The sequence below is a fragment of the Acipenser ruthenus genome, chromosome 30 (genome assembly GCF_902713425.1).
Source record: "Acipenser ruthenus chromosome 30, fAciRut3.2 maternal haplotype, whole genome shotgun sequence".
Taxonomy (NCBI): domain Eukaryota; kingdom Metazoa; phylum Chordata; class Actinopteri; order Acipenseriformes; family Acipenseridae; genus Acipenser; species Acipenser ruthenus.
In genome coordinates, this window is record NC_081218.1 from 7679664 (window position 1) to 7782029 (window position 102366).

At 43.9% G+C, this 102366-nt stretch overlaps 2 protein-coding genes, 28 non-coding genes and 51 pseudogenes across 33 annotated transcripts in view; 1 reads left to right on the forward strand and 80 right to left on the reverse strand.

Annotated features, from left to right (window-relative positions):
- Nucleotides 1-9089: 9089 nt before the first annotated feature.
- On the reverse strand, nucleotides 9090-9208 carry LOC117967421 (5S ribosomal RNA). Its single transcript, XR_004662042.1, has one exon. It is a non-coding gene; the product is annotated as a 5S ribosomal RNA (ribosomal RNA).
- A 114-nt stretch (nucleotides 9209-9322) lies between these two features.
- Nucleotides 9323-9441, reverse strand: LOC117967442 (5S ribosomal RNA). The gene has a single exon (XR_004662065.1). It is a non-coding gene; the product is annotated as a 5S ribosomal RNA (ribosomal RNA).
- Nucleotides 9442-9569: 128 nt separating this feature from the next.
- Nucleotides 9570-9688, reverse strand: LOC117967324 (5S ribosomal RNA). The gene has a single exon (XR_004661939.2). It is a non-coding gene; the product is annotated as a 5S ribosomal RNA (ribosomal RNA).
- Nucleotides 9689-20988: 11300 nt separating this feature from the next.
- LOC131702858 (5S ribosomal RNA) lies at nucleotides 20989-21107 on the reverse strand. Its single transcript, XR_009309571.1, has one exon. It is a non-coding gene; the product is annotated as a 5S ribosomal RNA (ribosomal RNA).
- A 100-nt stretch (nucleotides 21108-21207) lies between these two features.
- On the reverse strand, nucleotides 21208-21326 carry LOC131702875 (5S ribosomal RNA; annotated as a pseudogene).
- Nucleotides 21327-21426: 100 nt separating this feature from the next.
- On the reverse strand, nucleotides 21427-21545 carry LOC131702873 (5S ribosomal RNA; annotated as a pseudogene).
- A 114-nt stretch (nucleotides 21546-21659) lies between these two features.
- LOC131702861 (5S ribosomal RNA) lies at nucleotides 21660-21778 on the reverse strand. The gene has a single exon (XR_009309574.1). It is a non-coding gene; the product is annotated as a 5S ribosomal RNA (ribosomal RNA).
- Nucleotides 21779-21878: 100 nt separating this feature from the next.
- LOC131702842 (5S ribosomal RNA) lies at nucleotides 21879-21997 on the reverse strand. The gene has a single exon (XR_009309553.1). It is a non-coding gene; the product is annotated as a 5S ribosomal RNA (ribosomal RNA).
- Nucleotides 21998-22111: 114 nt separating this feature from the next.
- Nucleotides 22112-22230, reverse strand: LOC131702862 (5S ribosomal RNA). Its single transcript, XR_009309575.1, has one exon. It is a non-coding gene; the product is annotated as a 5S ribosomal RNA (ribosomal RNA).
- A 114-nt stretch (nucleotides 22231-22344) lies between these two features.
- Nucleotides 22345-22453, reverse strand: LOC131702820 (5S ribosomal RNA; annotated as a pseudogene).
- A 114-nt stretch (nucleotides 22454-22567) lies between these two features.
- LOC131702866 (5S ribosomal RNA) lies at nucleotides 22568-22686 on the reverse strand (annotated as a pseudogene).
- Nucleotides 22687-22800: 114 nt separating this feature from the next.
- On the reverse strand, nucleotides 22801-22909 carry LOC131702837 (5S ribosomal RNA; annotated as a pseudogene).
- A 100-nt stretch (nucleotides 22910-23009) lies between these two features.
- LOC131702860 (5S ribosomal RNA) lies at nucleotides 23010-23128 on the reverse strand. Its single transcript, XR_009309573.1, has one exon. It is a non-coding gene; the product is annotated as a 5S ribosomal RNA (ribosomal RNA).
- A 100-nt stretch (nucleotides 23129-23228) lies between these two features.
- On the reverse strand, nucleotides 23229-23347 carry LOC131702874 (5S ribosomal RNA; annotated as a pseudogene).
- A 114-nt stretch (nucleotides 23348-23461) lies between these two features.
- On the reverse strand, nucleotides 23462-23600 carry LOC131702838 (5S ribosomal RNA; annotated as a pseudogene).
- Nucleotides 23601-23700: 100 nt separating this feature from the next.
- Nucleotides 23701-23819, reverse strand: LOC131702864 (5S ribosomal RNA). Its single transcript, XR_009309577.1, has one exon. It is a non-coding gene; the product is annotated as a 5S ribosomal RNA (ribosomal RNA).
- A 114-nt stretch (nucleotides 23820-23933) lies between these two features.
- LOC131702821 (5S ribosomal RNA) lies at nucleotides 23934-24052 on the reverse strand (annotated as a pseudogene).
- Nucleotides 24053-24152: 100 nt separating this feature from the next.
- On the reverse strand, nucleotides 24153-24271 carry LOC131702855 (5S ribosomal RNA). Its single transcript, XR_009309568.1, has one exon. It is a non-coding gene; the product is annotated as a 5S ribosomal RNA (ribosomal RNA).
- A 114-nt stretch (nucleotides 24272-24385) lies between these two features.
- On the reverse strand, nucleotides 24386-24504 carry LOC131702850 (5S ribosomal RNA). Its single transcript, XR_009309562.1, has one exon. It is a non-coding gene; the product is annotated as a 5S ribosomal RNA (ribosomal RNA).
- A 114-nt stretch (nucleotides 24505-24618) lies between these two features.
- Nucleotides 24619-24747, reverse strand: LOC131702836 (5S ribosomal RNA; annotated as a pseudogene).
- Nucleotides 24748-24847: 100 nt separating this feature from the next.
- On the reverse strand, nucleotides 24848-24966 carry LOC131702872 (5S ribosomal RNA). Its single transcript, XR_009309578.1, has one exon. It is a non-coding gene; the product is annotated as a 5S ribosomal RNA (ribosomal RNA).
- Nucleotides 24967-30515: 5549 nt separating this feature from the next.
- Nucleotides 30516-30634, reverse strand: LOC131702871 (5S ribosomal RNA; annotated as a pseudogene).
- Nucleotides 30635-30734: 100 nt separating this feature from the next.
- LOC131702848 (5S ribosomal RNA) lies at nucleotides 30735-30853 on the reverse strand. The gene has a single exon (XR_009309560.1). It is a non-coding gene; the product is annotated as a 5S ribosomal RNA (ribosomal RNA).
- A 100-nt stretch (nucleotides 30854-30953) lies between these two features.
- Nucleotides 30954-31072, reverse strand: LOC131702807 (5S ribosomal RNA; annotated as a pseudogene).
- Nucleotides 31073-31186: 114 nt separating this feature from the next.
- On the reverse strand, nucleotides 31187-31305 carry LOC131702870 (5S ribosomal RNA; annotated as a pseudogene).
- A 2068-nt stretch (nucleotides 31306-33373) lies between these two features.
- LOC131702868 (5S ribosomal RNA) lies at nucleotides 33374-33492 on the reverse strand (annotated as a pseudogene).
- Nucleotides 33493-33606: 114 nt separating this feature from the next.
- On the reverse strand, nucleotides 33607-33735 carry LOC131702869 (5S ribosomal RNA; annotated as a pseudogene).
- Nucleotides 33736-35803: 2068 nt separating this feature from the next.
- LOC131702859 (5S ribosomal RNA) lies at nucleotides 35804-35922 on the reverse strand. Its single transcript, XR_009309572.1, has one exon. It is a non-coding gene; the product is annotated as a 5S ribosomal RNA (ribosomal RNA).
- A 100-nt stretch (nucleotides 35923-36022) lies between these two features.
- LOC131702808 (5S ribosomal RNA) lies at nucleotides 36023-36141 on the reverse strand (annotated as a pseudogene).
- Nucleotides 36142-36255: 114 nt separating this feature from the next.
- Nucleotides 36256-36384, reverse strand: LOC131702813 (5S ribosomal RNA; annotated as a pseudogene).
- Nucleotides 36385-36498: 114 nt separating this feature from the next.
- LOC131702811 (5S ribosomal RNA) lies at nucleotides 36499-36617 on the reverse strand (annotated as a pseudogene).
- A 114-nt stretch (nucleotides 36618-36731) lies between these two features.
- LOC131702806 (5S ribosomal RNA) lies at nucleotides 36732-36860 on the reverse strand (annotated as a pseudogene).
- A 1353-nt stretch (nucleotides 36861-38213) lies between these two features.
- On the reverse strand, nucleotides 38214-38322 carry LOC131702822 (5S ribosomal RNA; annotated as a pseudogene).
- A 100-nt stretch (nucleotides 38323-38422) lies between these two features.
- On the reverse strand, nucleotides 38423-38531 carry LOC131702828 (5S ribosomal RNA; annotated as a pseudogene).
- Nucleotides 38532-38631: 100 nt separating this feature from the next.
- LOC131702846 (5S ribosomal RNA) lies at nucleotides 38632-38750 on the reverse strand. Its single transcript, XR_009309558.1, has one exon. It is a non-coding gene; the product is annotated as a 5S ribosomal RNA (ribosomal RNA).
- A 100-nt stretch (nucleotides 38751-38850) lies between these two features.
- On the reverse strand, nucleotides 38851-38959 carry LOC131702814 (5S ribosomal RNA; annotated as a pseudogene).
- A 100-nt stretch (nucleotides 38960-39059) lies between these two features.
- LOC131702809 (5S ribosomal RNA) lies at nucleotides 39060-39178 on the reverse strand. Its single transcript, XR_009309548.1, has one exon. It is a non-coding gene; the product is annotated as a 5S ribosomal RNA (ribosomal RNA).
- Nucleotides 39179-39278: 100 nt separating this feature from the next.
- LOC131702876 (5S ribosomal RNA) lies at nucleotides 39279-39397 on the reverse strand (annotated as a pseudogene).
- A 111-nt stretch (nucleotides 39398-39508) lies between these two features.
- LOC131702834 (5S ribosomal RNA) lies at nucleotides 39509-39617 on the reverse strand (annotated as a pseudogene).
- Nucleotides 39618-39717: 100 nt separating this feature from the next.
- Nucleotides 39718-39836, reverse strand: LOC131702849 (5S ribosomal RNA). Its single transcript, XR_009309561.1, has one exon. It is a non-coding gene; the product is annotated as a 5S ribosomal RNA (ribosomal RNA).
- Nucleotides 39837-40159: 323 nt separating this feature from the next.
- On the reverse strand, nucleotides 40160-40278 carry LOC131702856 (5S ribosomal RNA). Its single transcript, XR_009309569.1, has one exon. It is a non-coding gene; the product is annotated as a 5S ribosomal RNA (ribosomal RNA).
- A 114-nt stretch (nucleotides 40279-40392) lies between these two features.
- Nucleotides 40393-40511, reverse strand: LOC131702852 (5S ribosomal RNA). The gene has a single exon (XR_009309565.1). It is a non-coding gene; the product is annotated as a 5S ribosomal RNA (ribosomal RNA).
- Nucleotides 40512-40611: 100 nt separating this feature from the next.
- Nucleotides 40612-40721, reverse strand: LOC131702839 (5S ribosomal RNA; annotated as a pseudogene).
- Nucleotides 40722-40969: 248 nt separating this feature from the next.
- On the reverse strand, nucleotides 40970-41078 carry LOC131702815 (5S ribosomal RNA; annotated as a pseudogene).
- A 100-nt stretch (nucleotides 41079-41178) lies between these two features.
- On the reverse strand, nucleotides 41179-41287 carry LOC131702817 (5S ribosomal RNA; annotated as a pseudogene).
- Nucleotides 41288-41399: 112 nt separating this feature from the next.
- LOC131702824 (5S ribosomal RNA) lies at nucleotides 41400-41508 on the reverse strand (annotated as a pseudogene).
- Nucleotides 41509-41742: 234 nt separating this feature from the next.
- LOC131702830 (5S ribosomal RNA) lies at nucleotides 41743-41851 on the reverse strand (annotated as a pseudogene).
- Nucleotides 41852-41963: 112 nt separating this feature from the next.
- On the reverse strand, nucleotides 41964-42072 carry LOC131702825 (5S ribosomal RNA; annotated as a pseudogene).
- Nucleotides 42073-42172: 100 nt separating this feature from the next.
- LOC131702833 (5S ribosomal RNA) lies at nucleotides 42173-42281 on the reverse strand (annotated as a pseudogene).
- A 100-nt stretch (nucleotides 42282-42381) lies between these two features.
- LOC131702810 (5S ribosomal RNA) lies at nucleotides 42382-42510 on the reverse strand (annotated as a pseudogene).
- A 101-nt stretch (nucleotides 42511-42611) lies between these two features.
- LOC131702867 (5S ribosomal RNA) lies at nucleotides 42612-42740 on the reverse strand (annotated as a pseudogene).
- A 115-nt stretch (nucleotides 42741-42855) lies between these two features.
- On the reverse strand, nucleotides 42856-42974 carry LOC131702863 (5S ribosomal RNA). Its single transcript, XR_009309576.1, has one exon. It is a non-coding gene; the product is annotated as a 5S ribosomal RNA (ribosomal RNA).
- A 128-nt stretch (nucleotides 42975-43102) lies between these two features.
- On the reverse strand, nucleotides 43103-43221 carry LOC131702804 (5S ribosomal RNA). Its single transcript, XR_009309547.1, has one exon. It is a non-coding gene; the product is annotated as a 5S ribosomal RNA (ribosomal RNA).
- A 114-nt stretch (nucleotides 43222-43335) lies between these two features.
- On the reverse strand, nucleotides 43336-43454 carry LOC131702812 (5S ribosomal RNA; annotated as a pseudogene).
- Nucleotides 43455-43565: 111 nt separating this feature from the next.
- LOC131702831 (5S ribosomal RNA) lies at nucleotides 43566-43674 on the reverse strand (annotated as a pseudogene).
- A 114-nt stretch (nucleotides 43675-43788) lies between these two features.
- Nucleotides 43789-43897, reverse strand: LOC131702823 (5S ribosomal RNA; annotated as a pseudogene).
- A 100-nt stretch (nucleotides 43898-43997) lies between these two features.
- Nucleotides 43998-44106, reverse strand: LOC131702829 (5S ribosomal RNA; annotated as a pseudogene).
- A 100-nt stretch (nucleotides 44107-44206) lies between these two features.
- Nucleotides 44207-44325, reverse strand: LOC131702847 (5S ribosomal RNA). The gene has a single exon (XR_009309559.1). It is a non-coding gene; the product is annotated as a 5S ribosomal RNA (ribosomal RNA).
- A 100-nt stretch (nucleotides 44326-44425) lies between these two features.
- LOC131702853 (5S ribosomal RNA) lies at nucleotides 44426-44544 on the reverse strand. The gene has a single exon (XR_009309566.1). It is a non-coding gene; the product is annotated as a 5S ribosomal RNA (ribosomal RNA).
- Nucleotides 44545-44644: 100 nt separating this feature from the next.
- Nucleotides 44645-44763, reverse strand: LOC131702816 (5S ribosomal RNA). Its single transcript, XR_009309549.1, has one exon. It is a non-coding gene; the product is annotated as a 5S ribosomal RNA (ribosomal RNA).
- A 100-nt stretch (nucleotides 44764-44863) lies between these two features.
- Nucleotides 44864-44982, reverse strand: LOC131702805 (5S ribosomal RNA; annotated as a pseudogene).
- A 111-nt stretch (nucleotides 44983-45093) lies between these two features.
- On the reverse strand, nucleotides 45094-45202 carry LOC131702835 (5S ribosomal RNA; annotated as a pseudogene).
- Nucleotides 45203-45302: 100 nt separating this feature from the next.
- On the reverse strand, nucleotides 45303-45421 carry LOC131702851 (5S ribosomal RNA). The gene has a single exon (XR_009309563.1). It is a non-coding gene; the product is annotated as a 5S ribosomal RNA (ribosomal RNA).
- A 337-nt stretch (nucleotides 45422-45758) lies between these two features.
- LOC131702832 (5S ribosomal RNA) lies at nucleotides 45759-45867 on the reverse strand (annotated as a pseudogene).
- Nucleotides 45868-45967: 100 nt separating this feature from the next.
- LOC131702857 (5S ribosomal RNA) lies at nucleotides 45968-46086 on the reverse strand. The gene has a single exon (XR_009309570.1). It is a non-coding gene; the product is annotated as a 5S ribosomal RNA (ribosomal RNA).
- A 114-nt stretch (nucleotides 46087-46200) lies between these two features.
- LOC131702865 (5S ribosomal RNA) lies at nucleotides 46201-46319 on the reverse strand (annotated as a pseudogene).
- A 114-nt stretch (nucleotides 46320-46433) lies between these two features.
- On the reverse strand, nucleotides 46434-46552 carry LOC131702854 (5S ribosomal RNA). The gene has a single exon (XR_009309567.1). It is a non-coding gene; the product is annotated as a 5S ribosomal RNA (ribosomal RNA).
- Nucleotides 46553-46652: 100 nt separating this feature from the next.
- On the reverse strand, nucleotides 46653-46762 carry LOC131702840 (5S ribosomal RNA; annotated as a pseudogene).
- Nucleotides 46763-47009: 247 nt separating this feature from the next.
- On the reverse strand, nucleotides 47010-47118 carry LOC131702818 (5S ribosomal RNA; annotated as a pseudogene).
- Nucleotides 47119-47218: 100 nt separating this feature from the next.
- On the reverse strand, nucleotides 47219-47327 carry LOC131702819 (5S ribosomal RNA; annotated as a pseudogene).
- A 112-nt stretch (nucleotides 47328-47439) lies between these two features.
- Nucleotides 47440-47548, reverse strand: LOC131702826 (5S ribosomal RNA; annotated as a pseudogene).
- Nucleotides 47549-47782: 234 nt separating this feature from the next.
- LOC117416328 (5S ribosomal RNA) lies at nucleotides 47783-47891 on the reverse strand (annotated as a pseudogene).
- Nucleotides 47892-48003: 112 nt separating this feature from the next.
- LOC131702827 (5S ribosomal RNA) lies at nucleotides 48004-48112 on the reverse strand (annotated as a pseudogene).
- A 100-nt stretch (nucleotides 48113-48212) lies between these two features.
- Nucleotides 48213-48321, reverse strand: LOC117966058 (5S ribosomal RNA; annotated as a pseudogene).
- Nucleotides 48322-48421: 100 nt separating this feature from the next.
- Nucleotides 48422-48550, reverse strand: LOC117966054 (5S ribosomal RNA; annotated as a pseudogene).
- A 101-nt stretch (nucleotides 48551-48651) lies between these two features.
- LOC117416337 (5S ribosomal RNA) lies at nucleotides 48652-48780 on the reverse strand (annotated as a pseudogene).
- A 101-nt stretch (nucleotides 48781-48881) lies between these two features.
- Nucleotides 48882-49000, reverse strand: LOC117416325 (5S ribosomal RNA). The gene has a single exon (XR_004661617.1). It is a non-coding gene; the product is annotated as a 5S ribosomal RNA (ribosomal RNA).
- A 100-nt stretch (nucleotides 49001-49100) lies between these two features.
- Nucleotides 49101-49219, reverse strand: LOC117416392 (5S ribosomal RNA; annotated as a pseudogene).
- Nucleotides 49220-49319: 100 nt separating this feature from the next.
- LOC117966053 (5S ribosomal RNA) lies at nucleotides 49320-49438 on the reverse strand (annotated as a pseudogene).
- Nucleotides 49439-50257: 819 nt separating this feature from the next.
- LOC117416306 (putative bifunctional UDP-N-acetylglucosamine transferase and deubiquitinase ALG13) lies at nucleotides 50258-72542 on the forward strand. Of its 4 annotated transcripts, none has more exons than XM_059004917.1 (17): nucleotides 50259-50364; nucleotides 52959-53066; nucleotides 53471-53554; nucleotides 54073-54123; nucleotides 54205-54251; nucleotides 55176-55248; nucleotides 59899-59980; nucleotides 61142-61334; nucleotides 61786-61868; nucleotides 62335-62370; nucleotides 64274-64329; nucleotides 64587-64700; nucleotides 64898-65057; nucleotides 69662-69796; nucleotides 70249-70289; nucleotides 71064-71238; nucleotides 71517-72542. In XM_059004917.1, exons 2-17 carry the CDS (start codon nucleotides 52980-52982, stop codon nucleotides 71582-71584), a joined length of 1485 nt encoding a protein of 494 aa, XP_058860900.1. In that variant the 5' UTR covers nucleotides 50259-50364; nucleotides 52959-52979; the 3' UTR covers nucleotides 71585-72542. The 4 variants fall into 4 exon arrangements, with proteins under 4 accessions (XP_058860902.1, XP_058860900.1, XP_058860901.1 ...); XM_059004918.1 differs by having other exon boundaries at nucleotides 61142-61322; XM_059004920.1 differs by having other exon boundaries at nucleotides 50261-50364; nucleotides 64587-64649.
- A 27334-nt stretch (nucleotides 72543-99876) lies between these two features.
- The window catches only part of LOC117395374 (tyrosine-protein phosphatase non-receptor type 22-like), a 41007-nt gene continuing 38517 nt past the window's right edge, over nucleotides 99877-102366 (reverse strand). The window contains exons 27-28 of the mRNA XM_059004992.1: nucleotides 100603-100677; nucleotides 99877-100298 (exon numbers count right to left, since the gene is read on the reverse strand). Of these exons, the coding sequence (XP_058860975.1) occupies nucleotides 100244-100298; nucleotides 100603-100677 (130 nt within the window). The 3' untranslated portion in view covers nucleotides 99877-100243. The remainder of the gene's footprint in view (nucleotides 100299-100602; nucleotides 100678-102366) is intronic.

A 102366-nucleotide genomic window follows, 5' to 3' on the forward strand; every position in this document is an offset into this window, starting at 1 on the left:
GGGTGTGTGGTGTATGTACTATTATTTTCCCAAACTGACAAATGTATTCAGTGTGCGTCACAATCCAATGTACTGCCAGAATTTGTTTTGTACATTGATCATACGATCTTTCTACCGGTGTAAGCATACGTGAGAAGTACCCCACAGGTATACACTTACCATGCACTTCCTGCATGAGTACTGCTGACAAACTAGAGTCTGATGCAGCTGCCTCAATGATGAAGGGAAGTGTGGTATCTGGACTACGCAGAGCTGGAGCCTGTGTTAGTGCCGTCTTGAGTGTCATAAAAGCGTTCTGTGATGCACTGTTCCAGGTAAGTGTGTCTTCCTTACCTGGGTTTCCCTTCAGATGTTCATACAGAGGTGCAGCTTTCTCACTGTAGCCCTCTATAAAGTCCCTACAGAAGCCTATTATACCTAAAAGTGATCGTAAGGCTGTAACTGTGTGTGGGCGGGGCAGATTTTGAATCAACTTAATCTTTTCTGGGTCAGGTATACGTCCTCCAGCTTCCACCTGTACTCCTAAGAAGCAAACAGATGATTTCATTAATGCAGCCTTTTTCGGGTTCAGCTTCATGCCGGCCTCCTCCAACAAAGTGAGAACCTCATCAAGGAGCCCGTAATGCTCCTCCCTGGTATCAGTTTGTAGAAGTATGTCGTCCACATACTGGATGATGTTATCTGTTTGAGAACAACTTTGCAAAATGTTAGCCATGCATTGATGAAACAGCGTGGGACTATTATTATACCCTTGCGGTAACACAGCCCAGGTAAATTGCTTGTCCTTGAAGGTAAAAGCAAACTTGTATTGACTATCCGGGTGTATACTAATTCCCCAAAATCCATTCGAGACATCCAGTGTAGAATACACTGTTGCTGTTCCTTTCAATCGTGACATCATGTCTGGTGTGGTGGATACCAATGCTGTTGCACTGGGGGTGTTTTTGTTAAGCTGCCTGTAATCAATAGTTAGACGCCATGAACCGTCCTGTTTTTTTACAGGCCATACAGGTGAGTTTACAGTAGAGACACATTCACGTATTACTTTCTGTCTTAACAATGAATCAATTGTCCGACTAACTGCAGCCTCTGCTTCCTTTGGATAGGGATATTGTTTCTGTGGAGGGGGATCAATGCTATTCACAGCTACTATCATACCTTTAACCTTACCACAATCATGCTTGTGCTGTGCCCACACTTTAATGTGACGCAACAGAATCTCAGCCAGCCGGCTGTCACTAGTATGTAGTAACCTCACAACATCATAATCTTCTGTACCCTTCACAGTAAACACTGAATGCCTATCTGAAATCATGATTGGCATCTTAATGCCCTGGGGATCTCTTGCCCCTTGCCAAATCAAACGGTTAGAAAGATCAATAATCAATCGAGCGCGGGCGATCCCGTCAGAACCCAAAATACAACCTTCATGTGTACTGACCATACATAATGGTAAATCAAATTTAATAGTACCCAATTGTAATGTAATTGGAGTGGATATTCTGGCTTTGGTTACCCCTCCCCCTACTCCTACAAGTTGAATAGACCTCCCACTGGATGGTAGGTCCGTGTGGTAAGTGAGAGAGCAAGCAGCCCCTGTGTCTATCAGAAATGTGTCTTGACGGCCTCCAGCCAAAACTTTAACACATGGGCGGCCCTCCTTGTCAGCAGTAATATAACTCACCGCTGCAATAGAGGCCTGACCCCTTCATAGGGCAGATGAAGGTGGGGGTTCCTGTGGGCTGTGGGAAGGGTTCTGTTGGTCATTGTTTCCTACCTGCTTGGAGAAGGTCTGTAACAATTGTCTCAGTTCCTCATAAGAGAGTGTAGGTGCAGTAGGTAACCTTGAGCTATTTATAGCTCGTTGCTTTTGTTGTGGACCCTGCCCCTCAGCACCTCCCCCTCTAGACCAGCATTGATTCTTTGTATGTCCAGCGCGTTTGCAGTTTGCGCACATTTTATACATCTTACATTCCTTTGACACATGACCCTGCTTACCACAATTAAAACAGCCTGACTTAACACCACCCTCGTTGGTAACAATCATAGCGACTTTCTTTTTCTCTATTGGTGCTTTATCTGTTTCCGACTCATTCCAGTCTCTTAAACAATCATGTATGCCTTGCCCTGTACCTTGCGGCACCGGGTCTATTGACAGTGCTCTGCCGTACTGTATCAATAGATGCTTGCATGTAGGAGAGACTAAGTCTTTATATTTATTGATTACCAACTGCCAGAACATGGCGTTATCATCTGTAATAGCAACTCTTGCTGCAGCTCTCTCTCTGTGGGTATTATACGTTTGCACAAAGCTTCGAATGAAGTCAGTAGGACTTTTTGGGAACAGCGTTAAGAACCTTACTGAGATCTGGTGCATGATGATAATTAGCAGCCACACACATCAATCTAACTCTCTCATCATGTCCTGGATATTGTGGGTTAGCACCTGGTGGTGTGAATTCAGTTGGTGCAATCACTTCAACTGGTAGTACCAAACTCAGGATTCTGCAACAATCCCTGTCAGTGAGATTAAATGTACGTTGTATACCACGCAGCTTTTCACACAGAGGTGTAGGATCTGTATTACCATCCCATTTGGGCAACTGTTCTTTCATCAAAGCCAATTCTGACAATGTCAAATCCCTATTGACCTGTTCATCAGCATAATCATATGTAGTTATTCCAGTTTGCTGGTCCAAAGTACCAGTTGTGCGCATCCTACGAGTCATTACAGGAGCTGTTTTGACATATTTGCCTGCAACATATACTTCCCCTTTCGGTTCTGTTCTTTCAGGATTGCGCCTCCTTGATTTGACATTTTCTGCAATACTGGACATATAGTCCCATCTAGCGTCTTCCTCTTGATACTGAACCTCCTCAGGTGCTATAGCAAAGTCCTCTAACTCATCTAAGTCGTCCACCTCTTCATCCTCTTCACTCTCCTGTTTAGGATCCCAGTCCTCAGGACCATCACTCTCCTCACTATCTGTTTCTTGCTCATTATCAGCCAATCCCAATGCTGCAATTCTGCGCTGCAAAACCTTATTATCCTTCCGTTGTTCACGTGCTTTTTTACGTACCTCCCCTCCTGTACAATGTGTCTGTCTTTGTTTTCTCCAGACACATTCCATAATTCCTGATATGCAATCCGTGCATTTTTCAGACTTGATTCCAAATTACTTATCTTTCTCTGACAATCTATCAATTTTTGTTTTTGGGTTGCGTTTTCCTTACGCATCTCTAATTGTTGTGCAGCAGCCAATTGCCTTTCAACCATCGAAGCACTTGTACCTGATTCTAATCGCTTAATTTCCTCATGCAAACCCTCATTCTTAACAGATAATTTCTTACAATTTGCCCTTGTAAAATCATATCTTGTTTTCAATTCTTCAATAGTTTGCCTCATCGCCCTTACGCAATTAGCCTGTTTCACTTTCTTATTCTTTTCTTTTCCATTCCGAGACACACATTCCTGCCCTATAGTATTGACTGGTTCATTACTGTCTTTTGTATAGGGTCCCTCCTTGCCATGTTTAAAAACATAGTCTATACTCCAGATTCTCTAGTCATCCATTCGATGACCGTCACTATTATCTTCTAACATATTTGGAGTTGATCAGACTCCCAACAAAACACAAAACTAACAAAAACAAAAAAAAGAAACAACAACACTTTTTAGTTTTGTCTTGTTTTTACCAATATTCCGTGTTTAAAGCTATGCTTAACGAAGCATAGACTTTTATTTTGGTTTATTGCACATTTAATTTACACTTTTGTATGTGCTATTTGGGCTTAACTGGAACTTATTGTCTGATTGTTCCTTATCTGTACCACCTAATGTGGACAGTTAAATAAGAGGCTTATCCTATTGCCCCCTTATCGTGACTTATAAACCAAACAGTAAAAACAAAGACAAAACAGGTGTACCAAACCCTCTCAAAACTAACATAAAACATAAATCCGAGTATGCCCGTACCTGTTGACCTATACAAGTCCGTGTAACTAGTCCAATAGACTCTACTGGCACGTCATAACACTACACGATTTACTCTGACTTTTTTAGGAATCCAGAGGTCCTCTTTCATACCTAAAGTCCTAATAGTCAATACACTTTTAGTTCAGCGGTCAATCTCTCTTGACTTAACTAATTGTGTCCTCAATGTACATGAATTATCAAAAAGTCCTCTTTCATATTCTACCCTTGATTCTCACTACATTCTAAACACTGCATATAAAACAATAAACCAGTAACTACTCACCAATGTACGTGGTTATATGTTCGAGCTGAAGTCCTGATTCAAAGATTCTCCACACCGTCTGGTCAGAAGTTAGAAGCAGTCTCTGTCCATTCGCTTTGTCCTGGTCCTGTGCGCACGGGATTCAGGCTGGGCAAATGGGTTTCTCTGCAGTCAGGTATCAAACCCCCCGGTTTTTTGAAAAAAAAAAAGTAACAGGAAACAGTCCGCAGGTGGCTCACCAAATGATGTAACTTAAAAAAAGAGGATGATGAGTAAGTAGATTCAAGAAAAATGCACAGAGTCCTTTTCTTCACTCAGTTGTTAGGTTTATTGAAATATGCAGGGAGTCTGGTCCCAGGTACAGGACAAACAGAATACTCGTTCTTACAATTGCTGCATGACATTAAATACCCTTCTGCATAGGTGTATCTCTCCTCCTCTTTCTCTGACACTTAACCAATAGAAAAGGTACAACTCATTATCCTATTACCATATATTTCATTCAGTGTGAGTGTGTGTATGTGTGTGTGTGTGTGTGTGTGTGAGTCTAGTGTGACGACCTCTGAACTCAGTGCATTCCTCAAACCCCTGGTGCCCCAAAAAGGTCCATACATCTGGTTTTTGTCATCTTCTCTCCGTTTTGCCTTAGACCCTTTGAGTCCAGTGGTATTATCTCTTACTCTCCCTGTGAACCTTTGGGTCCAACGGCAGTCCCTGGGAGCCTTTTAGCCCCTTTATGCTTTGTATTCCTAAAAGTCTTAGAGCCTGGCCCCTCCTGGTCCATAGCACTGTTATCTTGTTAGCTTGCAGTCAATGTTGGAGAAGAAGCTTGTAGAAACAAGGTCTCTTATCAATTGTTAGCAGTACATGCAATTTGAACCAAACAGTCTGCTATCTGCAATATTAGTTTCTTTTCAGAAAAGAACACCAGTATAGCTCTGCCAGTCCACATGCGTAGCAAACTGCTAATCAATTCTCGATCCATGTTTTCCAACAGCACCCCTGTCATAGATTTGAGGAGGACTTGCATGGACACAGTTAGTGATGAACCTAATGATCCTTGTGAACCCAGTCAGACAAACCAGCATAAGAGAAAAAAGAACCTCAACGGGCACAAGCCTGGAGTTAAATGGCCAAGAGCTTGTGAGAAAACTGCATGGGACACAGTAAACACAGATCTCTGCGTTGCATTGGAAAGATTAAGTGGAACAGTTGAAAAGAAGCTGGATAAATTTGGGGACATCATCTACGCATATGGAAGTGAGAGGTTTGGAGTTGAAAAAAGGAAGGAAAAAGTACAAACTATTCCTGGAAAGTCTAGACGGCAGCAGGAGATTGAACGCTTAGTTAGAGAAAGGAGACAGCTGAGGAACCAATGGAGAAGAGCAGAACAAAGTCAGAAGGAGGGACTCAGTCTCTTACAAAGGGTCATAAAAGATAAGCTTGCAACATTGCGCAGAGGTGAGCGCCTACGGAAACGCTACAAAAAGAAGGAGCGTGCGAGAGCTAACTTTTATAAAGACCCATTCAAATTTGTAAAGAAGTTATTCACCAGTGAGAAGAATGGCACACTAAAAGCATCTAAGGTTGAGCTGGAGAGATATTTGGAGGAAACACATACAGATTCAAAAAGGCAGGAGCCTATGTCAATTCCGTCAGACATCCCACCTATCAATCCACCAGAATACCAAATGGAGGACTGTGCACCTAAGTGGAAAGAAATAGAGCAAGCTGTGAAAAAAGCAAGGGCTTCATCATCTCCAGGGCCTAATGGAGTTCTGTACAGAGTGTACAAGAGTGCTTCAGGAGTTCTACGAATTCTGTGGAAATTGATGAAAGTGGCATGGGAAAAACAGGTCGTACCAAGAGCATGGCGCCGAGCAGGTGGAGTCTTTATACCTAAAGAAAGAGATTCTACAAGCATCAGTCAGTTTCGTCCCATTTCCCTATTAAACGTAGAAGGCAAGATTTTCTTCAGCATTATTGCTCAGAGATTGTCAGCTTACCTATTAAAGAACTGCTTCATTGACACTTCAATACAAAAAGCGGGCATTCCAGGTTTCCCAGGTTGCTTAGAACACATCAATGTGATCTGGCAACAAATTCAATCAGCTAAAAAGGAGAGGAAGGAGCTCCATGTGACATTCCTGGATTTGGCTAATGCATATGGTTCAGTGCCACATGAACTACTTTGGGCAGCATTTGATTTTTTCAGTGTACCGATGACAATAACAAATTTAGTGAAAGCCTATTTTGGAGATTTGCAATTCAGTTTTTCAACTTCAGAATTCAGCACTACATGGCAATGCCTAGAGGTTGGAATAATGGCAGGATGCACCATTTCTCCACTGGCTTTTACCATGGCAATGGAAGTAATCATTAGGGCATCAAAATGGGTAGTAGGAGGAGAGCGCTTGGCTTCTGGAATGCGACTACCACCAGTTCGAGCATACATGGATGACATGACAACCATGACTACAACAGTAGCCTGCACTAATCGATTATTGGGCAAATTAACCAATGACATTGAATGGGCACGAATGCAATTCAAGCCCACTAAATCAAGGAGCATCTCTATAATTAAAGGCAAAGTAGTAGATAAAACATTCTTCATTAATGGTGAGGCAATACCAACAGTGTCTGAGAAGCCAGTGAAGAGTCTTGGGAGATGGTACGACGTGGATCTAAAGGACACAGTTCGTGTGGGAGAAGTTAGACAACAAGCAGTGGAAGGGTTGAAGAGCATAGACAGCTGCGCTCTACCAGGTAAACTAAAACTCTGGTGCTTTCAGTTTGGTCTACTGCCGAGGTTGCTGTGGCCACTGACTGTGTACGAGGTTTCTTTGACAACAGTAGAGAAGCTGGAAGCTTTAATCAGTTCATACATCAGGAAATGGTTGGGAGTTCCATGCTGCCTCAGCAGAGTGGGACTTTATGGTAAAGGAATACTGCAGCTACCAGTCTCTGCTCTAACCGAGGAGTTTAAGTGCGCCAAGGTCAGACTGGAAATGACATTAGTAGAGTCACGCGATAAATGCGTAAGGGAGGCAGCACCTGTGTTGAAAACTGGGAGAAAGTGGGCGGCAAAGAAAGCTGTGGAAGATGCAAAGGCTGCCCTTCGAATTGGTGATATCATGGGGCAAGTTCAGCATGGAAGAGGGGGTCTTGGTTTCAGTTCAGCTCCTCCTACATGGCACAAGGCAGCCCCAGCTCAAAGGAGGAAGCTGGTAGTCAACGAGGTGCAAAAGCAGGAGGAGAGGATGAGGTGTATAAAGGCCATTTCCCAGGCCAAGCAGGGAGAATGGATGAGATGGGAGAGTGTGGAACAACGCAAGATTGGCTGGCAAGACCTATGGTCAATGGAACAGAGCAGGATCAGTTTCCTCATCAGGTCAACATATGATGTTCTCCCATCACCACAGAACCTAAACCTCTGGGTAGGAGAGGATCCCTCATGTCCTTTGTGTTCATCACCTGCAACATTAAGGCACATTTTGACAGGATGTAAGGTGGCTCTTAGCCAAGGACGGTTTACTTGGCGCCATGACCAGGTGCTGCGATGTTTGGCCTTAGCATTGGAAGACAAGCGTAACATGACCAATAAGTTGTTACCTGTTCCATCAAAACATTACACACAAAAGACAACATTCCTCCGCCCAGGAGAGCAACCACCAAGAAAAGGTGTTAAAACCAATCCTCGCCCAGAACAACTGGAAGCTGCTGGAGACTGGAAAATGCTGGCAGATGTTGGTCAATGGCTTATTTTTCCACCTGAGATTGCCACCACTAACCTTCAACCAGATATTGTCTTGTGGTCTGGATCAGCATGCCTTGTTCACCTGGTAGAGTTAACAGTGCCATGGGAGGATGCTGTAGATGAGGCGTATGAGAGGAAGAGACTGCGGTATGCTCAGCTAGCCACTGAAGCGGAACAGCGAGGATGGAGAGTTCGGGTTTACCCAGTGGAAGTGGGTTGTCGAGGATTTGTGGCACACTCTACAACCCGGTTTCTCAGAGACGTCGGATTCAGTGGCCAAGAGTTGCGTCGCACAGTGAAGAACTTATCTGAAGCAGCAGAGAGGAGCAGCAACTGGCTGTGGTTGAGACGGAAAGATTCTGGCTGGGGATCTGAAGCACAATAGAAAGATAGAAACACTGATGTACAGGTAAGTAAGCTGGGCTGAGTTGAGTGGGGGACGGAGGGGGGTGATGCTGGGACGCCAGAATCACCGTCGAGCCCTCTTGAGGTGTCGTGGGCTAGTCAACGAAACATTGAGGATGGGAGGTGCCCACTTGAATACGCCAGAGATGTACCCTACTTAGCTCAATCCAGACGGTTGTCATGCTGATGCGCTGGGGAGGCCGCACTTTGGTTGATCCCCGGAGCCAGCAATGCAGCCGTTGTGTGTGCTGATGCGCCAGGGATGCAAAATAAGCTGATCCCTGGAGCCAGCATTACACTTCAGCCATTAACACCAGACAGAAGGATATCTACATCATCATATGGAAGGAAACGTAAATGGATGGAGACACATATGGATCACATTAGTTTACTGTAAAGCTACGTCTTAGTTGGTGCTTATCTTTGCGAGAGCCGAGTTCAAATCAGCATGAAGTTTTAACATCTACTCTCGTGTAATGGAAATCATAACCATCCAAGTACTAACCAAGCCCAACATTGCTTAGCTTCTGAGATCAGAAGAGATCAGGCTTATTCAAGGTGGTGTGGCCGCAGGCGATTGCATTTCTGCTTTCATGACTTTTATGTTTAGTGAGCTGGGGGTGATTCCTCCAAACTTTCCTTTTGTCCTCCACACATTTCAATTGTAAAATGTAATTACAAAAATGTAATGCCTGCAGCACTTGATATTCCCAGGTGGTCTCCCACCCAAGTACTAACCAAGCCCAACATTGCTTAGCTTCTGAGATCAAACGAGATCAGGCTTATTCAAGGAGGTGCGGCCGCAGGCAATTGCATTTCTGCTTTCATGACTTTTATGTTTAGTGAGCTGGGGGTGTTTCCTCCAAAATTTCCTTTTGTCCTCCACACATTTCAATTGTAAAATGTAATTACAAAAATGTAATGCCTGCAGCACTTGATATTCCCAGGTGGTCTCCCATCCAAGTACTAACCAAGCCCAACATTGCTTAGCTTCTGAGATCAGACGAGATGAGGCTTATTCAAGGTGGTGTGGCCGCAGGCGATTGCATTTCTGCTTTCATGACTTTTATGTTTAGTGAGCTGGGGGTGTTTCCTCCAAAATTTCCTTTTGTCCTCCACACATTTCAATTGTAAAATGTAATTACAAAAATGTAATTACAAAAATGTAATGCCTGCAGCACTTGATATTCCCAGGTGGTCTCCCATCCAAGTATTAACCAAGCCCAACATTGCTTAGCTTCTGAGATCAGACGAGATCAGGCTTATTCAAGGTGGTGTGGCCGCAGGCGATTGCATTTCTGCTTTCATGACTTTTATGTTTAGTGAGCTGGGGGTGATTCCTCCTGATGTAACTTAAAAAAGAGGATGATGAGTAGGTAGATTCAAGAAAATGCACAGAGTCCTTTTCTTCACTCAGTTGTTAGGTTTATTGAAATATGCAGGGAGTATGGTCCCAGGTACAGGACAAACAGAATACTCCTCTTACAATTGTTGCATGACATTAAATACCCTTCTGCATAGGTGTCTCTCTCCTCCTCTTTCTCTGACACTTAACCAATAGAAAAGGTACAACTCATTATCCTATTACCATATATTACCATATATATTTCATTCAGTGTGAGTGTGTGTGTGTGTGTGTGTGTGTGTGTGTGTGTGTGTGTGTGTGTGTGTGTGATCTAGTGTGAAGATCTCTGAACTCAGTGCAGTCTTCAGACCCTGGTGCCACAAAGGTCCATACATCTGGTTTTTGTCATCTTCCTTGTTCCTATCTCTCCGATTTGCCTAAGACCCTTTGATCCCAGTGGCACTATCTCTTTGGATCTCTCTGAAGTCTTAGAGCCTGGCTCCTTCGGTCCCCTTGAAAACTAGCTTTATGACCCCGTCATAAACCAGCTGGATTTTCTAAGCAAAAACCTGTTTAACACAAAATAATCTTAACTTCTCTACCATATTGCAGCCTTCATCTATCACAGCAGTGCTTGCATTTTTGGAACTAACAGTTTTTTCTATCCAATGTTAAATCACTTTTCAGAAAAATAACATGAATACAGCCGTCATTCCTCATGCATAGTAAACTGCTATTCAATACTTGTTCCATGTTTTCCAACATACCCCACTTTTAAAATATAAGATGGAGGGGGGTGACCCGCTACAACCAAGTTACATGATCCCGAGCCCTCAGATGTCATCTTCGCTGGTTCTGAGTAGTCACATCAAGTACCGTGTTTGTATAATATATTATAGTGAAATATGTTCCTCTCATTCTAAGTCTCTCCATTATGTGTAGGTACAGTATCTACCTTGCCTTTGCTGTTTCTCCATGTAAGTATGTCATGAGCAAAAAACAAACAAAAAAACAAAACAAACAAACATACGTAAAACTAATGCAAAAAATGAAAAATAAACATACAGTAAACATACAGAAAAATACAGTAAATACAGTTTATCACTGTACACAGGTGTTATTTCTTATTCATGGTGGCTCCCAGTAAGTTTACAGTTTCCCATCTGCCAATGGTCCTTTCTAACTGTCGGTGTTGTTTTTTCCACCAAAAACACTGAATGCTATTCCACAAAATCAATACTATTACTATTAACAGTATTATTAAAACAACATAATCCCCAAAAGTGTGCCCTAAGACCTGTCCTGACCATCCATATCGTTTCAATACGGTGGCTTTTAATTGTGCCAAATCAACTTCGACCTTAGCTTTGAGCAGCTTCTGTTCCGCTCTTTGTAGGGCTATTTTAACCAATTTGTGCACTTGAGAAAAAATGACCGAATATGAATCTAGATATGTGTCATCCCACCAAGCGGTAATTTGGAACTCCTCTGCTTCAGGTTCAGGTATATATATATATCTCCAATCTGAACTGCATGTGTTGGAGAAAAACAAAATCCTGGAGAAGTCTGACAAGTAAAATCACCATACTTAAAATTGGTATGGTTACTCAACACACACCATTGATATTTCCCAACCTGCACTGCTTTTTTCCACCCCTCTAGTGGATGTACCTCTAATTCAGTGCTTGTATTTCTATTAATTCCGGTGATTGCAGGACACCGGCAAACTACATGACTATTTGTTTCATAACAACATGCTTCATGCACCACACCACTGCAGTTGCCTCGTTGAACTTTCCATGTAGCCTTTTCCCAAACTATCACTGACTCATTGTGTAGTACTCCTATCGGTCTAATCTTCAAACTGTCTTTATACTGGTTATTAGGATCCAGGTATGGTATTGAGAGATAGAACCCTATGTGATCAGGTGGTTCCTTGCCATTCTCCTTTGGCCACACTAAACTAGCTCCCAGGAGGTCAGTCTGATCAGGGTGGATCATTGCCAACCTCAACCTGAGTTCCTCCTGTGCATGTCTAGGTACCACTCTTAGCCTAATGTCCATTATTTCTTCCTCCATTGTTTTTAAAAGGTCACCCGCAAATATCCTACAATCTATTGCTTTGGTCAAATTGCGCAGGGCTCCCTCTGTTCCATCCATTAGCTCATATATAGCTGTATCCTGGAGCCTAATCCCTTGATTTACATACATCTGTCCATTCCCCAATCTTTCTATTTCTTCTCCCACAGCACTTGCTATCCAAGTTTGCCCTTTTGACATTTGATAAATATCCCAGCTGTTTGCAACAGAATTTCCTGCACCAAACCATCCTGCTATTTCATCAAAAAGTCCCCTCTTCCTACGTTTCTCATTACCTTCATACATTCTCATTACCTTCATACATTCGTTCGCCTATTCGCTCTTTGTAATCTCTTATTGTACTACCTATTTCCCTTTGAAGCCAATTCTGGATATTGGTGTATTGCTTGCAATGCGGTTCAAATATAACAGTTAGATTTGTGAAATTATACATTACGTACGATAATACTATATTCACATCATCCAAAACAGTTTTTCTTTCTGGTCCGAGAATGATACCTTCCCGAGGTAGGAGGTGCAAAAGGGACATACTTTCGTAGTGATTTTAACTCGATAGTACGGTTTACTGCCCTGTTTCAAGAAATTAGATCACCCCGCATGGAACAAGTGTAAATTACTGACGTACTCAATTCCTTACAGCAATCTATGCCTCCCAATTTCACCCACCCGTCCTGCTCTTTAGCTACGCGGTGCAGTGTTGGTTTAACTCGGTAAGCTCATAATCACATCTTCTATTTGAAACTACAGTACTCTCAGAATAAACTCTATGTTCCAGCTGTGGATCCCCATCCTCTTGATCAGAACCACACTCATGTTGCTCTAACACATTTAGGTGCATCATTATTTTTAACCCGTATGTTAAATTAAATCTTTCTAGAATCCAATATTCTAGACCATCTCAATCTTATGATACACTTAAAACTGATTAAAACCTAAAACTATAACTTCAAAAATGATCACTATGCATTGAACAAGTACTAAAATAGTGCCTCATTTTAGACATATTCAACACTACAGCATATCATTCAAAGTTCACATGATTTCCACAATTAATGTCTAATATAGGTAACCATATTTTTCAGTAGAACAGTTGTTTTCAATTGGTATTTCCATTCAACATAGGATGTACCATTACCTTACAAGTACATATTAATATAGTATTATGTTCCTAACAACACTCCAAATAATCCATTGCAAGACACCAACCATTTTACCTCCCTATCATGGATGGCAGATACAATGTCTTAACAATACCACTCTTAAGTGTCATGAACAACACAAACTCCATACTCCCAGTGCCTCTAGAGGTCAATGGTACAACCTTTGCAGTTTTTGTTATTTTACTGAATGTGATTAGTAATAAATTACATGAGACCTTCCCATCTCTGCACTCCAGGATCGCTGACATATTACCTTTAGTATCTTTAAACTAAGACAAATCTTTTCACCAATCATACATCTATACCCCAAGTTTATAATACGTAGTTTCATTATCAGGTATATTAACTGAAATTAACAGTCCCCATTACATCCCCAAAAATGTCACTTTAACGTCATCATAATTTCTTCTTTTGATATGCAGACTGGAATGGTTCCCCATATGTAAGAATGTCTCTGTGGTTTCAGATACCTCCTCATGACCGTCTCTCAGCAACTTACACTCTTGTTCCAGATATATGGTAGAGCTTAATTACTACTGTGACAGAGCGGTTGCAGTACTGACGTCCCGGACCAGGAAGAAGCAATACAAAAACAAAGGCAAAGGTAGGTAGGGAAAACGAGACGCGTTTGCGATCGGGTTTTAATAATAAATCAAACAATAAACAAAACACTATAACAAACAAAAGGGCTCGATGGCCAAAAATACATAAAGAAACAAATACCGAGTGGTACAGCGGTAGCAGTTGCTTCGGATGTATGATCTCGCTCTAAACCGTCCTCCCGTCTCTAACTCAAAGGAAAATCTCCCCCCATTACCCTGGAGCTCGTTCTTTTAAGCTGTGGCTGGAGCCTTAATTAATTATCAATAAAACAATTACCTTATTGAGGCTCCAGCCACATTCACACAGGTTTTTTAAATTAATAAACAAAACGAACAATAAAAAAAACACGGCTCTCCTACCGTCAAATACAAATATAATAATAATAATAATACGAAACATACAAATAATAATACAGGGACGAGGTGTACCCTATCACACACGCCCCCCCTTGTGCGTAGCACACATGGCCTCAATGGCCACCTCCCCCCTCAGTCTCAACGTCCCGGAAGAGGGGGAAGCACAGTGTCCATGGGGGTGGCCATGGTGGGAGGTCCGGCACCCCCCAACTCTTCGTGGCCGGCAGCTCCCTCTTCCAGGGCTCCCGCCACACACTATCCTGCCGCAAACGTGCGGCTGGGGAAGCTGGTCTCCTGACCTCCCCCCCCTTCTTCATGGCCGGCATTTCCCCTCCGTGGGGCTCCGACCACACGATCTCTGGCAGCGAAACTGCTGCGAGGGGAACTGGTCTCCTGACCTCCCCCCCCTTCTTCATGGCCGGCAGCTCCCCTCCGTGGGGCTCCGGCCACAGTATAGCAACCCCAGGCGAAGCAGGACCCTCAACGACCCCAGGCGAAGCAGGATCCCTGGCGACCCCAGGCGAAGCAGGATCCCTGGCAACCCCAGGCGACGGCAGCAGCAGCGGACCCTCGGGAGGCAGAGGCAGCTCCTGCTCCTCTCCCTCGGGTGGTGGTGGTGGAGGCAGAGGCAGCTTCTGCTCCTCTCCCTCGGGTGGTGGAGGCAGAGGCAGCTCCTGCTCCTCTCCCTCGGGTGGTGGCGGTGGAGGCAGAGGCAGCTCCTGCTCCTCTCCCTCGGGTGGTGGCGGTGGAGGCAGAGGTAGCTCCTGCTCCTCTCCCTCGGGTGGTGGCGGTGGAGGCAGAGGCAGCTCCTGCTCCTCTCCCTCGGGTGGTGGCGGTGGAGGCAGAGGCAGCTCCTGCTCCTCTCCCTCGGGTGGTGGCGGTGGAGGCAGAGGCAGCTCCTGCTCCTCTCCCTCGGGTGGTGGCGGTGGAGGCAGAGGCAGCTCCTGCTCCTCTCCCTCGGGTGGTGGTGGTGGTGGAGGCAGAGGCAGCTCCTGCTCCTCTCCCTCGGGTGGTGGCGGCGGGAACAGCAGCTCATCTCCCTCCGGTGGCACTGCTGGCTCCTTCGCCAGCGGGGTTAGAGCTGTTGGCGCTGCCGGCTCCTCCGACAGCGGGGTTAGGGCTGGTGGCGGGCGTCTCCGCTGGGCTCCCTTCAGCAGCAAAAACAGCGGCTGCTGTGGAGCCTGAGCTTCACGCCCTCGTCCCTCCCAAAAAAAAATAGGGGTTTGGGCCTTCAGCTCCTCCCCTCCGGACACAGGACGCACCGGCTCCTCCCTCTCGGGCCGTGGACGCACCGACTCCTCCCTCTCGGGCCGTGGACGCACCGACTCCTCCCTCTCGGGCCGTGGATGCACCGACTCCTCCCTCTCGGGCCGTGGACGCACCGACTCCTCCCTCTCGGGCGCAGGACGTTCGGGCTCCTCCCACTCAGGCGCAGGACGTTCGGGCTCCTCCCACTCAGGCGCAGGACGTTCGGGCTCCTCCCACTCAGGCGCAGGACGTTCGGGCTCCTCCCACTCAGGCGCAGGACGTTCGGGCTCCTCCCACTCAGGCGCAGGACGTTCGGGCTCCTCCTCCCCTGGCTCCTGCTCTGGGCAGTCCTCGTCCTCATGCCCATAAGCAATGCACATGGTGCACCACCTTGGCTCCCTCTGCTTCCTCCTCACTTTTCCCCCTCTCTGCCTCCTTCTCCTCACCTTCCTCCTTTGGGCTGGTTCCTCCTCCTGGAAGGGGCAGACAGCCACCGTGTGCCCATACACCCCGCAGGCAAGGCACCAACCTTGGTCCTCCAACCTGCCGAGGAGATCCTCCAGCTCACTGCAGCCGTCTCTCCAGTTCCAGCCTTCCATTTTTTTTTTTTTTTTTTTTTTTTTTTTTTTTTATTTACTTTTCCACAAAAAACAATTTTCGAAAAAAAAAAAAAAAAAAAACGCCCTTTGTATTCCTGGTCCGGCTCCTGGAGGCGTTTATCCCATGCAGGACACCATATGTGACAGAGCGGTTGCAGTACTGACGTCCCGGACCAGGAAGAAGCAATACAAAAACAAAGGCAAAGGTAGGTAGGGAAAACGAGACGCGTTTGCGATCGGGTTTTAATAATAAATCAAAAAATAAACAAAACACTCTATAACAAACAAAAGGGCTCGATGGCCAAAAATACATAAAGAAACAAATACCGAGTGGTACAGCGGTAGCAGTTGCTTCGGATGTATGATCTCGCTCTAAACCGTCCTCCCGTCTCTAACTCAAAGGAAAATCTCCCCCCATTACCCTGGAGCTCGTTCTTTTAAGCTGTGGCTGGAGCCTTAATTAATTATCAATAAAACAATTACCTTATTGAGGCTCCAGCCACATTCACACAGGTTTTTTAAATTAATAAACAAAACGAACAATAAAAAAAACACGGCTCTCCTACCGTCAAATACAAATATAATAATAATAATAATACGAAACATACAAATAATAATACAGGGACGAGGTGTACCCTATCACAACTACATATCATGGACAAGCATTGTAAAGTTCTGCAGGTTAATATGTACAGTTCCTGTTTGCATATCCAAATTGTCCCACAAGTGTATTGGAACTTTCTGCACAAACTCTTCTGAAATGGTCCTCTCAGTTCCGATGAACAGCATTGTGCTTCCATTCCACATGAACACCATCAGCATTATCTCGGAACCTGTGTGAGGTTGGAATCAGTGCCTGTTTTAATGCCTCAATTCAGGTGTTCATAGAGGGTGACAGCTAGTTCACTGTATCCTTCCATGAAGTCCTGACAGAATCCAAATATGCCCAAAAAGATCTAAGGGGCAGATTTTTAATCAGCTTTTTATTTCCTGGGTCAGGTGTGTGTCCTCCAGTTTCCACCTGTACTCCTAAGAAACAAACAGATGATTTCATTAATGCAGCTTTCTTTAGATTTAATTTGAGAGCAGCGTGCTCCTCCAGCAACAGATAGTGCTTCTCCGCAGTTCTCGTTGCAACAGTATGTCGTCCACATACTGTATGATATTACCTAGTTGAGAACAGTCCTGTAAGATGTTAGTCATACATTGATCTCTCCCTTCTTGGCAAGACGTCCAGAGCACATATCACAATAACAGTTGAAAAGAAAGTTTACAAAGAAATGTATTCAAACGTTAATGTTTCTCAATAACGCATACAGAAATAAAAGTACTGCCTATTCTTGCTGCAATTAATAACAGCATCCTTTTTAGCAGATCAGAATAAATCAGGATCTATTATAGAAATAGTCCAGTGAGAAAAAGAAAATGTGTGTGCACAGAAACCTGACCTTCATGAGCACCTGTTTATGATGCTTCCTTTTTAGAATGTGATCCACAAGCTCTACCAACCCAGAGCTCTTTGGGTGGCAGAGGACATGGAATCACTGTACTTCGCCAACCAGGGCGCAGGTTGCTTCATGCTTAAGCCAGCGAATATATTCTTTATTTGATTAATTTACACGGGCGTTTCCCCATGGTCAATCCTACCAAGTGCATTTGTATTACTGTGAGTGCATAATTACTTTTGCTACTGCGACTGTCTGTTCTGTATTAGACAGTGAGAAGTTGACTTTATTTTGCATCACAATATTTCCATTAGCTCAGCGTCCTGTGCTGAACTTCCACAAGAGAGTATTCATACCCTATGTTCACAGACAAACACACAAACATTAACCAACAGACTGTCTATCATACCAGTATCACAATCCATCAACCCTGCAGTCCTATACTGCACCATCAATAATCTCATGTCACTCGCGATTTATTCATGTTTCAGTTATCACATTAATCTAATTATCATCACCTCTCCTGCAAGAAGCTCCGTAAAATACTAATTGTAACCACCATAAACAAAACACATCGTACACATGTGTTCAAACATCCCATTTCACATCACTCGTGTAGCTCTGAGTGACACTGCTTTTGTCTCCTGCATCACTGCATTCTGATGCCTTAGCAGAAGTTGAAATCCTTGTAGATCACTCTGATATTGATTGTGACCTCTTTTTCCCCATTTGAATTGTATTTTATGCTCTCTAACAATTCAACTTTTTTTTTTCCTTCTACTCGTGTATAGTAGTGTGCTTTAGCAACATCAGAATAAACCCAGTTAATACTGATAACATCAGTGCTTTATTAAACTACGTGTTTTCCATTCAAAGAGAATGCAATCTCCCTGTTTAATTCAACATGAACTAAACAATCATTAATAAACAGACCCCTTAAATAAAACATCGTTTTAACTCTGCACTTTTTTAGCTACACCAATAATACAAACTCTACCACTCATGTGATCTTGGTTTCAAACATGTATTCATAGGTGATTTCATAAAATTCACCCGTGTCTTAAACATAAAATTCACTCTCAAACAAACACTTAACATTCATTCATGAAAATATTTTTAAAATATTTCCAGGTCGATAATTTAATTTGTTTCAGATTTATTGATCTCCAAAAACATTTGTTCTCTTCCTAAAAGTCTTTTTATTTTTTTAGTCTGTCTAACAGTGATCTATTCTCAGTCTTTTCTCTCTCTGCCCAAATATGGTCACGCAAGTTTTTTTCCTATTCCTCCCTGAATCTGTGACCAGGGAGACACAGACCCTGCGTACCAAAACAATACCACCACTTTCTTTTCAAGTAAACCCTCTATCAGAAAGACAAAATGTTCCTCTTGTTTACCAATATAATCCTGAACAAACTCTTAATTGTTGCTTTGTATATTTGCGTTATTGTTTTAGTTCAAAGGTTGGCCATTCCTTTGTATTCAAACACTAACACAATACAAATAACTCATCAGTTAACATGGGTCTCTTTCCCTTATCAAACCCTCTTATGATCGAGGCAAGACAATAAGTATTCATGCTGGTTCTTAGTACATAGTTTTTCTAAGATGTTACTTTATCTCCACGCTTAAGCAAAATCAAAATTACTCAAACAATCATCAATAAGCAACTTCTTAATTACATTTTAATGTGACCTTTTAATTTTATTTTTACAACATGTATTCCTCAAAGTTGATATAGAATCTTTACCATTACAGTTTTTTTGTTTTTTGTTTTTTTGTGGGCTACCAGTTTTGAATCGCCTTTGTCTTTTTCTTCTTACGAGACACACACTCCTGACCTGTCACATGAACATGTACATTACTGTTCTGTACATAGCTTCCCTTTTTGCCATGTTTTAAAACATAGTCTATGTTCCATATTCTCCAGTCATCCATTTGATGACATTGAGGGTCAGCTTCTAACATATTTGGAGTTGATCAGACTCCCAACAAAACACAAATCTAACAAAAAAACTTGTTTTTAGTTTTGTCTTGTTTTTACTAATATTCTGTGTTTAAAGCTATGCTTAACGAAGCATAGACTTTTATTTTGGTTTATTGCACATTTAATTTACACTTTTGTATGTGCTATTTGGGCTTAACTGGAACTTATTGTCTGATTGTTCCTTATCTGTACCACCTAATGTGGACAGTTAAATAAGAGGCTTATCCTATTGCCCCCTTATCGTGACTTATAAACCAAACAGTAAAAACAAAGACAAAACAGGTGTAACAAATCCTCTCAAAAACAAACATAAAACATAAATCCGAGTATGCCCGTACCTGTTGAGCTATACAAGTCTGTGTAACTAGTCCAATAGACTCTACTGGCACGTCATAACACTACACGATTTACTCTGACTTTTTTAGGAATCCAGAGGTCCTCTTTCATACCTAAAGTCCTAATAGTCAATACACTTTTAGTTCAGCGGTCAATCTCTCTTGACTTAACTAATTGTGTCCTCAATGTACATGAATTATCAAAAAAGTCCTCTTTCATATTCTACCCTTGATTCTCACTACATTCTAAACACTGCATATAAAACAATAAACCAGTAACTACTCACCAATGTATGTGGTTATATGTTCGAGCTGAAGTCCTGATTCAAAGATTCTCCACACGGTCTGGTCAGAAGTTAGAAGCAGTCTCTGTCCATTCACTTTGTCCTGGTCCTGTGCGCACGGGATTCAGGCTGGGCAAATGGGTTTCTCTGCAGTCAGGTAACAAACCCCCCGGTTTTTTGAAAAAAAAGTAACAGGAAACAGTCCACAGGTGGCTCGCCAAATGATGTAACTTAAAAAAGAGGATGATGAGTAGGTAGATTCAAGAAAATGCACAGAGTCCTTTTCTTCACTCAGTTGTTAGGTTTATTGAAATATGCAGGGAGTCTGGTCCCAGGTACAGGACAAACAGAATACTCCTCTTACAATTGCTGCATGACATTAAATACCCTTCTGCATAGGTGTCTCTCTCCTCCTCTTTCTCTGACACTTAACCAATAGAAAAGGTACAACTCATTATCCTATTACCATATATTTCATTCAGTGTGTGTGTGTGTGTGTGTGTGTGTGTGTGTGTGATCTAGTGTGAAGATCTCTGAACTCAGTGCTTTCTTCAGACCCTGGTGCCACAAAGGTCCATACATCTGGTTTTTGTCATCTTCCTTGTTCCTATCTCTCCGATTTGCCTAAGACCCTTTGATCCCAGTGGCACTATCTCTTTGGATCTCTCTGAAGTCTTAGAGCCTGGCTCCTTCGGTCCCCTTGAAAACTAGCTTTATGACCCTGTCATAAACCAGCTGTATTTTCTAAACAAAAACCTGTTTAACTAGTTTTATACCCCAGTGGACTCCCGAAGGGCAAACTTCTTTCATGTCAGGGCTGGAGATCAAAGGACTTGTTTGTACAGCCGTGTGCTGCTGGCCAGCCATTTGCTTTGACACAAAATAATCTTAACTTCTCTACCATATTGCAGCCTTCATCTATCACAGCAGTGCTTGCATTTTTGGAACTAACAGTTTTTTCTATCCAATGTTAAATCACTTTTCAGAAAAATAACATGAATACAGCCGTCATTCCTCATGCATAGCAAACTGCTATTCAATACTTGTTCCATGTTTTCCAACACCTCCAAAATTTCCTTTTGTCCTCCACACATTTCAAATGTAAAATGTAATTACAAAAATGTAATGCCTGCAGCACTTGATATTCCCAGGTGGTCTCCCATCCAAGTACTAACCAAGCCCAACATTGCTTAGCTTCTGAGATCAGACGAGATCAGGCTTATTCAAGGTGGTGTGGCCGCAGGCGATTGCATTTCTGCTTTCATGACTTTTATGTTTAGTGAGCTGGGGGTGATTCCTCCAAAATTTCCTTTTGTCCTCCACACATTTCAATTGTAAAATGTAATGCCTGCAGCACTTGATATTCCCAGGTGGTCTACCATCCAAGTACTAACCAAGCCCAAGATTGCTTAGCTTCTGAGATCAGACAAGATCAGGCTTATTCAAGGTGGTGTGGCCGCAGGCGGTTGCATTTCTGCTTTCATGACTTTTATGTTTAGTGAGCTGGGGGTGATTCCTCCAAAATTTCCTTTTGTCCTCCACACATTTCAATTGTAAAACGTAATGCCTGCAGCACTTGATATTCCCAGGTGGTCTACCATCCAAGTACTAACCAAGCCCAACATTGCTTAGCTTCTGAGATCAGACGAGATTGGGCTTATTCAAGGTGGTATGGCCACAGGCGATTACATTTCTGCTTTCATGACTTTTATGTTTAGTGACCTGGGGGTGATTCCTCCAAAATTTCCTTTTATCCTCCACACATTTCAATTGTAAAATGTAATTACAAAAATGTAATGCCTGCAGCACTTGATATTCCCAGGTGGTCTCCCATCCAAGTACTAACCAAGCCCAACATTGCTTAGCTTCTGAGATCAGACAAGATCAGGCTTATTCAAGGTGGTGTGGCCGCAGGTGATTGCAGTTCTGCTTTCATGACTTTTAAGTTTCATGAGCTGGGGGTGATTCCTCCAAAATTTCCTTTTGTCCTCCACACATTTCAATTGTAAAATGTAATGCCTGCAGCACTTGATATTCCCAGGTGGTCTCCCATCCAAGTACTAACCAAGCCCAACATTGCTTAGCTTCTGAGATCAGACGAGATCAGGCTTATTCAAGGTGGTGTGGCCGCAGGAGATTGCATTTCTGCTTTCATGACTTTTATGTTTAGTGAGCTGGGGGTGATTCCTCCAAAATTTCCTTTTGCCCTCCACACATTTCAATTGTAAAATGTAATTACAGAAATGTAATGCCTGCAGCACTTGATATTCCCAGGTGGTCTCCCATCCAAGTACTAACCAAGACCAACATTGCTTAGCTTCTGAGATCAGACGAGATCAGGCTTAGTCAAGGAGGTTTGGCCGCAGGCGATTGCATTTCTGCTTTCATGACTTTTATGTTTAGTGAGCTGGGGGTGATTCCTCCAAAATTTCCTTTTGTCCTCCACACATTTCAATTGTAAAATGTAATTACAAAAATGTAATGCCTGCAGCACTTGATATTCCCAGGTGGTCTCCCATCCAAGTACTAACCAAGCCCAACATTGCTTAGCTTCTGAGATCAGGCTTATTCAAGGTGGTGTGTCCGCAGGCGATTGCATTTCTGCTTTCATGACTTTTATGTTTAGTGAGCTGGGGGTGATTCCTCCAAAATTTCCTTTTGCCCTCCACACATTTCAATTGTAAAATGTAATTACAGAAATGTAATACCTGCAGCACTTGATATTCCCAGGTGGTCTCCCATCCAAGTACTAACCAAGACCAACATTGCTTAGCTTCTGAGATCAGACGAGATCAGGCTTAGTCAAGGAGGTTTGGCCGCAGGCAATTGCATTTCTGCTTTCATGACTTTTATGTTTAGTGAGCTGGGGGTGATTCCTCCAAAATTTCCTTTTGTCCTCCACACATTTCAATTGTAAAATGTAATTACAAAAATGTAATGCCTGCAGCACTTGATATTCCCAGGTGGTCTCCCATCCAAGTACTAACCAAGCCCAACATTGCTTAGCTTCTGAGATCAGGCTTATTCAAGGTGGTGTGTCCGCAGGGGATTGCATTTCTGCTTTCATGACTTTTATGTTTAGTGAGCTGGGGGTGATTCCTCCAAAATTTCCTTTTGTCCTCCACACATTTCAATTGTAAAATGTAATGCCTGCAGCACTTGATATTCCCAGGTGGTCTCCCATTCAAGTACTAACCAAGACCAACATTGCTTAGCTTCTGAGATCAGACGAGATCAGGCTTATTCAAGGTGGTGTGGCCGCAGGCGATTGCATTTCTGCTTTCATGACTTTTATGTTTAGTGAGCTGGGGGTGATTCCTCCAAAATTTCCTTTTGTCCTCCACACATTTCAATTGTAAAATGTAATGCCTGCAGCACTTGATATTCCCAGGTGGTCTCCCATTCAAGTACTAACCAAGACCAACATTGCTTAGCTTCTGAGATCAGACGAGATCAGGCTTATTCAAGGTGTTGTGGCCGCAGGCGATTGCAGTTCTGCTTTCATGACTTTTATGTTTAGTGAGCTGGGGGTGATTCCTCCAAAATTTCCTTTTGTCCTCCACACATTTCAATTGTAAAATGTAATTACAAAAATGTAATGCATGCAGCACTTAATATTCCCAGGTGGTCTCCCATCCAAGTACTTACCAAGCCCAACATTCCTTAGCTTCTGAGATCAGACGAGGTCAGGCGAGATCAGGCGAGATCAGGCTTATTCAAGGTGGTGTGGCCGCAGGCGATTGCATTTCTGATTTCATGACTTTTTTGTTTAGTGAGCTGGGGGTGATTCCTCCAAAATTTCCTTTGGTCCTCCACACATTTCAATTGTAAAATGTAATGCCTGCAGCACTTGATATTCCCAGGTGGTCTCCCATCCAAGTACTAACCAAGCCCAACATTGCTTAGCTTCTGAGATCAGACGAGATCAGGCTTATTCAAGGTGGTGTGGCCGCAGGCGATTGCAGTTCTGCTTTCATGACTTTTATGTTTAGTGAGCTGGGGGTGATTCCTCCAAAATTTCCTTTTGTCCTCCACACATTTCAATTGTAAAATGTAATTACAAAAATGTAATGCATGCAGCACTTAATATTCCCAGGTGGTCTCCCATCCAAGTACTAACCAAACGCAACATTCCTTAGCTTCTGAGATCAGACGAGATCAGGCTTATTCAAGGTGGTGTGGCCGCAGGCGATTGCATTTCTGATTTCATGACTTTTTTGTTTAGTGAGCTGGGGGTGATTCCTCCAAAATTTCCTTTTGTCCTCCACACATTTCAATTGTAAAACGTAATACCTGCAGCACTTGTTATTCCCAGGTGGTCTCCCATCCAAGTACTAACCAAGCCCAACATTGCTTAGCTTCTGAGATCCGACGAGATCAGGCTTATTCAAGGTGGTGTGGCCGCAGGCGATTGCATTTCTGCTTTCATGACTTTTATGTTTAGTGAGCTGGGGGTGATTCCTCCAAAATTTCCTTTTGTCCTCCACACATTTCAATTGTAAAATGTAATTACAAAAATGTAATGCCTGCAGCACTTGATATTCCCAGGTGGTCTCCCATCCAAGTACTGACCAAGCCCAACATTGCTTAGATTCTGAGATCAGACGAGATCAGGCTTATTCAATGTGGTGTGGCCGCAGGTGATTGCATTTCTGCTTTCATGACTTTTATGTTTAGTGAGCTGGGGGTGTTTCCTCCAAAATTTCCTTTTGTCCCCCACACATTTCAATTGTAAAATGTAATTACAAAAATGTAATGCATGCAGCACTTAATATTCCCAGGTGGTCTCCCATCCACGTACTAACCAAGCCCAACATTGCTTAGCTTCTGAGATCAGGCGAGATCAGACGAGATCAGGCTTATTCACGGTGGTGTGGCCGCAGGCGTTTGCCTTTCTGCTTTCATGACTTTTCTGTTTAGTGAGCTGGGGGTGATTCCTCCAAAATTTCCTTTTGTCCTCCACACATTTCAATTGTAAAATGTAATGCCTGCAGCACTTGATATTCCCAGGTGGTCTCCCATCCAAGTACTAACCAAGCCCAACATTGCTTAGCTTCTGAGATCAGACGAGATCAGGCTTATTCAAGGTGGTGTGGCCGCAGGCGATTGCAGTTCTGCTTTCATGACTTTTATGTTTAGTGAGCTGGGGGTGATTCCTCCAAAATGTCCTTTTGTCCTCCACACATTTCAATTGTAAAATGTAATTACAAAAATGTAATGCCTGCAGCACTTGCTATTCCCAGGTGGTCTCCCTAAGACAACATTCCTCCGCCCAGGAGAGCAACCACCAAGAAAAGGTGTTAAAACCAATCCTCGACCATGACAACTGGAAGCTGCTAGAGACTGGAAAATGCTGGCAGATGTTGGTCAATGGCTTATTTTTCCACCTGAGATTGCCACCACTAACCTTCGAGCAGATATTGTCTTGTGGTCAGGATCAGCATACCTTGTTCACCTGGTAGAGTTAACAGTGCCATGGGAGGATGCTGTAGATGAGGCGTATGAGAGGAAGAGACTGCGGTATGCTCAACTAGCCACTGAAGCGGAACAACGAGGATGGAGAGTTCGGGTTTACCCAGTGGAAGTGGGTTGTCGAGGATTTGTGGCACACTCTACAACCCGGTTTCTCAGAGACGTCGGATTCAGTGGCCAAGAGTTGCGTCGCACAGTGAAGAACTCATCTGAAGCAGCAGAGAGGAGCAGCAACTGGCTGTGGTTGAGACGGAAAGAATCTGGCTGGGGATCTCAAGCACAATAGAAAGAAAGAAACGCTGATGTACAGGTAAGTAAGCTGGGCTGAGTTGAGTGGGGGACGGAGGGGGGTGATGCTGTTACGCCAGAATCACCGTCGAGCCCTCTTGAGGTGTCGTGGGCTAGTCGACGAAACACTAAGGATGGAAGGTGCCCACTTGAAAACCCCAGAGATGTACCCTACTTAGCTCAATCCAGACGGTTGTCATGCTGATGCGCTGGGGAGGCTGCACTTTGGTTGATCCCAGGAGCCAGCATCGCAGCCGTTGTGTGTGCTGATGCGCCAGTGAGGCAAAATAAGCTGATCCCTGGAGCCAGCATTACACTTCAGCCATTAACACCAGACAGAAGGATATCTACATCATCATATGGAAGGAAACGTAAATGGATGGAGACACATATGGATCACATTAGTTTACTGTAAAGCTACGTCTTAGTTGGTGCTTATCTTGGCGAGAGCCGAGTTCAAATCAGCATGAAGTTTTAACATCTACTCTCGTGTAATGGAAATCATGAAGATCTGGATACGTCCAGTGACTGCTGTGAATAGCGCAGCTGGTAACAAGGGAAAGACCTTGTGACAGCCTGGAGAGACAGCTGACAGGAGGAAAGAGACCCCATTGGGGCTGGTAAGGGTTAGCTACCCTTGTCGGCAGTATCCAGCTCTGTGTTTACAGGATGCTGGAGACACCCGCCCAAGGCTTCTAGGAAATTAAAGAGAAAAATACCCCTAGAGTCTGCGAGAGCGGGGGCGGAAGATGACTCAACGTTGGACAACACGGTTAACGACTTAGGAACGGAAACGGATATGAGTATGGAGAGTACTTCACAAAAGAGTAGTTCAAGATCTGCAGTTAACAAAGACATGGAACTCCAGGTTTGTGTCTGCGGCTGGAGCAAGGCGACAACGGTCAGGGGTTTGAAGATTCATCAAGGGAGAATGAAATGCTTGAGGGAGAAGGGACAAGGGCCTCACACTGATCAGTAATTCTTACGAAGTCAGTCAAGTCAGTCGAATGAAATCCAGCGACAGGAAGCAAACCACAGTTCGCAGGATATCAGCACCCCTGTCATAGATTTGAGGAGGACTTGCATGGACACAGTTAGTGATGAACCTAATGATCCTTGTGAACCCGGTCAGACAAACCAGCATAAGAGAAAAAAGAGCCTCAACGGGCACAAGCCTGGAGTTAAATGGCCAAGAGCTTGTGAGAAAACTGCATGGGACACAGTAAACACAGATCTCTGCGTTGCATTGGAAAGATTAAGTGGAACAGTTGAAAAGAAGCTGGATAAATTTGGGGACATCATCTACGCATATGGAAGTGAGAGGTTTGGAGTTGAAAAAAGGAAGGAAAAAGTACAAACTATTCCTGGAAAGTCTAGACGGCAGCAGGAGATTGAACGCTTAGTTAGAGAAAGGAGACAGCTGAGGAACCAATGGAGAAGAGCAGAACAAAGTCAGAAGGAGGGACTCAGTCTCTTACAAAGGGTCATAAAAGATAAGCTTGCAACATTGCGCAGAGGTGAGCGCCTACGGAAACGCTACAAAAAGAAGGAGCGTGCGAGAGCTAACTTTTATAAAGACCCATTCAAATTTGTAAAGAAGTTATTCACCAGTGAGAAGAATGGCACACTAAAAGCATCTAAGGTTGAGCTGGAGAGATATTTGGAGGAAACACATACAGATTCAAAAAGGCAGGAGCCTATGTCAATTCCGTCAGACATCCCACCTATCAATCCACCAGAATACCAAATGGAGGACTGTGCACCTAAGTGGAAAGAAATAGAGCAAGCTGTGAAAAAAGCAAGGGCTTCATCATCTCCAGGGCCTAATGGAGTTCTGTACAGAGTGTACAAGAGTGCTTCAGGAGTTCTACGAATTCTGTGGAAATTGATGAAAGTGGCATGGGAAAAACAGGTCGTACCAAGAGCATGGCGCCGAGCAGGTGGAGTCTTTATACCTAAAGAAAGAGATTCTACAAGCATCAGTCAGTTTCGTCCCATTTCCCTATTAAACGTAGAAGGCAAGATTTTCTTCAGCATTATTGCTCAGAGATTGTCAGCTTACCTATTAAAGAACTGCTTCATTGACACTTCAATACAAAAAGCAGGCATTCCAGGTTTCCCAGGTTGCTTAGAACACATCAATGTGATCTGGCAGCAAATTCAATCAGCTAAAAAGGAGAGGAAGGAGCTCCATGTGACATTCCTGGATTTGGCTAATGCATATGGTTCAGTGCCACATGAACTACTTTGGGCAGCATTTGATTTTTTCAGTGTACCGATGACAATAACAAATTTAGTGAAAGCCTATTTTGGAGATTTGCAATTCAGTTTTTCAACTTCAGAATTCAGCACTACATGGCAATGCCTAGAGGTTGGAATAATGGCAGGATGCACCATTTCTCCACTGGCTTTTACCATGGCAATGGAAGTAATCATTAGGGCATCAAAATGGGTAGTAGGAGGAGAGCGCTTGGCTTCTGGAATGCGACTACCACCAATTCGAGCATACATGGATGACATGACAACCATGACTACAACAGTAGCCTGCACTAATCGATTATTGGGCAAATTAACCAATAACATTGAATGGGCATGAATGCAATTCAAGCCCACTAAATCAAGGAGCATATCCATAATTAAAGGCAAAGTAGTAGATAAAACATTCTTCATTAATGGTGAGGCAATACCAACAGTGTCTGAGAAGCCAGTGAAGAGTCTTGGGAGATGGTACGACGGGGATCTAAAGGACACAGTTCGTGTGGGAGAAGTTAGACAACAAGCAGTGGAAGGGTTGAAGAGCATAGACAGCTGCGCTCTTCCAGGTAAACTAAAACTCTGGTGCTTTCAGTTTGGTCTACTGCCGAGGTTGCTGTGGCCACTGACTGTGTACGAGGTTTCTTTGACAACAGTAGAGAAGCTGGAAGCTTTAATCAGTTCATACATCAGGAAATGGTTGGGAGTTCCATGCTGCCTCAGCAGAGTGGGACTTTATGGTAAAGGAATACTGCAGCTACCAGTCTCTGCTCTAACCGAGGAGTTTAAGTGCGCCAAGGTCAGACTGGAAATGACATTAGTAGAGTCACGCGATAAATGCGTAAGGGAGGCAGCACCTGTGTTGAAAACTGGGAGAAAGTGGGTGGCAAAGAAAGCTGTGGAAGATGCAAAGGCTGCCCTTCGAATTGGTGATATCATGGGGCAAGTTCAGCATGGAAGAGGGGGTCTTGGTTTCAGTTCAGCTCCTCCTACATGGCACAAGGCAGCCCCAGCTCAAAGGAGGAAGCTGGTAGTCAACGAGGTGCAAAAGCAGGAGGAGAGGATGAGGTGTATAAAGGCCATTTCCCAGGCCAAGCAGGGAGAATGGATGAGATGGGAGAGTGTGGAACAACGCAAGATTGGCTGGCAAGACCTATGGTCAATGGAACAGAGCAGGATCAGTTTCCTCATCAGGTCAACATATGATGTTCTCCCATCACCACAGAACCTAAACCTCTGGGTAGGAGAGGATCCCTCATGTCCTTTGTGTTCATCACCTGCAACATTAAGGCACATTTTGACAGGATGTAAGGTGGCTCTTAGCCAAGGACGGTTTACTTGGCGCCATGACCAGGTGCTGCGATGTTTGGCCTTAGCATTGGAAGACAAGCGTAACATGACCAATAAGTTGTCACCTGTTCCATCAAAACATTACACACAAAAGACAACATTCCTCCGCCCAGGAGAGCAACCACCAAGAAAAGGTGTTAAAACCAATCCTCGCCCAGGACAACTGGAAGCTGCTGGAGACTGGAAAATGCTGGCAGATGTTGGTCAACGGCTTATTTTTCCACCTGAGATTGCCACCACTAACCTTCAACCAGATATTGTCTTGTGGTCTGGATCAGCATGCCTTGTTCACCTGGTAGAGTTAACAGTGCCATGGGAGGATGCTGTAGATGAGGCGTATGAGAGGAAGAGACTGCGGTATGCTCAGCTAGCCACTGAAGCGGAACAGCGAGGATGGAGAGTTCGGGTTTACCCAGTGGAAGTGGGTTGTCGAGGATTTGTGGCACACTCTACAACCCGGTTTCTCAGAGACGTCGGATTCAGTGGCCAAGAGTTGCGTCGCACAGTGAAGAACTTATCTGAAGCAGCAGAGAGGAGCAGCAACTGGCTGTGGTTGAGACGGAAAGATTCTGGCTGGGGAACTCAAGCACAATAGAAAGAAAGAAACGCTGATGTACAGGTAAGTAAGCTGGGCTGAGTTGAGTGGGGGACGGAGGGGGGTGATGCTGGGACGCTAGAATCACCGTCGAGCCCTCTTGAGGTGTCGTGGGCTAGTCAACGAAACATTGAGGATGGGAGGTGCCCACTTGAAAACGCCAGAGATGTACCCTACTTAGCTCAATCCAGACGGTTGTCATGCTGATGCGCTGGGGAGGCCGCACTTTGGTTGATCCCCGGAGCCAGCATCGCAGCCGTTGTGTGTGCTGATGCGCCAGGGATGCAAAATAAGCTGATCCCTGGAGCCAGCATTACACTTCAGCCATTAACACCAAACAGAAGGATATCTACATCATCATATGGAAGGAAACGTAAATGGATGGAGACACATATGGATCACATTAGTTTACTGTAAAGCTACGTCTTAATTGGTGCTTATCTTGGCGAGAGCCGAGTTCAAATCACCATGAAGTTTTAACATCTACTCTCGTGTAATGGAAATCATAACCATCCAAGTACTAACCAAGCCCAACATTGCTTAGCTTCTGAGATCAGACGAGATCAGGCTTATTCAAGGTGGTGTGGCCGCAGGCGATTGCCTTTCTGCTTTCATGACTTTTATGTTGAGTGAGCTGGGGGTGATTCCTCCAAAATTTCCTTTTGTCCTCCACACATTTCAATTGTAAAATGTAATGCCTGCAGCACTTGATAATCCCAGGTGGTCTCCCATCCAAGTACTAACCAAGCCCAACATTGCTTAGCTTCTGAGAACCGACGAGATCAGGCTTATTCAAGGTGGTGTGGCCGCAGGCGATTGCATTTCTGCTTTCATGACTTTTATGTTTAGTGAGCTGGGGGTGATTCCTCCAAAATTTCCTTTTGTCCTCCACACATTTCAATTGTAAAATGTAATGCCTGCAGCACTTGATATTCCCAGGTGGTCTACCATCCAAGTACTAACCAAGCCCAACATTGCTTAGCTTCTGAGATCAGACGAGATCAGGCTTATTCAAGGTGGTGTGGCCGCAGGCGATTGCATTTCTGCTTTCATGACTTTTATGTTTAGTGAGCTGGGGGTGATTCCTCCAAAATTTCCTTTTGTCCTCCACACATTTCAATTGTAAAATGTAATGCCTGCAGCACTTGATATTCCCAGGTGGTCTCCCGTCCAAGTACTACCCAAGCCCAACTTTGCTTAGCTTCTGAGATCAGACGAGATCAGGCTTATTCAAGGTGTTGTGGCCTCAGGCGAGTGCATATCTGCTCTCATGACTTTTATGTTTAGTGAGCTGGGGGTGATTCCTCCAAAATTTCCTTTTGTCCTCCACACATTTCAATTGTAAAATGTAATTACAAAAATGTAATGCCTGCAGCACTTGATATTCCCAGGTGGTCTCCCATCCAAGTACTAACCAAGCCCAACTTTGCTTAGCTTCTGAGATCAGACGAGATCAGGCTTATTCAAGGTGTTGTGGCCTCAGGCGAGTGCATATCTGCTCTCATGACTTTTATGTTTAGTGAGCTGGGGGTGATTCCTCCAAAATTTCCTTTTGTCCTCCACACATTTCAATTGTAAAATGTAATTACAAAAATGTAATGCCTGCAGCACTTGCTATTCCCAGGTGGTCTCCCTAAGACAACATTCCTCCGCCCAGGAGAGCAACCACCAAGAAAAGGTGTTAAAACCAATCCTCGCCCATGACAACTGGAAGCTGCTAGAGACTGGAAAATGCTGGCAGATGTTGGTCAACGGCTTATTTTTCCACCTGAGATTGCAACCACTAACCTTCGAGCAGATATTGTCTTGTGGTCAGGATCAGCATGCCTTGTTCACCTGGTAGAGTTAACAGTGCCATGGGAGGATGCTGTAGATGAGGCGTATGAGAGGAAGAGACTGCGGTATGCTCAACTAGCCACTGAAGCGGAACAACGAGGATGGAGAGTTCGGGTTTACCCAGTGGAAGTGGGTTGTCGAGGATTTGTGGCACACTCTACAACCCGGTTTCTCAGAGATGTCGGATTCAGTGGCCAAGAGTTGCGTCGCACAGTGAAGAACTTATCTGAAGCAGCAGAGAGGAGCAGCAACTGGCTGTGGTTGAGACGGAAAGAATCTGGCTGGGGATCTCAAGCACAATAGAAAGAAAGAAACGCTGATGTACAGGTAAGTAAGCTGGGCTGAGTTGAGTGGGGGACGGAGGGGGGTGATGCTGTTACGCCAGAATCACCGTCGAGCCCTCTTGAGGTGTCGTGGGCTAGTCGACGAAACACTAAGGATGGAAGGTGCCCACTTGAAAACCCCAGAGATGTACCCTACTTAGCTCAATCCAGACGGTTGTCATGCTGATGCGCTGGGGAGGCTGCACTTTGGTTGATCCCAGGAGCCAGCATCGCAGCCGTTGTGTGTGCTGATGCGCCAGGGAGGCAAAATAAGCTGATCCCTGGAGCCAGCATTACACTTCAGCCATTAACACCAGACAGAAGGATATCTACATCATCATATGGAAGGAAACGTAAATGGATGGAGACACATATGGATCACATTAGTTTACTGTAAAGCTACGTCTTAGTTGGTGCTTATCTTGGCGAGAGCCGAGTTCAAATCAGCATGAAGTTTTAACATCTACTCTCGTGTAATGGAAATCATGAAGATCTGGATACGTCCAGTGACTGCTGTGAATAGCGCAGCTGGTAACAAGGGAAAGACCTTGTGACAGCCTGGAGAGACAGCTGACAGGAGGAAAGAGACCCCATTGGGGCTGGTAAGGGTTAGCTACCCTTGTCGGCAGTATCCAGCTCTGTGTTTACAGGATGCTGGAGACACCCGCCCAAGGCTTCTAGGAAATTAAAGAGAAAAATACCCCTAGAGTCTGCGAGAGCGGGGGCGGAAGATGACTCAACGTTGGACAACACGGTTAACGACTTAGGAACGGAAACGGATATGAGTATGGAGAGTACTTCACAAAAGAGTAGTTCAAGATCTGCAGTTAACAAAGACATGGAACTCCAGGTTTGTGTCTGCGGCTGGAGCAAGGCGACAACGGTCAGGGGTTTGAAGATTCATCAAGGGAGAATGAAATGCTTGAGGGAGAAGGGACAAGGGACAAGGGCCTCACATTGATCAGTACTTCTTACGAAGTCAGTCAAGTCAGTCGAATGAAATCCAGCGACAGGAAGCAAACCACAGTTCGCAGGATATCAGCACCCCTGTCATAGATTTGAGGAGGACTTGCATGGACACAGTTAGTGATGAACCTAATGATCCTTGTGAACCCGGTCAGACAAACCAGCATAAGAGAAAAAAGAACCTCAACGGGCACAAGCCTGGAGTTAAATGGCCAAGAGCTTGTGAGAAAACTGCATGGGACACAGTAAACACAGATCTCTGCGTTGCATTGGAAAGCTTCTGAGATCAGACGAGATCAGGCTTATTCAAGGTGGTGTGGCCGCAGGCGATTGCATTTCTGCTTTCATGACTTTTTTGTTTAGTGAGCTGGGGGTGATTCCTCCAAAATTTCCTTTTGTCCTCCACACATTTCAATTGTAAAATGTAATGCCTGCAGCACTTGATATTCCCAGGTGGTCTCCCATCCAAGTACTAACCAAGCCCAACATTGCTTAGCTTCTGAGATCAGACAAGATCAGGCTTATTCAAGGTGGTGTGGCCGGAGGCGATTGCAGTTCTGCTTTCATGACTTTTATGTTTAGTGAGCTGGGGGTGATTCCTCCAAAATTTCCTTTTGTCCTCCACACATTTCAATTGTAAAATGTAATTACAAAATTGTAATGCCTGCAGCACTTGATATTCCCAGGTGGTCTCCCATCCAAGTACTAACCAAGCCCAACATTGCTTAGCTTCTGAGATCAGACGAGATCAGGCGAGATCAGACTTATTCAAGGTGGCGTGGCCGCAGGCGATTGCATTTCTGCTTTCATGACTTTTATGTTTAGTGAGCTGGGGGTGATTCCTCCAAAATTTCCTTTTGTCCTCCACACATTTCAATTGTAAAATGTAATTACAAAAATGTAATGCCTGCAGCACTTGCTATTCCCAGGTGGTCTCCCTAAGACAACATTCCTCCGCCCAGGAGAGCAACCACCAAGAAAAGGTGTTAAAACCAATCCTCGCCCATGACAACTGGAAGCTGCTAGAGACTGGAAAATGCTGGCAGATGTTGGTCAACGGCTTATTTTTCCACCTGAGATTGCCACCACTAACCTTCGAGCAGATATTGTCTTGTGGTCAGGATCAGCATGCCTTGTTCACCTGGTAGAGTTAACAGTGCCATGGGAGGATGCTGTAGATGAGGCGTATGAGAGGAAGAGACTGCGGTATGCTCAACTAGCCACTGAAGCGGAACAACGAGGATGGAGAGTTCGGGTTTACCCAGTGGAAGTGGGTTGTCGAAGATTTGTGGCACACTCTACAACCCGGTTTCTCAGAGACGTCGGATTCAGTGGCCAAGAGTTGCGTCGCACAGTGAAGAACTTATCTGAAGCAGCAGAGAGGAGCAGCAACTGGCTGTGGTTGAGACGAAAAGAATCTGGCTGGGGATCTCAAGCACAATAGAAAGAAAGAAACGCTGATGTACAGGTAAGTAAGCTGGGCTGAGTTGAGTGGGGGACGGAGGGGGGTGATGCTGTTATGCCAGAATCACCGTCGAGCCCTCTTGAGGTGTCGTGGGCTAGTCGACGAAACACTAAGGATGGAAGGTGCCCACTTGAAAACCCCAGAGATGTACCCTACTTAGCTCAATCCAGACGGTTGTCATGCTGATGCGCTGGGGAGGCTGCACTTTGGTTGATCCCAGGAGCCAGCATCGCAGCCGTTGTGTGTGCTGATGCGCCAGGGAGGCAAAATAAGCTGATCCCTGGAGCCAGCATTACACTTCAGCCATTAACACCAGACAGAAGGATATCTACATCATCATATGGAAGGAAACGTAAATGGATGGAGACACTTATGGATCACATTAGTTTACTGTAAAGCTACGTCTTAGTTGGTGCTTATCTTGGCGAGAGCCGAGTTCAAATCAGCATGAAGTTTTAACATCTACTCTCGTGTAATGGAAATCATGAAGATCTGGATACGTCCAGTGACTGCTGTGAATAGCGCAGCTGGTAACAAGGGAAAGACCTTGTGACAGCCTGGAGAGACAGCTGACAGGAGGAAAGAGACCCCATTGGGGCTGGTAAGGGTTAGCTACCCTTGTCGGCAGTATCCAGCTCTGTGTTTACAGGATGCTGGAGACACCCGCCCAAGGCTTCTAGGAAATTAAAGAGAAAAATACCCCTAGAGTCTGCGAGAGCGGGGGCGGAAGATGACTCAACGTTGGACAACACGGTTAACGACTTAGGAACGGAAACGGATATGAGTATGGAGAGTACTTCACAAAAGAGTAGTTCAAGATCTGCAGTTAACAAAGACATGGAACTCCAGGTTTGTGTCTGCGGCTGGAGCAAGGCGACAACGGTCAGGGGTTTGAAGATTCATCAAGGGAGAATGAAATGCTTGAGGGAGAAGGGACAAGGGACAAGGGCCTCACATTGATCAGTACTTCTTACGAAGTCAGTCAAGTCAGTCGAATGAAATCCAGCGACAGGAAGCAAACCACAGTTCGCAGGATATCAGCACCCCTGTCATAGATTTGAGGAGGACTTGCATGGACACAGTTAGTGATGAACCTAATGATCCTTGTGAACCCGGTCAGACAAACCAGCATAAGAGAAAAAAGAACCTCAACGGGCACAAGCCTGGAGTTAAATGGCCAAGAGCATGTGAGAAAACTGCATGGGACACAGTAAACACAGATCTCTGCGTTGCATTGGAAAGCTTCTGAGATCAGACGAGATCAGGCTTATTCAAGGTGGTGTGGCCGCAGGCGATTGCATTTCTGCTTTCATGACTTTTTTGTTTAGTGAGCTGGGGGTGATTCCTCCAAAATTTCCTTTTGTCCTCCACACATTTCAATTGTAAAATGTAATGCCTGCAGCACTTGATATTCCCAGGTGGTCTCCCATCCAAGTACTAACCAAGCCCAACATTGCTTAGCTTCTGAGATCAGACGAGATCAGGCTTATTCAAGGTGGTGTGGCCGGAGGCGATTGCAGTTCTGCTTTCATGACTTTTATGTTTAGTGAGCTGGGGGTGATTCCTCCAAAATTTCCTTTTGTCCTCCACACATTTCAATTGTAAAATGTAATGCCTGCAGCACTTGATATTCCCAGGTGGTCTCCCGTCCAAGTACTACCCAAGCCCAACTTTGCTTAGCTTCTGAGATAAGATGAGATCAGGCTTATTCAAGGTGGTGTGGCCTCAGGCGAGTGCATATCTGCTTTCATGACTTTTATGTTTAGTGAGCTGGGGGTGATTCCTCCAAAATTTCCTTTTGTCCTCCACACATTTCAATTGTAAAATGTAATTACAAAAATGTAATGCCTGCAGCACTTGATATTCCCAGGTGGTCTCCCATCCAAGTACTAACCAAGCCTAACATTGCTTAGCTTCTGAGATCAGCCGAGATCAGGCGAGATCAGACCTATTCAAGGTGGTGTGGCCGCAGGCGATTGTATTTCTGCTTTCATGACTTTTATGTTTAGTGAGCTGGGGGTGATTCCTCCAAAATTTCCTTTTGTCCTCCACACATTTCAATTGTAAAATGTAATTACAAAAATGTAATGCCTGCAGCACTTGCTATTCCCAGGTGGTCTCCCGTCCAAGTACTACCCAAGCCCAACTTTGCTTAGCTTCTGAGATAAGACGAGATCAGGCATATTCAAGGTGGTGTGGCCTCAGACGTGTGCATATCTGCTTTCATGATTTTTATGTTTAGTGAGCTGGGGGTGATTCCTCCAAAATTTCCTTTTGTCCTCCACACATTTCAATTGTAAAATGTAATTACAAAAATGTAATGCCTGCAGCACTTGATATTCCCAGGTGGTCTCCCATCCAAGTACTAACCAAGCCCAACATTGCTTAGCTTCTGAGATCAGCCGAGATCAGGCGAGATCAGACTTATTCAAGGTGGTGTGGCCGCAGGCGATTGTATTTCTGCTTCCATGACTTTTATGTTTAGTGAGCTGGGGGTGATTCCTCCAAAATTTCCTTTTGTCCTCCACACATTTCAATTGTAAAATGTAATTACAAAAATGTAATGCCTGCAGCACTTGCTATTCCCAGGTTGTCTCCCTAAGACAACATTCCTCCGCCCAGGAGAGCAACCACCAAGAAAAGGTGTTAAAACCAATCCTCGCCCAGGACAACTGGAAGCTGCTGGAGACTGGAAAATGCTGGCAGATGTTGGTCAACGGCTTATTTTTCCACCTGAGATTGCCACCACTAACCTTCAACCAGATATTGTCTTGTGGTCTGGATCAGCATGCCTTGTTCACCTGGTAGAGTTAACAGTGCCATGGGAGGATGCTGTAGATGAGGCGTATGAGAGGAAGAGACTGCGGTATGCTCAGCTAGCCACTGAAGCGGAACAGCGAGGATGGAGAGTTCGCGTTTACCCAGTGGAAGTGGGTTGTCGAGGATTTGTGGCACACTCTACAACCCGGTATCTCAGAGACGTCGGATTCAGTGGCCAAGAGTTGCGTCGCACAGTGAAGAACTTATCTGAAGCAGCAGAGAGGAGCAGCAACTGGCTGTGGTTGAGACGGAAAGATTCTGGCTGGGGATCTCAAGCACAATAGAAAGAAAGAAACGCTGATGTACAGGTAAGTAAGCTGGGCTGAGTTGAGTGGGGGACGGAGGGGGGTGATGCTGGGACGCTAGAATCACCGTCGAGCCCTCTTGAGGTGTCGTGGGCTAGTCAACGAAACATTGAGGATGGGAGGTGCCCACTTGAAAACGCCAGAGATGTACCCTACTTAGCTCAATCCAGACGGTTGTCATGCTGATGCGCTGGGGAGGCCGCACTTTGGTTGATCCCCGGAGCCAGCATCGCAGCCGTTGTGTGTGCTGATGCGCCAGGGATGCAAAATAAGCTGATCCCTGGAGCCAGCATTACACTTCAGCCATTAACACCAGACAGAAGGATATCTACATCATCATATGGAAGGAAACGTAAATGGATGGAGACACTTATGGATCACATTAGTTTACTGTAAAGCTACGTCTTAGTTGGTGCTTATCTTGGCGAGAGCCGAGTTCAAATCACCATGAAGTTTTAACATCTACTCTCGTGTAATGGAAATCATAACCATCCAAGTACTAACCAAGCCCAACATTGCTTAGCTTCTGAGATCAGACTTATTCAAGGTGGTGCGGCCGCAGGCGATTGCATTTCTGCTTTCATGACTTTTATGTTTAGTGAGCTGGGGGTGATTCCTCCAAAATTTCCATTTGTCCTCCACACATTTCAATTGTAAAATGTAATTACAAAAATGTAATGCCTGCAGCACTTGATATTCTCACGTGGTCTCCCATCCAAGTACTAACCAAGCCCAACATTGCTTAGCTTCTGAGATCAGACTTATTCAAGGTGGTGTGGCCGCAGGCGATTGCATTCCTGCTTTCATGACTTTTATGTTTAGTGAGCTGGGGGTCATTCCTCCAAAATTTCCTTTTGTCCTCCACACATTTCAATTGTAAAATGTAATGCCTGCAGCACTTGATATTCCCAGGTGGTCTCCCATCCAAGTACTAACCAAGCCCAACATTGCTTAGCTTCTGAGATCAGACTTATTCAAGGTGGTGTGGCCGCAGGTGATTGCGTTTCTGCTTTCATGACTTTTATGTTTAGTGAGCTGGGGGTCATTCCTCCAAAATTTCCTTTTGTCCTCCACACATTTCAATTGTAAACTGTAATGCCTGCAGCACTTGATATTCCCAGGTGGTCTCCCATCCAAGTACTAACCAAGCCCAACATTGCTTAGCTTCTGAGATCAGACGAGATCAGGCTTATTCAAGGTGGTGTGGCCGCAGGAGATTGCATTTCTGCTTTCATGACTTTTATGTTTAGTGAGCTGGGGGTGATTCCTCCAAAATTTCCTTTTGTCCTCCACACATTTCAATTGTAAAATGTAATGCCTGCAGCACTTGATATTCCCAGGTGGTCTCCCATCCAAGTACTAACCAAGCCCAACATTGCTTAGCTTCTGAGATCAGACTTATTCAAGGTGGTGTGGCCGCAGGCGATTGCATTTCTGCTTTCATGACTTTTATGTTTAGTGAGCTGGGGGTGATTCCTCCAAAATTTCCATTTGTCCTCCACACATTTCAATTGTAAAATGTAATGCCTGCAGCACTTGATATTCCCAGGTGGTCTCCCATCCAAGTACTAACCAAGCCCAACATTGCTTAGCTTCTGAGATCAGACGAGATCAGGCTTATTCAAGGTGGTGTGGCCGCAGGCGATTACATTTCTGCTTTCATGACTTTTATGTTTAGTGAGCTGGGGGTGATTCCTCCAAAATTTCCTTTTGTCCTCCACACATTTCAATTGTAAAATGTAATGCCTGCAGCACTTGATATTCCCAGGTGGTCTCCCATCCAAGTACTAACCAAGCACAACATTGCTTAGCTTCTGAGATCAGACGAGATCAGACTTATTCAAGGTGGTGCGGCCGCAGGCGATTGCATTTCTGCCCTCATGACTTTTATGTTTAGTGAGCTGGGGGTGATTCCTCCAAAATTTCCTTTTGTCCACACATTTCAATTGCAAAATGTAATTACAAAAATGTAATGCCTGCAGCACTTGATATTCCCAGGTGGTCTCCCATCCAAGTACTAACCAAGCCCAACATTGCTTAGCTTCTGAGGTCAGACTTATTCAAGGTGGTGTGGCCGCAGGAGATTGCATTTCTGCTTTCATGACTTTTATGTTTAGTGAGCTGGGGGTGATTCCTCCAAAATTTCCTTTTGTCCTCCACACATTTCAATTGTAAAATGTAATGCCTGCAGCACTTGATATTCCCAGGTGGTCTCCCATCCAAGTACTAACCAAGCCCAACATTGTTTAGCTTCTGAGATCAGACGAGATCAGGCTTATTCAAGGTGGTGTGGCCACAGGCGATTGCATGCCTGCTTTCATGACTTTTATGTTTAGTGAGCTGGGGGTGATTCCTCCAAAATTTCCTTTTGTCCTCCACACATTTGAATTGTAAAATGTAATTACAAAAATGTAATGCCTGCTTCACTTGATATTCCCAGGTGGTCTCCCATCCAAGTACTAACCAAGCCCAACATTGCTTAGCTTCTGAGATCAGACTTATTCAAGGTGGTGCGGCCGCAGGCGATTGCATTTCTGCTCTCATGACTTTTACGTTTAGTGAGCTGGGGGTGATTCCTCCAAAATTTCCATTTGTCCTCCACACATTTCAATTCTAAAATGTAATGCCTGCAGCACTTGATATTCCCAGGTGGTCTCCCATCCAAGTACTAACCAAGCCCAACATTGCTTAGTTTCTAAGATCAGACGAGATCAGGCTTATTCAAGGAGGTGTGGCCGCAGGCGATTGCATTTCTGCTCTCATGACTTTTATGTTTAGTGAGCTGGGGGTGATTCCTCCAAAATTTCCATTTGTCGTCCACACATTTCAATTGCAAAATGTAATTACAAAAATGTAATGCCTGCAGCACTTGATATTCCCAGGTGGTCTCCCATCCAAGTACTAACCAAGACCAACATTGCTTAGCTTCTGAGATCAGACGAGATCAGGCTTATTCAAGGTGGTGTGGCCGCAGGCGATTGCATTTCTGCTTTCATGACTTTTATGTTTAGTGAGCTGGGGGTGATTCCTCCAAAATTTCCTTTTGTCCTCCACACATTTCAATTGTAAAATGTAATGCCTGCAGCACTTGATATTCCCAGGTGGTCTCCCATCCAAGTACTAACCAAGCCCAACAATTGCTTAGCTTCTGAGATCAGACTTATTCAAGGTGGTGCGGCCGCAGGCGATTGCGTTTCTGCTCTCATGACTTTTATGTTTAGTGAGCTGGGGGTGATTCCTCCAAAATTTCCATTTGTCCTCCACACATTTCAATTGCAAAATGTAATTACAAAAATGTAATGCCTTCAGCACTTGATATTCCCAGGTGGTCTCCCATCCAAGTACTAACCAAGCCCAACATTGCTTAGCTTCTGAGATCAGACGAGATCAGGCTTATTTATTTTTTTTATTTTATTTTTTTTACAAAAATGTAATGCCTGCAGCACTTGATATTCCCAGGTGGTCTCCCATCCAAGTACTAACCAAGCCCAACATTGCTTAGCTTCTGAGATCAGACTTATTCAAGGTGGTGTGGCCGCAGGCGATTGCATTTCTGCTTTCATGACTTTTATGTTTAGTGAGCTGGGGGTGATTTCTCCAAAATTTCCTTTTGTCCTCCACACATTTCAATTGTAAAATGTAATGCCTGCAGCACTTGATATTCCCAGGTGGTCTCCCATCCAAGTACTAACCAAGCCCAACATTGCTTAGCTTCTGAGATCAGACTTATTCAAGGTGGTGTGGCCGCAGGCGATTGCATTTCTGCTTTCATGACTTTTATGTTTAGTGAGCTGGGTTGTGATTCCTCCAAAATTTCCATTTGTCCACACATTTCAATTGTAAAATGTAATTACAAAAATGTAATGCCTGCAGCACTTGATATTCCCAGGTGGTTTCCCATCCAAGTACTAACCAAGCCCAACATTGCTTAGCTTCTGAGATCAGACTTATTCAAGGTGGTGTGGCTGCAGGCGATTGCATTTCTGCTTTCATGACTTTTATGTTTAGTGAGCTGGGGGTGATTCCTCCAAAATTTCCTTTTGTCCTCCACACATTTCAATTGTAAAATGTAATGCCTGCAGCACTTGATATTCACAGGTGGTCTCCCATCCAAGTACTAACCAAGCCCAACATTGCTTAGCTTCTGAGATCAGACGAGATCAGGCTTATTTATTTTTTTTATTTTTATTTTTTTACAAAAATGTAATGCCTGCAGCACTTGATATTCCCAGGTGGTCTCCCATCCAAGTACTAACCAAGCCCAACATTGCTTAGCTTCTGAGATCAGACTTATTCAAGGTGGTGCGGCCGCAGGCGATTGCATTTCTGCTCTCATGACTTTTATGTTTAGTGAGCTGGGTTGTGATTCCTCCAAAATTTCCATTTGTCCACACATTTCAATTGTAAAATGTAATTACAAAAATGTAATGCCTGCAGCACTTGATATTCCCAGGTGGTTTCCCATCCAAGTACTAACCAAGCCCAACATTGCTTAGCTTCTGAGATCAGACTTATTCAAGGTGGTGTGGCTGCAGGCGATTGCATTTCTGCTTTCATGACTTTTATGTTTAGTGAGCTGGGGGTGATGCCTCCAAAATTTCCTTTTGTCCTCCACACATTTCAATTGTAAAATGTAATGCCTGCAGCACTTGATATTCCCAGGTGGTCTCCCATCCAAGTACTAACCAAGCCCAACATTGCTTAGCTTCTGAGATCAGACTTATTCAAGGTGGTGCGGCTGCAGGCGATTGCATTTCTGCTTTCATGACTTTTATGTTTAGTGAGCTGGGGGTGATTCCTCCCAAATTTCCTTTTGTCGTCCACACATTTCAATTGTAAAATGTAATGCCTGCAGCAATTGATATTCCCAGGTGGTCTCCCATCCAAGTACTAACCAAGCCCAACATTGCTTTGCTTCTGAGATCAGATGAGATCAGGCGAGATCAGGCTTATTCAAGGTGGTGTGGCCGCAGGCGATTGCATTTCTGCTTTTATGACTTTTATGTTTAGTGAGCTGGGTTGTGATTCCTCCAAAATTTCCTTTTGTCCTCCACACATTTCAATTGTAAAATGTAATGCCTGCAGCACTTGATATTCCCAGGTGGTCTCCCATCCAAGTACTAACCAAGCCCAACATTGCTTTGCTTCTGAGATCAGATGAGATCAGGCGAGATCAGGCTTATTCAAGGTGGTGTGGCCGCAGGCGATTGCATTTCTGCTTTTATGACTTTTATGTTTAGTGAGCTGGGTTGTGATTCCTCCAAAATTTCCTTTTGTCCTCCACACATTTCAATTCTAAAATGTAATTACAAAAATGTAATGCCAGCAGCACTTGATATTCCCAGGTGGTCTCCCATCCAAGTACTAACCAAGCCCAACATTGCTTAGCTTCTGAGATCAGACAAGATCAGGCTTATTCAAGGTGGTGTGGCCGCAGGCGATTGCGTTTCTGCTTTCATGACTTTTATGTTTAGTGAGCTGGGGGTGATTCCTCCAAAATTTCCTTTTGTCCTCCACACATTTGAATTGTAAAATGTAATTACAAAAATGTAATTACAAAAATGTAATGCCTGCAGCACTAGATATTCCCAGGTGGTCTCCCATCCAAGTACTAACCAAGCCCAACATTGCTTAGCTTCTGAGATCAGATGAGATCAGGCATATTCAAGGTGGTGTGGCCGCAGGCGATTGCATTTTTGCTTTCATGACTTTTATGTTTAGTGAGCTCGTGGTGATTCCTCCAAAATTTCCTTTTGTCCTCCACACATTTCAATTCTAAAATGTAATTACAAAAATGTATTGCCTGCAGCAATTGATATTCCCAGGTGGGGTCTCATCCAAGTACTAACCAAGCCCAACATTGCTTAGCTTCTGAGATCAGACGAGATCAGGCTTATTCAAGGTGGTGTGGCCGCAGGCGACTGCTTTTCTGTTTTCATGACTTTTATGTTTAGTGAGCTGGGGGTGATTCCTCCAAAATTTCCTTTTGTCCACACATTTCAATTGTAAAATGTAATTACAAAAATGTAATGCCTGCAGCACTTGATATTCCCAGGTGGTCTCCCATCCAAGTACTAACCAAGCCCAACATTGCTTAGCTTCTGAGATCAGACTTATTCAAGGTGGTGCGGCCGCAGGCGATTGCATTTCTGCTTTCATGACTTTTATGTTTAGTGAGCTGGGGGTGATTCCTCCAAAATTTCCATTTGTCCTCCACACATTTCAATTGTAAAATGTAATTACAAAAATGTAATGCCTGCAGCACTTGATATTCTCACGTGGTCTCCCATCCAAGTACTAACCAAGCCCAACATTGCTTAGCTTCTGAGATCAGACTTATTCAAGGTGGTGTGGCCGCAGGCGATTGCATTCCTGCTTTCATGACTTTTATGTTTAGTGAGCTGGGGGTCATTCCTCCAAAATTTCCTTTTGTCCTCCACACATTTCAATTGTAAAATGTAATGCCTGCAGCACTTGATATTCCCAGGTGGTCTCCCATCCAAGTACTAACCAAGCCCAACATTGCTTAGCTTCTGAGATCAGACTTATTCAAGGTGGTGTGGCCGCAGGTGATTGCGTTTCTGCTTTCATGACTTTTATGTTTAGTGAGCTGGGGGTCATTCCTCCAAAATTTCCTTTTGTCCTCCACACATTTCAATTGTAAACTGTAATGCCTGCAGCACTTGATATTCCCAGGTGGTCTCCCATCCAAGTACTAACCAAGCCCAACATTGCTTAGCTTCTGAGATCAGACGAGATCAGGCTTATTCAAGGTGGTGTGGCCGCAGGAGATTGCATTTCTGCTTTCATGACTTTTATGTTTAGTGAGCTGGGGGTGATTCCTCCAAAATTTCCTTTTGTCCTCCACACATTTCAATTGTAAAATGTAATGCCTGCAGCACTTGATATTCCCAGGTGGTCTCCCATCCAAGTACTAACCAAGACCAACATTGCTTAGCTTCTGAGATCAGACGAGATCAGGCTTATTCAAGGTGGTGTGGCCGCAGGCGATTGCATTTCTGCTTTCATGACTTTTATGTTTAGTGAGCTGGGGGTGATTCCTCCAAAATTTCCATTTGTCCTCCACACATTTCAATTGTAAAATGTAATGCCTGCAGCACTTGATATTCCCAGGTGGTCTCCCATCCAAGTACTAACCAAGCCCAACATTGCTTAGCTTCTGAGATCAGACGAGATCAGGCTTATTCAAGGTGGTGTGGCCGCAGGCGATTACATTTCTGCTTTCATGACTTTTATGTTTAGTGAGCTGGGGGTGATTCCTCCAAAATTTCCTTTTGTCCTCCACACATTTCAATTGTAAAATGTAATGCCTGCAGCACTTGATATTCCCAGGTGGTCTCCCATCCAAGTACTAACCAAGCACAACATTGCTTAGCTTCTGAGATCAGACGAGATCAGACTTATTCAAGGTGGTGCGGCCGCAGGCGATTGCATTTCTGCCCTCATGACTTTTATGTTTAGTGAGCTGGGGGTGATTCCTCCAAAATTTCCTTTTGTCCACACATTTCAATTGCAAAATGTAATTACAAAAATGTAATGCCTGCAGCACTTGATATTCCCAGGTGGTCTCCCATCCAAGTACTAACCAAGCCCAACATTGCTTAGCTTCTGAGGTCAGACTTATTCAAGGTGGTGTGGCCGCAGGAGATTGCATTTCTGCTTTCATGACTTTTATGTTTAGTGAGCTGGGGGTGATTCCTCCAAAATTTCCTTTTGTCCTCCACACATTTCAATTGTAAAATGTAATGCCTGCAGCACTTGATATTCCCAGGTGGTCTCCCATCCAAGTACTAACCAAGCCCAACATTGTTTAGCTTCTGAGATCAGACGAGATCAGGCTTATTCAAGGTGGTGTGGCCACAGGCGATTGCATGCCTGCTTTCATGACTTTTATGTTTAGTGAGCTGGGGGTGATTCCTCCAAAATTTCCTTTTGTCCTCCACACATTTGAATTGTAAAATGTAATTACAAAAATGTAATGCCTGCTTCACTTGATATTCCCAGGTGGTCTCCCATCCAAGTACTAACCAAGCCCAACATTGCTTAGCTTCTGAGATCAGACTTATTCAAGGTGGTGCGGCCGCAGGCGATTGCATTTCTGCTTTCTTGACTTTTATGTTTAGTGAGCTGGGGGTGATTCCTCCAAAATTTCCATTTGTCCTCCACACATTTCAATTGTAAAATGTAATTACAAAAAAGTAATGCCTGCAGCACTTGATATTCCCAGGTGGTCTCCCATCCAAGTACTAACCAAGCCCAACATTGCTTAGCTTCTGAGATCAGACTTATTCAAGGTGGTGCGGCCGCAGGCGATTGCATTTCTGCTCTCATGACTTTTACGTTTAGTGAGCTGTGGGTGATTCCTCCAAAATTTCCATTTGTCCTCCACACATTTCAATTGTAAAATGTAATGCCTGCAGCACTTGATATTCCCAGGTGGTCTCCCATCCAAGTACTAACCAAGCCCAACATTGCTTAGTTTCTAAGATCAGACGAGATCAGGCTTATTCAAGGAGGTGTGGCCGCAGGCGATTGCATTTCTGCTTTCATGACTTTTATGTTTAGTGAGCTCGTGGTGATTCCTCCAAAATTTCCTTTTGTCCTCCACACATTTCAATTCTAAAATGTAATTACAAAAATGTAATGCCTGCTTCACTTGATATTCCCAGGTGGTCTCCCATCCAAGTACTAACCAAGCCCAACATTGCTTAGCTTCTGAGATCAGACGAGATCAGGCTTATTCAAGGTGGTGTGGCCGCAGGCAATTGCATTTCTGCTCTCATGACTTTTATGTTTAGTGAGCTGGGGGTGATTCCTCCAAAATTTCCATTTGTCGTCCACACATTTCAATTGCAAAATGTAATTACAAAAATGTAATGCCTGCAGCACTTGATATTCCCAGGTGGTCTCCCATCCAAGTACTAACCAAGACCAACATTGCTTAGCTTCTGAGATCAGACGAGATCAGGCTTATTCAAGGTGGTGTGGCCGCAGGCGATTGCATTTCTGCTTTCATGACTTTTATGTTTAGTGAGCTGGGGGTGATTCCTCCAAAATTTCCTTTTGTCCTCCACACATTTCAATTGTAAAATGTAATGCCTGCAGCACTTGATATTCCCAGGTGGTCTCCCATCCAAGTACTAACCAAGCCCAACAATTGCTTAGCTTCTGAGATCAGACTTATTCAAGGTGGTGCGGCCGCAGGCGATTGCGTTTCTGCTCTCATGACTTTTATGTTTAGTGAGCTGGGGGTGATTCCTCCAAAATTTCCATTTGTCCTCCACACATTTCAATTGCAAAATGTAATTACAAAAATGTAATGCCTTCAGCACTTGATATTCCCAGGTGGTCTCCCATCCAAGTACTAACCAAGCCCAACATTGCTTAGCTTCTGAGATCAGACGAGATCAGGCTTATTTATTTTTTTATTTTATTTTTTTTACAAAAATGTAATGCCTGCAGCACTTGATATTCCCAGGTGGTCTCCCATCCAAGTACTAACCAAGCCCAACATTGCTTAGCTTCTGAGATCAGACTTATTCAAGGTGGTGTGGCCGCAGGCGATTGCATTTCTGCTTTCATGACTTTTATGTTTAGTGAGCTGGGGGTGATTTCTCCAAAATTTCCTTTTGTCCTCCACACATTTCAATTGTAAAATGTAATGCCTGCAGCACTTGATATTCCCAGGTGGTCTCCCATCCAAGTACTAACCAAGCCCAACATTGCTTAGCTTCTGAGATCAGACTTATTCAAGGTGGTGTGGCCGCAGGCGATTGCATTTCTGCTTTCATGACTTTTATGTTTAGTGAGCTGGGTTGTGATTCCTCCAAAATTTCCATTTGTCCACACATTTCAATTGTAAAATGTAATTACAAAAATGTAATGCCTGCAGCACTTGATATTCCCAGGTGGTTTCCCATCCAAGTACTAACCAAGCCCAACATTGCTTAGCTTCTGAGATCAGACTTATTCAAGGTGGTGTGGCTGCAGGCGATTGCATTTCTGCTTTCATGACTTTTATGTTTAGTGAGCTGGGGGTGATTCCTCCAAAATTTCCTTTTGTCCTCCACACATTTCAATTGTAAAATGTAATGCCTGCAGCACTTGATATTCACAGGTGGTCTCCCATCCAAGTACTAACCAAGCCCAACATTGCTTAGCTTCTGAGATCAGACGAGATCAGGCTTATTTATTTTTTTTATTTTTATTTTTTTACAAAAATGTAATGCCTGCAGCACTTGATATTCCCAGGTGGTCTCCCATCCAAGTACTAACCAAGCCCAACATTGCTTAGCTTCTGAGATCAGACTTATTCAAGGTGGTGCGGCCGCAGGCGATTGCATTTCTGCTCTCATGACTTTTATGTTTAGTGAGCTGGGTTGTGATTCCTCCAAAATTTCCATTTGTCCACACATTTCAATTGTAAAATGTAATTACAAAAATGTAATGCCTGCAGCACTTGATATTCCCAGGTGGTTTCCCATCCAAGTACTAACCAAGCCCAACATTGCTTAGCTTCTGAGATCAGACTTATTCAAGGTGGTGTGGCTGCAGGCGATTGCATTTCTGCTTTCATGACTTTTATGTTTAGTGAGCTGGGGGTGATGCCTCCAAAATTTCCTTTTGTCCTCCACACATTTCAATTGTAAAATGTAATGCCTGCAGCACTTGATATTCCCAGGTGGTCTCCCATCCAAGTACTAACCAAGCCCAACATTGCTTAGCTTCTGAGATCAGACTTATTCAAGGTGGTGTGGCTGCAGGCGATTGCATTTCTGCTTTCATGACTTTTATGTTTAGTGAGCTGGGGGTGATTCCTCCCAAATTTCCTTTTGTCGTCCACACATTTCAATTGTAAAATGTAATGCCTGCAGCAATTGATATTCCCAGGTGGTCTCCCATCCAAGTACTAACCAAGCCCAACATTGCTTTGCTTCTGAGATCAGATGAGATCAGGCGAGATCAGGCTTATTCAAGGTGGTGTGGCCGCAGGCGATTGCATTTCTGCTTTTATGACTTTTATGTTTAGTGAGCTGGGTTGTGATTCCTCCAAAATTTCCTTTTGTCCTCCACACATTTCAATTGTAAAATGTAATGCCTGCAGCACTTGATATTCCCAGGTGGTCTCCCATCCAAGTACTAACCAAGCCCAACATTGCTTTGCTTCTGAGATCAGATGAGATCAGGCGAGATCAGGCTTATTCAAGGTGGTGTGGCCGCAGGCGATTGCATTTCTGCTTTTATGACTTTTATGTTTAGTGAGCTGGGTTGTGATTCCTCCAAAATTTCCTTTTGTCCTCCACACATTTCAATTGTAAAATGTAATGCCTGCAGCACTTGATATTCCCAGGTGGTCTCCCATCCAAGTACTAACCAAGCCCAACATTGCTTAGCTTCTGAGATCAGACAAGATCAGGCTTATTCAAGGTGGTGTGGCTGCAGGTGATTGCGGTTTTGCTTTCATGACTTTTATGTTCGCTGAGCTGGGGGTGATTCCTCCTAAATTTCCTTTTGTCCTCCACACATTTCAATTGTAAAATGTAATGCCTGCAGCACTTGATATTCGCAGCTGGTCTCCCATCCAAATACTAACCAAGCCCAACATTGCTTAGCTTCTGAGATCAGACGAGATCAGGCTTATTCAAGGTGGTGTGGCCGCAGGCGAGTGCAGTTCTGCTTTCATGACTTTTATGTTTAGTGAGCTGGGGGTGATTCCTCCTAAATTTTCTTTTTTCCTCCACACATTTCAATTGTAAAATGTAATGCCTGCAGCACTTGATATTCGCAGCTGGTCTCCCATCCAAATACTTACCAAGCCCAACATTGCTTAGCTTCTGAGATCAGATGAGATCAGGCTTATTCAAGGTTGTGTGGCCGCAGGCGATTGCAGTTGCTACAAAGGACACTGCAAAACAACTGCGCGAGTTGTGTGGGCTAATCTTGAACCTCTAATAGGGGTGTCAAACATACGCCCCGCTGGCCGAATAGCTTTTTTTTATTCACTAGAATACACCTTATTCACGCCAGACTCAAAACGAGGCATGGAGTGCAGCTGCTATCTTCCGGTCGCTGATGTCTCCAACTGCAGTGGAGAGAAGTGATGGCGTTGCACTGGTGCGTTCCGTTTTTAAGAAGTAACCCAGTGCACATTGCCCTTTTTAGAGGTTAAAACTCCAAATTCTGTACATGTATTATTTAATTATACATATTTTTTTTTTTCTGAAGAGAAATCTCAACTTTCATTTCTGTGTGAATGTACAGATTCTTCATTATAGTCACAAATTTGATTACATTTCAGTTATACTGTCCGGAAGCCAATGGGGCATTTCCAATCAGTCCTAATCAATAGATAAGTAAGATGCAGAAACTTGAGATCTGCATGGATACTAAAGGGAATGTGTCTTGTGGGATGCAATGCCCAGTTTGTACACTGTAAAAAATGACGGGGGGTTTGTAAATGTAACCCCAAAAAGTCTATGATTTTGACAAAGAAAATTTAAGTTTTTATATTTACATGAACATTTCTAGTTCCTTAGTTAATTTTCATTTGTTCCACAAACATCATATTCAGGAATAAATATTCAACGTATCAGGCTGCATAATCTCAACATATTTTTTTTGAGTATATCCATCAACTAATAAATATTATGTCGCATTCACTTGTGGACCGTGGTTAACGCAGCGTTCACGTGTCAGTGAGCGTGCACGGGATTGGACCAGAATTGTCTTCAAACTCTTTACCCCGCCTAACGGAGGCAAGCCCGGGCAAATACCTCTGGACTGGCAAACAACCTAAGTCTTTCAACAGGTAAGACCGAGCTATCAGAGTAAGTCTAAGCTAACCTTGCTAATTTGATACTTCTAGTCGGATAGATACATTTCATTCATCGTGTTGTGAAACAATTTTGTCTGAATCTGTCACAAATTAGATGGGTGTGCAGCCGTATTATCAACTTTTCTAGCTGTAGTCAATGTGGTTGTGCACACGAGTTAGCAAACCTTAGCTAGCATATTACAGGACGGTAGCCTAACGTACGTTAGCTAACGCTAGTAGCAAATCGCTAGTTTGCTAGCCAACCTGATCTCAGTCACAGCAAAACGTTATCATGGTAAAAATACTGTGTATTGTAGCACTAGTACAACAAGCCCATGTTCGGAATTAAAATGAAAGGACATATAATAGTGTTTCTTTTTCTTTTTATAAACAAACAATTTAATTGGTTGAAAAGCAAACAGATTGGTCGTTCTAAATCAAATAAACAATCGGTATACATGCAACAGTTTGAATATACGTTTTGAAAACATCACGGTATAAATGCAACAATTGAAAAAAACGTTTTGAAAACATCACAATTTCACCTGCAAAGCATTGTGGTTAATGCAGCAAAAACGCTGAAATACGTTATGTAGGGGTCCCTGTACATTCCGGCCAATCGTTTTTGCATTCTAAATCGGAAATCAGAAAACCAGAAAACGACTTGTTTGTTCTATTTCGGTTTTTCATAAAAACAAAAATCGACCCGTTTTTCATTTTCCAATTTCTGAGTTTAAAGTACAAAAACTGATTTTGGCTTGTTTTCCCATTTTTCATATTGCTTTTGTAACACAGTCTTCAAAATGGAATAATGTAATACACAGATAAATAATAGACCATTAAAAAAAAAAAAAAGTACTGATGCGTGCTCGAATGTGCCTCGTTGTTATGAAAGCAGTGTGGCGCTGAAAGCAGTCAGGGCTTTGGACTCTTGACCCGGGTTCAATCCCAGGTGGGGGACACTGCTGCTGTACCCTTAAGCAAGGTACTTTACCTAGATTGCTCCAGTAAAAACCCATCTGTATAAATGGGTAAAAATAATGTGATATCTTGTAACAATTGTAAGTCGCCCTGGATAATCGCATACACTACATGGTGAAATCGCATACACTACATACTGAAAATTCAAACAAGGTCAGTGACGTCACATCATAAAATACTCCCGCGTCAGGCAACGGAGTTCATTTCAGTTTCACAGGTTGTCAGAATGGAGGGATTGAGTATGAGGCGCCGTTTTCACCATGTAGTGTATGAGATTTCAGTGTGTACCGCATGCAATTTCAGTGTGTAGTGTATGAGGTGTCAGTTTGAATTATGTCCCTAACGGCGCTCATAGAATTCACCCCCACCCTGCACCATATTCTGTTACAAAAGAACCCCCCACTGCAGCATGAAATAATTTCGGGCCTGTGCTTATTGTCGTGGAAGTGTTCTGTCTGTTTAGCAACATTATTTATTAATTAATTTAGCGGTTGTTACAAAGTACTGTATTACAATACAGCCGTAGGGCTACATTAAGTTAATATAATAATCATCCTTGTATCACTCAGGTACAGTGCATTATAATAATGCTAAAAATAATAAGCCTTCACATAAAGGGGGGTAAAAAATCGAGGTACGGTTCTTAATATTTATATCCGGCTTTATAAATTAACTTTATAAACTTAACTGGATTATATTATCACAGCACATTTGTCCAGGACGCTCACGTATGTTTAGAGCCCCCCTTTCACGGGTACCCAATTTGTTTCACTTGGGGGGTGCATAGATTTCACCATGTAGTGTATGAGATATGTAGTGTATGAGCACGCATCAGTACTTTTTTTTATTTTTTAATGGTCTATTATTTATCTGTGTATTAGATTATTCCATTTTGAAGACTGTGTTACAAAAGCAATATGAAAGATGGGAAATTGTCCGGAATGTACACGGACCTGGTGGTAGCACCACGAGGAGGCCCTTACTATATAAAAGAAGTTGATCGGTACGCACTGAGGGCACAAACACATTATCAAAGCATGGCGTGTTTTTTGTCAACACTCCACCACGAAAATATTGTACCGTAGTGGAATGAAAATATATACTTCAGTCGATATAATTCCGCATTTCTCTTTTAGATCGTGACAAAAAAGGAATTAAACAGGTAATGCATTTCATCAAAGGCAATTTTGATCAGTGGATAGTAGCCTAATATTTAATAGTAATAATACTAAAGACTTGACAGGTCGGATTTAACTGCTGCGTTGTGTGCATTTGAAAGGGCCACAAACAGTTTACTTTGTATTAATGCATCAGCTATTTAAAGATAAATTCGATGTAGCCACAAATAATAAAACTTCAAATTAACAGTCCATCGCCTGTTCATTTATCACCTCAAGTCTGTTTTACAATTACAGGCTAGTATTACTTGGGCAGATACCAGCTGTCTGGAGCTCTGGCCTCTTCGAAAGGAAACTTTCAAACAAACCAAAAAAATAAATAGATAAAACGCCGACGAGAAAATAGGTTTTCTTTGCTTCCTCTTCGTGTACTCCACAACATGGAAATGCGAAGTCTTGATTATTTGTAGTTTATTTTGTTAAATACAGAAGCCGCTGAGCGAGGTCAACATGGATGGTTACCTGGCCAGTTTGGGTTTATATAGAAAAATTCCAGCAAGAGACGCCTCTTGTCTGTTTAGAGCTGTTTCTGAACAGGTAAGATACAAAAACATGTATTTGAGTTCTGAGATAAAATGGAAATAAATAAGTTAGCTGTCAAACTGAGTAAGTTGCTGCTTACTGTACATTGGCATTTGTAATTGCATGTACTTTACTGCGCTGTAATGAGTTTAGTTTAAATATTTCTGAGAAAATATTTGCTTTATTTATATTATCATGGAAACTATCTGGTATACTGGGATGTTTAGTGTAATTGCGTGAAGTGGAATATACAACTGTACCACGCAAGTAGTGGGTTGGCAGCTGCATATTTTGACATTTACATAGAGTAGTTTGATTTGCCGTTGGTTTGTTCAAATGGAAAGTGGAATCTCTCTTCTTTTTCTTCAATCTGAACTGTATTTCCTGGGTGATTACGTTGTATAAATGGTTCCCCCCAGCTTTATTACTCTCAGAATTACCACCAGCACATCAGGAAGGCATGTGTCTCCTTTATGAGGGCCAACCGATGCAACTTTGAGTCTGTAAGTAATTTATTGATTAAATATTAAAGAAAACTAAAAACAAAAACATTTAAGAATTTAGTAAATATACAGATGTTGTTTTTCTGGCATTTGTTTGTTGTGATTTTTAAATGTTTTTTTATTGTTATTTTTAAATGTATTTAATTATTAACTGTTTATAAAACACATGTCCATAGGTTGATTTTCAATACATAGAGAACAATACAGGACATGTGTCCAGAGTAGCTCTTGCACCAATGTGAAACGAAATGGTAATTACAGTGATGGAAATCGCTCATATTGCATAGCAGTTTCACCCATTCCAGGTTTTACTGCAGGTCTGATTAGGCAGTGTGTAGCTAACAAGCTCAGGTGTGTCTTATTAAACTCCTAGGAAACCAGGAATGGATCCAAGTGCCATGTAATAGGAGTCTTATGTGCACCCCTGTAATTGTACAGATAGGGTAACATTATTGTATTGCAGACTGTACTGCAGTATACCGTAACTGAATTATAACATGTTGTCTTGCTCATTCCAGTTTGTTGCAGGGTCCTTTGAAAAGTATTTGGAGCGGTTGGAAGACCCAAAGGTATGAGCCCTCTGTTAAATCCTTGTGTTGCTTGAGGGTTTTTTTCCTGAAGCTAATTTATGTGTTTTATTTTTCTTGTAGGAAACCGCTGGCCAGGTGGAGATTAAAGCTCTTTCTTTAATGTATAAGTAAGTGAAGTTTGAGGTGCTGCTCTTAATTGTGATGAATTATACTGGTTGTTGGCTGCTTCTTTGGTGCTTGTGAAATGATGAGGGGCACTGGCTAGAGTCAGGCACCATGAGAGCTTCCCCTCACAGCTCTGCACAGAGTGACACTGTGTACCGCAGCCCTGACCTCAAACTGGATGCAACTGGATGACCATTGATGTGTATCCACAGATATATTGTACAGTAATTATTCTTTTTGTGATTTTGAACTGCATTGTGATTTACTGAAAGGCTTTTCCTGTTTAATAAGCACTTGTAAGTAATTCTGTTACATTATAATTGTGTTAAGTTATATATTAACATTTGTACAAAGTTATTTCAGACGTGTATGTCCAGCACACATATATGAGTTACAATCAAGAAGGAAGATTGCTTCTGTTGTAGCGTATTGATAAGGCTCTGATATTACACATAGAAAAACATCACAGATATTTTGATTCCAGTTCATCCGAGTAAGTCCAACACCAAGGTATTTTATGAGCACTTCTCCCTTGTCAAGAAAGGCAGACAAATTATTTCGATCTTAATTAGTGCTAAATGGTTGACATGCTATGCTCAAGTAAAAAGCCATTTGTGATTACCCTCCTCTGTAAAGTATCTGAAATGTACATCTGAAATTGTGGAACTGTCCTAATCTGACCCATAATCCAAACCAGGCAAGAACAATAATGACATGCATGCGAATAGCAGCTGTATAGACCAAACTTCAAAAATCTGTGATAAGGGTGTAAATCATTTACAGTAGAATCTATAGTTTTTTTTTTGCTTTTAAATCACTAATCTGAGCAGGGTCTGGTCCGAACGGGTTCTGATTAGCGAGACTCTACTGTAATTTGTTGTACAGGGGGAGTAATTGTGTAATCTGGTTTTCTTTGTCTCCTGTAGACGTCGCTTCATTATATATCGTCATCCAGGGAAGCCACCTACCAAAGTTGCTGATGAGGATTACAAAGAAAAGGTAGTACTGAGTTTGTTTCAGCAGGGGCCTCTCTCGGTTTGGACCAGTGGTACCCTGATAGTCCAGTTTAGGTGTCAGCTGTGAAAGCAATGCATGTACTGGTTTGCATGACTTCTACAGTGCTGTATTACTTAACACATGCTATTGTCTTTCTAGTCTGCGCTGTTTTCCAGTTCACTTAGGACTGTATTCACATACAGCCTATGAAACCGTAGCAGCCATAATTGCCTGGTGTCCAGTGTTTTAAATGTGTTGCTAATTGCATATATTTGATTTAACACTGCACTGTGTTGAGTGGATGTGGCAAAGTGCCCCGCCCCTGTGTGCATTTGTGTGTTCTGTGTATGTATGTATGCGTGCGTATGTTAATGTTGGTGTATAGATTGGTACACGGGATATAAACGGGTCTGTGTTTCACGTGTGTTTAAAGTGTATAATTATATTTAGGCACGAGGATGGCACATCACTTCACGTGCAGATAAAATGTGTATAATGTGTGGCACGGGGTTGCACGTAATGAATTCACGTGCTGGGATTCAAGTGAGTAATTAATTAGTAATTGAATCCCAGCACAACAGTATATATAGATGCACGTTTCTTTCACTCAGGGTTAGGTGTTCGGGAGTGGAGAACGGGTGAGAAAGAGAGAGAGGAGTAATTTAAAGTAAAGATCGTAAATAAAGTGTTTGTACTCACCGTGTTTGTTTGTCTGTCCGTGCACCGTTTGTTAAGTGTTTAGTCCGTTTTGTATGTCTATTTATTTTGGCGTGTAGTGCCGTGTCCCGTGTTTTGTTGTTTCAAACCTTTTATTTTCTGTCTGTTTATTAAATGCTGAACGCGATCACGCGTTCAGCCTCACCAAAACCCCATCTCTCTGTCGTTTGTGTTCCTGTTTCTGGTCTGACGCCACCCACTCCGGCCGTCTTTGTGACACGTGGTGTCCTGCGTGGGATCGACAGCGCCTCCAGGACTCAGGCCAGAGCAGGAACCGCAGTTTGGATTTAAAAAAAAGAAGAAAAAAAAAAAAAAAAAAAAATGGCAGAAGACGCCATCAAAGTGCGGGACTGGATGCTGGAGAATGCTGGGCTGGAGGCCCAGTCTCTGCCCATAGTCGTCCAGGCCCTGTGGATGATGGACTGTGAGAGATGGGAGGCCTATCAGGAGGAACACACCCCAAACACCTTGGAGGAAGGTGTGGAGTTTGTCCTCAGCTACCTGGAGGCAACCATAAATGGAACAGCAGCCCAGGTAGCAGGACCACCAGCAGAGGAGTACCTGCTGTCCCCATCTCCACCAGCAGAGGGTGAGTACCTGCTGTCCCCATCTCCACCAGCAGAGGGTGAGTACCTGCTGTCCCCATCTCCACCAGCAGAGGGTGAATGCCTGCTGGTTTTGCCTCCACAGCCCAAATGGGAGGAGCCTGAGCATCCACAGCCCAAATGGGAGGAGCCCAAGCGGAAGGAGCCCGAATGTCCTACGCCTGAGTGGGAGGAGCCCGAACGTCCTACGCCTGAGTGGGAGGAGCCCGAACGTCCTACGCCTGAGTGGGAGGAGCCCGAACGTCCTACGCCTGAGTGGGAGGAGCCCGAACGTCCTACGCCTGAGTGGGAGGAGCCCGAACGTCCTACGCCTGAGTGGGGGGAGCCCGAACGTCCACAGCCCAACAGGGAGGAGTCGGGGCGTCCACAGCCCAACAGGGAGGAGTCGGGGCGTCCACAGCCCAACAGGGAGGAGTCGGGGCGTCCACAGCCCAACAGGGAGGAGTCGGGGCGTCCACAGCCCAAGAGGGAGGAGTCGGGGCGTCCACAGCCCAAAGGGAGGCAAGTCGGGGCTTCCACAGCCCTGGGACCCAAGCCACCAGCAGAGGGAAAATGCCTGCTGGTTCAGCCCCAGGAGCCAGAAGGGGAGGAGTTACAGGCTCAACCCCCTGAAAATTTTTGGGGGGGAGAAGGGCAGGATGCTGGTGTCCCCCAGCAGCCTCTCGCTATGCTGCTGAAGGCAGCACGGCGTGCACATGCTCCGCCACCACCACCGCAAGGAGCAGAGGAGCAGGAGCTGCCTCTGCCTCCACCACCGCCTGGAGCAGAGGAGCTGGAGCTGCCTCTGCCTCCGCCACCACCACCGCAAGGAGCAGAGGAGCAGGAGCTGCCTCTGCCTCCGCCACCACCACCGCAAGGAGCAGAGGAGCAGGAGCTGCCTCTGCCTCCGCCACCACCACCGCAAGGAGCAGAGGAGCAGGAGCTGCCTCTGCCTCCGCCACCACCACCGCAAGGAGCAGAGGAGCAGGAGCTGCCTCTGCCTCCGCCACCACCACCGCAAGGAGCAGAGGAGCTGGAGCTGCCTCTGCCTCCACCACCGCCAGGAGCAGAGGAGCTGGAGCTGCCTCTGCCTCCGCCACCGCCTGGAGCAGAGGAGCTGGAGCTGCCTCTGCTGCCCGTACCTCCGCAGGGAGTACGGTGGCCGGAGCCCCAGAAAGGGGAGCTGCCGGCCACGAAGAAGGGGGATGAGGTCTGGAGACCACTTTCCCCAGCAGCAGTTTCGCTGCAGGAGTTCTTGTGGCCGGAGCCCCACAGGAGGGAGCTGCCGGCTATGAAGAAGGGGGAGGTCGGGGGACCACCTGCCCCCGCAGCTTTTTCGCTGCAGGACGGGACCAGCATGCTGTCAGCCGTGCCACTACCGGCAGGGGAGCTGACAGCATGTCCAGCCATGGGCCCACTAAAGCCTCCCTTCCCAGCCCGAGACTTTGGCCGGGACTGCTGGGTATTTAAGGGGGGAGGTGGCCGTTGAGGCCATGTGTGCTGTGCACAAGGGGGGGTATATGTGGCAAAGTGCCCCGCCCCTGTGTGCATTTGTGTGTTCTGTGTATGTATGTATGCGTGCGTATGTTAATGTTGGTGTATAGATTGGTACACGGGATATAAACGGGTCTGTGTTTCACGTGTGTTTAAAGTGTATAATTATATTTAGGCACGAGGATGGCACATCACTTCACGTGCAGATAAAATGTGTATAATGTGTGGCACGGGGTTGCACGTAATGAATTCACGTGCTGGGATTCAAGTGAGTAATTAATTAGTAATTGAATCCCAGCACAACAGTATATATAGATGCACGTTTCTTTCACTCAGGGTTAGGTGTTCGGGAGTGGAGAACGGGTGAGAAAGAGAGAGAGGAGTAATTTAAAGTAAAGATCGTAAATAAAGTGTTTGTACTCACCGTGTTTGTTTGTCTGTCCGTGCACCGTTTGTTAAGTGTTTGGTCCGTTTTGTATGTCTATTTATTTTGGCGTGTAGTGCCGTGTCCCGTGTTTTGTTGTTTCAAACCTTTTATTTTCTGTCTGTTTATTAAATGCTGAACGCGATCACGCGTTCAGCCTCACCAAAACCCCATCTCTGTCGTTTGTGTTCCTGTTTCTGGTCTGACGCCACCCACTCCGGCCGTCTTTGTGACAGTGGAGTGAACACTTTTTTCCCCATATTAAACACTATTTTATAAGCTCTAGTAGGATTGTCTTGTTACAAGTGTGTCGCTTGTATTTCTGCTTTAGTTTTACCAAAATCTATGCACTGCAACTTAAAGTAAGTTTGACATATTGTACGTACAGAGAGCACCCCTTTCTGTAGCAGGTTTTATTACAGGTGGACAGGCGTCTCACACTTTCTCAGGCCAATGGGACGGAGGAACCAACAACCTCTATTTACCTCCATATTCTGTGTTGCAGGATATAACTGGCAAATCATAAGAGCTCCGCGCTGCTTTTTTGATTACCGTATAAACATAGTTAAGTTATTGATTAGGTCTCTTTAAAATGTTGTCTTCTCCACACATTGCTCCCTTCTATTCACAACTAATTGATTTATGCCTTTTTTTAATATTGCTTTGTGCATCTTTCTACCTAATCCATCCAGCTGTCGTCTACATAGATCATTTTCATCTTATCTGTGTCATTGCTGATAGGCTTTTTTACAAGCCCAGCTGGTGCAGGATACACACTGTAGAAAATAACAGTTCAGCAGGGGGAGCCACCTTTCTAGGAAAAACTCAATGGAGAGGTCATGCAGCAGATAAGGCACATCTTTCAATAGAGTCTAACAAAGAGAACACAAGCACAAGACTGGGTTCATTTACTCTCCAGCAAAACATCCATATTTGGTATGTCTGTGTTGTAATGTAGTTAATTATAAGCAAGTTTGATTGCGATCTAATAAGACACCAGTCCTATGAAGGACTTTCCCTCATGACTTTTAACGAAGCCTTTAAAAATGTGCTCCATTAGTAAATATAGGAGTACATTATTATTTGTTTATTTAGCAGACACCTTTATCCAAGGCGACTTACAGAAACTAGGAAACTATGCATTAGCTGCAGAGTCACTTAGAATTACGTCTCACCCAAAAGACAGAGCACAAGGGGGTTAAGTGACTTGCTCAGGGTCACACAATGAGTCAGTGGCTGAGGTGGGATTTGAACCGGGGACCTCCTGGTTACAAGCCCATTTCTTTAACCACTGGACCACACAGCCTCATTACAATGTGAACGAACATAAGACTACATCCAATGCATTGGTCATTTTACAGGCAAGATGATATGTGTTTTAAAGAGCAAGATCTCCAGTCTGACCTGTAGTGGGCTGTTATTTGTGTGTTTCAGGTTGTGCTGTGCTGTTCTAACAATGGCCACTATGATAATGTGTATCCAAAACACTACCCTGCTGCTGCAGCAGTGTGCCAAGGTTGGTAGTTGTTACACCAAATATGGTTTATTTTCCTCCATTTTGTAATTTAAGTTTGGTTCAATCCTAAACTATCCCAAAGTCATTATTCCGTTGTTGTTAATGAATGTGTCCCTAAACCATTTTAGATCTGAGAATGCTGAAATGCTACTTCTCTTTGCCTGGATTAACGATGGATTAGCTATAGCTTCAGAAACTGAGTCCAGCAGTTCTACAAGTATTAGTCTTTTCCCAAGACTCTGTTCTATTCCAGAATTCAGGCTGTTGCTTTGAAATCTGTGTCAGAACAGGGAGTTAATGTACAGGGTTAGAATGTCTGAACGTGCTTAGTATTCTGTCCTTTGAAAAAAATTCAGCCATCAATAACTGCATTTCCTGAAGAAAATGACTTGTTTGGAGGGAGTCAGAAACTAGTCTACAGCTACCAATTCAATCTGTAACCTTGGGGAGCTTTTCCTCCTGCAAGTCATCTACTATGCATAGTTTTTGTAACGGCTTCTCTTTACAACAAATGCTTGTCTCCTTATCTGGCCGATTTGCTTAAGGACACTTTTAACAAGGAATGTGTTACTGAAGGACCCGCAGATTGGGTATCGGCACAAGGCTTAACTTTAATGTATTGCAAGTGCAAGTCATCCCTTGTAACAATTACACACGTTGGAAGAAATGTTCATTTTAATAAAAAGGGCAGTTTGGAATTCAGTTTTGGTAATGTTTAAAACTTCGACACAGGTAAAGCCCTTCAATGAAGTTATTTTAAACATTAGAGCTTTTAATTCCTTTCAGAAAGTTGTAGTAAACTTTACCCCTGATGCATACAGTAAGCTTTGCAAATCTGCCACTTAAAGCATCTAGCCTTGTTTTATATTTATTTATTATCTTTGGACCAGCTGTAAACTTTGGGATAAACAGGAGTTTATAGCACTACTTTCAGTGTTATTGCTGTTATTTTTTTTCCCCCACATTTTGAATGTCTAGTTTTTAATTATTTATTTTTTGCTCAGAGAGCTCACTAAGGCAAATTGTGAAAGGATAATTGAACGATGCAAATATTAGCATTATATTCAGTTTAAAAATAAATGATGAAGATTGAATAAATGGGCCTGTCTGTGACCAGAATAGAGCGAGACCTCAGTGTGTGTGTGTTTCCTTCCCCTCCAGCTATCCTGTATGAGGTCCTGTACAAGGATGTGTTTGGGATCGAGGAGGAGGAGATTCACTCTGCCCTGGATGTGTTCCACGGCAGTGGGGGGAGGCGGTACCGCAACAGCTCCTTGATGTGCAGTGAGGACGCCAACTTTGAAACCAGCGACAACCACAAGAGCCCCACAGCAAACAAGAAGTCAGCCTTTGAGTTAATATCTAACATTTAATGTCAGATTAGGATTGAGTTCTTTTCATGGTATTGGCTGCTTCCTCAGCATTGGTCTACCACTGTGTACGCGGTACCATTTAATATAACATGAAAGTGTAGATGTAACATTGTGAGCGTCTGAACTGGTGGAAGAGTTGACAGAGTTCACACGATTTCTCAAGTCCAGGAAACAAAAAAAAAATCATAAAATTAGAAAAACCACGGAAGCCTTTAAACAACGAGCAATAGAGGAAAAAATATATATTATATATATATATATATATATATATATATATATATAAAAATTTCTCAAGATTTGAGTAACCAAAGTCGGAAACAATCATAAAGTTTCAACGGCATTTGTGTCTGCAGATGGGGCAATAAAAAGTGTTTTGAGTTCGTGTTGCATGTTTTCTGGTAATTGGTATTCTTCCTTTTGTTAAATGTGCAGTAAGGAGGACCGGGAGGTGACTGAGGGTGGCAATCCTTCTGAAGAGAAATCTGAGGAGCATATGGATGAATGGAGCAACAGTGGTGAGCAGGAGACCTTTGCAGAGTTATTCTGTTAAGGTGCTGTATAGTCCTGCAAAGAGACGCCGGGGCTCTTTTACTTGGATTCGCTGTTTTGTGTGAAGGATGCAATTCATTTGGTTTCATGTTTTAAGCCTGTGTCAGAGTCTCCGATGTTTGCATTGCTTTACAACAGCATGGAAAGTTGTAGAAGTCAAATTGATACAATTCCATATTAACACCTTTTATAGTAGGTGGGTTTCTAATCGATTCATCTTTTAATAGTCCTCGATACAAGCCCTTTCGCTTATCTTGATTGGAAGAGCACACCCATACAAAAGTGCTTTCACCTGTGTTCCACATCTGAGTGATTTCTGACGACAAATACCAAACAAAAAATGGCGGTGGCTTTACATTAGGGTCAGATCTGAATACCTGTGTTGCTTTTATGTAGCTCTTTTATTTATTTATTTTTTTTCTGTACTTTTAGGTGAATATCCTGAGGATTACATTTACACTGATCCAGGTTCGTACACACTGTCTTGTTTGAACACAGTGGTAGAACGACAGCAGCGTTGAAATGACTCAACAGGCATACAGAATCCAATGGCATTTTTCCAGTGTTGCCAGATCATTATTTTAAATAGGGGGATGTATGCTGTTTTGTTTGAAATGCACTCCTTTTAAGTCAACATGTGTAGAATATATTTGCCCTGGTTTAAAACCTGCTATCCTTTCTGCCACCTTTTGATTTTTACTGCAGCCTGTGTGGTGTTGGTGTTTTACTTTGCTTTTGCTTGGATATTAATATAATTTTAGAAACTGACGATCTCCTGGATCACCGCTTACTTGAATAATCACATAATGTGTGCATTCCTGTGAGTGATTATGCATCAACAAGTGTGTCATCAACATAGATTAGTTCCAGATGTAGCATTTTGCATTCAAGTTGAAATAAACAGCCACCGCAAAATGATCGATGAAGAAGGTTTGTTTTATACTTGAGGCAGCAGCAGGGATAAAAACAAACTTTAAATGGGGAAGTTCTATGCAGACGTGTTGAACTGCACTTGAAACCTGCGTGTCCCATTCTGATCACAGGCATTTTTAAACCACAAAAGCAAGGCATCCTCAACATCAGGTATTGAGCAAATCGGAAACCCTGACGACTTGCATCCACATAAGCCTGTATTATTGTATCCTGTTTTTTTTAGCATGGATGACAAAGTGTTTTCTTGTCCCCAAACAGCATTAAAATATAGTACAGAGATGCTAATGTGGATTCAAGTTAATACATTTCCCAATATCCTTTACACTCAGGTGATCGCACTGGGTCATGTCATTTCATTCACATTTCTTTTCTGGGAGGGCTCCAAAATAGTTCGTACTAACGGGAAATTTGTGTCAAGTGAATTTGTGTTGTAAGAAGTAACTTATAATAAACGACTGCTAAATTGCTGGGACCTTGTAGAAAATTCCCCCCATTTTTTGTGGTGGTAATGTGGTGTGAAGAATAAACTGGCCTCTGCATTAATCCTGGCAGTTTGTATATTTCAGTATAATCCTTCAGAATATTAAGATATTATTGAGTTTCTTTTTTAAACTTTTGTTTTATTTATGTTTCCATCCTTGCACTTTGTCATGTTTGTTAAAGTATGCATGCTGTGTAGGGCCCCCAATTTGTCCAGTTGTCATACTGTAGCTGTTTGCGATTAGAAACAGTATTTCCACCCTGTTTTTAATAGAAGTTCAATCTGCCTGCGCCTCGGTTGACATTTTTGCATATTATGTTACTGGTAAAAAATGAACAAATAAAATCACATTTTTGGGGTGGGGGTTTTATAAAGCGGTGAGACAGGTGCTGAATAAATAGCTATTTGTTTTTGCACTGTATTAAACAGACCTGTGTTTCTGTTTCCTTGTCTTTAGGGCACTAAGGTCCTTGCACCTGTGTGTTAATGAAGGGATAATTGCATTGCTGTGGCATGTTACAAATAATATAATCCGACCCATCCGATAATATAATGCCCAAAACAGAGACATATCGTGTGATAATAATATATTCTGACCAATATGTTATTTTGTATATTCTGTTTCTTAAAGCCTACTAAATGTAATAAACTGAGGGACGGGCTGCTGGGCACACTTGCTGTGTTTGGACCACAAGACTATACTATGTTCGAGATTGCTGACAAAACCATAGAGTGACATGATCGTTACTTGAGGGAGTCCCATCATTACAGAGGAACACACCACAGCAATGCCATTATCCCCATTATACTAGAACTGTTTCAAGTTATTTATCTATTTCTGAAATCATTGTAGTCCATTGTAGTCCACTGAAAGTGTCTCAAGCGTTCATGACACAAATGCATTATCCAAGGAACCTGGCTCAAGGTTATTAAGGACAGCATTGTGCTTTATCGCAGAGGCTGGATTCCAGAGTCCATCTGTGTATGCTGCTGCGGACTCCACCACTAACCTGGTAAGAATGTTATCACAGCCTCGCAGGCTGGGATTCACCACTTTCACTTTGTACCAAGTTGTATTGAAAATATCCCTTTATTTTAAGTTTTATATATCCCTGTTTTTTTAAATAAAAATGTAAGAGTGAAAATTAAAACATGAAACTGGTGTAATTATAGAAATTGTGATTGTATTGCTGCCCATAATCCCTGCAATGTAGTTGTTCTTGTATTTGATGATGTAAATGTTGGACCTGGAATATTGTTGTCCATTCAGGAAGGGGGGACTCGTGCTGGATCACCGCAAGATGCCGTTGCCACTTCCAGTTACTCCCAGCAGGTAACTCTCCACTTATCTGAGGCATGGACAATAAGAAGTGTACATACACAGGTGTGCAATTTAAAAAAATATAAATAATAATAATAAAATAAAGAAATAAAAAAATAAATAAATAATAATAAATTAAGAAAAAAAAAATTAAAAAATGATCTAGCAGTTTGTATCTTGTAAAAAGACTTTGTATCTGTGTGTGTGTGTATATATATATATATATATTTATATATATATATATATATCTGTTGTCTAAGGTTTTGGTGAACTCCTCGGTGAACTCCTTGTCCTCTGTCAACGCTGCTTCAGCCACCGTGTCCACCTCCGGCTCCACAGCCAGCTCCCAGTCCCCTGCAGCCCCTCCCCAGTCTACCGTGCAGCCAGTCATTGTGTCCCCCCACCCCGTCACACGACCAGGTAATGCCAAGTGTGCCAAGAGCGGTGTGTTTCCAGGGTTTATTATTATTATTATTATTTATTTCTTAGCAGACGCCCTTATCCAGGGCGATTTTACAATTGTTACAAGATATCATATTATTTATACATACAATTACATTATTTATTTATTTTTTTTACACATACAATTACCCATTTTATACAGTTGGGTTTTTACTGGAGCAATCTAGGTAAAGTACCTTGCTCAAGGGTACAGCAGCAGTGTCCCCCACCTGGGATTGAACCCACGACCCTCCGGTCAAGAGTCCAGAGCCCTAACCACTACTCCATACTGCTGCCCACCTGTTAGAGGTTTGACTGTACTTTGATTGCCTGAAGCAAGTCTTGCAGAAGCTATGGGGGGGGGGGGGGGGGAGCAGCATTCTGTACCAGATACTGTAAATTATTATTAGCGTTGCTGTGAGTGGTTTGATAGGGATCGGTGTGCAATATCAAACACTGGAGGAGATGTATACAGTACAGTATACTGTTTTAGACAATTAATAAGTTAACCAGTGTTCATTAATGCAGAAGCAGCTTTACCAATGACTAACTTAATCAGTCACAGTTACGACTTGGACATTTTGCTTTAGATTTGTCAATCTGAAGTCAATTAAATTCCTTGGCACCCAGCACTGCTTCAGTAACACCAGTTATTGCCCACTGGTGAAGCACTCTGTTTAAAGGTCTTGTGGTGTTTAGATATAATATCCATAGCCATACAAAACATGCAAGCAAGGCATGCCTTGAAATACACTACTGGGCAGCAGTATATCGCAGTTCCATCTACTTTGCTTCGTCTGAAAATAAGTTTATTCTCTCAAGTGTCTCTTAGTTGGTGTTGAATCATATTTTTTAGTAATAAGATTTTTATTCTTCCACTAACTTTGCTGTTTTGTTTAATATGATTTTTTTTTTAATAAGAGATGCAGGGGTCTGTTCAGTTGATTTGAGCAGTGGATGATCCAAGTACCACATTCAGATAGTTAAATGAAACACCCAACAGGGCTTTTAAGATTCTCTTAAGTGAATTTTTGTGTTCTGTTTAAAATAATAATAATAATAATAATAATAATAATAATAATAATAATAATAATAATAATAATTCCGAAATTGGTTCTGCTGCAGGTTTTAGAGATCAGTTAAATAGAATCCATAGTCAGAACTACAAATTGAGTCCTATTCTAGATGCATTGCCTGCTACAAACACAGGGGGTTCTGGATGGAAGAGGAGGGGTGATATAATTTAAGGGTTTAATTGCATTGCCGTGGCGTGTTGAAGGTAATAATGAGAGAGTCCCAGACTGGACAGAGCGAGAAGCATGTTCTTCAAGCTGAAGTCAGTGTGGAAATCAAGGAAAACACAGCAAAAAGACCAAGCTCAGGATGTACCAGAACTGCTGTGTGGATCTCGCGAGTGAATGACAGATTACAACTTGAAAAAACATGCCAGCTTCCTCACAGACTGTCTGAGGAACATCTTGCACATCTTCTGGCCACAGGCAGGTTCCAACCACAGCCTTCTCAAACTGACCAAGCATCAAGACCATCCTTACTAGAAGCAGATGGAAGAGGATTGGCTGTCCTTCGCAAAGATGGCAGTGACATCACAAAGGAAGCCTTGCGTTGGACACCTGAAGGCTAAAGAAAGAGAACTTGGAAGCGACTCCACCTGAGCTGGGGCACAGCAGAAAGCCAGGCCCAGGGTTGGGTGACTGTCATCACTGCTCATCCAGAACTCTGCTGCCCGCCTGGTGTTCTCTCTGCCTCGCTTCGCCCACGCTACTCCACTACTCCGCTCGCTCCACTGGCTCCCGATCACCGCTCGCATCCAGTTCAAGACTCTTGTACTAGCCTACAGATGCCTTGATCAGACTGCACCCAGCTACCTCCAGACCCTCATCTCTCCCTACACCCCCACTCGACCTCTCCGCTCCGCCTGCACTAGAAGACTGGCTCCACCTCCGCTACGCTCCCCTGCCTCCCGAGCCCGCTCCTTCTCCACCCTTGCTCCGCAGTGGTGGAACGACCTTCCTACAGATGTCAGGACTGCCCAGTCCCTGACCACATTCCGGCGCCTCCTTAAGACTCACCTCTTCAAACAGCACCTGTAGAACTCCTCTGTTGTATCCTGGGACACTATCACCCTTCATTTAAATATGCTTTATTTTGCTATTATCTGCCCCCTATTTTACTGCATTTAATCCTGTACCTCAGAATATTGTAATCTGCCAAGTGTTTAATCTGTAGTATTTTGTACTTAATCATATCCTGATGTAACTATCACTATTTAATCATATCCTGATGTAACTTTCACTATTATCTGCTGTATTATTGAATTGTGGTTTGTCACACTTGAGAATTATTGTATTTCTTGTTCTTATTGTATGACTTATATTGTAACACTTGAATGTATTTGTATTTGCTTGCGATTGTAAGTCGCCCTGGATAAGGGCGTCTGCTAAGAAATAAATAATAAAATCACTGCCTTGTGTGCCAGAGGGCATGAAGAGGATAAGCAATTAAGAGTCAATAAACATGGGTGCTATATTATTACCAATGTTAAAATAGTTATATATTTACTTCTGTCTGAAATAAATCATTGCAGTCCACTAAAGGAGTTCACTTCAGAGCAGGGTTTGAGTGTCTGTAGCATTTCCTCGCTAAGCAACGGTTTTAGAACAAGTGTTGTTAATTGGTGTCTTTCCTTTTAAGGGAGCTGCTGGGAATGGGAGAGCAGTGCCCGGTTGTTGTATAATTTTGTATTTAAGTGCTCGGAGTCAAATCCATTTGGTTTTGTGTACAGGTTCAGTATATTGGAATGCAACAAAATGTGAGGACTGTGTACCAGTATATTCCAGAGTTAACCTACAAATCTGTTTAGTTTGGCGTCCTGACAAATTTCATTGTGTAGGTGTCGGTTTGCCGTCTGGTTTTTATGACTGCTTGTCATTTTACCCAGTTTTATATGCAGCTGCACGCTACAATGACACACTTGATTTATACAGTGTGTTTCTGGTTTGATGAGCGCATTGGTAAAAGTTAGTTATTTGGTAATTGCACTGCAGAATTCTATTTTGCATATCAAAAAAGTAGTGTGGAAAAATGCAATCTTTAGACATGCACAGATCTACACTAACTGTAGCTTCACTCTGGAATACTTGGCCAATGCATATTTCTCTGTATTGAATATGGATGCACATTCGCGCTGCTAATTGCATGTTTCTGAAAGCGTTTACCTCCAGAATGCCTTTGAGACCAGCACCTGAGAGCAGTTTGCACAAATACATATATAGTGAAGTTGCAGTGTAGGCTGGGTGTTGTGCAACATCCCCAAAGAAATGCTTTATTACACAAGAAAAATAATTCCTATAACACTGCGGTCTGTTTAATGTAAATAGTGTTGGATCTCCAGTAAATATCACTGTTTAAATCTTTCTAATGGGCTTTTCTTGGTTTTCTACAGTACAGTCTGAAATACACTAAAAAACACTTGCATCCGCTGTCTAGTTTGATTTTCATAACTTCTGTACCTATAGTTCTCTCTTGGGACAGAGGGTAGGAGATGTCTTGTTCACACAGAGCGTGGTGAGGACATGAGGTGGGTTACCCAGCCATGTTCTTGATGACAAACTCTTGATCAAGCAACTAGAAAACAGACAAACACAGGTTATTTTTATTATCAAATGTGGTAATATTTCAATCGGTCTCTCTTTAGATCTGCTGAATACATCCCTATATGTCATAGCTTGTCTCTTGAGTGTTGCAGCCTTTGCTTCATCAGTACATGATCATAGAATTTGGTGAAAGTAGATTTCAAAGCAGAATTTATTTATTTGTTTTATTTTTTTAAAGCATGCCAAATAACAAAAGATCTTCCACACAAGCCTACAGGCACTAGTGATAATAAGAGGTGTGAGACAGCAGGGAGGGGGTTAATTCCTCCCTCTAGGAAAACATGTGCGGAAGGCACATTTTTGGTTTGTTAATTGTTTTGTTTAATTGTTTAATTGTTTTTGTTTAATTGTGTTATTGATTGATCATTACCTGCACCTGGCTATTATTGAAAATTAGAGCCAGGTGCAGGGTTTTAAAAGGAGAGCAGTCAGTCTGCTCTGGGCAGCTGCTGAAGAGGGTAGAAGCCCGACTGTGCTAGTGTGTGGGTACAGCCGTAAAATTAAAAAAAAAAAAAAAAAAAGGTAGAGTGAATCCTTTGTTTTGTGTGTGCTGTTTTGTTTCTTTTGTTTTGTACAGGTAAACCGCTTAGCTGTCCTGTTTAGTTTAGGTTCCTGTTTTGTTTTAGTTAGTGCTCAAAGAGAGCTAGGTGTTTGTTTTGTTTTTGTGTTTCATTAAAAATTGTGCAACCGCGCTTCAAAAATCCATTTCTGTGTTGGGTCAGTGTTTTTTAAAGGGGCAACGAACCGCGGTGAGTGCGATTCTTTCACAGAGGCTAGATAGTGGATATCAGTGTGTAGTAAGTAATGTCTGCTGTGTCAGGAACTATTGTTTAACAAGAATACAAAATAAACTAGTAAATGACTTGTAGTCATGTGTGCTTGTCCTGCATGTCTCCTGCTTCCCTGCAGTTGTGCTGCCCCCCCTGTCCGTGTCGTACCTCCCGGGAGCCCCGCTGTTTGTGAATGAGCTGGGGGAGCCTGTGAGTGCCCCCCCTCCCCCGCCACTCTACTCCTGTGATCCAAATGGGAACGACCTCCCGAGAGGTGAGCACACCGCCCACATTACTGTGACTGCAACAAGGCATGGCTTTACTAATTTCATACTGCAATTACACTTTCTGTAAAGCCTGATCTTATTTCATTTTTTTACCATTTACTATTAAGTGACGTTTACATTCAGATTATATGGGCTGGGATATTGACCACTTAAATACATTTTCAAATCGGCTTAACAAGGGACAGTTTAAAAAAAAAAAAAAAAAATCTGTTTGGTTATGAACACTTTTTTAGGATTTTAAAGTGGAGGTTGTGCAGCAGTTCTAGGGCACCGTCACAACACTTTAGGACCGTTTTTTTAAGGACAGGTTTATTTAGATTTATTAAATCAAGTTTGGTCTGGTGCTCATAAAACCAACTTCAACTGTAGGTTTCAGCAGATAAGCTTGCTGTGTGTTTTGAAGTATCTCTAAATAGCACCTGTCCGGTTCCCTTTGTAGATTACAAGGTTGTCCAGTATTACTTCAACATGGGTGTGCAGGTAAGTATTGACTTGTTTGTTCTGATTTCAGCAAATATTATGGCTTACAGTGTTATGGATTGTCTTGACTAATATGTATCTCCCTCTGCTGTTTACGTGGTAAAGTTTTCAGTGTTTATGGAAATGGAAATCGCCTTTTGATGTTGACCTGCATTATGCTCTTCGGTGAACGAGTTTGAGTGTTAGCTGTGCATGGTTCTCAAGAGAATGTCACGTGCATCTATGAACAACAAAGTTATTTACGCTCTTGGCGTGTGGTACTGGGTTCCACTGAGCTCCTGTAGGTATGCTGCTGTGTAAGCTCTTCAGTTTTGTGAGCACACATTGGTTAGAACTAGTTTTTTGAAGAGTAACTTTGGGCTCCAGACCCGTCCTTTCTCGCCTAATTAAAATCCAGATGTGTGTTCAACAGTAAAGTATCGGACTTGCCTTTTGCATATTCCGTCTGCAAGATCTTTTTCATTTTCTATAGTTATTTCAGTTCATCCTTTGAATGGGTTAACGGGGATGGAAGTAAGACTCCTGTTGTATAGCAGTTTTACCCATTCCAGGTTTTAATATGTTCTTGTTAACCAGCTTGGCTGTGTCTTATTAAACCCATAGTAAAACTCTGAATGGATCAAACTGCTGGCAATGGGAGTCGTGTTTCCATCCCTGGATAATGTTTAATACAGAATGCACTCAGTTTATGGGCTTTTACTTGTCAATATTTAATTTACAGTCGCAGCATGTTTCAGCCGTTCTTTTGATGGTGTTTGTTTGCTTGCCTCTCAGTGGTATCATCAGAGCTACTGGAACCCCATGGTGCAGATGTACCAGCAGTCTCCCACGGAGCAGTACCAGGGCTTCAGCACAGCCCAGCCCATGACCGAGCAGTCTCTGCAGCAGCAGTACACAGATGCTGGGAGATTCAATGACAATTGGGGCCTTCCAGAGTTCCCTCCTAATGGTAGGTGAGATGTTTCAGAACCTGTGGAGCAGAATCGGAAATTATTTTTCCTGGTCATCCCAGTCCTCCCCCACATGGAGAACAAAATTATCAAAGTGGCTTTTTTTTTTTTTTAAATACTTTTTTTTGGTGCAAAATTCAGACTCATTCTCGCCATGTGAAGTTACACAGCTCTATTGTGTGTATATATAGGGATTCTAGTGTGTGAACTGTCTTTTCTTTAAGATAGAAGGAGAACGTAAGTTACTGTGCTATTTTTCTCTTCCTCTGTGCTGTAGGTTTTGCCCCAAATGTGGAGGCTGCTCCAGTGTCTCGGGGGGGCAGTCTACTACCCAGTCATGACTGAGCACTTCAACCAGCAACCTCTTCCCACCTATGAGCCCTGCATCCCAATGGAGCCTGCATATCACTATGTAGCACCCTGGCCACCGGTGAACTAGCCACGCATCCACGACACGCTGTGTCCTACCACGGTTGACCAGGTCAACTACGTCGGCTCTCCAACCCCTCCTGCATACTACATCCCCCAGAACATGTAACTGGCACCACCCTAACCCTCCGGGGCCCCAGGCAGTTACTCCCGGGCTTTATCACTGAGGGAGAAACCTCGGGTCCCCGAGTGTTTTGAGGGCCCAGGTACATCTCCTGGTTTGGAACAGACCAGAGCAACAGCTTCCTGTGTCAGTCCTGTATATGTTTAAGATTTGTTTATTCTAAGCGTTTAAAGTTCTAAATGGTATGCAATTGTCACTGGGGGATTATACTTTTATATGTATGTTAATGTTTTTGCAGTTTTGTGCATTTTGACCATTCGCACTGAACATTACTGGCTATTAGACACCATAAATACAACAAGCGCTCGACTACTAGCAATCTCATTCATGGCTTTCTCTTGTTGATAAAGACTTGGCTGAATACTTTCCAATCCCTCATCTGGCATGAAGCCATTTTTTCCTGCCGTAACTAATCATTCACATCCTGTGCAGCAGGTATTGGAACCCCAGCATGCCGGGGGGTGTCAGGTGGGAGCCTAATACCTGCTGCACAGCCAGTTGGTTAACAAGGCTGTGTTGGGATTAATGAGCTTCAGTCAAAGGGAATAAGTCTGGAATTTCCACCCACAGGTTCTCTGCAATTGGAAGTTCCGTACTGTTCATGTGTTTTGACTCGTCTGTTTTTAGGAAGTTCTGTGTTTTTCAAAGTTTCACTGTTTCACTGTTTTGTCACCGTTTACAAGTGATTGGAAAGCTGGTGTTTAAAACAACAGTTTAAATATTCAATTAAAACACACGCATTAACACTGAGTTTTGGCTGATTTTTTCATTTGTTTGTTCTTTAATGTATACAATAGTTACACAGTTCTTAGTTAACTCTGCATTCTACTTGAGCAAACAATTAGGTTGCTGTTGTAGCTGACAAGGGCTGTTCTGTATTCCTTGTTAATGTACATGCAGTATATTTATATACTGATAGTTAAGTCGGTTTTAATGTAATGTATAGCCCACAGCTTCCTTGGCATTTTAACTGCAAGATGGCAAGATTGATTGAATGTTTGTTTTGTGGCACAGCCAAGTCTTCAAACAAAAAGGCAAACATCAATTTGTATTCCAGTATGATCCCCCAATATTTAAAATGTGTTGCTACTTGGAGTAGGATTGGGATTACCACACTGGTTATCCCTTAATTATATCTGGGGTACAACAGCTTTGTTGGACACAAAACCAACTAGAGCTGCATGGTGTCTGGGATATGAATGGATTATGAATGGTGCTGGCAGAGGATCATCCTGTATCCCAGGTCAGTGCAGAGCCATATGAACCCCACTAGATGCACAGTTAATACTGTACAAGACAGAAGGACAGGACTGACCCAGTGCAAACTCTTAATAAACATGGGAACAATGAAACAGGAAGATGGTGTTCAATAAAATACATTTATTCAGCAGAAATGATTGCATGTAAACAATGGGAGATTGCATATCAACCATCTGTGAACACAAAAGCTAGAAAAATGTAATAGTCTGCTTTTTCAAGGCGTGTAAAGTTGTGACAGACTAACCTCGTGGGGGGGCTCATTATTTCTACAGTGAAAACGGACGTTGATGTTTTAATAAATGTTTACAGGCAGTGTCACAGTGTACTAGTATTATAATGAATGTGATTCACCAGGTTTTGAACTGCAGCACATGAGCCTGTTCTCTCGTGTCTGTGGTAAAGCAATATCAACCTCCAGGTGAGATTCTGTAATTCAAAAATGTAAAAAACTAAGTATTCAGCATGTAGTGACAATTGCAAAGGTTATTTTAAAAAGTATAGGCTGTTTTTAGGTGGATGTAGTTCCCTTTAAATCTGTCCCCTCTCATCTGTAATACTGGAGGTTTACAGTACATTGCTTTTGCATTATTGATTTTTAAAACTCAGAACTACTGAGGATGCTTTTTCCGTGGGTTTATAAATGTGATGGTGTGGCAAAGTGCCCCGCCCCTGTGTGCATTTGTGTGTTCTGTGTTGTATGTTGCATGTGTTAATGTTGGTGTATAGTCATTGCTCCACGGGATATAAACGGGTCTGTGTTTCACGTGTATTTAAAAGTGTAGATTTGTATTTAGGCACGAGGAGGGCACAAATCACTTCACGTGCTGGTTAAATGTAATATGTGAGCACGGGGTTGCACAGAATTAATTCACGTGCTGGGATTCAAGTGAATAATTAATTAGTAATTGAATCCCAGCACAACAGTATAAATAGGCACATTTTTAGTCACTCGAGGTTGGGTGTTCGAGAGTGGAGAACGGGTGAGAGAGAAGGAGAACGTAAAAGTAGTAAAGTGAAATCTAGAAGTGTTTGTACTCACCGTGTTTGTTTGTCTCTCCGTGCACCGTTTGTTAAGTGTTAGTTCGTTTTGTTTGTCTGTTTATTTTGGCTACAAGTGCCGTGTCCTGTGTTTTTGTTACAACCCTTTTATTTTCTGTTCTGTTTATTAAATGCTGAGTGCGATCACGCGCTCAGCTATACCAAAACCCCAAGTCTCTCTGTATTCCTTCCTGCTTCTGGTCTGACGCCACCCACTCTGGCCGTCTTTGTGACACGTGGTGTCTTCGTGGGATAGCCGCTCCTCCAAGCGTCAGACCAGGAGGGGTCTGGATTACAAAAAAAAAAAAAAAAAAAAAAAAAAGTAAGAGCAAGAAGAGAGATGGGGAGAAAGAGCTGCAGGAAGCAGCAGAAGCAGCGGTCACCCCAACCAGCAGTAGCCACCCCACTGCCACCGGGTTCCCCACCGTCCCGAGAAATATGGGACTGGTTGGTGCACCCCGAGGGGAAAATGGAAGGCTGGAGAGACGGCTGCCAGGACCTGGAGGACCTCCTCGGGGGCCTCGAGGACCAAGGCTAGTGCATGGCCTGTGGGGTCCAAGGACACACGGTGGCGATCTGCCCCTTCCAAGGTGAGGAGGAGGAGGAACAGTAGCCCGGGTGTTACTGCTGCGCTGAGCCTGGGCATTCCCGCACCAACTGCCCCTGGTACCCCCTCGGACAGCTACCCCAACGATGCCCCATCTGCGGAGGTGAGCACTTCGTGGCCCACTGCCCTGTCCATCAGGAGAGAGAGGAGCAGGGGTCGCCTCAGTCTCCACCACCAGCAGGGGGAGGTACACTGCTGCTCCCACCGCCCCAACCACAAGTGCAACAGCGACCAGAGGAGCCAGAGAACCTGTTCCCCTGGTGCACCTGGTGCGGAGAGGTGGATCACCGCTGGAGGGACTGCTCCGAGGTTCCACCGAGCTGGTGCGGGTGGTGTGAGGAAGGGGGACATGACTGGTCAGGATGCCCCTATGCCCGCTCGCCAGTGCCCAAGCGGGAGGAGCCTGAGCGCCCACAGCCCAAGCGGGAGGAGCCTGAGCGCCCACAGCCCAAGCGGGAGGAGCCTGAGCGTCCACAGCCCAAGCGGGAGGAGCCTGAGCGTCCACAGCCCAAGCGGGAGGAGCCTGAGCGTCCACAGCCCAAGCGGGAGGAGCCTGAGCGTCCACAGCCCAAACGGGAGGAGCCTGAGCGTCCACAGCCCAAACGGGAGGAGCCTGAGAGTCCACAGCCCAAGCGGAAGGAGCCTGAACGTCCTACGCCTGAGTGGGAGGAGCCCGAACGTCCTACGCCTGAGTGGGAGGAGCCCGAACGTCCTACGCCTGAGTGGGAGGAGCCCGAACGTCCTACGCCTGAGTGGGAGGAGCCCGAACGTCCTACGCCTGAGTGGGGGGAGCCCGAACGTCCACAGCCCAAGAGGGGGGAGCCCGAAAGTCCACAGCCCAAGAGGGGGGAGTCGGTGCGTCCACAGCCCAAAAGGGAGGAGTCGGTGCGTCCACAGCCCAAAAGTGAGGAGTTGGTGCGTCCACAGCCCAAAGGGAGGCAAGTCGGGGCTTCCACAGCTCTGGGACCCAAGCCACCAGCAGAGGGAAAATGCCTGCTGGTTCAGCCCCAAGAGCCGGAAGGGGAGGAGTTACAGGCCCAACCCCCTGGAAATTTTTGGGGGGGAGAGGGGCAGGAGGCTGGTGTCCCCCAGCAGCCTCTATTCATGCTGCTGAAGGCAGCACGGCGTGCACCAGCCCAGCCGCCACAGCGGAGGGAGCCAGCGCCGCCAGGAGCAGAGGAGCTGCCTCTGCCTCCACCACCTCCACCGGCAGGAACAGAGCAGCAGGAGCTGCCTCTGTCTCCGCCACCTCCACCGGAAGGAGCAGAGGAGCAGGAGCTGCCTCTGCCTCCGCCACCTCCACCGCTTCCTTCACTAGGAGCAGAGGAGCAGGAGCTGCCTCTGCCTCCACCACCACCAGGAGCAGAGGAGCAGGAGCTGCCTCTGCCTCCGCCACCTCCACCGCTTCCTCCACTAGGAGCAGAGGAGCAGGAGCTGCCTCTGCTTCCACCACCACCAGGAGCAGAGGAGCTGGAGCTGCCTCTGCCTCCGCCACCTCCACCGCTTCCTCCACTAGGAGCAGAGGAGCAGGAGCTGCCTCTGCCTCCACCACCACCAGGAGCAGAGGAGCAGGAGCTGCCTCTGCCCCCGCCACCTCCACCGCTTCCTCCACTAGGAGCAGAGGAGCAGGAGCTGCCTCTGCCTCCACCACCACCAGGAGCAGAGGAGCTGGAGCTGCCTCTGCTTCCGCCACCGCCCGGAGCAGAGGAGCAGGAGCTGCCTCTGCTGCCCGTACCTCCACAGGGAGTACGGTGGCCGGAGCCCCAGAAAGGGGAGCTGCCGGCCACGAAGAAGGGGGACGAGGTCTGGAGACCACTTTCCCCAGCAGCAGTTTCGCTGCAGGAGTTCTTGTGGCCGGAGCCCCACAGGAGGGAGCTGCCGGCTACGAAGAAGGGGGAGGTCGGGGGACCACCTGCCCCCGCAGCTTTTTCGCTGCAGGACGGGACCAGCATGCTGTCAGCCGTGCCACTACCGGCAGGGGAGCTGATAGCATTTCCAGACATGGGCCCACTGAAGCCTCCCTTCCCAGCCCGAGACTTTGGCCTGGACTGCTGGGTATTTAAGGGGGGAGGTGGCCGTTGAGGCCATGTGTGCTGCGCACAAGGGGGGGTATATGTGGCAATGTGCCCCGCCCCTGTGTGCATTTGTGTGTTCTGTGTTGTATGTTGCGTGTGTTAATGTTGGTGTATAGTCATTGATCCACGGGATATAAACGGGTCTGTGTTTCACGTGTATTTAAAAGTGTAGAATTGTATTTAGGCACGAGGAGGGCACAAATCACTTCACGTGCTGGTTAAATGTAATATGTGAGCACGGGGTTGCACAGAATTAATTCACGTGCTGGGATTCAAGTGAATAATTAATTAGTAATTGAATCCCAGCACAACAGTATAAATAGGCACATTTTTAGTCACTCGAGGTTGGGTGTTCGAGAGTGGAGAACGGGTGAGAGAGAAGGAGAACGTAAAAGTAGTAAAGTGAAATCTAGAAGTGTTTGTACTCACCGTGTTTGTTTGTCTCTCCGTGCACCGTTTGTTAAGTGTTAGTTCGTTTTGTTTGTCTGTTTATTTTGGCTACAAGTGCCGTGTCCTGTGTTTTTGTTACAACCCTTTTATTTTCTGTTCTGTTTATTAAATGCTGAGTGCGATCACGCGCTCAGCTATACCAAAACCCCAAGTCTCTCTGTATTCCTTCCTGCTTCTGGTCTGACGCCACCCACTCTGGCCGTCTTTGTGACACGTGGTGTCTTCGTGGGATAGCCGCTCCTCCAAGCGTCAGACCAGGAGGGGTCTGGATTACAAAAAAAAAAAAAAAAAAAAAAAAGTAAGAGCAAGAAGAGAGATGGGGAGAAAGAGCTGCAGGAAGCAGCAGAAGCAGCGGTCACACCAACCAGCAGTAGCCACCCCACTGCCACCGGGTTCCCCACCGTCCCGAGAAATATGGGACTGGTTGGTGCACCCCGAGGGGAAAATGGAAGGCTGGAGAGACGGCTGCCGGGACCTGGAGGACCTCCTCGGGGGCCTCGAGGACCAAGGCTAGTGCATGGCCTGTGGGGTCCAAGGACATACGGTGGCGATCTGCCCCTTCCAAGGTGAGGAGGAGGAGGAACAGTAGCCCGGGTGTTACTGCTGCGCTGAGCCTGGGCATTCCCGCACCAACTGCCCCTGGTACCCCCTCGGACAGCTACCCCAACGATGCCCCATCTGCGGAGGTGAGCACTTCGTGGCCCACTGCCCTGTCCATCAGGAGAGGGAGGAGCAGGGGTCGCCTCAGTCTCCACCACCAGCAGGGGGAGGTAGACTGCTGCTCCCACCGCCCCAACCACAAGTGCAACAGCGACCAGAGGAGCCAGAGAACCTGTTCCCCTGGTGCACCTGGTGCGGAGAGGTGGATCACCGCTGGAGGGACTGCTCCGAGGTTCCACCGAGCTGGTGCGGGTGGTGTGAGGAAGGGGGACATGACTGGTCAGGATGCCCCTATGCCAGCTCGCCAGTGCCCAAGCGGGAGGAGCCTGAGCACCCACAGCCCAAGCAGGTGGAGCCTGAGCGCCCACAGCCCAAGCGGGAGGAGCCTGAGCGCCCACAGCCCAAGCGGGAGGAGCCTGAGCGTCCACAGCCCAAGCGGGAGGAGCCTGAGCGTCCACAGCCCAAGCGGGAGGAGCCTGAGCGTCCACAGCCCAAGCGGGAGGAGCCTGAGCGTCCACAGCCCAAACGGGAGGAGCCTGAGCGTCCACAGCCCAAACAGGAGGAGCCTGAGAGTCCACAGCCCAAGCGGAAGGAGCCTGAACGTCCTACGCCTGAGTGGGAGGAGCCCGAACGTCCTACGCCTGAGTGGGAGGAGCCCGAACGTCCTACGCCTGAGTGGGAGGAGCCCGAACGTCCTACGCCTGAGTGGGGGGAGCCCGAACGTCCACAGCCCAAGAGGGGGGAGCCCGAACGTCCACAGCCCAAGAGGGGGGAGTCGGTGCGTCCACAGCCCAAAAGGGAGGAGTCGGTGCGTCCACAGCCCAAAAGTGAGGAGTCGGTGCGTCCACAGCCCAAAGGGAGGCAAGTCGGGGCTTCCACAGCTCTGGGACCCAAGCCACCAGCAGAGGGAAAATGCCTGCTGGTTCAGCCCCAAGAGCCGGAAGGGGAGGAGTTACAGGCCCAACCCCCTGGAAATTTTTGGGGGGGAGAGGGGCAGGAGGCTGGTGTCCCCCAGCAGCCTCTATTCATGCTGCTGAAGGCAGCACGGCGTGCACCAGCCCAGCCGCCACAGCGGAGGGAGCCAGCACCGCCAGGAGCAGAGGAGCTGCCTCTGCCTCCACCACCTCCACCGGCAGGAACAGAGCAGCAGGAGCTGCCTCTGTCTCCGCCACCTCCACCGGAAGGAGCAGAGGAGCAGGAGCTGCCTCTGCCTCCGCCACCTCCACCGCTTCCTTCACTAGGAGCAGAGGAGCAGGAGCTGCCTCTGCCTCCACCACCACCAGGAGCAGAGGAGCAGGAGCTGCCTCTGCCTCCGCCACCTCCACCGCTTCCTCCACTAGGAGCAGAGGAGCAGGAGCTGCCTCTGCCTCCACCACCACCAGGAGCAGAGGAGCTGGAGCTGCCTCTGCCTCCGCCACCTCCACCGCTTCCTCCACTAGGAGCAGAGGAGCAGGAGCTGCCTCTGCCTCCACCACCACCAGGAGCAGAGGAGCAGGAGCTGCCTCTGCCCCCGCCACCTCCACCGCTTCCTCCACTAGGAGCAGAGGAGCAGGAGCTGCCTCTGCCTCCACCACCACCAGGAGCAGAGGAGCTGGAGCTGCCTCTGCTTCCGCCACCGCCCGGAGCAGAGGAGCAGGAGCTGCCTCTGCTGCCCGTACCTCCACAGGGAGTACGGTGGCCGGAGCCCCAGAAAGGGGAGCTGCCGGCCACGAAGAAGGGGGATGAGGTCTGGAGACCACTTTCCCCAGCAGCAGTTTCGCTGCAGGAGTTCTTGTGGCCGGAGCCCCACAGGAGGGAGCTGCCGGCTACGAAGAAGGGGGAGGTCGGGGGACCACCTGCCCCCGCAGCTTTTTCGCTGCAGGACGGGACCAGCATGCTGTCAGCCGTGCCACTACCGGCAGGGGAGCTGATAGCATTTCCAGACATGGGCCCACTGAAGCCTCCCTTCCCAGCCCGAGACTTTGGCCTGGACTGCTGGGTATTTAAGGGGGGAGGTGGCCGTTGAGGCCATGTGTGCTGCGCACAAGGGGGGGTATATGTGGCAATGTGCCCCGCCCCTGTGTGCATTTGTGTGTTCTGTGTTGTATGTTGCGTGTGTTAATGTTGGTGTATAGTCATTGATCCACGGGATATAAACGTGTAACGATCACTCTGCACAACTGAGAAGCAGTTGCACTGTCCTCCCTAAGGAGATACTACTGGCCCTATTCCTATAGCTAAATAAGTCAGCAAGAGTGACAGACAGCAAAAGCAGGGATGTCAGAGGTGTCAATTTCAAGAACAATCGGTTTATTATTGTGAACAATAATGTCAACAAATGAAAAAATGAACAAATGAATGAAATGAATAATGATAAGAAAGTAATTCAAATAATTGCAGGTAACAGGTAAGAAATAAGATGGTACAGATAAATATGTAGGGACAAACAGAAGGCTAAACAGATTCACAAAGTAGAAATGAATGGTGTCCGGAGGGTCTCCAATAAACCCACACTCACAAACACAACACACACAGATAAAGACCAAGGATAAATAAATAGATACAGACGAAAAACTCTATGGCAATGGTGGGAAAATGACAGGTAGGCCCAACAAGTCCAGTAAAGCAGGGTAATTGAAATCCATACAAAGTAACAAAATAACAAAAAATACAGGACACAAAAGTATCAAATTAAAGTAGAAAAAATCCAAACGAAAAAGAAATGATCTCACCCACAAATAAGGCAGTCCAGCAAAGTGTCCCGAAATGATGGTGATTGTAGAAGATTGAAAACATTGAGTACGTTGAAATTGTTGAGACTGTCCAGTAGTGTTGAGTTGAATGGTGAACAGTTGTTTGGAAAAAATCAGGAGGATCAGGAAAAAATGGAGGCTGTCACACATAAAACAACAAACACTAAACAGACCTAGAAAAACAGCTAAACTTAAACAAGTAACAGTGAAAACAAAAAGAGCAGTTTAGACAAAGCGCAGTGACAAAAGAAAATGAACGGATGCACTGGAATTATCTATGGATGTTAATGGATTAACTGAAATTTAAGTAGAGAAAATGCTGTAGTTAAATGGATTCCTCTGAGAAAGGGAGTCTCTCTCAGGCCTGATTAGCCAGCTTTAATACAACTGCTGGCTACTAAAGAGCTCTGAGATTGGAGGGGTGGAAATCTGAATGCGCCAATGGGGAGAGAGGATGAACAGAGGGTGGTTGCAAGGAACTATGGGAAATGAAGTTTTGACCTGGCCAGGCTACTGACCCTAATTAAAGGGACAGGTGGGTGAGACTTACACCCACATTATGTAGCATGGGAATTGCTACATATTCCCCCCCCCCACACTGGAGGTGCAAGGGACGAACGCCATAGTAGCGTTTTAAATTAACAATATTGACGGTATCCTCTTTGAAATAATCTGGCTCCCCCCACTTGACTTTGTAGTTGTTGGGTCCAAGTCTCTTGGTTACAAGAGCAGGCCCAAACCATTTAGGGGCAAGTTTTGCGGAAAACTTCCCAGAGGCATCAGATAAGGGGTGAGATCTTATCCAGACTAACTCACCTTCTTCATACTGACAGTGTGCTCTCCGGGCATTGTAATTCCGAGCTTGCCGTTTTTGAGCTTTGGCAACGTGATCCCTCACCTCTTCGGCAATCTGCTGCTGGCGATCTAGCAGTTGGTAGGGATCGGTGGATGGAGCAGGAGCAACAGCGATTAATCGGTCCAATGGGCCTCTGATGGTCCTTCCGAGCACTAGTACTGCAGGAGAGAAGCCAGTGGTTTCATGTTTGGCGGTGTTGAGGGCGAAACGAAACTCGGGTAGCCACTGATCCCACAGCTGATGGTTTTTCCCGACGAAAGATGCAACCATGGTCTTTAAGGTGCGGTTCACGCGTTCTGTCAGGTTGGTCTGTGGGTGGTAGCTGGTGGTGAGTTTTTGTACGACTCCCCAGGTCTTGCACACCTCTGCGAGTAACTGGCTCGTGAACTGAGGTCCACGGTCTGAAAGAATGTGTTGCGGTGTTCCCCATCGAGTGAATATTTCCTGCGTCAAAATGTTCACAATTTTGGTGGTCTTACTGTCCCGCAATGGAAACAGCTCAACCCACTTTGTGAAGTAATCAACAATGACCAGGATGTAAGTGTTACCTTTTTTACTTCTTGGGAAAGGTCCCATTAGGTCCAGACCCAGCATCTCTCCGGGCTCCTTCACAGTAGTGGACTGGAGTTGACCTGCAGGTTTGGTGTTGGACGGTTTGTACTTCTGGCAGGTTTGACACTCCTTTATGTGGTGCCATGTATCTTTACGGATGGAGGGCCACCATGCAACCTCCAGCATGCGCAACAGGGTCTTCATCCTGCCCAGGTGACCTCCCAAAGGGTTGTCATGGTAGTGGTGGAGGAAGGAATCCGTCAGCTGTTCCGGAATTACCAGCTGGTATCGGAATCCTTGTTTAGGAATGGGCACCCGGCGATACACAAGTCCCTGCTGTTGGATGAAGGAGATGCGGTTATCATTGGCAGTATTGGAAGCAATGTCATTGATGATGTCAGAGATAGCTGGGTCTTTGGACTGAGCGGCCGCAATCTGGTCCATGGTGGTGGGAAGATCCATGCTACTCGCAGGGGCATTGCTAGCACACACTGATGCAGAACGAGTTGAAGGTGGTACAAGTGGAGCTCTGGAGAGTGCATCAGGTACAAGATTCAGACTACCTTTCCTGTAAATAACGGTAAAAGTGAATTGTTGTAGGCGAAGAGTCCAGCGGGTCAGTCTGGAAGAGGTTTTTGGGTTATTGAATGCCCAGGAGAGTGCAGCGTGGTCAGTGACAACCTCAAACTCCATCCCCACCAGATAATGCCGCCATTTTTCTACTGCCCACACGACAGCGAGACACTCCTTTTCAGATGTGGAGTAGTTTTTTTCGGCAGAGTTCAGTAATTTGGAGGCGTAGGCTATTACCTTCTCATCATCTCCTTCTAGCTGAGTCAGAACTGCTCCTAGTCCTACATCGCTGGCATCAGTAAAGACTCGGAACGTCTTGTTGATGACCGGGTGAGCGAGGACTGGAGGACTGATCAAAGCTTCTTGGAGGAGTTTGAAACTCTTCTGGCACTCTCCTGTCCATTTCCAGGGGACAGCTTTCTTTTTCAAGTTGTTAAGTGGGGCAGCAATATCCGCAAACCTGGGGATGTACTTGTGGTACCACCCTGCCAAACCTAGCAACCGTTGAACCTCCTTCAAGTTGGTAGGAATGGGATATTCCTGGATGGCTTGGAGCTTGTGGGGATCAGCAGCTACACCCTCACCTGAAACCACATGACCAAGGAAATGGAGAGTGTGTTTGAAGAAGTGGCATTTTTTGAGATTGAGAGTAAGACGGGCCAGATGAAGTTTGTGGAAGACAGCTTCGAGGTCTTGAAGATGCTGTGCGGAGTTTGGTGAATAGACAATGATGTCATCTATGTAGACGAAACAGATCTTCCCTCGGAGGTCTCCTAACACTCTCTCCATCAGCCGTTGAAAAGTGGCTGCAGCATTTTTTAACCCAAATGGCATTACATTAAATTGATAAAATCCAAAGGGTGTGGTAAACGCAGTCTTCGCTCTACTTGCCGAGTCCATCGCCACTTGCCAGTAACCCGAGCGTAGATCAAGGGAACTGAATACCGCAGCACCACTCAGGGACTCCAGGATGTCATGAATGAGGGGCATGGGATATGCATCAAAGACAGTCTTTGCATTCAGCTTTCTGTAGTCCACACAGAACCTGTAACCACCATCTTTCTTCTCTGTGAGCACCACTGGAGAGGACCATGGGGAGTTAGATGGTTCTATAACTCCGTCCAGAAGCATGTCTTGGATGTGTTCCTTGATTAAAGCCTTCTTCAGTGGAGACGCTCTATACAGTCGACCCCGAACAGGGACTTCGTCCTCAGTGGAGATGGAGTGACGGGTGACTGTTGTCATTCCCAACTTATCAGTGCAGACTGAAGACCACTTTTGCTGGAGGTTCTGGAGTTGTTGCTCGACAGGAGATGGTTCAGCTGAGGTGATGGTCATGGTCACCTTCGCCGGTTGGCATGGTTTTGGATCAGAGGTGGTAGGTGGCTGGCAAGATGTATGGAAGTAGAGGCTGACACTCGATAAGGACCTGTCCCAGGAAGCTTCCCCCTCATACCGTGGCAAAAAAGGATGGTAGGAGAAATCCTTCTGATGTTTGACACCATACTGCCTATTGACAATGTCAATCTGGGTATGAGTTTTCTCCAAGAAATCCAAGCCTAGAACAAGGGGAAACGTCAGGTGATGATCCTGTAGGATATATGTGCCTAGAAACCAGATCTCTCCGTGGAGAAGGTAAGTGAGGCGAACTTGACCTTTGGCCTGGTGTGACTGTCCATCCGCCAACATGAAATACTGGTCCTGTGCAGACTCCAGCTCTTCCCCTGAATGAGCTATCTTCCTCCAGAGACTCTCTCTCATCAGAGTGAAGGTGCTCCCAGTGTCCAGGACTGCAGGCCCTTGGAGCCCTCGAACGCCCACATCCACGATCAGTAGAGTCAGGCTTGCAGCAGGAACTATATTTTTCTTCTCCTGGCTTCTCACCATGCTGACCTCTGCCGGCTTCTTCGTAGCTCCTTTCTGGCTCCTCTTGTCCTGAACGGCTTTGCTGGAGTTTGACTTGACCCAGTATTCCCGCTGAGCAGCGTTATCTCTCTCCACCTGGGTCCCGATGCGCACCAGTTCTGCCACTGTCTTCACCGTTCCCCTCAGACAGCTTGCCAGTTTGGGATTACAGCTGTTTAGAATGCGACAAACCAACTCAGTCTCCTCCAAGTCTGGCTTCCAGCGCAGACATAGGGCACGATAGTCATAGGCGAAGTCAAGGATTCGCTCGTCAGGCAGCTGGACTCTGGAGCAGAGTCGGTCTTCCACTTCGGTCTGGAAGTCAGACGGCAGAAAGGCTTGACGGAAGACAGTCTTGAACTGTTCCCAGGAGTGGATTCCCTTGCGCTCTGCAAACCACCAGCTCTTTGCTGATCCTTTCAGCACACTGGACATGGTTGCCATGATCTCATTTGGTGTCATGGGTTGTAGCGCTAGGAATTCATCACATTTGTCCAGGAAGTCAATGGCATCGCTGCTGGCCTCCCCGCCAAACTCTGGGAAGTTGATTTTAATGGGCAGCTTTGCTTGGGAAAGACTTCCTTCAGTTCTGGAGCCATGGTAATCAGCAGACCCACCATCAAAGGAGAATTGTTGTGGTGCAGACCGCTTTCTAGAGGAGAGAGAGGGCAAAGAAAGTGGTAGACGAGGGGTGCTGGTCTTTTTGAAGAGTTTCTTAAGCTCTTCTCCCCACAGCACATCGCGGCGTTTCAGGCACTTCACCACTTCCAGATCCATTTCGTCAAGGGCCTCTTGCCTTCGATTCTCCATATCTGTGAAGCGTCCTTCGATGTAACCTCGCAGGACCTGTTCACGATTAATGCTGCTCTCCTGTAACTCAGACAGCTGTGTTTCCAGTTGCTCAACACGGTCAGTGAGATGGGAACAGTACTCAGTCAATTGCCCTATCACAACACTGTCAGTAAGGTTCCCTTCATCATCATCGCCTCCAGAAAGATCTGCCCCTTCCTGTGTAATGTACAGGTCACTAATGCGGGTGGTTCTCTCTGTGATAGGCTCTCTGATAGTCACATGGGGTCTATCTCCAATCTCAGAGAAGTTTAGCAAAGTCAAGGTCTGATTTTCCATTTCTGACATTAAGTTCCCAACAATTTAAACTGATGAATTTAGATATGAATTTAATGACACAAAGGGTCCCCGTACGGGCCACCAATTCTGTAACGATCACTCTGCACAACTGAGAAGCAGTTGCACTGTCCTCCCTAAGGAGATACTACTGGCCCTATTCCTATAGCTAAATAAGTCAGCAAGAGTGACAGACAGCAAAAGCAGGGACGTCAGAGGTGTCAATTTCAAGAACAATCGGTTTATTATTGTGAACAATAATGTCAACAAATGAAAAAATGAACAAATGAATGAAATGAATAATGATAAGAAAGTAATTCAAATAATTGCAGGTAACAGGTAAGAAATAAGATGGTACAGATAAATATGTAGGGACAAACAGAAGGCTAAACAGATTCACAAAGTAGAAATGAATGGTGTCCGGAGGGTCTCCAATAAACCCACACTCACAAACACAACACACACAGATAAAGACCAAGGATAAATAAATAGATACAGACGAAAAACTCTATGGCAATGGTGGGAAAATGACAGGTAGGCCCAACAAGTCCAGTAAAGCAGGGTAATTGAAATCCATACAAAGTAACAAAATAACAAAAAATACAGGACACAAAAGTATCAAATTAAAGTAGAAAAAATCCAAACGAAAAAGAAATGATCTCACCCACAAATAAGGCAGTCCAGCAAAGTGTCCCGAAATGATGGTGATTGTAGAAGATTGAAAACATTGAGTACGTTGAAATTGTTGAGACTGTCCAGTAGTGTTGAGTTGAATGGTGAACAGTTGTTTGGAAAAAATCAGGAGGATCAGGAAAAAATGGAGGCTGTCACACATAAAACAACAAACACTAAACAGACCTAGAAAAACAGCTAAACTTAAACAAGTAACAGTGAAAACAAAAAGAGCAGTTTAGACAAAGCGCAGTGACAAAAGAAAATGAACGGATGCACTGGAATTATCTATGGATGTTAATGGATTCACTGAAATTTAAGTAGAGAAAATGCTGTAGTTAAATGGATTCCTCTGAGAAAGGGAGTCTCTCTCAGGCCTGATTAGCCAGCTTTAATACAACTGCTGGCTACTAAAGAGCTCTGAGATTGGAGGGGTGGAAATCTGAATGCGCCAATGGGGAGAGAGGATGAACAGAGGGTGGTTGCAAGGAACTATGGGAAATGAAGTTTTGACCTGGCCAGGCTACTGACCCTAATTAAAGGGACAGGTGGGTGAGACTTACACCCACATTATGTAGCATGGGAATTGCTACAAACGGGTCTGTGTTTCACGTGTATTTAAAAGTGTAGAATTGTATTTAGGCACGAGGAGGGCACAAATCACTTCACGTGCTGGTTAAATGTAATATGTGAGCACGGGGTTGCACAGAATTAATTCACGTGCTGGGATTCAAGTGAATAATTAATTAGTAATTGAATCCCAGCACAACAGTATAAATAGGCACATTTTTAGTCACTCGAGGTTGGGTGTTCGAGAGTGGAGAACGGGTGAGAGAGAAGGAGAACGTAAAAGTAGTAAAGTGAAATCTAGAAGTGTTTGTACTCACCGTGTTTGTTTGTCTCTCCGTGCACCGTTTGTTAAGTGTTAGTTCGTTTTGTTTGTCTGTTTATTTTGGCTACAAGTGCCGTGTCCTGTGTTTTTGTTACAACCCTTTTATTTTCTGTTCTGTTTATTAAATGCTGAGCGCGATCACGCGCTCAGCTATACCAAAACCCCAAGTCTCTCTGTATTCCTTCCTGCTTCTGGTCTGACGCCACCCACTCTGGCGGTCTTTGTGACAGATGGGCAGAGATGACTGGAATATGATTGGAATAAGATTATTACAGCAAATGCAATGGTTTATTATTTAGATTCTACTGCATTGTGCCTGCTGTTTAAATATCTCCCGGTAGTGTAAAAGCACAAGAGACAGTTTATAAGCCCTTCTCTAACCTGAAGCAAGGCTGTGGAATGTGCTGATCGATCCAGAGGCTACAAGTCCTGCTGTCAAACCGCTTCAAAATGGCAAATCTATGCAGGCCTTGCATGCTTTGATACACAGCAGTAATGTGTAGCTCCAAACTATACTGTTTAAATATCATTGCAGATTTTTTTTCTCCTATTGTATCACAGCATGGTTGTAAAATACACCAGATTAGTTAATCAGTGTGAAGTTTTGCTGAATTTATTTATTGTCAGAAAGTTGTAACTACCTATTAAATAGGTGAGTAATCTCTTACATTGTTCTCTAAATCCAGATGCCATGCATGCTGTGATCTTATTAATTGGTGCCTCGCTCAACATGCTCATCTGAGTGCCTGTGGAGTGTATGGGTAAGTATTGGGATCTATTCGCAATGGTCTGGTCTGCATAATGGTAACATGCTATGTGTTGTAAAAGGGTGTAGTGGCCTTGAACTCTGTATGCACAATGCTGTGGTACTGTAAATAGGAGCATGGTGAAAGTGCACAGCCTAGTGTGACTGGCATGGGAAAGAGACATGTATGCAAATCATCAGGGACAGTGGAACTCATTCTGCTCTCTGGCAGGCATGCTTTGAAATTCTACAGTGAACGTTACCTACTGGACAAAAAATGGTCTTGATGGAATCGTTGGTCTATGCAAAAACTACTTTGATGTACAAGCCCGTCACAGACACCTACTCTACTTTATAACGCTAAATGTAATACATTCTGCACTGTGTAGTTTCACAATTTATGTCTCCACTTCTTAATTCTGAAAGCTGTCCAGGAAAGTCATATTTCCCCAATAACTTTCTTAAACTCAACAGTTTTCTACATGAGCACTGTTGGATTTGTCCAGTGCTTTACTCATATGATTTCCTGGGTGATGGACTCATGCAAGAATGTAATCTAGAGTTAAGATAGTCACTGTGCTCAAGCTAAGTGGGAAAGGATGGAGACAAACCATGGCTTTATATTCAGGAGTTTATACAGTGCTAATGACAATTGTCTTTTTTTTGTAATATTTCTCAACATCCAATGGAAACATCTGCATTTTCACATCTGTAATATATTAGGTGAAATAGACAAAGTGTGGTGACAATGATGTTCTCACTGTTAAAGAATCAAAATGTGTGGTCTTGAAATCTAAATGCTATATTCATGTTGTATACAATGCATTTTTAAGCATACGCTGGCAGTGTGTAACAGTTAAGTTTACAGAATAAACTACGATGGGCTACGGTTTTGTTTCCTCTGCTGGCTAGTGGGGAGAATGTGTTTTAAATTGGGGTAAAATGTTAAGATATGAAAAGTGTTGTCAGTCACAATACAATAATAAGAATCTACTGCTGCAGCCACCAGCCTTTTTTTTCCTGAATCCTAATGTTTTTGGGCTGCCACTGCAGTGTGCAGTACTTCAAGTCTAATGCTTCCCTGTGCACTGCTGTAATTGGTACAACATTCCTATTAGCTTCAGGTCACCAGCACTCAGTTTCATTGCTCCAGGCTTCTCCACAGCAACAGCATCCCGGAGAGCTCAAGCCACTTCATAGTCATTCTCTATTTAGCATTAAAAACAAGAAATGGCACAAAATAATACATTCTCTTCATGGCGAACAAAGCTTCTTATCTTTAATCCATCCATAGCGTTCAGTTAAATCCAATATTTTCATTAAGAAAAACATGATATCATCTTAGACAAAAATATAAAAATAACATTTTCATTGAACGAAAACCTTAACATTTTCAAATTGACACATTTACATAACCTTATCAATATTATTGGTAGTTGTATAATTACTATTAATTTATTATTATTGTTGAAACAATACGGTGATGGTGATTTTAGTTTAGACTTTTTGGTAAACATCTTGGCTGTTTTAAAAAATGTATGAATACATACTAAACCAAAATGTAATGTATTGTTTTGCTTTTAGTGAGAGATGTTCATTCAGTGCTGAGGAAGACTGTCACTGCCTGTGCAGTTCTGTGCATTGGCTGTAGGTATGGCTATCGGTTTAACATGGAATCATTGAAGAATTTGTTTTACCACCTTTTTATATACTAACAATAATCCATTGATATGGGTTAACCATGTACATAACATATATATACGCCAATCTCTGTTAGTGGTAATTAAGAAACTCACAATCCCAACAACATCTTCCTTGTGTATCTGCAGTGTTGGGGACGTTACTTTAAAAAGGTAACTAGTTCAAGTTCTAAGTAGTATCTTCTCAGCCACGGTTTACTGAGAATTAATTTTTCGTTTCGGTCAGGCTGCAGCTGGAAATATTCTTTGAAGATCCAGCCACCGAACCTACTCGTTCCCTCCTCCTGATGCCATTTTCTAGCAAGGATATGAACAGCGTTTTTTATGTGAAATGTAAGGTTTGCCTGTTTTGAAGTAACTTTCTGATTTCCATGTTATGCATTAGTCATGGTCCTTCTTTATCTAACCTAAAAGTTACTTATTTATTCACATAAAACATAATCTGTTACCATATTTTGTTACCTGTTTGAAAAAGGAACCATTACAGTTAGTTACTGAAAAAAGTAATCGAATTACAGTAATGCATTACTCCCCAACACTGCTTATCAAAAATCCAATACCTCACTAAAAGACATCCGCAGGGATTCAGATGAGCCGTTCCATGTCACAACTAAACTAGCCAAATATGTCCCAATAAGAAGAAGAATTTTGATGAACTTCTGTGTCACAAAATTGTATTCTGTGCACATAATTAGCATTTTGTCCAACATAATGAGTATTTTGTGGACATAATTATCATTTCGTCCGACAAAATTGTATTTTGTGGCACAGAATGAGCATTTTGTCCCACAAAAGTACATTTTGTCCCACAAAATTGTATTTTGTGCACATAATTATCATTTCGTCTCACAAAATGTGTATTTCGTCCCACAAAATTGTATTTTGTGGACAGAATTAGCACTGTGTGCTACAAAATGTGTATTTCGTTCCACAGAATGTGTATTTTGTGCACATAATTAGCATTTTGTACCACATAATGTGAATTTCGTCCCACATAATATGTATTTTGTCCCACAAAATTAGTTTTAGCCCCACAAAATATGCATTTTGTCCCACAAAATGATAATTGTATGTTAAATGATTTTGTGGATGGAACTTGAAAACTTACGTTGCTTTTCGTGGACAGAATGTATACTTGACTGTTCATTATGTCCACAAAATCATCTAAGAAAAAGTGTATTTTGTGCACAAAATGAAAACATTCAATTTCATTTTGTCCACAAAATGAAAACTCTCTTTTACCTTTTTGTCCAGAAAATGAAAACTGTCTTTTGCCTTTTGTGGACAATATTATATGCATTTGTTTTCGTTTTCTGGGACGAAATACATGTTGTAATGTATTTTATGCACAAAAACCCTTTCGTGGACAAAATTGTGCATGACACAAACGGCGCCCCATAATTCTAAGATCATTGGCTAAACTGCTCAGATTCTGCACAAAATGCTCAAAGTGAACGTACTGTCAGTCTTTCTTTTTGACGTTAATGCGCAAGCGCAGCTGTGAAACGGGGCAGCGATGCTGGGAAATAAAGTCTTTCTTTTTCAACTCAATGCGCAACCTGAAGACGTTACACGCTATTGTTGTGCTTGTGTGTTGATAATGTGGATCTGCAGCGGCCACGCGAAACTCTCCTGTCTACAGATTAATCGAGTATCTTGTTAAATAGAATATATTTACTTAACATTCAATTTCTGCAAGTGAGTCACATGATACTAGTTTCGTGCTGTTTGTATACTCTTAGAAATTAATGGCACAACCAAAACTATTTTTAAAAACAAACAGCATTTAATTTAACAACAGTTTACAGACCAGCATAAACATTATGCATTGACAAATGTGATCGCACAGTTCCGTTTTTCCAAAGCTGGTAAAGGATTTACACTTTACAGTGCACTCACTGTTTTCTGTAGGAGTCTAACCCTGTATAATATGCAGAGTCTTAGACAAGACGGATAATTAAACAAAATAAACACCACTGGTGCATACACACAGAAGCAGCTATGAGAAAGCAAGACATGAACGTGTTCTTTACATTCAATATTTTGGTTAATTGTGTGCTCTAGTTTTTTTTTTCATTTAACATCACTGAGTCTCTTGTCCCTTTGGATTGCAACCACAATGTAGAAACATACAGAGAATGGATGGAAATGGGCAATAAACATCACTGCTGTTTCTCTTAAAGCATGTTTATTTATTTCTAATACTGGACCCTGTCTTAATACTGTATTACATTCTGAATATGAATATAGCTGAGTTATTAATTGTAGATAATACTTAGAATACCAAATACACATTTAGCATTCAAAAGCAATCCATGTGATTTCTTTAACAGTCGTTCATTATTTTGTGTATCAGCCTCCACACAAAGCCGAGCGCAGTGCGGTATACTGTAATGATGCTCCAGTCAGTCTGCCCGGACTGCACCTGAACCATCTTAAAAACACGAAGCCTCAAATAAGCTCATTTGTAAAAGTTGTCGGTACTCAGGCCACGGACAACAGCGCCCTCTGCAGGCAATAAGACAAATGTCTAAAATAATAAAACAGGGCACCAGTGCGGTGTTTGCAAATAAACGCAGCACCCTTCCACAGTGCCCATTCAATGCGATTGGTTAATTTGCCCAATAACCGTTATTAGTGCAGGCTACTGTTGTTGAAACTGACACCCAGGGATCCTTCAAGAAGCTGCTTGATGAGATTCTAGGATTAAACTCTTATGTTCTTATGTAAATAAATAAATAAATCCCAATGCAAAAACTGAAAGCAAGCCTTTTATCAAAGTGTCATTTTTTTATTAACATTATATTTGACAAATGTCTCCTTTAGGTCTCAATTTCACGCATGGTCTCCATAATGAAGGCTACAGAGTGTGTGCGCGTGTGTATATATATATATATATATATATATATATATATATATATATATATACAGTATTTATACAGTATATATACAGTATATATATATATATATATATATATATATATATATATATATATATATATATATATATATATATATATATATATATATATGTGTGTGTATTTTTTAAGGATATATATTTAAGGATTGCCAGCTTGTACAGCCCTTTTACAATTTTAACAGATCAGGTGTTTCAACAATTTTCAAGTCTAAATATTGGAAAAACTTACAAAATAGTAGCAGAAGCAACACGTACAACAATTCAAAATTACAAATAAACACAACCACGGTCAAGACAGGACCCTGCAGTCATCGTCTGTAGGGTTTCCCCTCTATGTTTTGGTCCTCAAAACGAAAAGAATATTATTCAGAGGTGAACAAAAAACTGGACAACAACAACAACAATAAATAATAATAAATATACATTTACAAAATAAACTGAAAGCAAACACAAGAAATAATATTTTGTTCTCTTCTCAAGCTCGTGTTTTGTTTAACAGTGCTTTTCCCCATTCTTCCCCTGTCTTGCCATGGTTGTAAGTGTTCATACATCCTGTGATTGCACTCAGATGAAGAGGAGCTGCCAGCTACTCTCGCCAACACACTGGAGGATCAACAGCGGCCATCCACATCCTTTTCAAATGCTTGACAATTACAATCGTTTTTGTTTGTTGTAGTTTTCTTTTTGTGAGTCGGCTATTAAAAACAGTAGCGCACTATTGCTTTGTCTAGCAATATGTCTAACAAAAAAGCATAGCTAAATACATCACAAGAAAAAAAACCTGTCTGCTACAATCAGCACAAATTATTACAATATTAAATAAAATACCCCATTGTCAGTGTATGTCGTTTAGAACTCGGAATGAGCCAAACTGTAAAAAAAATTAAATAAAAATAAATAAATCTGAAATGTAAATAAAAACGACAGCATACGTCCAAGACAGTGTTTTCATTCCTAAAGAGGAATTTCAACGGCTTCCAAAAAAAAAGAAAAAACCCCAAACAAACACACCCTATCACATACATAAATGCTGTTTGCAGCTGCCAATAACGTCCAGCAATTATGAGGTATAACACTTGATGTGCTCGGAGCGACACGACACTGCTCTTTGCGTAACCACCCTCGTCCCTCACGGAAAATAAATAAATAAATAAAAAAATTTATAAAAACCAAAACACCCGATGATCCCCCCCCCCCCCCAGTCAAGAAAAAAAAACAAATAGAAAAAAACCTGAGAACGCAAGTGCTGAAGCAGTGCTAGGATCCGCTGGGAACGCGGAGGAGCTGTATCCAGTGATCAGCTGGGCCGGGGTGAAGCAGTACTCTTGAAAAAGGATTCCTATTCCTGTCCGCTGGCAGAGTAGGAAAACTCAGGGAACAGTGCGAGCCGCCCGTTATCCACGCAGTCCATTCCGTCTTCATCGACTGAGGAGGGAAGCCAGCCTGCTAGTTAGAGGGAATCTACCATGCTGTGAGGGTAATAGTGTTGAAAAACAGAAAGAAGCAGGCTTCCCCAAAAACATAGCGTTACATTTCCCCACGTGCAGGCTACAGCCATTTAAATAACGTACCTGTCATTTTTTATTCTCATTGTTTAACACCCTGACAACTTCTTACACTTACAAAAAAAAGTCTGTTTCAAAGCTCTCCTCAATATGGCCATTCTAGTGCACTGGGGTTTGAGATCTGTTCTCTAAATCACTGCACACACACACACCCACCCACCCACCCACCCCCCCCCCCCCCCCCCCCCCCCCACACCCCCCCCCCCCCCACACACACACACACACACACACACACACACACACACACACACACACACACACACACCATAGCAGTTGCTGTGGCTTTTCTGTTCCGTACCACACATCATGGACCGGTGCTGCCGTGTCACCAGTTTCATAATGTCGGCAGTAATCCGGACACTCTCAGTGCACTAGAGCGGCCATTGTGAAAAGAGCTTTGCAACCGAGTTTTAGTGCAAAAAGTTGTGAATGTGTTCAAAGAAATGACAGGTCCGTTATTTCACTCGCTGTAGCAACATGTGGGGCCGTGGAACGTTGTATTTCTCAGAAGCCCACTTCTTGACTCTAAAGGGCTCTTCACACTATGACGTTTATTCTCTGCGTTCAACGCCCAACGTGTCGCTGTTTCCAACGGTCACATTACAGACAAACACATTGATGTTTTAGAATTAAGACACAGAAAAAAAGGCAATTTATTCAAACATAAGTATCAAAACATTCAATTCACACAGTAGCTAATCAAGTTTGCAGTAAATCAGCCCTTTACATATCTGCTATGTACATACACATTAACAAATATGAAATAAACCTAAAGAACAACCTTCCAACAGCAGTTATCATATCAGGTATTTTAATGATGAAGCTTTTTTTTGGCAATATATATATATATATATATATATATATATATATATATATATATATATATATATATATATATATATATATATATACAAAACTCAGGTCAGTACTGTATAACTAAACAATTATAAAACAAACAATCATTCAGATTTTGGCTTTTTTTGTGAAAATGATTTTATACTGACTGGTTAAAAGAAATCCTTCTGAAACCATTTGCAATATTGTCCAATGCAAACATACACGGTTTACCCCCCCCCACACACACACTGACGCACACACACACTGACACACGCACACTGACACACACTGATACAGACACACACACACTGACACACTAACACACACGCACTGACACAAACTGATACAGACACACACTCACACACTCACACACGCACACACACTGATAGACACACACTGACACACGCACACTAACACAGACACACACTGACACTCACTGATACACACACACCGATACAGACACACACTGACACACACACTGATACAGACACACACTGACACAGACACACACAGACACACACACTAATACTGACACATGCACACACTTACAAACATATACATTCTAAGTAGTAAAACTTGTATTTAGTAGAAAATATGTTATATAATTGTGTGTGTGCGTGTGTTGGAAAGGTAACCATACAAATAATGCGCGGTGTAATTCAGAATGTGCGTGACAACACGTCACTTCTCTTGTTAAATGTTTTTACCTGCATGGCAACGCATGAAGCTCTCCTCACGATATTCAGAGTCGTTCTTTTTCTACTTAGTAAGCAGACATGTACCCTAAATGACTATGAATTGACTCATCTGCATTGGTACGGACGCTTTTTTCCCCCTAAATCAGAACTGCATAGCAATGCAAGTCCTGAAAAGTACGGCAAACTCCTCGCGAGGAAAACTGCCCTGACTTGTGTGTCACTGGTGGCAGAAGGAACCATTTCAAAACCACAACACCCAAGCATCTGGGTGCCTCACTTGCAGCAACCAGAGTGGCACTTCACTCTTCAAAGAGAAATCTTGATTTCAGATTTTGAGGTTGTTTCAGCCTGACAAACTGCTTTATATTAAAGGGGTTTACAGAAATTCACATTAAACTTGTTTTAGACAGTGAATTTGGTGGAACCAATACCAAAATATAAAGCAGTTGCTCAGCATATCAGCAGATTCTTGCAGTCCCTGATGTGATTGAATTGTACTTCCTGCAGTTAGTGAATCTGTACCTGATGATGGCTCTGGAGCGGAGGCTGGAAGTGCTTTTATTCTCATCAGAGGTGACTTTTTAACATTACCCAGCACATGTGAACTGCTGTGAGAAAGCTGCTTGGTTTCTAAACCCAGAATTGATTTCCATGACTGCAGAGATGGAGATAAGACTCCTATTGCACAGCAATGTCACCCATTCCAGGTTTTAAAAAGAGCTTGATTAGCTACAGTGTGGTGAACAAGCGCAAGTGTATTTTACTAAACCAGTGGTGGCCAGTTCAAGACTCTGGTACTAGCCTACAGATGCCTTGACCAGGCTGCACCCAGCTACCTCCAGACCCTAATCTCTCCCTACACCCCCACTCGACCTCTCCGTTCCGCCTGCACTAGAAGACTGGCTCTACCTCCGCTACACTCCCCTGCCTCCAGAGCCCGCTCCTTCTCCACCCTCGCTCCGCAGTGGTGGAATGACCTTCCTACAGAAGTCAGGACTGCCCAGTCCCTGACCACATTCCGACGCCTCCTCAAGACTCACCTCTTCAGACAGCACCTGTAGAACTCCTCTGTTTGTATCCTGGGACACTATCACCCTTCATTTAAATGTGCTTTATTTTGCTCTTATCTGCCCCCTATTTTACTGCATTTAATCCTGTACTTCAGAATACTGTAATCTGCCAAGTGTTTAACCTGTAGTATTTTGTATTTAATCATATCCTGATGTAACTATCACTATTTAATCATATCCTGATGTAACTATCACTATTATCTGCTGTATTATTGAATTGTGGTTTGTCACACTTGAACAAAAGTTATTGTATTTCTTGCTCTTATTGTATTACTTGTATTGTAACACTTGAAATGTATTTGCTTACGATTGTAAGTCGCCCTGGATAAGGGCGTCTGCTAAGAAATAAATAATAATAATAATAATAATAATAATAATAATAATAATAATAACATCATTGTGTTAGCTGGGTTACTATCAGATCTATTACTGACACCTTGTGGTCATGATTCGCAACTGCACGTCATTAAAGTTGCTTAACATTCAATTTCTGCGTGTGTCACATGATACTAGTTTCCTGTTGTTTGTATACTCTTAGTAAATTAATGGTACAACCAAAAATATGTTTTAATACAAACACCATTTATTTATTTTCACAACATAGAACATTGTGCATGGAGAAATGTGATCGCACAGTTCCGTTTTTACAAAGCTGGTAAAGGCTTTACTCGTGAGTCAGGGCAGTACATGTGTTATTAGAGTGACTGTATCCTACTTACAGCGCATCGACTCAACAAACACGGGTGTAAAAAAAGCAACCATAACTGACCCCTGTCACGCAATTAAGCGATCATTTTTTAAAAACTAGTTCTGTGAGTAAATCCTTTACCAGCTTTGAAAAACGGAACTGTGTGATCACATCTGTCCATGCACAATGTACTCCTTTTTAATTTATTGGAATGGCTGCTGCCCGCTAAAACTCACCGGAGGATGATTATTAATCCCTCCTAATAAATAATAATTATAATCATTTATAGCCAAATAATCTGTTTTGGCAAGAGGGGAGCTCCGATTGGCTGGCTGGGTGACAAGAGGGGAGCTCCGATTGGCTGGCTGGGTGACAAGAGGGGAGCTCCGATTGGCTGAATCGGTGAGAAGAGGGGAGCTCCGATTGGCTGGCTGGGTGACAAGAGGGGAGCTCCGATTGGCTGACTCGGTGAGAAGAGAGGAGCTCCGATTGGCTGGCTGGGTGACAAGAGGGGAGCTCCGATTGGCTGACTCGGTGAGAAGAGAGGAGCTCCGATTGGCTGGCTGGGTGACAAGAGAGGAGCTCCGATTGGCAGGAAATAAAGAAAGCAAGATGAGCGAGCGCATGCGTATAAACGATTTGTGGGTTGGCCCAGGACACGAAACTAAAAACACGTTTGCTCTCTTTGGCTGCTTGTGGTTCTGCAAGTCACGTGCTTTTGCTTCGTTTGAGTCAAATCTATGAAATATAAGAAATAGATGAATAGGCATAACATAATATCCGTTTGTTCCTTTATTCACAGAATTGCTGCTTGAAGATTATTTGACAAACACTAATCAAGCAAATATCATCCCATAGCAATGGGCCAAGAGATACCTACTAGCCTAAACCCTAAATCTACCCCCTACCCCTAAACCTAATGTCTACAACTAACCTAATCTCTACTCCCAAACCTAATCTCCACCCTAAACCTAACTGTGTTACTATTAAAGTCATTTCTACTATTATTTTTCAGAAAATGTCAATGCTGGATTATCCACATTACAAATAATTACGATTACAATGACAAAATAAGAAACTGACAATTGTTCAAGGGCTTCACTAGCGGTCACTCTCTCCTGTCTGTTGCACCCCTTGCTTACTCCAATGATCTTGAAGTGATTCTGAAGGAATTATCCTTTTGCATTCAGACTTATTTCTGCCTGCTGTTCTCTGCTTGCACACATACAGGTATCAAATGAAAAGCCACAACATGCCCCCTTTATCCAATACAAGTTTCTAGAGTGATAAAAAATACAATACTTGATATAGATCATAGAAAAGTGATAACCCAAAAACAAAACACACTCAGTTTGATATATACGTGGAACGAAAAAAAACAACTCCACCCCAATAATACACTGAAAAAAAACATATTATTTATTCAAAATTGTGCTTCGATTATGAAGCTTGCTACGTATTTTCGAACTAACAAAAATGGCTTTGGATGGAGATTAAAACTACAGAAATTGGCTTGTCGGCAGGACCTTGCATACTCTTCAAGAAACAGTGAAATAGTAAGAAAGCACCCAGAGAAAGTATAGATTAATGCTGCACGTTTCATTTCTCTAGTGTCACCCAGCACGGCTCTTCCCTCTATATTGTCGCCATCATCAGCAATGCGAGGACAGGTAAACACAGGACTAAAAGAAGAGGACTTCCAGCAATCGGAGCAGCAGACCTCTCTGTTAGAGAAAATAGAAAGAAAACACTCTTTGTTGAATGCTCACAGACCTCGCTGATAAGCAGATGTGAATTCCCTGTTACTATACCCTCGTGAATGACTTCCTATGGGAACATCTCACAGAACACACAGGACCATGGCAAGCAAGAGGTTATGTGAATGAGAACGCAGGGCTCAAAGAAAACAGCCTTTTCTGAGGTTCAGTGAGCTATTATACAATTATTAGTGAGGCTATGGTTAGTGCAAATCAATGTCTGTGAAACCAGCTGTGCATATTTTACACAAACAGCTGTGCATATTTTACACAAACAGTTCTGTAATCCTCTGCTTGGATTCCACGACAAAACCTTTCGTGGATGCCTCACCTGTGTTTTTCGTAACAGAAAAGCTTCTCCTTATAACTTGATCCAGTTTTGTGTTGTTGAGGATGAAGGTGTAGGTTGCGTTCTCATATCTCTGCTCTAGCATCTGACTTCTGAGCTCCACCAGGCCTCGGCTGTCCAGGGATTGGCTAGTCTTACTGCGCTCTGTGATGTCACATCCTGTCTCATTCAGCCACTGCACTGTAGCGCTGGGGTACCCTCTCGAGTACAGGGTCAAAGTATATTGGTCACGACCCTCCATGATGTCAATGTGTACACGAGGCTCACTGTATGGAGCTGGGAAGACAGGGAATGAATCGTTCATTATATTTATCGTGACAAGAAGTCTACATAAGGTAAGATGTTTTAAATAATTTAACTACAGTCACCTTAAAGATGTCAATATGTGAAGTTACACCCTAAATTATGTCTTCAGAACACCTCTTACCTGCCACTATGAGCCGCACGTCTCCCCTGGTGTTCTCCACTTGGTTGGTGACAGCGCAGGTGTACCAGCCCTCATCCTCAAACCGCACCTGTTTCAGTCTGAGGAGGCGTTCCCCACACTGAGCTGCTCTGGGAACAGCTGGGTCCGATTCCTGTAGGCTTCATTCTGCAGAGCCAGCTGGTCTCGACCGTAATAGAAACTGTGGACGACATGATCGTCAGGAGGGCGTTGCCAGGTAACCACCACTCTGGTGAGATCAGCCCCCGCTTTATAGGAGAAAGAGCAGTCGAGAGTGACATCACTGCCGGGAGGTGACATCACTGGAGACCGGGGCACTGTAACTGCAACACAGACTGGAACAAAAAACAAAGCAGCCATTGATGTAGCTATATGTATACCTGAACAGGTCCTGTAAATGCCAGTGTGAAAAACTTATAGAAAAAATCGCAAAGGAAGATCATAGTATAGCTAAATTAATAATAATAATAATAATAATAATAATAATAATAATAATAATAATAATAATAATAATAATAATGTCACACCATGTCCCACAGCTAGTTATTTTCCACTTTACCTGTACTCTGTAGTTCTGGGGCAAGCTTGTCAGAAATAAAAATAAAATGTAACTTTTTTTTTTGGTTTTCAGTAACTTACCATGCAGCCAAACGTGTAGTAACAGCAGCATGTTCATAGAATAGAGACAGAGCAAGACCTTCGAATCCAGGGCACCTGCAACGTGATCATTGTGTTTTAGTGAAAAGGCCCGATACAGAATGTGCAAATTTGAGGAACGCAACCACTTAGCAACTTGCAAATTGGTACTGCAATTTAAAGGCCTGTAGTGTCAGACTGGTAGTCCCTAACTGATTCAAGTGTTTTCAGAATGATTCCTGCAAAGACTGATTTATAAGAAAGAAGAGAGATTGACAAACAGCATTTTGCTTTATATGCAGAAATGGGCAACTACAAGAAGGTGTCAAACAAGCTGTGAATGTCCCAGGAGGCTACAGAGTACCTCTGGGTATGAATCCAGATACTCGCAGTACTGTTCTTAGATGTCCAAAACCACTGTATTGCTGTATAACTGTATACCCTATAAATATCACTTTTTATTGTGTATTTGAGGAACACAACCAATTACAAACTTCATTTGAATTGCTGTGCTATCAGAATACCAGTGTATAACTTTGCTGGGTATTGCAGTGTATGCTGGGTATCAAAAGGCCTTCACTTTTACAAAAGGCTGTCAAAATTTAAAAAAGGCCATCAAAGTTACAAAAAAAATAGGTGTGCTCCTAACCCAATACTTGTCTTTTTAATTCTGTGCATCCAAATACTTGTAGTTAAAAGTTTTAGGAATTAAGCCTACTGTTTGTTGTTCTGTCCTAGACCAGCAGTTTGTTACCCAAATTTATTAAATAAACGGGGGGGGGGGGGGGGGTGGGCGGGGGTCCTCAGATTATTCTTTAGTATTAAAGGATATATTTTGTAACACTTTATTATTATTTGTTTATTTAGCAGACGCCTTTATCCAAGGCAACTTACAGAGACTAGGGTGTGTGAACTATGCATCAGCTGCAGAGTCACTTACAACTACGTCTCACCCGAAAGACGGAGCACAAGGAGATTAAGTGACTTGCTCAGGGTAACACAATGAGTCAGTGGCTGAGGTGGGATTTGAACCGGGGACCTCCTGCTTACAAGCCCTTTTCTTTAACCACTGGATCACACTCCTAAATTCTCCATTTTATTGTAACTGAGGTACTGTTCAGTTGAGCGAAAATTGTAAAGGGGTACTCGAGCTGAAACCTCCAGATAAAGGTTACAGTTTCAAAAAAAGGTTGAAAACCCTGACCTACAGTATAAACTATCAGGAATAGATAAGGGAAATGTTGACTAATACAATACAATAGGATTTATTTGAAGTTGTTGAAGGGCACTGGTCTCTTAAACCCAGAAGCTCTGATAACCCCTACGCCTCACTATATATTGATGGACATTACATAAGCAAATGAGATGTCCTTTTTTTGGTATACCATGTTCCTAAATGTTTTCTGGGAGAGTAAAAAATACATTAACTTTGATTCATGTACTAAGGGTTACTCTTAAATGAATTAACGGTCCAGTTTATGGTAAACTGCGCATGCATGACTTAGAAACTCGGCTGTCAGCTAAACAGAATATCTTAAAAACTGAATTCGAAAATGCAGAATTCGGGACGTTATCTAAAAACCAGAGCAGCCCAGAAATTGGGATGTTATCAGAGCGGCCCAGAATTTGGGACGTTATCTAAAAACCAGAGCAGCCCAGAAATTGGGATGTTATCAGAGCGGCCCAGAATTTGGGACGTTATCTAAAAACCAGAGCAGCCCAGAAATTGGGATGTTATCAGAGCGGCCCAGAATTTGGGACGTTATA

Coding starts and splice junctions, on each gene's coding strand:
- LOC117416306 (XM_059004917.1), top strand. CDS start 52,980: ATGGATGGTTACCTGGCCAGTTTGGGTTTATATAGAAAAATTCCAGCA. Junction 59,981..61,141: donor TGCTGCAGCAGTGTGCCAAG/GTTGGTAGTTGT, acceptor CTTCCCCTCCAG/CTATCCTGTATGAGGTCCTG. Junction 69,797..70,248: donor TGGGAACGACCTCCCGAGAG/GTGAGCACACCG, acceptor TTCCCTTTGTAG/ATTACAAGGTTGTCCAGTAT.